The sequence below is a fragment of the Balaenoptera ricei genome, chromosome 8, assembly GCF_028023285.1.
Source record: "Balaenoptera ricei isolate mBalRic1 chromosome 8, mBalRic1.hap2, whole genome shotgun sequence".
NCBI lineage: Eukaryota > Metazoa > Chordata > Mammalia > Artiodactyla > Balaenopteridae > Balaenoptera > Balaenoptera ricei.
In genome coordinates this window covers 20,948,614-21,071,831 of record NC_082646.1, presented here as the reverse complement: position 1 = coordinate 21,071,831, position 123,218 = coordinate 20,948,614, and the positions used below count along the sequence as shown (strand labels likewise).

General features: G+C 37.8%; 1 protein-coding gene across 2 annotated transcripts; it reads right to left on the bottom strand.

The window, feature by feature from the left end:
• Positions 1 to 2,147: 2,147 nt before the first annotated feature.
• Positions 2,148 to 65,684, bottom strand: ZC3H12C (zinc finger CCCH-type containing 12C). Of its 2 annotated transcripts, none has more exons than XM_059929327.1 (6): positions 65,379 to 65,684; positions 32,065 to 32,813; positions 13,971 to 14,110; positions 7,151 to 7,385; positions 4,677 to 4,783; positions 2,148 to 4,036 (listed from the first exon to the last, which is right to left on the bottom strand). In XM_059929327.1, exons 1-6 carry the CDS (start codon positions 65,400 to 65,402, stop codon positions 2,640 to 2,642), a joined length of 2,652 nt encoding a protein of 883 aa, XP_059785310.1. In that variant the 5' UTR covers positions 65,403 to 65,684; the 3' UTR covers positions 2,148 to 2,639. The 2 variants fall into 2 exon arrangements, with proteins under 2 accessions (XP_059785310.1, XP_059785311.1); XM_059929328.1 differs by lacking the exon at positions 65,379 to 65,684 and adding an exon at positions 65,158 to 65,236.
• Positions 65,685 to 123,218: the final 57,534 nt, after the last annotated feature.

The window sequence follows — 123,218 nt, the reverse complement described above, 5'->3', positions numbered from 1 at the left end:
TTCTTAAGCTCTGAAAGCAACATCGGTGCTTCAAAAAAAAGCGCGGGTAGGGTGGGACAAATTGCCTGTTGACATAAGAAAACTATTTCTTAACTCACAGTCAATTACACTGCAGGATTTCAGCGTGGCTATTCAGAGCTATTCATGTCAGGCCATGTCAGGCCGCGTGGCGGCAAGCCCCACTGTTTTTCCATAGTCTAAAATCCGGGAAGCAATGAGAGATACTTAGCTACAAACATTAGGAGGTCAAATTAAAGGGTGTGTTACACATTTCACCGAAGATCTCATTTAAAGAAATTTCATAAAATCTGGCAGAATCTTCAAATAATTCAAATGCAAAAATTAAGAAAATGGAAGCAAAACCTACTTGTACAATTTAAAAATGATTTCATACTAAAAAAAAAAAGCAAGCTTAGAATCAGACTGAGATGAAAGGTACTCCACGTTTGTAACTCTACTTTTGGCACTGGGTTAGCATCTACATTAAACTTGTTACAGAGAGTGACCGACAAAATCAGGAGAACGATTTCACAAGTGAGCAGGTCGCTCAGAGGACGCCTCAGCGTGTTCATGCGGTCGTGCCCGTATCCTCTGCGGGCGCAGCGAGGGGCACCTCACCTAGCAGGCGGCAGCAGCGACTGTGAACCCCACTTTCCTGAATTAGGTTTGCTGAACATGGTTCAGATTATTGGATATGTCAATATGCACAATGCCTTTTAGAAGCATTTACTATAACCCAAATCCTACTTCACGCGACACACAGTGTCACACGAGTAGTGAAAATGTTGTCCTAGTCAAAGGTGCTTGGACGTTATTTTCAGGCAGCATTTTACCTTTATTTTAAGTTAAGTTCACGCTAGATAAGTTTTAGGAGAAAGAAAATGCCAATAAATTCATTTAATATATTTTAATATATAAAACTAAGACAGACACTTTTATTTACCTAAATTGTTTTTATTTTCTACCCTATTCTAGACCTCAATTTTACTTTAAAAATTTGTATTTAAATAAGGGATAAAATGTTGCCCAAAAGTCTAATCATAGTTACACATCTGTGTTTTAACTAGATCTACAAATCAAAATAGTTCTTATAGTTAAAAAGATACAATTTGTATCAACAGTAAAAGGTACTTTCTGGTTTTTCAGGGCTTTACTTCAAACTGTAGCAGGTAGAATAATAAGGATAACCAGGGCATCTAGGCACACTCCAGAAACAGATCGGAATGCGTCTGTTACACTAAGTAAAATTCAAAAACTGGAGGCAGCGGTCAAGTCGTGTCAGTCACACAATTGTCTGCCACTGATTGCATCATCTCTCTTCTAACCAGCGACAGAAACGAATCCACGCTCAGCAAAACCCATGACTTTGAAACCAGAAATATCCCTTACTAATACGAGAACAGACTTTAGTCTGTATCTAAAACTACACTATTTGTGGCAAGAATCTGGCCTTAATAATATAACAGGCCCCCCCAAAAAACTACCTTCAGGAAAATGGAAAATATACAGTATCTTACAAAAATTTTAAGTTACCATTTACAACTCCTGCATCACCATTTCTATAGTGCAGTATCAATAAATGTTACATATCCTCAACACAGAAAACCACCTCAGGCCAGCCTTGATAAATAGCAGGAAAGCTAAAGGGTATATTAAATATAAAAGTTGCATTGAGAATAATTAGATTCATTAAAAACAGGCAAGTACTGCAAAAGGGTTATTTTATCCAGTATTGTTGTGCCCCAAAACAAAAAGACAAACACATTAAAAAATACGGGTTAATGGAAGTCTAGGAATTCAATTCCATTTCTACTGTCCAGAAGCACATCACAGCTGGATAACGAAGCTCTAAACTGTAACAGTTGATGGCTTTTGCCTTTTTTATAAAAAAAAAAAATGGAAACAATTTTTTCCATTGATTGCATCTGCTTTCCTTTAAATCGACCATATTAAATTAACAAATTACTTAACACAAAAAATCCAAACGAAAGTAAAACAACGAAAAGTGCCATACTGTAAATCATTCTAATATATACTGTTACCCATTTCAACATAAACTGGTAACTTTCATTTTGTTTAAAATATAAAGTCAGTGCTGTAGTATATCTTTGTTTCTATAAATAATGATTATAGCACAAAGAAGCCCACGTTCCCCAAATAAAAATAACTTAAAAAGCTGTAAAAGATTCCAATTATGCTTGGCTTGAAAAAATAGTTTGCTAGGTCTAGTCAAATGTTCAACATTCTGAGGGTATTGTAATTGCTTGCAATTGATAGACAAACACCAAGTTAATAAAACATGAAACAAGGATAAAAAGTGCTGCATATAAACCCCTGATGCACCAAAGATTAATATCAAAGATCACAGATACATCTAATAAATCAAACTGGAAAAACTTCCAGCCAAGGATATAGCTTTAAAAAGGAAATATTAAAAAAAAGTTTGAATGTAAAGCAATCCCGTGATACTTCCACTATGTGGGGCTATACATACAGATTCCATGATACAGTATTTCACATAAATGGATACTATAGAACCTCCTTGCTGAGAAGGAGATCACATGTGCTATTGTAGCAAACCTCCCTCAGCATTTGAGCTGAACAAAAAACTACTAAACACCACAAAGATGCATCATCTTTCAATAACCCAGCTGTGATTTCTCCACTAAAATGGCTGCAGCCAGCTGCTGGGCGTCTGTCATGTGAGGGTTCCTTTTCATGACAATTCTCACAAGGTCAGGCGGGAAGATGTTGCACAAGTTGATATAAATCTTTTCTCGGCTGTCCTGGTACCTGGGGGGGTCTTGCGGCACCCCGCAGTACGGGACGCGCCAGGTGGGCTCCGGCTGCTCAGGGAGGCTCTGGAAGGTGAACTGCTCGTAACACGGCTGCGTGGAGGTATCAGGCAAAGAATAAGTCTGCCGGTAGCCGTACACGTCGACCCCGTAGCTCTGCCTATCCCAGCTTCCCAGCCCTTCCTGGCGGGCGTAAGGCTTTCTTTGTCTGGAAGGAGAACTGTCGTACAGCCGAGAGTCAGAAATGCTGTCTATTCTCGTGGCCACTAAGGACCGCCCTAGGTGTGGTGCCTTCGAGTGTGCTGAACTCGGAGGAGATGGGTAATCGCCGGGACAGCTGGACCGGGCCCCCACGGCGGGGTGCTGCAGGTGCACGGCCAGATGTGGGAGAGGAGGCTTGTGATGGTACTTTGGTTCTTCGTGACTGTAACTCTGCACTCTGGTTAAGGGGTCGTGGAAATTCTGCAGGAAGGGCTGAGAATTAAGGCGGCTGTGAGGGTGCATGTGTTGACACTTCAGATTCTCTTCCAGCTGTGGGTCAGGAGAACTGACGTAGGAGCGGTCATTGTACCCCACGTACGAGTCACTGCTTCCGCAGCTCATGCTCCCTTCACTGCTGCAGTCAGAGGCGACAGAGCTTATCCTATAATCTGTGTCTAAGGAGAAACGCCTTTCAGGACTTCGTGGGCCTGAGACACTCAGATTTGAGTATGCATTCAACATGGAATAATACCCAATGTCGACAGGCGAGTCACATTTTGGATACTGTTCATAAGGCATTGGCGTTCCATGATTTTTGGTTGCCATCATCATTGGAGGATATTGTCCCTGTGGTCTTTGATCCTGAGGTGGGAAATGAACTCCAGATGGAAGGCCATTGCTTAACGATGTAGTGCTTTGGGGTTTTGCGGTAGAAGTAGCCGGTATACTAACTAAGGAAGGTACAGACCTGGTTTCCAGTTTGTTTTTGGTGGGAAGCTTTTCCTCTAGGTCTTGGTAGACTTGAGTCCTTATGCTTGGATCCGATTGCCTCTTTGGAGCACCTCGCTTGACATCGGAAGTGCTGTCGGCTTTAGTGCTGCAGGGGACACTGTTGCTTTTCACCAGTCCTCCTTCATTTGCAGTTTTGGCTGCTGTGTTTCTAGACATGGCACGCAGTTCATCAGCCACTGACCGCTGAGGCTGACTGCCCCTTTCCGGATGATAATATTTGCACTTGTGTCCATAGGTACACTTCTTTCCTGTGAAGAGTAAAATCAGTTAGGCAAAGGACCATTCATTCCACCAGACCCTGGACACCCAGTGTGGCACTGCTCTTTTAATGTGAGGAAGAAACAAGGGCAGAAATGGGAGCTGTGCTCACTGCTACTCCGCTACTTGTTTCTGAGGAATGCCGCCTTTCAGTCTTCCCCCGTTGGCACTACCAAGAGCAATAAGAAAGTTGGCTGAATGAGTAACAATCACCTCCAGAGTTTTGGTTAATACCCCGTGTCCTTAATTCCTACCTGCCTCTTCTCTTCCACTATGACTCTGCAATCAGGTAGGACATTCTGTTTTGCAGAACACAATGTACTGCCGTGATGTGACAAAACCAAGCTAATCTGATGTGTAGCTAGATGAAAGAACTCCAAATTTTTATCTACCTGAAAACTTACTTCATGTAGAGTTAACCAAAACCATGTTTTAATTCAGGGAAATGCATATGCGTTGAACCCAGCTAGGTAAAAATAATAATTTTTTTCACATAGACTTTTTCTTAAATTTAATTACATTCAAAAGAACCACATACTATATGCCATCCAAAATTTATTTTTAATAGCAAAAGTTTAACAACATATTGTGTTCTAAAGGCATATATTAAATACTCATAAAGAAAGTTACCATATGGACAAGGCTGCTTTTTGTGTTCAGGAACAATAGGTTTCTTCCTCAGAAAATTATCCAGGCTTGGGCCATGTCTGCCAAGAGGGTCATCTGGGGGCATGAACCTGTCATGGATATAATACAAAATTATACCTAAGTAGGAGGCTGACAATTTAATTCTAAAGACAGAGTGTAAAGATTATTCACCCCAAGGTATTTTTTTGAAATTTTAATCCAGGTATTTTGATTCAACATTTATAGGATAGGGACTTCCCTGGTGGCGCAGTGGATAAGAATCTGCCTGCCAATGCAGGGGACACGGGTTCGAGCCCTGGTCTGGGAAGATCCCACATGCCGCGGAGCAACTAAGCCCATGTGCCACAACTACTGAGCCTGTGCTCTAGAGCCTGTGAGACAAAACTACTGAGCCCACGTGCCACAACTACTGAAGCCCGTGTGCCTAAAGCCCATGCTCCGCAACAAGAGAAGCCACTGCAGTGAGAAGCCCGCGCACCGCAACGAAGAGTAGCCCCCGCTCGCCGCAACTAGAGAAAGCCCGTGTGCAGCAACGAAGACCCAACGCAGCCAAAAATAAATGAATAAATTTAAAAAAAAATTTATAGGATAAAAAAAATCAGTACGGGAAGTTTTCTTTTCTTAATGAAAACAAAATTAAAATGTTTCAAGCTGAACCTGTATTTGTTTTAATTCAAGTGAGTTTTGAGCCTACCATGTTCTAATTAATTCTTCCTTTTCTTAGTCTTGGGATTTTGTAAGGACTTTAGAAAATGACTACAATGACATTTTAGGAGAAGTTTTATGAACGTTAATCTTGTGAAGCAATATGAGGCAGGTGGGCGCCAGGAGGAGCAGCTGAGGGACAGAAGGTAGAGGTGGGAGAGAGGAACGGCAAGACCTGAAACGACCCAAACACCTAGTACATGTCGGACACCCTGCACACGTCACTACATCTCATCCTCACAATGTTCCCTTGAAGTATTCGTTCCACGTTACAGATGAATACACTTTTCTAATCTAGGCTTAGATGAACTGAGTATTTTTATCTCCGTTCACATGGCCTAGTCAAGATTCAATTTGTCTAATTCCACATTCATTCTCTTCCCCTAGGTACTTCTCAGCTGAGATAGAAAAAAATCTTAAGGAAATAAACTTATTATTTTGGATTGATTGTCCAATGGAAGCAAGAATTCATGGCATGAATACTGTAACAAGGTTATGATTGCAGAGTTCGACTACTAGTTATGTCACTGTTTGAACATGAAATAAACCAAGTGTTTACCCACAAAATGTGAATAACGTTTGAACTCTTAAGGGAGTGTCAACATGCCTGAGTAATAACACTTAGCAACTATGATGTTTAATATTATTATAAAAACAATATGGCAACACGAAAAGTTTAAAAATAGAAGACAAAATCACTCAATCCTACAATCTTAACACAATTATTTTCCAGTTACGTGTTGCATTTTAGTCATTTTCCTGTATGTACATATCACTTTACAAACACAGATGTAATTTTATGCTTTGTCTTTTTAACATAAATATTTTTCCATGTTTCTTAACAGCTTTCATAATCATAATTCTGAATAGCTGAATAATATTCCACTAGGAGATGTATTGCAATTTAATTGTTTTCTCTATAGTACCTTTAGTTGCCTTTGAAGTCTAGCAATTATAAATATACAGAAATGAACATATTTGGGCTTCCTTTTTTCCTCATTATATACTCTAAGAAATGAGATTATTGGCTTGAGAGGGTATTTGTAAGACTTCTGCTAAACCATGCCAAACTTTATTCTTAACGGCATAAGGCGTATGCAAAAATGTTTTTTAATTTTGTGAATTAAATGGGTGAAAAAATATACTCTTTGTAGATTGAGTTTGCGTTTTTGATGATCAACAGGTGAGCTTTTCCCACATATTTGTAAATACAGTTGACCCTTGGACAACATGGGTTTGAACTGTGTGGGTGCACTGATCCTTGGGTACTTATTTCTCAGGAGACAATCTTGTTCATGTCACCTGTCCATTCATCAACTTAATCATGACTAGCCTTATATTGCTTTAAATTTTTAAAAATCATATATTTAAAAAATCGTATATTTAAGTAAGCTCTCAATGCTCTAAGTTGACTTCAAAAGGCAGGGTTCTAGCAGTCAGTATGTTCTACATCTGCATCCTCTGAAGATGGCCAGTCGCCCTGTGTCAGCTACTCCCGGTCACTCAGCCGCAGAAGACCTGCTCTGCTAGTCACTTATGGGGAAGGGCAGCCTGTGACTCACGCAGGGCCTCCCGAGGCAGGACTCTGCCATTTTCTTACTCTCACTGAGGATTAGTGGGGACATCAGTGGTCGGAAGAAACTGTCTTATGTCTGGTCAGTGGCAAAGAGAGAGGGCTTCTGTAGCAGGTGCCCAGGGATAGTTATATTTTCAGGGAAGCAGTGTTACTGTAAGTAAGTGGTTTTACTTACTTGTCATTGACAAATGAATACATTAACAGTCGCTCATCTATGAACTTTTTCCATTCTGGTTTCTCATTTGCCAAATCCCTGTAGTTATCATTGGATACAATTATACCATCCGACTCAAACGCCAGCTTCACGATGAACCTGTCATCATAGCACACCACTCGCCTCCCCTGCACTCTCCGGGACGGTGTGAACACCAGGATTTTCTCCTTCTCTAATTTACGTAGAACTTCTTGATCTGCAGGAATAATCAGGGTAGAATTTCAGTAATAAGTACATACAAAACACATCTCGCAACCTTCATACAAAGTGAGTGTGTATAGCATGAACTGGATACCTGTAACCACTTAATTAGGGATTATGATTTACAGTTTGTAGATGTAGCAAATTTGTAACTCCCAGTAATAGTTTTTCTTCAGGATTTTCAATTAAAAAGGTTTAAAAAATAGCCAAAAAAGTGAACTTGAAAAACATGAAAAGTTTAAAATTTTAAAAGCATAAAACCTGAACATGACTGAGCAAATTCTGATTTTCATTACATAAAGCTTTTGCTTGATAGCTGGAGCCCCCAGCTCTACACTGTGAACCAACTTCTCACACATCCCTAGCTCTACGCCATCCTAATGAAGCAGTTGTGTTGGGTTCAGGTGTGAGCAACAGATTCTTTCCCCCGAATTTGTTTATTTTGTAGTGCTGTTTTTCTAACTAGTGGATGTGATGGTGGGAGAGTTTGAAAAGTAGAAGAGGTGGAGGTAGCAAAGGGAAGAGTCTTAAGATGCAGAAGTTTCAAAAAGGAAGGAGGCAGTGAAGTCAGAACTGTTGTTCTGGACGTGGCCATTCTGCATTCTGTGTCCTTTCCTGTGAAGCAGGTGCTAACAAAGGCCAGCAGTCTTGTGGGGCTGGACTGAGTGAATAAGAAATTAGAAGTGATTATATGGGGAAAACAGCCACTGATTAAATATGGACATGTACGGGAATGTCCATTTTCTCTTTGGTGGGCACACTCTTTCAGTACTTTCTAATTCTACTGACTTGTTAGTGGTTTAAAAAAAAAAGGTGCCAGAACTCATATTTTGATTAATGATAAAATCTCTCCTCACCATGCCTTCCTCCTACTTTTGCTTTTCCACTCCCTGACTTCCCACCCCTGTAAATTCTGGCACAGAGTGCTGGGTATAAGCTGACAGACGTCATGATTTTTTTTAAAAAAAAGGCTCTCTTCTCCTCAATGCTTATTAACTGGAGTTACTAATTTAAAAAAAAAAAATCTCTTTTCAGCGGATAATCACTACATGCCTACTCTATGCTATGTGCTGTCTAAGTGTCAATGGCCCTCAAGATGAAGAACGCTTTCTCCTCAACGAGGCCTCAGTTATTGGGCTGGACGAGCCTGTAAACTGGGAGAGCAGGGGTTGTGATCGCCACAAGAGAAGTATGAGCAGGGTGTGGGGGAAGGAAGAGTGACCTGGGTCAGCTTGGCATACAGATTTCATGATGTTCCAGACAAATGAGTTCATTAAGACCAGAACTTTGTTTTAGAAAAGCAGCAGAGTAGAAGTGGAAGAAATATGAATGTCAGAGTCAGCAACTCGTGGATAAATCTCAGGTTCTGCCACTTTCTCTATCTGGCAATCGTGGTCTTATTGAACCTGCTCCGTCATGTCCTCAAATGCAGTTTGTAGGCCGTGAGGAGTCAATGAGTTATCACACGTAAAAGCACCTAGTAGAGTGCCGGGCAAGCTCTCAATGAACACTGTGTCCTTCAACTTGATTTTGCCTAATAGATGCATGTAATTATTGATCTCTTTTGAAAATCACAGACGACCAATACAAAATCAAAAGCCCAGTCTCAGCCACAGGATTTGCCATATTATAGTTATTCTGTGTGCCCCCTAACAAACATTTTGAGGGCAGGCGGCTCATTTATCTGTGTGCCCATCAGCACTCAGCACAAGGACATATTAGCACGTCAGTAGATCCGCAATAAATGTCTGTGAAAGGAATATGTCAGCTACTTAAAGATGTGTATTCTGAGGGCTTCCAGTTTATTCACTGTCCTTGTTCACGCATAATCCGTGGCCCTTTATTTGTGTTTACTTGTGCAGGATATGCCTGGGTCCTGGAAGTGACTGGAGGACTGAGGTGGTGGCCCAATAGTTATCACCATCTTGCTTAATTTGCATTTCTTTACCAGCTAAGGAGGTTAAAAGGACACTAATTAGGAAGAAAATTAGTGATAATTAATTATCAACAATTAATAGGATAAATAGTCCTAACCTAAATAAATAGTCCTAACCTAAGTAAATAAATAGTCCTAACCTAAATAAATATGAATTCAGTCTAGCTGGTAAGTTAACTGAATCTCTAGTTCCTAGCACAGTACCTGATACATAGCCTCGTGCTTGCTTGTTAAATATATGTTCAATCAATGGAAGCCTGGCTAACGTGCTAGTTTGAATCTATATCTGAGAACTTTAAAATATTTCTTATCAAGTTTCCTTTTTGGTATGGTGAAAAAAGACTGGACTATTCAATTTACCAGGCATTATCTGGTTGAGGGTTTTAGTCAAAAGAATTATTACCTGGGGGAGAAAACACCTAACAACCTCTGATTACAGTGGTACACATTTTACAAAGTAAACTGCATACTGATGAGTTCCAGAGACCTGGCGTGCTGGTATTTTAAAAACTAAACTCGGCCACATCTCACACTGAGTATTACCATTTTCCCTTCTTCTTGATCTCATATTCCTTTCACACTCAAGAAGCTTTCATTTACATGTTTAAATATTGTTTTTTCTTTTTCAGTTTATCTTTCCCCTGATTATTAACGTATTGTAGTTTCCTGTAAAAAATTGGGAAAGTAAGAAAAAGTAAGAAGTAGGGAGAAAATAAGAGTTCATAAGGACATGACCCAGAGGCAATTACTGTTAATATTTTGGCATATTTCCTTCTAATCATTTTCTGTGTATTTTTTTCCTTCTATACACATGTGTATATATGTATGTATGTATGTATATGTGCACACACACACACACACAATAACAAAGGCTGCCTTTTACATAAGAGAGCACCTCCTGAGATCATTAAAAATTCTGCCTTTGACATAAGAGAGCACCTCCTGAGATCATTAAAAATTTTGCCTAAATATTCTAATACTACATATTCTATCATATAGATATATACTTATTTATTGAGCCATTCTTCTAATGAATGTATGGTTTTTTTTCCTTTTTTTTTCCTAACTAATATTGTACTGGATGTATTTGTGGTCAAAAATCTTTGCCTGTACCTCTGTTTATTTTCTGGGGAATTATTCCTAGAAGGGGAACTAGTAGATCCAAGTATTTACATTTTAAGATCAAACTTTTCCCGAAAGGTTGTAATGATCTACGTTTCCACATCAGTATAGGAGTAACTCCCTCCGGGCACTGAGTATTATCAGTTTTTTAATCTCTGCTAATTTGACGGGTAAAAAAATAAGTTTTTAAAATTTTCATTTTTTTTTTTTAAATAAATTTATTTATTTATTTTTGGCTGCATTGGGTCTTTGTTGCTGCGCGTTGGCTTTTCTCTAGTTGCAGCGAGAGGGGGCTACTCTTAGTTGTGGTGAGCGGGCTTCTCATTGAGGTGGCTTCTCTTGTTGCGGAGCACGGGCTCTAGGCGTGCGGGCTCAGTAGTTGTGGCTCACGGGCTCTAGAGCGCAGGCTCAGTAGTTGTGGCACATGGGCTTAGTTGCTCCACGGTATGTGGGATCTTCCCGGACCAAGGCTCGAACCCGTGTCCCATGCATTGGCAGGCGGATTCTTAACCACTGCACCACCAGGGAAGCCCTAAAATTTTCATTTCTTTAATTACTAATGAGGTTGAACACTTTTCCCTCTTATTTGGCACTTGCATTCTTCCATGAACTGTCTATTCCTACTATGTTACCAATTATATACTGTTTTATCAGTGTGTAGGAGCTCTTTATATGTTCAGGACATGGATTCTTTGTTTATTTGTTGTACTTTTTCTTCAGCAAATAAAAAATTTTCTCATTGTTAAGAGAACGTCCCAAAATACAGAAGTTTGATCCAATTAAATCTATCTTTCCCTTCATAATTTCTTCTAAAAATTTTAATTTTAGAAAGGTCTTCCCCAGCCATTCAAAGACTATTTATAATCTCTAATGGAGATTTTTGACAATTAATTCTTCAACCATCTGCGTTATATGGTGTAAGATAAGGATCTAAATATGTATATTTTTTCCAAAGAGTTATCCAATGTCTTGGTACTGCCGACTGAATTATGCCCACCCCTCCCATGCTACAGTGTATATAGGCTAGGGTCTGATCCCATGGCTCTGGGCTCTACCATAACTTGTCTATGGATTCTTATTCTAATTTAATAAAATTTAATAATTATAGATAAAAATAAAATAATCTTCCCTTGGGGTACATGGTGGGTGGTCACTCCATTTGTTTTTATTTTTATTTTTATTGGAGTATAGTTGCTTTACAAGGTTGTGTTAGTTTCTACTGTACAACAAAGTGAATCAGCTATACATATACATATATCCCCTCTTTTTTGGATTTCCTTCCCATTTAGGTCACCACAGAGCACTGAGTAGAGTTCCCTGTGCTATACAGCAGGTTCTCATTAGTTATCTATTTTATACATAGTATCATAGTGTATATATGTCAATCTCAGTCTCCAAATTCATCCCACCCCCCCCTTCCCCCTTGGTATCCATACGTTTGTTCTCTATGTCTGTGTCTCTATTTCTGCTCTGTAAATAAGATCGTCTATACCATTGTCTCAGATTCCACATATATGCGTTAATATATGATATTTGCTTTTCTCTTTCTGACTTACTTCACTCTGTATAACAGTCTCTAGGTCCATCCCCGCCTCTACAAATGATCCAATTTCGTTCCTTTTTATGGCTGAGTAATATTCCATTGTATATATGTACTACATCTTTATCCATTCCTCTGTTGATGGACATTTAGGTTGTTTCTATGTCCTGGCTATTGTAAATAGTGCTGCAATGAACATTGTGGTACATGTCTGTCTTTGAATTATGGTTTTCTCTGGGTATATGCCCAGTAGTGGGATTGCTGGGTCATATGGTAGCTCTATTTTTAGTTTTTTAAAGGAACCTCCATACTGTTCTCCACAGTGGCTGCATCAATTTACACTTCCACTAACACTGCAAGAGGGTTCCCTTTTCTCCACACCCTCTCCAGCATTTATTGTTTGTAGATTTTGTGATGATGGCCATTCTGACCGGTGTGAGGTGATATCTCATTGTAGTTTTGATTTGCATTTCTCTAATAATTAGTGATGTTGAGCATCTTTTCATGTGTTTGCTGGCCATCTATATGTCTTCTTTGGAGAAATGTCTATTTAGGTCTTCTGCCCATTTTTTGATTGGGTTGTTTGCTTTTTTGATATTGAGCTGCATGAACTGTTTGTGTATTTTGGAGATTAATGCTTTGTCAGTTGCTTTGTTTGGAAATATTTTCTCCCATTCTAAGGGTTGTCTTTTCGTCTTGTTTATGGTTTCCTTTGCTGTGCAAAAGCATTTAAGTTTAATTAGGTCCCATTTGTTTATTTTTGTTTTTAGTCTCATTACTGTAGGAGGTGGGTCAAAAAAGATCTTGCTGCGATTTATGTCAAAGAGTGTTCTGCCTATGTTTTCCTCTAAGAGTTTTATAGTGTCTGGTCTTACATTTAGGTCTTTAATCCATTTTGAGTTTATTTTTGTGTATGGTGTTAGGGAGTGTTCTAATTTCATTCTTTTACATGTAGCTGTCCAGTTTTCTCAGGACCACTTATTGAAGAGGCTGTTTTTGCTCCATTGTATATTCTCTCCTCCTTTGTCATAGATGAGGTAACCATAGGTGCATGGGTTTATCTCTGGGCTTTCTATCCTATTCCACTGATCTATATTTCTGTTCTTGTGCCAGTACCATATTGTCTTGATTACTGTAGCTTTGTAGTATAGTCTGAAGTCAGGGAGCCTGATTCCTCCAGCTCTGTTTTTTTTTTTTTTTCTCAAGATTGCTTTTGTTATTCTGGGCCTTCTGTGTTTCCATACAAATTGTAAAATGTTTTCTTCTAGTTCTATGAAAAATGCCATTGGTAATTTGATAGGGATTGCATTGATTTGACAAGTGCTGTTGTTTTCTTCACATAGGTTCCTCAGTTTTGTTAATGTTGGGGCAGAGAGGGGAGGGAAGGGTTGGATGCCAGTTGAGAATCACTGACTTGAGCAAAATGTTGGGCAGCAATAATTAATAGTTACAGGGGACACCTCTGCCTGAAACTCATACATTTAAAAATTACAAGATAATGCAAAATACTGATACTTTATTGGGATCGAGTCATTTCCTCTACTTGACACCAAACAGCATGCTGCCAGGATCTCACAGGTCTTATCTGCAGTCACTAGAATTTGATTACCACCTAATTTCATACAGCAGATGAGAAAACTGGGGTCCAAAGAGGGTCAGTGTGCTGCTCAAAGTGCCATGGACAGTACCTAGCAGAGTTGGAATTTGAATCTAGGTCTCTTGACTCCTAGCATGTCTCTAGAAGTCAGAATTTTTACAAAATTTGAAGTAAAAAGTTTCCAAATTAAAAAAAAGAAGAACTGGCTTATGTAGCAAGAATTACTGTTTAGTTAACATAACCCAATAGTTTTTAAACTCGAAAATAACTTTAATGTCCCACCCAAGTGAATGTGGCAGTCACACAAACTTAGTAAACAGAAGCAGACACACAGATTATTCAGCGAGACACTGGCTCAGGTACACACGGAAGCTTGCGGGCTCACCTGTGATGAGCGCGTCAGGTCGGGACTGCTCTTTCCTCCAAGCAGGAACAAAGACGGTAACATCCTTGTGGCCTCTTTCCAAAAACCAATCCACTGCTAATTTTATTCCTCGGCAGGAAAAGACTTCTTTGTTTCCATGGCTAAAAGATTATTTTAGAACACTTAAAACACAACAAAACCTAAATTTGACTCCATTAATTCAAATTTGTAAACAGATGTGATAACATAATTAAAATATTAATAAGAAATTCAAATTTAAGATAGAGTATTATGGCTCAGAGAAACATTAAGATAACCGAGGAGTGGAAAATCTGTGAGGAACAAAAAGCAAACTGGGATGATTACTGAGTGAAGAATAAAGAAAAGTGAGTTTTCAAATGTGAGGTTGTAAAGGTTAACTAGTTAGAAAGATACAGGCTCGTTTTGATAGAAGAGGGAAAAATGGGCCTCAGCCACAGTGAGAGTAATTTCAGTCAAATGTAAAAAAGAAGTCACATAGGAAAAAAATTCTGTAAAAACAGAGGAATGGAATACTTAAGAGTTTCTAAAAACTCTTCCTTTTCAAGAGTTCGTATGTGTATATTTCAATCCAGTGATTCAGCAATGCACAAAATTTATCAGGTGACTAATGTAAAACAACATACACACATGCACTCAAGTGAAAAACTCAATGCTTAATCTCATACAAGAAACACTTTCCGTCCTTCAGTGAAAAGACACCTGGTTTCTGTTTAACAATATTGTGTTGCACAAGGATTAATGATGACAAAAGGGCATTCAAAATTGGATTAGCAGTTTTAGTGCCTAAAAGAAAATGCCCAACTAAAAGTGTAGTCATTCAATAAATATTTATCTAGCACCAGGCTCTGCTTGTGTACTTTAACCTAATAATTCAAAGTAACACTATTCTAATGTTTTAAAAGAAACAGTCTGCTGCTTTGAATGCAATAAGTACACTTTTTTACAGTTTGAGCACTGAAGGCTCCACTCTTATCTATAATGGAGACAGACATTCTTTATTCTTGGGCTAAGGTGCACTGAATGGAATAAGGTAAGTAAATGCTCTGTTAACTTCTAGCACAAATCAAACATTAGGTATATTAATATACTGTTCTAGTGGTCCCCTGGGAAGCACTAAAACTATCTAAATATGACTACTCATGTTTGAAGGACAAAACAGAAATAGACCAACTTGCTTTATAGGTATTGAAGGCTATAAATGCAAACCTCAGAAACTGTTTATGTTCCATAGACCTGTCCTAATGGTCTGGGGCAAGATTAGAGGTGAAATCAGATGCACTGAAAGTTTCAGAGAAAGGGATAAGGGAAGGGGGAGTTTGAGGCACATTTTCTTGGAAAGAAGGGATACCTGATGGCCTCAACAATGCCCCAGCAAATGACACAGAGTGATGCTAGGTTTCATGGAAAATACTGAAATTTAAGCAGTCTTCTGGAAAAATATAAAAAATGATGGCTGGGGTTTCCCTGGTGGTGCAGTGGTTAAGAATCTGCCTGCCAATGCAAGTGACACGGGTTCGAGCCCTGGTTAGGGAAGATCCCACATGCTGCGGAGCAACTAAGCCCATGCGCCACAACTACTGAGCCTATGCTCTAGAGCCCGCGAGCCACATCTACTGAGCCCGTGTGCTACAACCACTGAAGCCCGAGAGCCCTAGAGCTCGTGCTCCACAAGAGAAGCCACTGCAATAAGAAACCTGCACACCACAACGAAGAGTAGCCCCCTCTCGCCACGACTACAGAAAGCCTGTGCACAGCAACGAAGACCGAACGCAGCCAAAAATAAATAAATAAAATAAATAAATTTATAAAAAATAAAAGATAAAAAAATGATGGCATTCTCTTGTGAGAATATATATACTAATTATTCCTAAATACAAAACTCAACTTGCTAAGACCCAAGTATATTTTTATTTTGCATTAATGCTTTGAGATCTAAATGTATTATGCTTTGCTAGTCATTATGACATTTGGTTTACTGAGACTTAAGAATTTAACTGCTTCTGGCTCTAAAGAGAGGACTGCATAAGCATATTCTTCCAGGTGACTTCACTTGGTAAAGACAACCATCACATTTTACTGTAGCAAGAGAAGATTCCATCTTCTAACTAAAGAACTTTCATAAACTGTGTGTAAACAGCAAACCACTTACAAACATGGGACAAAGATTCTACAGATGCTAACCCAGGTATTATACCATGTGCGACACTGACAACAGGTTGTTCCCATTATCCGCTCTTCCCCTCTGCCCACAGCCCTGCACACCCTTCCCACAAAACCTCCTAGGGTGAACACAAGCAAGAGGATAAGAGGCACCACATTGTGAATGGCAAATAGAACCATATCAACCGTTGATGGATCCACATCAATCTCTGATTTTGTTATTTGAGAAAAAATACCTCCCCGACATTTGTTTAAAAACCTGCAGTGAAGTTTTCTGTTATTTGCAGCTAAACACATCCTTAACTGCTACCTTACTCATACCATAAACCAACAGAAAACTCTATTAATATCATAAAAAAATATATTTTAAGGCAGAAACATTACCAGGGGTAAAAAGTTATTACATAATAGTAAAAAGGGAACAATTCACAAGGAAGCTATAATAATTGTGAACTCAGTGTAAGGCAAAAGATCACGGGATGACAAGAAGAAGTGAAGAAATCCACAATCATACTAATTGACAGGCGAAGCAGAAGACATTTAGTAAGAATACAGACAAGTGAATAATCGATTACAGGTGATCTAATGGACATATACAAAACCCTGAACAAAATTAAAGGGAAAACCTTTTCAAGAACACATGGAACAAGAACACATTGGCTATGCACTAGGCCACAGAACAGATTTCAACAGACATCAAGAATCTATCATACAATGTTCTTTGACAATATGTTATTAAAGATTAGTGTTGCTATACCAGTAAACCAATTTAAAATTTTAATTTTAAAAACGACGCCATTTGTAATAGTAACAAAAACGAAACAGATCTAAAGAAGAAAAGATATCAAGAGCTTTATAGAGAAAATGAAAATTGAAAACCTGTTTTAAAGGGAGTAAGAGAAGACCTAAATGAAAGGAACAATATACCATTTTCATGGATGGTAAGACTCAATGTATGAAGATGGCAATTCTCAAATTAATCTGTAAGTGTACTGAAATCCCAATAAAAATCCTGAAAGGGTTTTTTTATGGAACTTGAGAAACTGATCCTAAAATTAGTATGGAAAAATAAAAGGCCAAGGACAGTTAAGCAATTCTGAAGAACAAAAGAGGAGGAACTTCCCCACTAGCTATCAATACTTGTGCATAAAACTACAGAAATCCAATCGGTGTTTTACTGGCAAAAATTAAAAAACAGAAAAAATATAACAGACAAGTGAGCCTAAGATCTCTCTCTCTCACACATACACACATACACGTGTGTATAAATGATAAAAGTGTCATTACAGATAGATGAAAAGATGGATCATTTAATAAATGGTACTAGGAAAATTGATTATTTATGTGGAAAAAATAAAATTGTATTTTTACCTCATACCATACATAAAAATAAATTGTATATAGATCAAAGATTTAAATATGAAAATACTGTAAAACTTTTTAGAAGAAATTAAAGGAGACATTCATGTCAAGATAGGGGAATTCTTCTTAAAGAAGACACAATCATATACTATCAAGGAAAAGAATGATACATTTGAGCACATAAAACTTCTTTATGAAAAAGACTCCATAAAAAAGTAAAAATGCCATAGCCTAGAAGAAGGTATTTGCAATACATAGGACTGATAAAGACTAGTACTCATAATACATAAAGTACTCCTATACATTGAGAAGGGTAACCAGTTTTTTTTTTTTAAGGCAATAGATATGAACAGTGAATTCTCAAGAGAGGAAACCCAAATGACCAACAAACATATGAAAAGATGCTCAACAGTGAAGAAATGCAAATTAAGCTAAAGTGAGACACCACTTCACACCCATCGTACTGGAAAAAATAAAAGTCTGCAAACACCAGATGTTGCCAAGGATGTGTGAAAGTAGGAACTCATACATTACAGGTGGGAGTATAAATGGTATGACTATTCAGGAGAGCAATTTGGCAATACTTTATAAAGGTGAAGGCATGTTTTCTCTCAAACATAGTAATTCCACATCCAGGTAGAGTAAAACCCCACAGTAACTTGAAATCAGATTTAAAGCAATCAGCAGTTGGCCCAGCCTCAGATCTCACGTGGGGGCAGGCTAATGTCTTCTCCTCTATGGGTGGGACAGAAAGAAGCAGGCAAGTGGGGATGTGTAGGGTTGGTCCCTGGGTGTCCAATACTTCCCCAGCCAATCCTCTCCTGATCAGGCCAAACAAATGAATACCAACTAGGAAATCCCTGGAATGGTTGCTGCTGTCTTGGAAGTCCCTGCTAGCTGCCAAGGCCCAGAATCATCCCTAGTAACAGTAAAAGTCTGAGCAGACAACTTACCAGGTGGCTCCAAAGTGCAGGTGGGACTTACAGACGGGGAGAGGCTGGGGGAGACTGAACTTGACCTAACCTTAGGAGGCATGTTGAAGGATGTGACTAATCATATGTGCTGGTTACTATATAAGGGGCAAGGGTAGGAGGCTCTGATAAAGAATTATAAAAAGAGTAAGCCTGATAACAAAAATTATGAAAAACAGGATGTCAGAGTGAGCACAATGTAGCTACTGGTGCAAATTAACTGTCTGTTGAGTGTTTACTAAAAGAGTACGATGATGTTTACGAACTGTAGCTCTAATTCCATAAATAGAGAAGAAAACTCATTATAGTTCTGTAGTCACCTTACAGGCTGTATCTGCATGCATTTAGGGTTTTTTTTCCTCAGAAGTAAAAACAGCTAGTTCTATATTTATGAATTGGCATGTGTCCTGTGGGCCTCCATTTCTTTGGTATTTCAACAATTTGGCAACAAGGATGGTATACCTCAAGTGAGTCCTTCTGCTGGTGAATGTGTCAGAGGCTTTGGAGCCACCATTGATTAGGTTGGAGACCCTGGATGTTTGCTAAAAGTGTTCCTTTGACTACTTTGGCTCAGTGGGATTGGGTTCCCAGGGAAAATGCCGAGCTCTCACCGCTAATTCTGAGTTCCTGCTGAGCAAAATGGGTAATAGAGGCTTGAAGTTTGCGTGTGATTCAACACTGGCTTTAATGTAGAAAAATATAAGGAGCCTGCCAGCAGGTCTCTTTCTTAAAGGGCTTATTTTACTCTGTCATGTTGTGAATAGGCACGTTTATAAAAATCCTGCTTTGCAATGGCCAGAGGAAGGCTCATTTGAAGTAGACAAATTGGTATACTGACACAGATTTTTAGAAAAACCCTACTTAAAATAAAAGGATTATTGGTATCTCTGGATCTCAGGAAATAAACGAAAGAATGAACTGGACAGCCAGTAAGAATGAATTAAAAAAACTGAAGGAAGAGATTGAGAAACTGAAAGCACCTTTCTGTTTCTCCAGGTTCTCAACACTTCTCGGCTATTGTTCCTTCTACGCCTCTTCACCCTTCTTTGCCTTATCTGGGACCTAGAAAGAGGAGATGATGGCTTCTTGGACAGATGGTTCCCAAGGACTTCAGGATCCGGGGATAACTTCCCTTTGGAAGAGGGAGAATTGCCGGCCTTATTTGAATGTTCTGATATGGAGTCCACCTCCAAGACTCCCCCTACAGCACTCAACATGCAAAACATAGCTAGGGAAGCAGAAATGATTAAGAGGAAGGAGCAAGGAGTCTGAAAATCTGGATAAGAAAACTGTCTTAGAATGAAGGCATCAGGTGGGCAAATGGTTTCCCTGGTAACTTGGAGGGAAGGGGAAACAAAAGGAGTCAGGCTTTTAAATTGCAACATGAACCTGAAGCTATAGTGCCATACAAACCAACTTAGTTTTCATCTCAGTGTAGAGAAAATCAGCCTTCTCCCTTTGGAGCTACAGGGATTCAAATACCCTTTAGAAGTTATCCAGTACTGCTGGGTGGATCAGATGTGGTAAGGGTACCACATCCCTTTCCCCTAGCTGATATCCATCTTAAGAGTTATTTTCCAGTGCCCTGGAAAGATCTGCAAAAATGTGCCGAGGTTTTCTACAGCATGTTTTCAGTTTACAGCCCTGTGTGTGAGGCTGGACACCGACTTGTAACATCCAAGGAATGTGGCCTTGGATGAGTCTGCTTGACTAATGGAACAGGTGTGATGGGGCAAGTGGAGTGTCATGGCTTCAGGCACCTTCTGCAACAACTCTGGCTGCTCCTCAAACCTAGGACACCCATTGCGAGGCACTGCTGATGGCAGACTTTGCAGTCTTTCTGCAAAAGGTGGCCTGAGAGAAGCTGCAGGGCTGCTGCTGCATGAGTCTCCCAGCGATTTCCATCAGTGGTTCACCAAGGCATTTTCTAAATGAATGGGCATGGATACGGGGGTGGATCAGAATAGACTCTTAATCCTCTCCACTTCTGTGGTAGCCTTGTTGCAAGCACAAGTAAGAGAAAAGGCATCTGTCTGTCAAAAAATAGACAGTTTCTCAGGTATTGGCAACAGTAATCCAGTTTGGGGGAAAAAAATGGAGAAAGGTGAAGACAAAAAGAAACTCAAGATTGCAGTGTTACCTGCCTACTTATTCACACAGGGAGCAAATACTTTTCTGGGGCTACCAACAAATAAGATAGGACTTGCCGATGAAAAGTCAGTACGTTACTATTGTAAGAAGATAGGATGTTGGGAAAAGGAACGCAGCCAGAGACTGAGGAAGATACAAGGGATGCTACCTATGAAACTCTACCATCTCCATCAGAAGACACCCCCTCTCTGCTTGAAATCAGACAGGAAACAATTAGCAAATGGTGCAAACTAATGAGCAAAACTGACTTAATAGAGGAGCTTCAGAGCTGGGAATGGAAAAGCCTTATATATATTTCCTTTTCCTGCCTTAATATTTTCCTGTCCTTTCTTGTAGATACTGGAACCATGCATGTATTCTGCAATTTCTACTGACCTCTCTTGTTTCACCTACATCCAGAAAAACATATAAGTTGTGGGTATCTCTGGACAACCTTCTACCTGTTCTTTCTCATCTGAGATTCCTGAGCAAATAGGTCCTCTGTTGTAGGAACATGCCTCTCTTGTCCCTTAATGCTGTTCATCTGTTGGGAAGAGATCTCCTGTATAAACTAAGGGCTACCATATTCTGGACTCCAGGTAGAGGATTTTTGAAGCTCCTGGGAGACAAGCCCCCTGAGTTAGTGAATATGTGCTTATCTATACTGAGAGTAAATATGTGCTAGGGGTCTGCCATGCTATGGGCCAAATTTTGAATGAGAGGTTTTCTAATATCGCACAACTAATATGCCACATGCAAAACTAATTGCTGATTTATTAGTCATTGCAACTTCCCAAACAGATTTCTGTAATTCATTGTAGAGCTTATTCCAGACAATAAGATGAAATTAATTTGCAAGCTGTGAAAAGGGCTACTAAGGTCTGGACTGGGGTAACTGAAGCCCCATTTCTTCTATCCAGGGACTCCCACTCGGAGTTTCAGACATATGCACCTTCTAGTGAACTAGTAATTGGAAACTAAGGGGAGCTAAAATGAACACAAATTATCTTGACAAACATATTCTTCATAAGATTTTCACTATCATAACTTTATTATTCTGTAAATTCACTTTGTCTTGTATCTAATGGGATTATCTTTAATCTCGTCATATATACTACTGCAACAAATTTGAAAACCCCTCAGTTCTACTTTTCTGTCTTCAACAGAAGGGCAATTCCATAAGCACTCAAACTAATATGATATTTGCTAAATCTTATAAAAACATCATATATACTTCCCACTAGAGAACTGAAGTACACTTGCTTATTATGTGCCATTAAATTAGTCACCTGTGATGGTTACCAGATTACAAAGGTGTATTTTGTAATGCAGAGAAAAATTCAGGGAACCACACACTTTAATGTAGCTTGCCTTAATACAGGACCTAGAAGAGAGGGACAATGGGTGAACCATTCCATTTGCTGTGTCTAGGAAACATAATTTCATGTATTACACTTTGTTAAGTTATATATACACACATCATTAACTAGGTTAACCACAGGATAGAAAGGGTTATTTTAGAATTATAACTGTTATATTCCCGTGGTAGACAGGAGCAAATTGAAAAACATGGAGAAATCTAACAAGGGAATGAAGGCATCTATTAAAGGGGACTACTTCTTTTTAATTCTTTTCATGGCATTGAAAAAAAAAAAAAGAGAAATAAGGAGTCTTTTTCCAATTATCTTTTATTTCCTCAAATTTGATTTTGCTCTAGTTTGAGTATTTGCTTTGAATTAACATATTACTTATAATGCTTGCAAAGAACCTTGGAAATCATAGTTGATTTTTATTTTCTTATATTTATGTAATAAGTATATCCCTTATATGATCAAAGGAAAGCCATTCTTAAAAAGTTTTTCCATAACTCATCGAAAATCTAATTGTAACAATCATACCTAAATGGCATATTTAGTACTACTAATAGTAAATTAGCACTACTAATTATTATGACGGTATTAGTACTATTAATACTACTACTAGCATTACTACTAAATAGAGATGGCTTTTCATGAGTAGGCCAACACAGTGAAAATATCAGTGTCTGGAATTAGACATGAGTTTAAGTATTTTCTTTAGTACATTTCTGTGTGACCTTGGCAAGTTACTTATTTTCAACCTCAATCTTCTCATATTTAAAATGGAGATAATCCCGCCTACATGACAGGGTTGTGAGAACTGAACAAGGTAACATCCACAGAGCACTGAGCAGAGTGCCTGGCACATAGAAGACTTCAACAAATATTAGTGCCTTCACTTTCTCATGTCCCTTTGGTCCTAAGTTTTAGAAAATGGAAAAGAGCTTGCTTTGGAATGAAAATGAAACCAGTAAGTCTTTAATAGCTTTAATCTCACTACTGATGGTAAACTGTGATTTTTTAGATCAATGTGGTTGATATGTGGAGATCACTAAACAGTTTTAGTTTTTTAAAAAAAAAAACAAAAAGGGATCAAGGTATCAGGGGATTCAAAAAAACTATCCATCGCTTTTTTATAACCTTCGATATATCATCTTTTATTTAAATCAAAAACTTGACCTACAAGTTTGCTACACCCTTCACTGGAAGATTCAAGTATGATTATAAAACTTCTGTGACTTTAATGGGTCATTATATCAAACTGTGTATAATGATAAGGATACAAATTTGTCAGTGAAGTGCCTACAATGAACAGTATGAGTAAAATGTACCCTTTTAAACTAGAAAACCGTATTTGAATCTTTAGTACCAAAGTCCTTTAAGTTTAGATATAGTTAGCTTATATAATTATATTATATTAATATAATAATAATAGATATTTATCGAACACTAAATTATTAATACACCTAGGTGCTCTTCAAATACTTGATGACTTATTTTTTCAATTTTTAGGCCTGATTGTACATAAACCATGTTGTATACATGAAAATAGATTTTAATTTTAAAGAACTCTTTCAAATACTAATGCATTAGCAATGTTTAATGATTGTTAAGAAGAAATTCTCCTACATCTATACCATTTCCCTTAAGCAAGGAGACAGGAGTACAGCTGGATATCATCTTCAATATGGAAATAAGAGAATATTTTCCTTCCTATTATTGTAGTCTAATTAAATTTCATATTGTATTTAAGAATCTATAATTCCATGTGCTGACTCATGGGCATCTAGAACTTTTTCTTTTATATTGAAGGCTCATAACGAGTGATTTATGCCTATTTTGTCACTCTTATAGCTACCGAACTTTTAATCTCTGATCTCTTTCCCACTACACCAAGATCACTTTGAACCTAAACCTAGTGGTCAGGATGCAATATACCCAGAAAACTAAATCCCTTGTTACAGATAATTTAATCAGGTCTATCAAGTTGTGTTCCAAATAGAAATCCCAGAGGCCCTTCTAGGGAGCAATGAAGGGAATTTTTAAGTGGGAAACACAGCCCCCACTTATACCCTCCAATTCAAACGATACTATATTTTTGTTTGTTTTAAATACTGGGCTTCCTTTTAAGATTTGCAGGATTGTACCGCTTCAAAGGAAAATAAAAGTCTGAAAATTACTGATTTAGGACAATGAAAATTTCAACACCAAAATTACAGTGGAAGTCTTAACATGAAAGTTCATTATTACCCTCCAGTTGGTACAGACACAAGAGCAGTGTGGCCAAGAGAATTTTGAGAATGGGAAAGGATAAGGAAAAAGGAAAGTAGAAAGATGTCCTCACCTTATAAGGTCCATAATTTGAAGCCAAAATCAATAATAGGAAGCACATCTAGCTAATCTAGATCCAAGTGGGTCATTAGTCTAAAGATGCTGAACAGAACATACCTGTTAAGTAGATGTAATAATGTCTTCAATATTAAGACAGGTAGAAAACGTAAAACTCGAATCACTTTTTTCCTATTATAATTGGGTGACTTTTCCCATTTCTTACAATCACTAGTTAGGTGATTTATAATTAACTTTATTCATTATGTAATAGGATTATTAATGTTGTTATTTCCTAGGTTAGGGTTTAAATAAGCATATTTGAGATAACAGGAAAGTTTACTGACCATTGGTCTATGAAAATTCATGAATGATGACAGGTTGAAGTATATACTTAGGGTTATAAAGAGAAGCAGTAGAACAGAACTAACATCTGTCTGTGTCAGACTCCACACTGATATAATCAAACAACAGAAAAAACTAGTTCTGATTCTCTGATTCCTTTCATATTACCTAAGGATTTTCTTTAAAACAATAAGAGAAATGGGACCCTGCCAACTAACCTGTAAGTAGTACCTATGACGCTGACACTCATCTAGAGGGAAATCAAGCTGTCTTTTAATTGATGTTAAGCCCCCACTAAGTTGGAACTTAAAAAACATTTCACTGAGAGGTTACCCAATAGAAGTATAATGTGAACCACAAATATAATTTAAAATGACCTAGAATAGCACATTTTAAAAAGTAAAAAGTAGGTGAAATTAATTTTAGTAATATATTTCATTTAACTCAATGTATCAAAAATGATCATTTTTACACATATTCAGCATAAAAGTTGTTATATTTCACATATTTTTGTACTAAGTTTTCAAAATCTGGTATGTATTTTACATTTACAGAATACCTTAATTTGGATTAGACACATTTGAAAATCTCAACAGCCACATGTGGCCAGTGGTCACCGTACTGGGCCATGCAGATCTACTGCACATAATTTTGATACATTTTTGTTGAGAGCCAAAACCAGACTTGAATGAACCCTGGCAAGCTGTAGTCTCACACCTGTAATCTAAACCAAAAACTTGGACTAGATGTCCTGGAGGATTTTATTAACTGTGAGACAGGGCTGTACTAAAATGGTAAACAGGCAACAGGACAGCAAACGCATCAAACAATTGAAGGCAAGTTTTGGAGCCCAGGCAAGATGGTCTTCAATATTCTAATTCACACTGAAAAGAGTTCTCAAGTCCATACAACTTCACAAACCAGATTAGATACATAAAAGCCTTTGTACCTTCAAAAAGATTAATCTAGATAAATAAATCTTGTTTATACAGACTGCTAGGGCTTCCCTGGTGGCGCAGTGGTTGAGAATCTGCCTGCTAATGCAGGGGACACGGGTTCGAGCCCTGGTCTGGGAAGATCCCACATGCCGCAGAGCGACTAGGCCCGTGAGCCACAACTACTGAGCCTGCGCGTCTGGAGCCTGTGCTCCGCAACAAGAGAGGCCGCGATAGTGAGAGGCCCGCGCACCGCGATGAAGAGTGGCCCCCGCTTGCCGCAACTAGAGAAAGCCCTCACACAGAAACAAAGACCCAACACAGCCAAAAATAAAATAAATAAATAAATTAAAAAAAAAAATTAAATCCTATTTATACAGACTGCTAAATTTTGCTCATATTTTATAAATATATAGGCTTAGCCCACAATTCTTGATATAAAGAAAAGTTGTTACAACTTGCGCATTTTCCTGTTCATGTTCTGACACTATAATCTGACTATATCTGATTTCTGTTCAAACTTTAAGAAAATGACTTCAGTGATTTACCTGGAGTGCTTTTCTACACCCCAGTTAAGATTCAGATTTATACAACACCAGCTGGTTTCTAACACGAGTCTTTTTGAGGGGTAGATGGTTGCTTTATTTATGTACTCTCTGCCATTAGACTGGTATACAAAAGCAATATTCTTCTTTTCCCAGGAGTTGTCCACAATTTAACTTTTACATATATTTTCAAATATAAGTAGGTCTCCTTGTCTGCAGTCTTAGTGCTCAAATCCTTCTCTAAATTTCTCTACAGAGTGAACTTCCTTAAAGGTAAATGCGATACGCCACTCTTCCCTTGCTTAAATTCTTTTCATGGTTCCCCATCATTAACACAGAGGCAATACAAGCATGGATCCTATTGGTCAAAAGTGGTCCACCTGAGATTTTTAGCAAACAAAATATCTATCCTAATACTCTGCCCAAACATGCAGCAATAAGGCCTACCCACCAGTTAGCAGATTTTATCTAAAACCAAAAGCCTGGATTCACCGACCAAGAGAGAGGACTTGCAATGACAGGGGAGTCAGGGTGGGGAGGATCTCAATAGTTTGTTCATATCAAAAAGAGAAGGCTGGTGTGCCTAGCTTCCATCCCACGGAACTGGAGAATTTGTGCTACACATGGTGTAGAGGTAGTGATGAGGCTCTGGGTTTTCTCTTGTTCACCACTCTTATTTCACATATTTGGTAGAAGCTGAAGTAGAAATATGGAGATGTAATTTTAATGAAGTCAGGTGACTATGTCATGGAAGCATACTGAAGAAATCAAGGACTTCTAGGAATCCAAGAGTACCAACATCCAACTTACACTCCCATCCCTGACGGCTCACAAGATGGTACTTTGTTAATGGCAGAACAAGTCATCTGAACCTAAAACCATGGGTAAATTAAAACACTGGACTCTCTTAAGGAAAAATGAATTTAAACTATCGGATACATGTGGATAGAGAATCATTCTATACTCCATTGCTAAACTACCTCAGGTTTAAGAGAATCAGATTTTGAAGAATTGTAAAGCTACTTGGAGGAAATAAAAATCACAATATCATGAGAATTTCATTTCAGAAATATGATAAATATTACTTATGCTTTGTTTCTGTTTCTATATCTGGAGTATACATTTCACGGTATACTTATATTATGAAGTATCTGCCCTACTATGGAAAGAAGCCTATTTGCTGAATGACCAATTTGCTAAATTACTGAGAGGCTTTTTTTGTTTTTGCTTTTTTAAGCATTAAAATTAACTGTAGCTTTTTGTCAGTACTTGTTAGTTCAGTTCCACTAAATATAAATTTATTCTGTTTCATATTTCAAAAACCAAGTACTTTTGTGCAAAAGTTTAGGGCTTTATCTAAACTTATTAGTTTGCTGTTTTCTATTTTTGAATACTTATGCCCTCTTTGCTCCTATACCTCACATTGAAATAGCTATCACAAATTATGCTAGACTACGGTCTAGGTATTTGTCAATTTTGAATGAATTGCGTATTCACCAACTTACCCAGAACTTCTATCAATGTGGCACATTTTTAAGAGATATTAATAAGCTGAAAGTAGAAGCATGCTTCCTGCAAAGCAACACAGGATTCCTGCAATTTGGGCACCTATGCTGTATATTATGGTTATATGGCTTGTCCCTGGGCAATTTTGGCGTCACCCAGATCTAAGAGCCCAAGTCTTCTTTATGAAACCGTAGAAATCATTGAAAACAACTGATGATATAAACATAAAGAATTAAAATATACCTATAGATCATAGGATGGACTGCTAAACTGCTGTTTGTTAAGTGTTGAATAAAAAAACTGAAAAACTGGGACTTCCTTGGTGGCGCAGTGGTTAAGAATCTGCCTGCCAATGCAGGGGACACAGGTTCGATCCCTGGTCTGGAAAGATCCCACGTGCCGTGGAGCAACTAAGCCCATGCACCACAGCTACTGAGCCTGTGCTCTAGAGCCTGCGAGCCACAACTACGGAAGCCCGCATGCCTAGAGCCCATGCCCTGCAACAAGGAAAGCCACCACAGTGAGAAGCCCGTGTACTGCAACGAAGAGCAGCCCCCACTCACCGCAACTAGCAGCAACGAAGACCCAACACAGCCAAAAATAAAAATAAATTTATTAAAAAAAAATCTGAAAAACTAAGTTTTCATTACATTAGTTATTATGTTCTGGATTAAAATATAGAATCTAGCTCTTTAATGTAATAATAACTGTAATTTACTGAGCACCTACTACATGCCAGGCACTTGGTATTAATTATCTTTAATTCTAATAACAAGCCTGCAAGATGAGTTCCTCTTTTTACAGTCCTGAAAACTGAGATTGGAGAGTTTAAACAAGTTACTCAGAATCACAAAGGTAGTGTGTAGAAAATTAATTGTTTTTTAAAGTCCATTTTGGTAATTTTAATAAAATGCCTTTCTTTCCTACTTTTAATTTACATCTAAAGAATCATTTATATCAGTTCCACTGCTAGCATTTAAATGAAACTAAAATATATTCATCTTATATGTGGAATATATCTGCCTGAGAAATCAGAAAGGAAATAAAACAGTACTCTATTCTTAACTCATCCTCACATTTACCTATTATAATTTATTATGATGTATATAAATTTATTATATAATAGGTTTGCTAAAGTAACATGAGTAGGACATTAACTTAAAAAGTAAAAGCATGTTTGTTATATTTTATGCAACAGGAAATGGGTAAAATCTCTCTGCATTTTTGTTAAATTAAGATTTTGAATCTGAAGTAGATATGCATTTCTAAATGACTTTTATTACTTTATGTAGATCTCATAAGTGGCAGAATGTAAAAGTTTACTATACATTTCCATGAGTTCTGGCACTTTCAAAGTTATGGACGTGGTATGACATTTCATTGTAACTGACAGTATAATGCTGCTATAATAAAATTTCCTGTCAACTTGTTCTCTCCTGCAATGCCTGAAGCATCTCAGGTTACATGTCAGATTAAAACATATGAAGTGCATTGTACTGTCTTTATAGCAAAAGAAACAGAATGGGGCCAAAATAGCGTGGGGGTGGAAGTGTTTTCTAATTACATATAGTAGATTGTTTGAAATGCCTTAATTATGCCATTTATTTTTGTATCTCATCATGTGGGATAAGTAAAGTTTAGAGTTTTATGCAAATTTTCAGTTATCCAAGTACTTTTCAGTTGCCACTGGGAACTAGGTTTCAGTCATGTTTGTTGCTCCAACTGTGACATCATTTATCTAAATGATATCCATTAAAAAAATTCACTTCTATGGGCTCTAAGTTTTATAAGTCTGATGCTGTTTTTCCCCTCCAAGGTGTTCTTCTGACTACCCCAAAGTGTATTTACCTCCAATGCCAAATTCTCTATTTGTATTTTGATTGTCTCCTCCTTCAGAGAACTTTGCTTCAAAAATTAAACTCTCATATTATTGCTGTTGTGGAGACTTTTTCCCCATCCCCTCAGCTTATATAGTTCTGTTCTATATAAAACTAAAAATCCTTTCTCAACTCTTACTCCTCTTTCTTCCCTTCCTCTGTCAACTTTCGAGAATAACAGTCTAGCTCTATTCCTTCACTTCTTGACATCTTGTAACTGGGTTTCTATCTTTAACACCATATGGCATTCTTGAAGACAATGATTTCCTGGCTGTCATGTCCCTGGATCTTTTTTCAATTCTACCCACAGGATACTCTCTCCTTAAAGCCTCCGCTTCCTTGAGTTGATGGCATTTGTATGTCTCTTGGTTTTACTAGCACTAAACTTTTTTCTAAGACTGGTATTTTTCACACTACGCTTTCCTTGGGTCATCAGTTTCTTCTACCTCCTGACCTATTGATATCCACACTTTCCATGTTGAATGGTTCTTAACACTGGCTATGCATCAGAAATACCTTGGCGCTTTAAAAATACTATACAGTTATTTGGGCTCTACTATACCCCATTGAATCAGACTCTCCAAGAGTTGAGCCCTTTAAGAACCTCTCTGGTGCTTTTGGTATATGGCTATGGTTGTAGGTGTTTCTCCAGGACCTATTACCTTCCTTCATTACTCTCTTGCTTGGTAATTCCATGGTGTTTTGGCTTTACTCATTATCACTCTGCTAAGGTAACTCTTCACTAGTTCTGGATTATTACAAGAAAAAAAAAATCATTTCATAGCTAAATTTGGGAAAGATTAGACAACAGAGAGGTTATTTTACTGAAGGACTTCTCAAGGTTGTATGTACACTTCATACCTCTGTGACACTTAAGGCCCTTTTTACTCCCTTAGAAAGGGTTGTTTGCATTCAAATTTATCTCCTATCTCCTGTAGTCCAGTTTAAATATCATGGCCAGATTATCAATTTAAGGCACAGCTCTACTCTTGACATTACCCTCCTCAAAAATCTTCAGTTACCTTTGGATTGGAGCCAAGTTTAAATTCTCTAGCTTGGCACTGAAGGCCTTGGAAGATCTGGCTTGAACATTTTCAGTTTGTTTTTACCTTTCATTATGATGAAAAGTGTATAGACTTTGAAGTCAGACATATTTGGGTTTGAATTATGTTTTACCTTGGACAAGTAATTTAAATACTGCAAATCTCATTTGCTTATAAATGAAAGAAAGATAACCTTTCCATCAGGTGGAAGCAGTATTATTTCGAGGATTACAAGTTGGTCCTTCTCATACTCTATGCAGAAATGCTGCTATCACCTAAAAAACAGTGGTTCTCAAATTTTAGTAGGCATCATTATTAGTGGGGGTATTTGTTACAAAAGGAGATGGCTGGGCTACACCTTGATCTAGACTTGGTAGGTCTGTGTGTGGACTTGGTAGGTTTCTAGAACTATACTGTCTAATATGTAGCCACAAGCTACATGTGGCTATTAAGCACTTGTAGTATGGCTAGTCTGAATTGCGATGTGCTATAAGTGTAAGATATCTGATTTTAAGACTTAATATGAAAGAAATAATGCAAAAATATCTCATTAACAATTTTCTTATTGAACACACATCGAAATAATATTTTGGCTATATTAACCTAAATAAAATATATTATTCATATTATCACTTGTTTCTTTTAATTTTTTAATGTAGGTACCAGAAAATTTTAAATGACGTATGTGCCTCACATTACATTTCCATTGAACAGCACTGCTCTAGAATGTACACTAGTTAGAACAAGTTCCCCAGATGATTCTTTGATAGCTATCCTCAGGTCACCTTGAGAAACGATATATGAAATGTTAAGCTTTCTGAAAGAAGAACTGATGCCTTTCCATATCCTTATATTCCCACAGTATTCTGAACATTGTGGGCAGTTAACTATATACTAATTGAATTTAGATGCACTTTACGTTTTTAGCCATCAAAATCCATAAAAAAAATTTCTCTGAAAGCTTTGCTTTTGTTTTTTTCCCCCAGTTCCTAAAAAATTATTTTTGAATTACATTTCTTAAATGGAACAAAAAACCCTCTGAAATTATGGCTTTGATTTGTTCCTGAAATCAATAAAAATAATTTTCTCAAAGAACTGGGATTTTATCTTATGGTTATTTGACTTTGTATAGAAATAGGCCATTTATCTCTCTAGGTTCCAAAGTTATTCGATATGATCATACTCAAGCTCTTCAATTAAAACTAATGTTTAACACTATACTGGGAATATATGCTAATTTTTATACCATAGTAATTTACCAGATGAGGGGGGAAAAAAAAAGACATAACTAGGGAAAAGGAGGTCTTTTATTTAGGGACAAATGAGGTAAGAGTGGTTGACGGCTCTGGAAGTAGAGAGAGAACTAAGAGAGACACAATTAGAAATATGGGAGCTAATGTTGGGATGCAGAACAACCTTGACGTTAATGACTGTTAGAAAAGAAACAGTCACAAAATTAGAAATATGTTTTAAAGATTGTTTGGTAATAATGAGTGAAGATTTCCCCACTTACCTCATCGCCACATTGCTGCCATCGATAACTATTGGTCTCAGATTTTCCCCATCGTCTGTTACAATCTCTTGCATCGGAGATTCAGACCGCTGAGATTCCAGGGAAGACGTTTCCCTCATTATACTGTTAATTGTACTAACTGTTTGTTCGGCCTCACTTTTATTTCCAAGTTTGACAAGTTCTCCCAAAATATCATTGATTAAAGCATCGGTACCAAGTTTGTTTAGCACAAGCTGAACCTGTTCTTCAGAATAACCTAACTTCAGTGCAAACTCCAGTTTTGTTTGGTACTCTCGCATCACATCCGGGGGTTTCCTCACGTCCCTGGTTGGCTGAGACTCTTCAGGTTTAAAGTCTTGCAAAATTTCACTGCGTTTGAGTACATGAGGCTCTAAACATGGAGACCTACATAGTTGTCTGTGAGTCTTGGTTAATAAGCATGGCTCTACTGAAATGCTACTCAATTGTTCTGACTCATTATCAGAATTTGTGCTTTCTTCAGAGTCACCAGAGCTCGCATTCTCTTCAGACACCTCCTTTTCTTCCTTCCCGGAATTAACTTTATCCATTGTTGGTTTTTCTACCATTGACCAAGGTACAGATGTACTTAAATGTGGGTCAGTGCTCTCCACATAAAGGTGGCCTAGGTCATGCCCCAGATGATCCTTCAAGCCCATGAAGCTGTTATGTGTACTTGACTCCACTTTGCTGTTTTTTCTGTATTCTCGAATGCAAAGCACCCTGTATTCCTAGAGAAAAATGTAAAATATTTAGAATTTCATATCTACTGAATGATATTTCAGTATCATTTCTATTTCAATAAAGAAGTTGGGAGAGAATTACCAAACTATTGAATATCAACTTTGTTTTGTCTACATCCTCTCATCCCTTATAACACCCTTCCAAGATACTATCATGTCCTGTTTTTCAGATGACGAAGTTTGGAATTAGAAAAATTAAGTATTCCCTCCAAGGCAACAAAGTAAATAAGTAGTGGAACTGGATTTTTTACCCAGTTTTGTCTGACTCCGAAACCCATGCTTTCCCCACTATATCATGATGCTTCTCAATCCTGATGGAAGAGATTTTCCCACAGTTAGAAAGGCCTATGTTTCGATAGTGACACACAGAATATTATAAAAAAGCCTGTTTTAGATGTGCTATGACAGGTTATGTACATTTTTTCTAAAATAATTCACAAAAATTTGCAAAAATTCTTTTAAAGAGAAAGCCATATGAAAAGGAAAACATTACCTTATTATAATTTAAAAGTTATTGTTAATTTGGATCAAGCGTAACAACAATCTAAAGACTTTCAAAAACGATTTAGAGTACTACTGTGATGAAAGAGCACGCATTCTACAACAGCCAACAAGGAATGAAATAATTACAAAGTGACTTATATTCCACTTAAGAGATGAATAGTTTTGCCCTAATAATCTTTATTTTGTAAATCCTGAACACAGTAACAGAATACAACACTGTGCTACCCTTATTAAGTACCAGGGACTACAGTCTATTTCATTCCAGGGGAAAAAGCTCTTATTCTATGCACATTTATAGAAAGCATAGGAATGAAATATTCCTATAATTATATTTGCTGCTAAATAAAATTAGCAGCAAATAATTAAGTACACTGAATAAATGTTATCTTAATTTCTTGAATTTTATGGCAGAAAATACTTCTGTATTATATTAGATAATTAGCTAATTATTATCTGCATTTGGTTAAAAAGTCATCTTTTATTCTACTTTCCCCCTACAGGAATGCTTTTACTGTTTAAAATGCTTTGGCTGTTTTACTGTTTTCCTAAAAGTCTACTGGGAATAATTGTTATTTCTCTACCAGGACCAGGTTAGCAAAATAAAATTATTTTCTCTTGTGCTTCATTGTAAGGACTATATGCACATCAGTAGTTTACTTATTAAGGCAATTCCAGTGTTCTACCCATGGATAACATCAGTAAGCCAGTGGTAGCTGAATATGACACTGTCATAGAACACCTATTTAAATAACCTAAAAAAGTAAATTGGAAAAACATTTTATTCGACAGCTCCTCAACATCTTATTTACACTAGAAAGGAGCTATTATATAAATGTTAAGAGAAAATGCTAAGTGATTTTCTGAGAAGTTTCACATTTGAATGCATTAGAGTGAACTTATTAGAGAGTGCAGTATTTCTATACAATGAAATAAATTGTATTAACTATGGTAAATAAGAGAGAAGAGCCCATGGAATCTTTAGCTTGAAAACAGTACACTTAAAATTCCTTCAGTGTAGAACTCCTACACACTTCTACAGGAGTTTCTTCAGTTTTATCCCTTGAGAAGACAGATAAATTTAACATCATTGTTCTACTAATATAGCATTCATTAGTTTTAAAGAAACATCACACTCTCTTGGCTCCTGACTGCACAACTGATAAAAAGAAATTTTCCTTGGGAGACCTCTATATCCATCTGCTCCATTATGAAGCTGTAACCATTTCAGTTTTTTTCTGTTAATATGGATATGCATGAGCCCAATTATTAGAATTAAAGGAAGCAATTTTGAAAGCAAATCTTAATACTCAGTGATTTATTAACTACTGTAATATACTGACACCATAATGCAAGCAACAAATCACAACAGCATCCTAATAAAGGGATACAGTTAAAAAGAAAAATCTGCACTGTGGCCTTGGTAGAGCTCCCACCAAAAGTATCTTAAACAAGGAAAACCTATTGGAAGCTGGGCTGCTTGGCAACCAGAGCTGGTTGCTAAGCGGTACTCTTTTAACGTGCCATCATGAATGCTAGCACAGTAAAAGAATAATTTGGTATGAACAAAAGCCTATAAAAGAGACTGGGACTTAAGTGCGCCTGGTTTACCCTCTGAGAACAATGCAGCTGCCAAACCAATCTGGAAGCTCCGACATCATTGTTCTGTAAACCCCACAATCTGCTCTGACTGCAGGAAGTGTATTTAACGGGCAACATTTTTGATCTCCCCTGAAAAGTTTGGATTTTGCATAAGTGCTGTTGTGAGATAATTTTTCAAGATAATGACTCACTGACCAAATCCCTGAATTGAACTAAGAAATATTATTTTAATATTGAGCTGTAGTGTTTTTCTTCTGGACTGTTTTAAACAAGATTAATACTTTATGAAAAACAGAGCCGGTGGGGAACATTAGAATGAAATGTTATGTTTAAAGAATAGTGAATTCTTAACTTTCACATTTTTCAAAGAAGCAAAACCAGATATTATAAAGTTTTTAAACTGAAAATTATCCACCCTAAAAACGTATTGGTTGGTCAAAAAGTTCGTTCAGTTAGTGAATACGCTGTTCAATAAAGTTCTTCATGAACATGAGAAATGTCTGCTATTTTTACCTAAAACTGAACAAACTTTTTGGCCAACCCAACATTTAAATCTTTCGGTATCACTTTCAGTCTAATATTAAAAAAGTGTTGGTGACACTATGTAAATCTGCTTTGCTATGTAATTTTATTATATGGCTATAATGATTAAATAGGGAGAAAAATGGGATTATCCATTGTTTGCTTTTTATAATATTAAACTAGATAAAAGTCATTTGTATTCAAATGTATTTAGTGAATACCACACACCTTGAACTTGTGATAATTCATATAATTTATATATACTATTTAAATATAATGTTTCCAAGTGAGCTAACATGATTTTTAATATTAGGTGTAAGTGTAAGCTTGATTTACACTACTTTAAAAAATGTACACCTAATTTTGTTAGGCAAAATAACTTTTAAAATATTTTGGTTGAACTTTTTTTTCACACTGACAGGCCTCTCTTCATCTTCCAGATTTCACTGGATAACTTTCTTTGAGGTAGCCAATGTCATCTTGTACTAAACAAGCAGTTAAATAATTTTTAGTTCCTATAAACCAACAGATTATAAGGACAAATAAGTTCAATTACCAGGCCTATAAGCTGCATATATTTTCCCCATTACATAATATAAATTTGAAATAACTTATTTTTATTGACTCAAATGGTAAAGATTTGGTTTTTAAAACTTTAATCTCTAAAATGCTTCCTTATTCACTGGTAATTAGTAAAAGATCACCCTTCACATATATACAATGGAATATTACTCAGCCATAAAAAGAAACAAAACTGAGTTATTTGTAGTGAGGTGGATGGACCTAGAGTCTGTCATACAGAGTGAAGTAAGTCAGAAGGAGAAAAACAAATACTGTATGCTAACACATATATATGGTATCTAAAAAAAAAAAAAAAAAAAATTGATCATGAAGAACCTAGGGGCAGGATGGGAATAAAGATGCAGACCTACTAGAGAACGGACTTGAGGACACCAGGAGGGGTAAGGGTAAGCTGGGACAAAGTGAGAGAGTGGCATGGACATATTTACACTACCAAATGTAAAACCGATAGCTAATGGGAAGCAGCCGCATAGCAGAGGGAGATCAGCTCCATGCTTTGTGACCACCTAGAGGGGTGGGATAGGGAGGGTGGGAGGGAGGGAGACGCAAGAGGGAAGAGATATGGGGATATATGTATATGTATAGCTGATTCACTTTGTTATAAAGCAGAAACTAACACACCATTGTAAAGCAATTATACTCCAATAAAGATGTTAAAAAAAAAAGATTTCCCTGAATTAATATGGCACTAAAAAAAAAAAATTGTCAATATTTTGAAATCATTCAACAAAAAATTAAATTTAAAAGCTGACAAAAGTCTTAAGATATAAAAGCTGACAAAAATATCTTCATAGGCTGCAGTACTCCGTAATGTAATGTGTAAAACTTAACAAGGAATTATTATATCTTAGAACAAAGAATGGTATGTGATCTTTATTTTTGTTCAGTGCCTTAAAAATGATCAACATAAAAAAAATGATCAATATTACTTTGAAAATGATTAGCAAAGACTACAATAACAACACAAAATTTACTATTACATGCAAGGGAGAAAACACTTTTCTCCTTAAATTTTTAAATTAGACTTTTAAGTTTTGCTTAAATTTTTAAATTAGACTTTTAAGTTTTGCCATTTACTGAAATGCAAACGTATATAAATAATCTTTAAATTAATCAACTATTAACAAGAGTAATTTTCCTCATTTCATGAAGCAGCCTAGACAAAGTTTCACACACAAAGTAGGTCAATGTTTATATTCCCATAGTTATCAAAAAACTCCAAGAATACGGCTTAACTTTTAGGTTATCAGAGACCTATTATAATTGGCCTTTGCACTATATTCATGAACACAAAAGGTACTGAGCAAACATATATTGGTCTGAAAACAGATTTCTGCACTTAAAGAGCTTTAGATTTCCTCCAAATATTGTACTAGAAACTAAAACAATTTTTCTTGTTGAAGGCCTAATAAGTTAAAAATCACATAATACTATATGTTGAAAAAGAACTAAAATGTCATGCTATAGATGACATTTATAGATGATAAAGTGTAACCCATTATTTTAATTGCCAAAAGGAAGCTTTATACTAGCTGAAAGCAGATTTTATGATATAAAAGCTATTTACTAGAAATTTGTTGCATACACAAACATTTCCCCATTTAGTGAGCTTTTCTGAAAGTTCTCATTAGATAACTTAGATAATCCTTCATCTCAAATCCAGTAAAAAATTTTTTTATATTCTAAAAAGCATCATATTAATCAAGAATATTAGACCATAAACTTGTTAAATCAATTTGTTTGTTTGTAACATCAAGTTAACAATGCCATAAAGTGGGTTCTGATTGTTATCCAAATGGTAATAGTATGAGAACAATGAAAATAAAATAATGAATATGTAATAAATACCTACTGCCGTAGTTTCTGTGTATTTAATTACCACTGTATTTTAGTGAGTGCTGTTGTCTGCATCCCTCTAGCTAACAAAAGAAGGATGTCCCTTTGAACAGATTGGTTAATGCTCTGGGGCAACAGATGTCTACTGGAACTGCAGGAGACCAGCAACTGGTGGCCTGCCCATCTTCTGAAAACTTTCAATAGACTTATGCATATGTTCACACAATAGGGCATGTGGTAGAAATGAAAACCTCTTTTTAACCCTTTATGCTCTTTCTTTTCCTCCCAACTGATAGATGAAAGTCTTTGTCTCCTCCCTTCCCCATTACAGATCTCTTGAAAGCAACAGTTCTTCAAGTGACATCTTCAATCTAATATCTGAAACTAATGCAAGCAAAAAAAAAAAAAAAAAGGTGGGAGAGAAGAAATTGGAAACTATACATGAGTACTGAAACTGCTGACAATGCAATTGAATACTTAATCATCATAATTAAAACAAGCTGAAACATCTAATAGCAATCCATCTCCCCAAGCTAGATTTTTAAGACAATGGAAAAATCTATTAAATCTTACTATCATTTTACAGCACCTAGGTCTGACAGTGACACCTTAAGAAACCTAAGAATGTGACAAGAAGATAAAATCTAAATTCATTGTTTATCAAAATATCAGAACACGCTATAACTTATCTTTAAGTACAAACGATTACATGACATGCCTAATGCCTTGTGAATGTTTATGAAACTGTAATTATTTATATAACTCCAGAATATAAAAATGTAAAACATCTGCTTCACAGACATATTTTACAGAAAGAATTTAATTTTCTGGTATTTCGGCACTATGTAATAATTTGTAGGCTTTCATTTGAGGTGCATTCTATCCTTAACAGAGTTCAAATTAATATCCTGAATACTTAGCAAAGTTTAACTTCCAAAGCATTAAGTAGCACATATACTCACGTTCGCGGGAAAATACAAAGACATTGGTTTCTGTAGCAGCTTCAGCAGTAACTCCTTAACACAATTTTAGCTGCAGACTTCCAGGCAAGCAAGAAGAACAATGAATGGGTGAACAGATGGAATGGCAATGTCTTTGCTTAACCTATTACCGAGTGGAATAACAACCAATCATAGGCCAGAAAGCTCACAATTAGTCGGCCAGGCAGATGCAAGCCAACCTCAGCACCCTGCGTCAGGTTCGCAGGTTTCTAAGATAAGCAAGTTGATGTCATTCTCGGGTCTGCCCCGGGCAGCATGTGTATTAACGAGGGGTGTGCGGCAACAATAGGCCATACAAAGCTGTAGCAGGCAGCTGCTCTTTGAGAGCAGAGCCATTAGGCAGCAGGCTGCCAACAAGGAACACCTGGTTTGGGCAGACCAGCTTTTCCTCCTCGGTTTTAAACAAAACAAAGAAACCAATTATATTTTAAAGTAGTAAAAGTTGCATGTTTCCAAAAAGTCAAGGCTATCCTCTAGTCTATTAGCTTTTTGTTTCTGAGAAATAAAGAAAACGAGGTGTGTCAAAGTAGCAATTAACTACTGCAGCAATCCCTTTTCTTTAACAAATGATCTACTGGCGAAATGAGAGAGATTATAGCAAAGCTACTTCCCTGGAAATACTGGGAAATATAAAATATTTGTAAGTATTGGTTCATTTGTGGCAAGAGAATAAAACAAACAAAAAAAGAGATGATGAAAATAAGATTGCAAAAGAAAAAGGTTTAAGAGCGTACAAACAGAACTGATTTTTTAAAGTTCATAAGATAAAACAAGTTTGGCCAACTTTGTGCCAAATGAGTCATCTAAACTTAATATTTAGACAAAACGACTTAACTTCAACCTAAAATCACCAGAACGACCCACTTTATTTATGTCAAATAACTGTAAAATTATTTTATTATGGATACTAGTTAATCATGTAATTAAATAAAAGCAAAATCGTTCATTATGTTTTAACATACAGCATGATGTTATTTGTTATATTTGTATTTCATAAAATTTGTAAGATGTAATACTCAAATTTCAGTTCAGGAACAGGTTAACTTTACAAAGAAGAAACATTGTAATATTTTTAAAGGATATGAGTATACAAAAATCAGCTCTGTCAGTGAGGAAGCTTGTCACCCCTGACTTATTTCAAAGTTCCAGACTACAGTATTTATAATATTATGGACTACTTGCTTTTGAGAGCTGCATAAATTGTATCTTGAGTGACCTCTGATTATGGAAATTCAATCAAAATTTAAACACCATCAGGTGTTGTGAGACTATTTCCTTACTAAAGAAAAAGGCAATCTGAAGTGGTTCTACTACCTACTTATGTGATGTAGAACACACACACACACACACACACACACACACACACAGGTCTCCCCTTTTCATTCCAGTGCAAATTAAAAGAGTGAAGGAAAAAGCTCCTCTTAAAATACAATTTTCTGAGATAGGCTGATTTATGCAGAGCCTGGGCTTTCCCATTATATAATCAAGTACCCTAAAGGTATAAAATTTGGTTAAAGCACCCCAAACAATCTCAAACAATCTCAATCAGTCTCTTTTCTCACACACAAAAACAGAGGCTACTTGCATGTAGGACCATGTGACAATACTTGGAAAAAAAGTTAATATTGGTTGGGACTCTTGGGCATGTCCTTATTGTGCCCAGTCAAATGTAAATGAGAGGTACTCTATTTACAAAATAAGAGAGAAATCTACTCTAAATGGTTAAAATTTTTCAGTTACCTCACCGAAAACATTCCTTATGCCTACTAAAAGCCTAAAAATTATTGCTGTTTCCAGAAAGAAAACTAAAATACAAAGTATGGTATTTGTAGATCACCATTTGTCTATAGATATTTTTCCTCAAAAAGAGCTTAATAGTCCATGAAAGTATGTTATTCCAAAAACGTTAGAAAATTTAAAAATCTGTGAAAGTATTTTTAAACTAAATGTAATTATTAGATTCTGAATGCCAAACTAATTCCTAAAGGAAGAACTATTCTTTTTCTGTCAAGGGTTACAGTAATGTTTTTGCAATAGTTACACCCATAGCCTAATTCCATAAGCCCACAAAAGATCAAGATAAAGCATTTCTAATATTATAGTTTATTGCAAAGTATAATGTGAATTACATAGAGTTCAAATTTTATGTCTTGAGTAAGCATATGAACATCACAGAAATCAAGACATATATTCATGCAAAGTAGTTACAACTAAAACCTAATAAAACTTAAGCTATGTACTGACTAGAGATAGCGAGGTCAATATTTATGAATTTACATTAAAATCTTTTCCTTTTTGTATATAAAAAAGACACTCTTTAGTATGAATAGACAGTCCCTCTTTCCCTTGGGCTTTCTTTCTTCTTTTTACCCCTTTGCTACTATAGTTACTACTTTATAGCTTTAATTCAGGAGGAGGAGGAATCTTCTCACTAATTCCTGCCACTGTGAACACAAAGAATGAGAGAAAACTACCCAAGAGCTCAGCAGGAAGCCTGATCCCTAGCACTGGATTAAGCTTTTTTGCAAACAGCAAATAAAGGCAGTGATCTGAAAAAGCTAATCAGATCCTGCTGTGGTATTTAGACTATCTTGGTTGCTAGTATTGGATAACGTTAAGCACATTAAAACATCTGTAGGTGAAAAGAGGCCCTTGCCTGCCTTTCTTAGTCACATGGCCCTGGTCCACTTCCCACTGCAGAGAAAATGCAAACAGCTGTACTGGGCTGTCTGGGTCACTGCAATAAATGACTGAGCACGGGGCGCAGTTATGACAGTGTGGTTTTAGTGATAACACTAAAATCTGTCAATGTCAAGGGCTTTTCTAACGTTTGAAAATTCAACTGTTTGCTGAGGTATGAATGTGAAACACGTGGGTTTTGATGTTAGTGTTGGAATCAATTCTCTTTGTCAGCAGTGATCCAAGCCGCCTTCCTGGTACCTTTCTCCTAATATGGATTCGTTCTCCTTCAATCTACAATTCTTTTCATCCTAAAACACCTCCATAGAAGTAAGATTATTAAATCAAATTTTCCCAATTGTCACCAGAAGATTGAAAGGTTAAAGTTTTAACCAAAAGCTCTCATTATTTTTGATTAAAAAAAAAAAAACCCAACCAACCAAAAACCTAATTTATACACATGGTATAAAAGAAAGGAGCAAAATCAATCAGGCACTAACCCTAACCTCTGAAAGTTATTATATGTAGTAAATCAGATGGGCATGAGAGCTTTAATATATTTCATTTCCTTAGGCTTAGATTACTTTCATTTCTTAAGTTATCTCCTTCCTTGAATACCCCCTAAGTACATCCCTGCCAAAGTAATTTTCAATGACACCACGCTTAGGTTTAAAAAAAATCTCAGCAGATCACATCTCTGGTCCTCTGCTCTGTTTTCAAGATTCTTACAACCGGGGCTCCTGTAGCCCTGTATTCTTATTTCCCACTTCAATTAAGGTGAAGGAATAGCAAAAGTGAAGTCACAGATGCTGAAACAACCATCCCTTCACCCAAGTGTTCTCTTGCACAGCCTCACCTACCCAGATCACATCTGTTGTTCTAAGCCCAGCTCAAGGTTTATTTTTCCATAAAAATCTTCTTGGACCAGTCTGGTTTTTATTGAATTTCTATAACATTAATAGTCTGTACTGCACAATATAACACTTATTTATGAACCAGGCTGTAAGCTTCTTGAGGGCAGATCCATTTAATCTTTGATAATACACACAGCAAAAAAAAACTTATATGGTACCCAGCAGTGTGTTGCTATCTAGAAGACATCTGAGTGAAAAACAGGACCAGTAAAAAACAGGCTCCAGCAAATTTGAATGCAGGCATTCATATGAACAAAATGCTCCCTGCTAGTTTTTATTTCTCTTTGTGACAGGGTGAGCTTATCAAAGAGCCCGCAGTGATTTGCAATGTTCCTGTAGCCCTGGCTCTGCCACTGGGGCTGCTTTCAACATTCAAGGCAGCTGTGAAATTGAGTGAGCTCAAGCCTGGCAGGGATGAGAGGTCTTTTCCTGCAGTCTCCTTCTCTGGCTTCAATTTCCTAACTAGAGTGGCATCCCTTGGAGTAACGCTCTGGCCTCTTCCGCCTCACTTGAGGATGACTTATCTGAGGGGTAGGTCAGGGAAGAGGAGTTGTGTAAGCAAAGTGCAGCCCCTTCCTCTGCACATTTCTCTTGGGATTTGCCCAGGTGCAGACAGCACACAGTTGCTTTGCTCTCCAGCACTGCCTGAGATTGGATGACTACATCTTTCTAATTTGGGGGTTCAATGTTGCTAAGTCCTTTATGCTGTGCTCTTAAGTCATGTTCTGCAATAGATCCATCAAAAAAAGAGCTGCTATTTTGATGTCCATCTACTTGGCTCCTTTGTTTATTTCTCAATTGGTTCAGAACTAAGGCAGGAAAAAGACCCCCTCAAACAATATTCAATAATAATAAGTTTTGTTATAAAGAACTATTAAGGAAAAAAAAGGTGATGAAAAGACTTACATAAATTAACTCAACAGACCATTTTAAAAATACGTATGAAGGGGTAAAGTTAAAAAAAAAAAAGAAACAATTCTGTGACAAAGAAAGAAGATAATGCTTCTTCAAGTCAAAATTCTTAGGGTTTGATTATAAAAATATTTCAGTGCCATATCACTAAGAGCAGATATCTTTCAATTCTCTCCAGGGTTCAGAGACAAATAGGAAATCCACAAAAACAGTATTTCTTCTCAGTGGTCTAAAAACAAAGAAACATTTCTGTAGTCACTTTAAGTGACAATATAACCCATATCATTATTTGGGTTATATTTTCAAACATTTCCCAATGATTAGCTTCCCATTTAGTATTTTTTTTTTTTTTTGGCAGCTTGTGGGATTTAAGTTCCCTGACCAGGGATCAATGGGGTCATACAGCAGTGAAAGCGCCAAGTCCTAACCAGTGGACTCCCAGGAAATTTCCCCCATTTAGTATTTTTAAAAATTCAAATAAACAAGCAAGTCTTTTAAAACGATGATCTTCAATTCCTATAAAACTTGTAAATACTCAGGGAATGAGAAATTTTAGAAAAGCTCGGAGAATACAAATGACATCCAAAATGCTGATGTACTAGGTTGCTAAAGCCGCTAATGTGTGGCGGAGCAGGATAGAGAAAATCCGTGAGGAAAAAAGGACATAGATGATCTTAAAAGAAGTATAAAGCACATGATATCATCCACGTTAACAAAACACAGTTATATTAAGTACAACTGAAACTGAGGAAAAGCTGACCAAAACTGTGTAATTTTATATAAAATATATGTAAGACACATTCTCTGCATTATAACACAGCTGGATGGTAGTTAAATGGCACTTTGTCTCTGACAATAATAAGATTTACAACATCATTCTCCAAGCCTAGTCAGAACTCAACCCATCTCTCCTTTTGATGCCACAGCACTGTACCTCTCACTCCTGACAGCACCCCTCACTTCCCACCTGCACGTGCTCGTGTGTGCACATCATCTCATCTCAGGCTGAGTGTACCAGCTGAGGACGGTGCATGTCTTATTCTTCTTCGGGTATTAAATAACCCTATTTAGCAAACTAACTCAAAACTTCTTGACCAAAAGTTTAAGTGAAATTGACAGATTCAGGCTATAAAGAATAATTGTATCAGACAGAATTAAAAGAGGACTCTATTATTAGAGGTCTCTGTTCTTGCCAATGGTCTAGAAGACAGTGTAATGGTACATTAAATGTAAAGGAACTCAGGAAAAAATATATAAAATATGGTATACAGCAAAGTATGACCCAATAAAAGTTCTTTGTTAATTATAAGTTTGATCTAAGTATAAATTCTTGCTAATAATCAAGACAGATAATAGTTCCTTACATACCAACTGCTATAAGATGAGAAAATGAAATGCTTGAGTTAGTCCTTCCAATGGTCCTCATTCTACTGATTTTAGACAATTGTCCCAGTGTGCAAAAACTGAAAAACTTTGAGAGGCTAACAAAATGAATGGTTGTGTTAGAAAATGCTCAGTCAAATCAGCACAGAAGTTCACAACACAATTTGTCTTTACAGAGTTCTATTCATATCAGAGGATGATATAGTAATTTAGACATTAAATTTAGAATTCTGAGCATTTAGGACAAGATTCCTTCTAAATGCAAATCATCATATACTATAAGTTAAATCTAGACTATGAATCATCCTAAACAGCTGCCAAAACAATTCAACTATAAACTCTAACAGGCCAGAGATTCTTGTGTTTTGTTTTCTGCTGTATCTCCAGCAACTAGCAGAGTGCTTGGCAAACAGCAGGTGCTTAATAAATATGTGCTAAATGATAGCATTCCAATAACTGGGCCAAAATCTCTTTTCCAGATTTATTTGTTCTTTATGTCCCTTCACATAACCTACACTCCAGCCAAACACGAGGATTTAAAGCAGTGGTTCTCTTAATTTGGTTGCACACTGGAATCCTCTGGGGAGGTTTAAAATATACTGGTGTAAGAGTTTCATCCCTGGAGATGTTTATTTATTTATTTATTTTTTGGTCTGGGTGATTCTAATGTATAGCCAAGTTTAAGATTCTTTCTTCTAAAATACCTTTCTCCATAGTTTCACAGGTTAAAATCTTATCTATTAGTATTGAAGATTCAACTAAAACCCCAACTCTGCCATGAAACCTTTCCCGGAACACTGTTAAACTTATCTTTGGATTATTTGAGTTTTGCACAGGGCCTGGCATAAGGTTAGGACTTGATAAATGTCTGAGTGGTAAATAACTCTGGGAGCATGGCACATAGCAGGAACGCAGTAAATATCTATTGAAAAACTGATGTATAGTTGGTCCTCGTTATCTGTGGAGTCTGTACTTGAAAATTTGCCTACTCACTAAAATTTATTTGTAACCCCAATAAATCCTCGCGGTGCTTTACAGTCGCCCCACGGCCACGTGCATGTGCAGAGAGGCGGAACATTTGAGTTGCCAGACAGGCATTCCAGCGGAGGCCGAACAAAGCCCTCATGCTGAAACAAGTGTCCTAAAAAGGGCTTGTTAGTGCTATGATTTTTGCATTTTTGTGCTTTCTGTTGGTGAATTTGCTGTTTAAATGGTCCCCAAGTCTAATGTTGAAGTGCTATCTAAGTGCAAGAAGTCTGTGATGTGCCTTGTGGAGAAATATGCGTGTTAGGTAAGCTTTGTTCAGGCACAAGTTACAGTGCTGTTGGCTGTGAGTTCAGTGTTAATGGATCAACAGTACATATTTAATAAAGTGTCTCTAAACAGTACTGCATGTACAACAAGGTTAGGTATTGATTGGTCCATGAAAATGTTCTGACCGGAGGCTTGCAGGAACCTAATCCCGTATTTCCTCTAGAAGCAATGGTTCAGTATTTGCAGTGACTTCATAGAACATAACTACAGTTGCCCCTTGAACAACAGTGGGTTTGAACTGCAGAGGTCCAGTTATATGTGGATTTTTTTCAACAGATACATAAGGACTATGTGATTCTTGGTTGGTGATCTGGGGATGTAGAACCCTGGATAAGAAGGGCCGACTGTGAAGTTACACTCGGATTTCTGACTGCACAGAGGGTCGGTGCCCCTAATGCCTGTGATGTTCAAGGGTAAACTGTTCAAGAAAAACAAGACTGACTGTAATTTCATCCTCTCTTCAGAACTCTTAGTGATCTTACCTGTAATTTTTAATGCCAGTTTCATTCAGCAAACGGGCACCTCCTAGGTGCCAGGTGCTGGGGATACAGCAAGAACAAAGCCAGTCTCTTATCTCACCAAACTCACAGAGGGAGAGAATGTAAACAGTAAATACACGTCAGGTGATGGTAAATGCTATAGAGAAACTTTTAATCAGGGGAGGCCTTTATGATAGGGTGGTATTTGTGCAGATACCTAAATGAAGTGAAAGGAATGTGTAACAGGTGGAGGGAGGGTTGAGTACAAAGCCCTGAGATGAGAGCTTTCACAGGACAGCAAGGCGGCCAGTATGGCCGGCGGCAAGTGAGCAAGGGGAGGAGTCAGCAAATGAGGTCAGAAAGGTCAAGGTCAAGACAAGCCATGTCATGCAGAGCTTTGAAGGGCAACGCACCTCAAAACTTTACACAGCGTGGGAATCATAGAGAATCTTTTTCATGTATATGCTTCCAGCTGCTTAAGAATTAGTTTGACAAGTTTTAACGGAAAAGCTGCTGTTGGGAGTTCGATGGAGATTGTGTTGTAGTAATACTTGCTTACAAAGCACTACTGATTTACTATATTGTTTAATCAAGAATAATTGATTGAAATTTCCTCTTTCAATACAGTTCCTAGATTTCTTTCTAGGGAGCTTATAAATTTCTTTTTAAACTTGTCTTAAAATATTTTGCTTTTGTTCTTGCTGTGAATGGAGGTTTTTCTCTTCCCTTATATTTTCTAACTAGTTATTGTTGGTGTCTAAAAAATAATTATTTTTATTCTTGTACATAAAACTTTAGTGAACTAGGTAGCTCAGTGAACTCAATGTTTCTATTAGTGTTTCACTGAGGCTCTTGGGTTTTCCAGGCATATATAATAATGTAAAATCATCAGATTGCCTCTTCCTTACCAATTTTTACATCTCTTGCTTCATACTTTTGTCTAATTACATTGTAATGTTAACAGTAGTTATTTTGTGTCATTCCTGATATTAATGGGAATGTGTCTAGTGTTTTATTATTAAGCGTTATATTGATGGCTGGTTAGGTTGTACACACATACATATAAAACATACACAGCTATCACATTGGGCAAATTTACCTCCTCACGCCTCATCTGTTAAAAAAAAAAATATATATATATATATACACACACATACACACACACACACACACACACACATATAAATAGTTGTTTTGAAATTTAATGAGCTAATACATGTAAAACACTTGACATCTGGAACAGTGCCAGGCACACAGTACGCACTCAGTAAGTGTTAGCTGTATGTAATTATATGTTTATATACAACTATACATTTACACACCACACCATATGTAGCCTTTAAAAAGTCACTTATAGAAATATGTTTTTCTCCTACATGAAAGATTTAAGAAAAAAATTAAAAATGTATATTGCATTAAAATGATATATTAAGATGATCATAAAATTTCTTCTTTGAGTTACTAATATTGTGAACTATATTAACAGATTTACTAATATAAATACATGATTACATTTTGGAGGATTATACTGTATATGCTGGTATTTCCCTAGGAATTTTTACATCAATAATCATAAGACTGGCTTGTCATTTTCTTTATTTGCTTTGCCACATTTGGGTACCACTATTTTGCTGATGTTAGAAAAGGGATATGGTATTCCATCCAAACTTTTTCTCAATGACAAACCAATTGCCCCACGTACCAAAGGGAATTAGACTAGACTGGGCCATGTGTTCCTATACAGGCAGCACTATTTCTAATATCTGATTTACCGGTATTCTGAAACGTGTATCTGACCCCTTACTGTAAGTTCTAGGGTAGAGTTTACTCCAGCATGGGTTCCAAAGAAAAGAGGATGAGCAAGAGAGAGATCTTATAATTTATGGATATAATACACCCTCTCCCAAAAAGTATCCAAATATCCTGGACAAATTACACAACTGCTGTGTCTCAGTTTCTTCAACCATAAAATGGGGATAATAACAACACCAACAGCACACGGTTGTAATATATATAATAACTTAGAACAGTGTTTGGCACATAGTAAATATTAAGTATTATCTTAAAAGTTTATACTAAAGTGAAATTTCAGTACAAAAAAATAGAAAACCTGATTTTCATTATTTTATGTTCTCATTAATATAATTCTAAAGTTCTGTCTTTGTTCGTGATCTCAGAACATGAATTTTGTTAAATTAATAAAATAATTTAGAACAATGTTTCTCAGAGGGAAAGGGGAATGACATTTAGTTTGGAAAAGCCAAACATACCTATCCTTTTTTGTAAGAAAAACTACTCAAGATTTAAGTGTCATGGAATACTTTGGCTAATAAGGATAATTAGAAGACAATAGTATCAATAACTATGAGTATCTTTGTATGCTGACACATCATAACTAGATTTATCCTGGTGATTGTTTTGAGAAGTGTAGAAATATCAAATCACAATGTTGTGTAACAGGAACTAACATTGTGTTGTAGGTCAATTATACTTCAAAAACAAACAAACAAACAAACAAAAAATAGAAAGATCAGATTTGTGGTTACTAGAAGCAGGGGGTGGGGGGAGGGGGAATTGGATGAAGGTGGTCAAAGGCACAGACTCCCAGTTATAAGAGAAATAAGTACTAGGGATGTAATATGTACAACATGATACAGATAATGAACACTGCTGTACATTATGTGTGAAAGTTGTTAAGAGAGTAAATCCTAAGAGTTCTCATCACAAGGAAAGATTTTTTTTTCTATTTTTAAAATTTTGTATCTATATGAGATAATGGATGTTCACTAAACTTACTGTGATAAGCATTTCTTGATGTATGTAAGTCAAATCTCTATGCTGTGCACCTTAAATATATACAATGCTGTATGTCAATTATATCTTGATAAAACTGGAGGAAAAATATATTCAAAAAAGAAGATAATGGTAGAACGCTTAGTAAGGAACATGAGTATAAAAATGGCTGGGAATCAGTAATTTAGCAGAAATACATTGATCTGATGGTGGGCAGAAGTGAAGGGATGTGGGAGAAAATGGAAGTAAAATTAGAAGAAATTATAACAAGCACCTGAAAGGAAACAAAGGTTTTTCTTATGGAAAATGAGAAAATACTTCTTTCAGTTTAGCAATATAGATGGTGGACTGTGCAAATTATTTTAAAATAAATGGCTGTAGACAAAGATCAGCCATCGGCTCCCACCTCTCTCATAATCTCATTAACTTTTAATAAAGTAATAAATTAGTATACTTTTCAGAATTAGCTTTCTCTTAAGATCTGTAAGTTACTATCAAAAAATTAAAGCCATAATAATTTTCAAATCTTTTATGAAAAAAAATCCTATGACTTAGGAATCTATTTTCTTGATAGTAATATCATTAAATACGGAGTAATTTAGTTCTTATGGCATTTTTACAGATGTTACCTAGGTGATCAAATTCTATTTTAAAATGTGTACAACTAATACATTTTAAAAGTAATACTCTGATGAAACGCAGGACAACAGCAGCCTGGTCCATGGTCACCCAATCAAGCTAAATCAGAGGTTAAGCCAGTATTCAATGAATTCATGTATTCACTCAAGAAACATTTATTTGAATGCCTACGAGAAAGTGACATTGAGTGAAGAAGATGAGAGAGGGTACAAACATGAATACAGTTGCTACCCTAAGGAATATAAATTTACTAAAGAAACCAAATAGATGAATACCTATACAATATAGCGCATGTCAAAATTAATGCTATTAATAGTGATATATCATAGAATACAAGAGACAAAGACATTGGCTCAGATTGGAGAAGGTTCTGAGAGGCAACATATAAGCTGAGAACAGAATGATGACGATGACAGATTCCTATATATACTATGGTGTATGTGTCTGTGGTAGGGCAAGATGGGGAGTGGGGTAAGGTAGGGAAAGAAAGGATTTTTGCCCAGAGGAAACAGGATCAAAGGCCCACAGACATGAAAGATGATAAAATATACAGAATACTGTGAGATTAATACTGCTGCAGAAGAGGCTAGAAAGTTAGGATGTGGTTAGTTCATGGAAAGTCTTGAATGCCATACTAGTGTTTCAACTTTGTTACTGGGAAACTACTGAAGGTTTTTGAAAAAGGGAATGGTGTATTTCTACCCACATTTTAGAAAGGTAATTAAATCAACTATAATATAAAATAAAAATTAAAATTATCGATAAAAAAAAGAAAGGTAATGGGGAACCACTGAAAGTTTCTGAGAATGTGAATGATGTGTTTCTAACTACATTTTAGTATGGTAATTCCAGCTCTACTAGGTTTGAGGGGGCAAGAAACTCAAAGAAGACAAGTTAGGAAGGTATTATAATACATAATGGTCTAAGCAAAAGGTGACTGGTATCTAAAGTTATGCAGAAAAAAAGAAACAAATATGAGATTTTTTCTAGGATGAGCCAATGGGTCCAGTAAGGATTTGATGCTAAAGACAAAAGAGGAAGGAGTAACAAAAAATAACTGATGGTATCAAATGATACAGATACACTGCAGAATGACTGAGGACATTGGGTAAAGGTGATTAGTGACCACTGAGGGAGCTTTTTCGGAGACATGAAGACAGGTGGGGTGTGAACAGGCAGCTGCTCCTAAACAAGTTTTTATGCCATAGATCCTTTCTCAGTCTAATGAAGGCTATACACCTCTTTTCAAAGTAATGCTTTTAAATGCATAAAGCAAAAACAGAGACTGCATTACAAAGAAGCCAATTATATTAAAATGGTCATCAAAATATGTAAAAATGTGATAGAGTAAAATATATGCCTTTTATTAATACATTAAAATAAGATGCAGCAGCAGACCTAATAACTACCATGATTTTGAAGTAGTTAAAAGTAAAAATGATATTTCAGAGTATTTACTTCAACCGTAACATGATAGGGAAACATTTATGATTTCTATGGATGACACAGTAATATATGCTGTTATTAAAATTGGACTTGTTGCTTACATTTATAATTGAGGGAAATGGTAAATTTCAATCAGAGGATATGAATATAAATACATAAATTTTTTCCCACCCAGCATCACAGAATGCCCAAATTCTATCCATGGACCCTTTGGGGAACCACAGAACACAGGCTAAAAATTCCCAGTTAAGGAGTAAGTGTGTGCTGAAGAAGAGATGACAGCATATGTTTTCTTTTAATAAGTTTGGCAGGAAAGGAATAAGATATAGAAAGATATTTTGGTGGGTAGGGAGGGTAAGGTTTTTTTTTTTTCTTTCTTTTAAGAACTTTAAACCAGGAGAATGGATTTAATGGGGCAGGAGAGAAAAAAGGTATGCCCACCTATGTATGAATGAAAGACTGGGAATAAATAAAAGGACAATAACTTAGAGGAAAAAAAAGAAGGAATAGCAGTGAATTGGGAAAACAGAGTTGGTTCAATGAGGCAAACGTTGGCTCTACTTTAGCCTCTAATTCTCGGTCAAAATTAACCAGCCTACCACTCTCAACCCTGCAGTCCTTTCCCAGCCTCCACAAGACCCAGAGGGCCAGGACTGACTGGGGGTGAAGAGTGAAAGGCGAGGACAAGCACCGCCGGCACGGAACTGCCAATGTTCAGGAGCAGGAAGTGCGTTCCTGTTGCTCTTCTGCCTCCTTTTCTAATGCATCGTCAGTCTTTCCCAGCTCTCAAGATACCTAGAGGCTTGATGCTGCCATTTGGCCGTCTAGATACCCCCATCCTAGTTGCTCCGTCCAGTCTCCCTTCCCGCAAAAATCAAAACTCCAAAAGAAAGATCAAGTGAGGGTACTGTGATGTTTATATGATTAAAGTAATTATTAAATATTTAAGTGTGAAAGATTCTTGAGGAAGGGGCGTAAGTACAATGGATACTCTAAGGATGGCTTGTTGAACCAAGTGACTATTTATTTAGATAAAACGATTGATGAAAGATTTTTAAATATAAGAATCTTAGCGTAATCCTGGTCTCTGGACCTCCTTCCTTGTCGGCACCTTTCCTCCTCTGCACTTGTGTGTGCATGTGTGTGCATGCGAACACATGTGCATGGAGAGAAGGGGGTGCAGGGAGGACAGAACCAACTTACCGCATTTCTCACTCTTGGAAGAGATTCTTAAGCCTTTGGGTTTAGTAAGCAAAAAGCTACTTTATTGGGAAGCAAAGATTTAGCAATAAAACAAATTAATCAGTCTTTACACCCAGTATTTTTTTTTTGGCCATGCCATGCTGGCATGTGGGATCTTAGTTCCCCAACCAGGGATTAAGCCATGCCCCCTGTAGTGGAAGCACAAAGTCTTAACCACTGGACCACCAGGGAAGTCCCTAGACCCAGTATTTCTAAAATAAATGATTGTTTTATTTTATCTTCTAATTCTGATTATTTTTTTAAGAGATAATACAAAAAGTTGCAGAAGAGGTTAGCACACATTGAGAAGAAAATTATTTCAGGATTTTGATCAAATATAAATCCATGTTGAACTGGATTAGCTTATATTAGGTGTTTATCATAAAACAGTATTCAATCTATTAAAATGCACATGAAACTTAAGTACTCATTTGCTATCAAAGTGGGAAATAAACATTTATGATCTACCTGTTATTTTGAGGAATGCTCAGGCCCAAGACTCAGCACCTGGTAGCACTCTTGCCAAACTGGCATTCTGGCTTCTGGCTATCACTCAGGAATTCCAAAGTGTTTCCTCTACCTGCCACATCTTCACTCAGGTGCTCTCCCAGCATGGGATGGTCTAGAAACTAAGTTGCAGCTGTCAACCTGGCACGTGCTTCCCAGCCACCTAGGCTAGCAGTAAAATTTTCTACATCAACCAAACTCACAGAATTAATTTTGTGAAATTTTTTCTTATAAGCCAACTCCTGATGTTTTTTTTTTTCAAAATCACACTTATAGGGCTTCCCTGGTGGCGCAGTGGTTGAGAATCTGCCTGCCAATGCAGGGGACACGGGTTCGAGCCCTGGTCTGGGAGGATCCCACACGCCGCAGAGCGACTGGGCCCGTGAGCCACAAACTACTGAGCCTGCGCGTCTGGAGCCTGTGCTCCGCAACAAGAGAGGCCGCGACAGTGAGAGGCCCGCGCACCGCGATGAAGAGTGGCCCCCGCTCGCCGCAACTAGAGAAAGCCCTTGCACAGAAACGAAGACCCAACGCAGCCAAAAATAAATAAATAAATAAATAAATTAATCAACACCTAGAATCAAGCAACTGGTGACATCCTGAATGAAGTAAGGGACTTAAATTACTATGCTGAATAAAGGTGTTAAAAAAAAAAAATCACTTATACTACCTATACTCTAAACCTAGTCTCTCTCCTAGTACAGAAAGTTTTTCTAATTTGTGGATCAGTATTTGACTTCAGACATTAGCTGCCTCTGATTCCCTACTGAGGTTCTTATTTTAAAGGGAGGGATTAAAGACCTTAGGACCAAGCAGAGCCTCTATTTAATGTAATCAAAAGACCTGAAAGAACACTGAAAAATAGAGAACTTAATGGGAAATAAAAGAGCAGCAATTTAAAGCATTTTGTTTTTCTTACTTATAGGGATCACTAGAATTGTCCACCATCCATTTTAAAGAATGTGGAGTATTTTTTATAATTCTGCCATTTCTCTTGGCCAATTTATTCATCCCATCCATAAACAAGTCAGGAAAGAAGAACTAATTTTTATTTCCAAAGCTTTACAATTTTGGGGGTGAGAGTATTTGAAAGATGCACCCTGAAATACTATAAACTGGTAAAGAGCATAGTAGGGCCCATGGAAAAACAGAGCTGCTGGCTCAACTTCCAACCCCAGGAAATCCTAGAACACACACAGAAGGGAGCACACAAGGGCCAAGAGGTGTAGAGATCTGCAGGCAGAGACGCCCCATTTAAGGAACTCAAATACTTTTCAAACAAACTTAGAAATCAGCTTATTTTGAAAGTTACACCATCCTATCCTTACACAAAGATGACAAAAAGCCCTAACAATCTAAAGCTTTAGATTTACTTCTTTTATCCACAGGCCTTAAATGATGATGATGGCATTAAACTCCAGGGTATATGGGTATTTAATCAACAACAGCAACAACAATTAAAATGGCCCTTATCTGAAGTACTCACAGAGTAATTCGCTAGGGACTTCTTGACTTCAAAGATAAGATACAGAGGACATTTACACTCGACTGACCAACTTTTTCAAGGCATTTAGGAAAAACTCAAACATAGAGAATGGAAGTATACTCTGACTATGAGACACAAAAATGAGAAGTCAGCATCTGATAACAAAAAAAATTATTTTTAAACCCTAAAACCCCCAATATCTGTACATTAAAACTCTCTTCCAAATAACCCTGCAGTTAAAGAAAAATAAAAAATAAAATTATGGACATTAAAAATGGATGACAATAGAATTATAACCTATGGGATGTGGCCAAATTGATACTCAATGAAAAAATTAATGGTGTAAATGTACTTAATAGAAAAAAGAAATAAATGAATTAAACATTTAAATTAGAAAGGTTAAAATAAGCAAACAAGCCAAAATAAAGGTAGACAAAGTAATAAAATTAAAAGCATAAATAAGTAAATTAGGAAGCAAAAAAATGTAGAAATGGTTAATATAATGGAGAGCTGGTTCTAAATATGAATGAATGAATAAATTAATAAGTTAATAAGTGAATAACTTCCTAAAAATGTGACCAAGAGGTTGAGGAACTCTACAAATATATAACAATACAAATATAATGTTCAATGAAATGGAAGGGATTCTTTGCATAAATCTTTATGCCAATAAATAAGAATCCATAATTGAAGCTGACTTAAGAAAAGGTTGTAAGTGAATAACCATGGAAGAAATAAAAACTTTGTTAAAGATTTATACCCTCTATTCCATTCCAGACAAAGAATGCTATACCTATTTTTTCTATGGGTGTGTTCTGGTAAAATCCTTTGTTACTGAGATTATTCTAGGGCACCTAAGAACATGTAAAGCATCCCAACTGGTTTATGAGGCTGGCCTAATTATGACAAAACCTAACAAAGATGGCACCAAAACTAATCAAATATATGTATAGTCTTACTTACACTTTATACAAAAGTTCTAAATATAAGAAAGGTAAGTTAAATAGTATATTCAAATTATAACAATACACATTTAACCAGTAGATTTCATTCTATGATAATAGGTTTTTCTAATATTGAACACTGTTAATTCAGTTCATTTAATCATAAGTATTGATTAAAGACTCTTGCATTGGATGGGTGTGGAAGATGAAAGAGATATAAAGAATCAAGAACTTCTAGATCTTTGGTGTGAGCAGCTGAGAAGATGGTAGTAACATTTATTAAAGTGGGGAAGACTTGGAAAGGGACAGATTTGGAAGGACAAAAATTCTGTTTTAGATAATTTTGTTTCAGATACTAATAGCTATCCAAGTAGAGCTGTCCCAAGACAGCCGGGTAAAAGAGAGAAGTCAGTATTGGAGATAAAAATTTGGTAGTCATTAGCATGTAGATGGTATTTAAAAATATAGTTTTGCATGGATGGAAAACTGTACAAAAAAGAAGAGAGTCCAGGATCCAAATTTTAGTAACCCAACAATAGAAAGACACTACCTAGATCTGTGAATACCATATCTTCATATAGTATATGTTGCTATACTTAATTATTTTTTAAAACATGTTAAATCAGGACTTCGATACAAAAATTATTTAGTAAAAACCTTATGATATCACAATGTGGGTTTTCTGCTAGCCTCTGAAAACTTCAGTTTCAGTAGCACTGTCATATTTGTGATTTGTACATTATTTGAATCTTTTTTTGGGGGTAGTCATTTTTAAACAGTTTTCTGAAAGATGCCTCAGAAGCTGAGTAAGGAGGGCTCTGGGACTATGACCCTAAGACTTTATTTGAATAAGGGTTTTATTCCAAGGGGCAAATTTGTTTCATTTACTTTAACTAGTATTTTATAAATATAATGTAATAGCAGACAATGGTGAAAAGTAAAGTGGGTCTCAAAGTCTGTATCACTGAGACAAGGATGGAATCATTAAGTGGGTTGAAAGCAGCAAAATTTCAGCCTTACTGACATTTAAGCCTTATTTAAACTGACTGACTGTATGTTCAATTTAAAAGAGAACATGAGTCAAATGCTGAAAATATATTTTTGAAGATATTTTTGAAGATGTGCCTAAAAGATACTTAGGAATTTAACAATTTAAGGGAATTCTCCCATAATAATATAAATCTATTTTTGAGTTTCTCACATTTAGCTTTTATAGATATTTGCAGGAATATGTGTATATAAGCAGGGGGCACCTATGTCAGGAAACAATAGCCATTGGCATTTAAAAAATGAAATAACAGGGAGAAAGACCCAGTAAAATCAGAAATAAGCTCAAATGCCTACTATTAATAAACACTGTTCTATGGTTTCAAACAATGCAATAAGACAAGAAAAAAAAGTTGAAATATTTTAAAAAATTTATATTATTTGGGGGTCACTTATAATATATCCTGAAAATCAAGAGAGTCAACTGAAAAAGTACTGGAACTAAGTCCTACAATGTAACTAACGGTACCTAAAATAACGGTTATTTAAAATTGACTAACTTTCCTTTATACCACCCACTACGAGGTATAAAATAGAGGCATACCAAGTATAGAATATAATGAGGTGAAATCTCATTCATAATTAATAATGATAGCTAACATCTCTCAAGGGCTTATACTTCAATGTACATTATTGGTTAATAGCCACAACCATGATATTATATGATATTACCATGATAATAGGTACTGTCATCACAAAGAAACTGAGGCTTAGAAAAATAGAGGAAATTTGCCCACGATCACACAAGCGTCAGAACAGGAACTCAAACTCAATCTCTCTGACTCTACCAAAGGAGCTTCTTAGCACTATTATGTCATTCTTGTTTATCAAATTAACAAAGACAGGCTGTGTAGGGAAACTGTGATGGGTGCAGAGAGCGACACACATGCATTTCTAAGAATATAAATATAAATTGGTGCAACTTTTCTAGAGGGCAATTTGCATGATCACATCTAGGAATTTGTTTAAAATATATTCATCAATGTGTACAAAGATCTATATACATGGATTTTATCACATTGTTCACTATAACAATAAAAATATTAGTCATACTCTAAATACTCAACAATATGAGCTTGATTAAATTGCAGTATTTGAATGTGTTGAATGCCATTCAGCCAATAAAAATAATCTTTTAAAATGATATTTAATGATACAGGAAAACATGGTATATTGAATGAACAGCAAGAAACAAAACTACATATGCATACAAATTTTTTAAAGGATGTGTTTATATTGACTAGGAGATTTAAAAAAAATGAAAACATTACTAAAACTTTAAGTTATCTCTAGGGGAGAATTATAGATGATTTTTCACTATCACTTTTACTTTTTCTCTATATTAAAAATGTGATAAAATAAATATGTTAAAATATTTAACTCAAAATTTAATTTTAAAAGATAAAATGAAGTGGTCAAAATAATAGAAATGCACTTTGGAAAACATCTCTCCTATTTAAAACTATTTTTTCCTATGCATGATAGTGCTAATTTTAACATACTTTATGACCACAATTTTTATGTTACTTAAGGCATTTTTCTATCTTAGCAAAAATAGAAATAATGCCTACTTTATCAAAATAGATCATTTATTGCACACTTCCAGCATTTTAGATCTGTATTAATCATTTACAATTACAGCAAAATTCCAAGAAGTATCTAATACATAAAATCGCCAACTCAGTGGGGCAATTCAAAGAAACGATGACTTAAAAAACGTCTAAGTCAACAATGAGGAGGCAGCCTCAATTATATGGGAAAACTGCTCCCTATAAGTATACAAAATAATAAAAATAAATTATAAAGTAAAAGCCAAGATTTGAAACAGACTAAGTCACAGAATAAGGATAAAATTAAGCCCACGTAATTTTGAATAGGAAATGAGTAGATGACTAAGAACAAAGAACAGAAACTAATTTTAGCTTCACCCTAAATGACATGAAGTAATAAATTTGAAAGCCCTTTGAAAAACCTAAAATATAAACTGACATATTAAAAGCAATAACAGTAAACTTGATTTTTTAGGTATTTTTCAACTGGTAATCCTAATTACCCAGAACACAATTAAGAGCCAGTGGATAAGTAGACAGAAAAATAAAACAAACAAACAAAATCTCTGTCTAATCAATTCAGTGAATACTGCTAAGTCATTTTATAATAACATTCACTGCCTTCTATGTGCCAGGCACTTTTATACTCATTAGCTTAAATCAGTAAAAACAACTTGCAAAGTACAAGAAATCAAAGAGAAATTGAGTTTTGTCTAAGGTCACAGCCAGTAAAGAACAGAGCTGGGATTCAAAGCCAGGTCTAGCTGATTGTTAGAGGCCCCAACTACTCTCTCTGAAAGTGCAATTTCTCAGTTCTCCAACCTAGACAATTTGCGAGTCCTAAAGGCCTTTAATTTCTGCCTAAATACTTTTATGTTAGCCATAATATTAGCTGTTGTCATTCAGTTTCACAGTCCATAGCAGTTATCTTCTTCAAATTAGAGGGAAGAAGTGACGTCAGCAAGGAACAGCTAAAAGCAAGGAGAGAAGACCAAAAATCATTAATATAAACCAACAGAAATCATTGAGTTCTGCTGTCCTCACCATCTTTTTTTAAAAAAAAAGCAAAACAAGCCTTGCTATTTAGATAGGATAAATCAGAAATCTGGATAACCCCTGTTCTATCACCTGGAAGATAGGCTATACAACTGTTGTAAAACTAAATTAGATAATGTAAGTAAAGTGCTTAATATTGTACCTGGCATAAAGTTAGTGCCCCATAAATGTTAGCTATTATTATGTTTCATAATAAGTGAAGTTATAGGCTACATGTTACTTGAAGGTAGAAAAATATAATCCATGTACATAAAATTTTCCATTTAAAAGTTAAAATGTTTTGTTCTTGAAAGACTTTAAGACTAACTTCTAGAAATTCGCCTTTATAATATCCTTCCCCAGCTAAGTGGGGTAGATAAGGGTAAATGCATATGACCACTCAAGAAATCACATCATACATACTAAGTTAATTTTAAAATGTTTGGGTATACCAATTGTGTTATTTGCTCTACTGATTACTGCGATCATCTCGTAACCATCTACTGACTTTTGTTCATCCTACCACATCAGCAGATCCATTTAAAGAACATACTTTATGGCCTTTAACAATAAAAACACATTCATGAAGTATCTACTAGGTATTAAACACTGTAGAAGACTTGGGATAAAACAGTGTAGACCAGAGTCCTTGCCTAAAGACTACAAACAAGATAAAGAAGATCCTAGGCACAGTATAAGGTACTGTTATAAACATTTTGTATTATCAGTTAATCCTTATGACAAATCTATGCCCTAGCTAGTATTTTTTTTTCTGTTTTATAGATGAAGAGCAGAGACACAGAAAGCAAAAAAGAAATAAAGAAGAAACAGTTAACTATCACCAAATATACAAGTGTTATAGAGGGATTTACAGTATTTTGAAAACACAGGGGAGTAAACAAATAATTTTGCCTAAAGATGGGTGATTAGAAAATGCTTGTATGTTAAATTTAAAACTCAAGTAAAAATTCTGTAACGTACAACTACAGGAATAAAAAATAGGAGAGTGTATCAAAATATTTACAGAAGTTATTTATGGGTAAGAAGATTCCAGGTGGTTTTACTTTTCTCTTTGCTTCTTCTTAATCAACCTGCCTACTTTAATATCTTAAAATATAAGTAGAAAAAAGTCAGCATTAAAATTAGATATTAATGTTCATCTAACAAATTGTCAAAAAATTTTACAGTTAATAGTTCATTCAAACATGGAATGAAATCAGCTCTCTCATGCTTTTCTGACAAGTGTACATACCAATACAGCTTTTCTGGAAAACTTTTTGGCCATCAAAGACCTTAAAGCTTATTCTCTTTGATCATTACTTCTAGGAATCCATCCTAAGAACACAGATGCAGAAAAAAAAAATTTACTGGGATGTTCAACTAAAGCACTATGATTTTGAAATACTGGGGGAAAACAAATGTCTAACTGAAATAGGAGAATGATTAAGTAAAATAATATGCTCTTAGGAAGAAAATGTTTGAAATATTTTTAATGTCATGAGAAAATCCTTAGTGAATGTTAAATGGGGATGGAAAGGTGGGGCACCAAGCTCTATAAACTCCCAAGAGAGATGATTCTATTATATAGTTTAAATCTCACAATAATATATTTATTAACATGTATTAGGTTAAAGAGACCTTAATATTTGGTACTTAGCCTAAGTTGGGACACCTGCTCTGCTGTTATTAACTGTGAAACCTCTAGCAAGTTATTTAATCACACTGTAGTTTGGTTTCCTCACCAGAAAAAAAAAAAAGTATTGAAATACTTCTTTATAGGAGTGCAGTACGTATTAGATGCATTAATATATGTAGAGCACTTAGAACAGTGCTTGGCACAGTAAGTGTCACCTACTATTATCAATCTTAACCTACAATGGAGTAAACCCAGTGAGATCTAAGCTGAGGCCTGAATAATGAGATGTGAGCCAGGCAAAATATGAGGGGGTATAGGGGAATAATGTCCAGGCAAGCAGGAAGAATTTGGGATTTTTATTCCCTATCTACCTTTAGAGATCTGATAATTTATCTTAAAGGCAGAGTGCTTTGAGTGTTCAGACATCTGCTTATGGGCTTTACTTTATGCTAGTTCACTGGGCATAAGAATCATCATGCATCTCTTAATTTTGAAACGATGTGTATCAACATACGAACACACACACAATGACACACTTTTTACAGAACTAAAAATAGTATCACAGGAAGGCAGAACGGCCCAGTGGTTAAGGGCATGAGTTTTAAAGTCAGACTCAGGGGTTCAAACTCCCTCTGCAATTTACTAGATGTATGACTTTGGACAAGTTATTTAAACTTTCTGTGTCTCAGTTTCCTCATCTATAGAATAAAGATAATAAAAGCAAGCATAAGCATGACATTAGCACATCAGTGCACAATACACAATAGCTAATATTATGTCAGCTATAAAAACCAAAGATGGAGAATCAATATCTCCACATCACAGATCTGAAAGTTATCTTTATGCCACTGGATCCAAAATACAGTGTGCCACAGCAAAGGAGACCATGAAGTAAATGAAAAGACAATCTACAGAATGGGAGAAAATATTTGCAAATGATGTAACCGACAAGGGATTAATCTCCAAAATATATAAACAGCTCATACAGCTCAATATCAAAAAAACAAACAACCCAATCAAATAATGGGCAGAAGATCCAAAGAAGACAAACAGATGGCCAAAAGGCACATGAAAAGATGCTGAACATCACTAATTATTAGAGAAATGCAAATCAAAGCTACAATGAGGTATCACCTCACACCCTTCAGAACGGCCATCATCAAAAAGTCTACAAATAATAAATGCTGGAGAGGGTGTGGAGAAAAAGGAACCCTCCTACACTGATGGTGGGAATGTAAATCGGTACAGTCACTATGGAGAACAGTATGGAGGATCCTTAAAAACCTAAAAACAGAGCTACTGTATGATCCTACAATCCCACTCCTGGGCATATATCTGGAGAAAACCATAATTCGAAGCAATACATGCACCCCCAACGTTCCTTACAGCATTATTTACAATAGCCAAGACATGGAAGCAATCTAAATGTCCATCAACAGATGAATGGATAAAGAAGATCTGGTATGTTTATACAATGGAATATTACTCAGCCATAAAACCAGAATGAAATAATGCCATTTGCAGCAACATGGATGGACCTAGAGATGATCATACAGGAGGCATATCAGCACTTAAAATACAAATTTTTTTAAGAACATTTGGTATTTTTGAACCCCAGAATCACGATATTTTAGGTTTAAATTTGAATTCCTGATTTAATATGCTTCTGTTATTCACTGACCTTCTTACTTAATATTTCTCTTTCCAATAAAAACTATACCCTTGAAACCATCTTTGCCGCCTTAATCATCCACTACTCCTGTCATCCGGGGAATGCTCCTGACACACTGGATCACCTACTCCTTGCTTTCCTTGACTCAGGGTATTCATTCGGAAATGACTCCCACCTTTAAGGCCTGGCATGTCACCTTTCCCAGTGCCTGAATTTCCTACTTCTTTGCCTATGGCACCTAGAATATTCCATCTAGCTTTATGTGCTCTCTGTTAATAATCTCTCTTCTTTTAGAGGTCAGGGTCCTTATACAGCACCTAGATTGACACTAAATAATTATTTGCTGAGGTAATAGAAGTTTACCAGTCTCACATGAGCAATAACTGCCAATTAGTTTACAATCCTACATTCTAATTCTAATACTAAAATGATAAAAAAAAAAACCCTCCTACTTAAAATCTTACGTTTGCTTCTTTAAAACTGCTGTCAAATAAGAATGAGAGTAGAATTCTTTAGAATATATGTAGAAAAGCAATGGAAAGCACTAAAAGGGTATAAAATGATATAAAAATGGTATTAAAAACTATAAAATGATAGCAACACTTTTACATCTGTTACAGTAATTAAAATTAATGTAGAAAACATAGTGGTGTGCTAGAATGAAGACAAGGTAACCCAGTTGTAGAATGAGAAAAATACTTTAAAAAACACTATATCCATTGAACACTTAGGGTTCAATTTGGCAGATGTAATCCATGAAAACATAGCTCCAGAGAAACCAGTAATATAAAATAGGATAATTTTATTAGTATAGTAATTAAAACAAAAATGTAGTAAAAGGAAATGACTAATAAAAACTTCCATCAGCATACAAACATTCCAAGTTTCTGTTTCCCATCCTTTAATATTTTCCATTATAATAAACTAGTTTCATTAGACTTTCATTATTAAAAGCAGGTTAAAAAAATAGTGGCCTCTTTTTTGTTGTTGTTTTGTTTAAAAGTTCATTTTACTTTACATATAGAGTTTAAGTACTTGTGTGATGACCAGATGCTAGAGGTAGAAATGTAACCTACTTTGAAAGCAAAATCCATTGTAAACTAAGTAAAAATACTCAAACATTTCAAATCATAGATACACAGTTACTAGACCATTCTGATGTTTAAGGTATCTTCAAGTAGACAGATTAAGGTAACTTAAAATCCAAATGCCAAATTAGAAGAAAGCAGGTGAATAGAGAGGCAAGTCTGAAATAAGCATCTTCCTGGCGTTATCAACAGTAAGACAATTTTACAAATATTTGGTGAAGCTATCCTTATATTCGAACAACAGATAACACCAAAATTGAGAAATTGCGACTAAAATTAATTGCATATGTGATTAAATAAATGGAAGTCATACCCTCATACCCTAAATATATTAAGACTTTTAAAAAAATATAACACATTACATTCCTACTTCTTGTGGTTCTCCAAGGTCCAAAAACTTGTATGAGGCATATCCACTGTTTTCTGTTTATAATATACATTAGAAAAACTAAATGAGGACATAAGTGAAGAACTGATGAATTTTCCCAAATTTCTAAATATACTGAGCCCCAAAGTATCTCTGCAACTATTCTAAGATGGTTAAAAAAAAAAAAAAAAAAATCTGAATCAATAAGCGCCTCACGGGCCTGGGGATATTCCAACACATTCTTGCAACCAACAGGAAAACTTTCCCTAAATCTGGATTAGTATTTCTTCTCTTTATCACAAAACACAGAGCACAAACCAGGATTGTTAACGGTTACCCAAACGGCAAGAAGTCCGGTTAGGGTGACCAGTACTTGGAAGCTTAGGCTGTTTTTAAGGTCTTGAAGGGGTGAAGGACGAGACAGTCGAGGGAGGAAATGCGGGATTCATTTCTCCAAGTTATATTTGTAACACCTCTTTGTAGGGAGTTAAACACGGGGACCGGTCCGGCTAAATGAACGCAGGGTGAAAATGAGAATTTGGCTGGAGACTGAGGGGTGAGGGGTGCAGGAGGGACGGGGTGGGGGCAGAGGGGGTTTCGCCACGGCCCGCCTGGGGGAGGCGGTTTGGCTGGAGGGATGGATAATAAAAGCTAATGGCTGGGGCTGGATCCGAGCTGTCGGATGCTGCCTCACCCCCCCCCCCGCCCCCGCCCCCCGCCCAGCGCGCGAGGTCTGAGCCTCAGGAGCGGGACTGTGGGTCCGTTTCCATCCGGGGCGCCCGGGTCCGCCTCCATGTTCTGCGGCCGTGCCCTGGGGCGGCCGGGAGTGGACCGAAGCCCTAGGCCGCGGGGCCGGAGAGACCGGCCTCCCCTCGCCCGAGATCCCCGGTGGGGCCGGCTCTGCCGCCCGGGAGGATGCGCTGGGCTTTCGCTCGACCCCGCCCGAGCCCCGGGAGCAGCCGGGGCTCAGGGACTCGACTTACAGCGGCCCGACCCGCCTGGGCCTGGAGATCCGCCGGCGCGGCCGCCCCAGCCCCGGCCCCTCCGCCCGGCGCTCGGGCGCGGCCTCCCGGCCCGCGGCCCTCCCCTCGCCCGGCTCCCTCACGGCCACTGACGCCGCTGTCCGCCCCTCCACCCCCTTCCCGAGGGACAAACCTGGGGGCCGCTACCCGGCATGGCCGGCCCCGCGAGGAAGCGGCGAGCCGGCGGCGGGGCCCGCAGCGACAGCAGCCACTTCGGCCCTCCCCGCTCGGCGCCGCGCCCGCCTGCCCAGCCCGCGCGCCCTCCCCGCCGGCCGCAGCCCCGGCGCCCCCTCCCCCGGCTGGCACCACTCGCACCCCCAACGCGCGCGCACCCGGATCTGTTGCTCAACCTACTTGCAGTCTCTTCTCATCAGCCATCACCACATGCCCTGGAAGCGGGGCCGCCCCGGGACCCTCCGGCGGGCGGCCGCCTCTCCTTCAGCCTCTGGCCGCCGCTAGGGCGCGGGGCGAGTGGGAGGCTCCCCCATGCCGCCTGCGCGCACACCGGCCACACGCCGGGGCCCCGGCTCGGCCCGCCGCCTGCGCCGCTGCTCCGCGGGGAGAGCGAGCCTGGATCTCCCGCTATCGCCTCGCCCCTCGCCCGCCCGCAGCGGCAGCTGCAGCCGCTGCGCCGGTTCCTCCTCCCCTTTCCTCTTTTCCTTCTCCTCCTTCGCCTCGTCTGGAGCCGAGGTTGGCAAACCAGCACCTGCTGCTGGAGATCACCGAGAACTGAAACAGGAAACCCCGAACCCAGGGGAAAACCCGGGAGGCGTGGGGAGGGGTGAGGGGAGCTGCTGGAACCTGTCGGGCTTGGCCCGGCCACCGCGGCCGCGGGACGTTCCCGCGCCGCCTCTCCTCGCGCCCAGCCCAGGGGTCCCGACCTCCCCGCTCCGCTCTCCCTGCCCGGGCCGGCGGTGCCTCTCGGCTCAGCTACGCCTCCTCCACCCGGCAGTACCACGCATCATTCCCTGGGCAGCAAGGGAATCGGGCGGCTGCCTTCCTTTCCCGTGCTGGTTTGCTTGTTATCAATATTCCGTAATGAGGAAAAACCACACCCGGCATTAGCAAGACCAATAAGGGAATTTAAACAAATGAAGCTGTTGGGATTTTACCCAGCGGAAGGACTTCTTTCAGTAAGGAAACTGGCCTTGTTGGAAGTGGCAACATGTCAAAACTGAGGTGAAAGTCAGGTTGAATCCAGATCTCCTTCGGGAGGTTGGGAGGAGAGCCCTGTGCATGGAGGCGGGCTCCCGAGTTGCAAGTGTGAAAGCACTGAGAGCAGCGGGCCTTTGTACTTCTGTGAATTGTCCAACACCCAGCACAATCTAGGCCAACATTTCAGAAATGTTCAAATCATCTCACTCACCTGCCTGTGGAATTGTCACCAGGCGCCTCACTCCTAGCCTTGGGCAGGATGCATCTGCTTTTGGAGTGAGAGGGAAACGAACATCTCCGTCCCTGGATTGTGCCTCTACCACGTGCCACAGACCTGGCAGCTGCTTTAAGGGCAGCTTATTATCTCGTTTAAGTGTCACCACGGCCACCTGAGCTAGGTGTTATAATCCCCTTTACCCCACAGAATATTGAGATTAGAAAAATTTCCCAAAAGTACACAGCTTGCATAGCAAGGATCCGGGTCTGTCTGCATCCAAAGCACATATTTGTTTCAGTGGACCTGAGTTCACGCCTTTGATCACACTTTTCACCCTTAACAAAATTATTTCTTGCCTCTCTGAGCTGTTTTTAATGAGGGCATACTTGCTTTAAGCCTGGATCAGTTGAATCTGATTGGGCTGCTTAATGGTAGTGATATCCGTGATGCTTACTGGGGTTCAAACTTTATAGTTTCTCTATTTTAAAAAACCCTGCTTTTATGGCTCAGTTGAACAGCATAGATGACCCCGCCTCACTGGCCAGCATCTGTTGCTCTTTAGCTATGGATGATACGGGGTCCCAGCTGAGAGCATCCTGCTGGCTGGTGTCCACGGCATGCTGACACTGCGAGATGAAAGGAGAGCATCTCACTGAGCCTGCTTTCCACTACAGCAGGCCAGTCTTGGAGCCTAGTGAATGAAATAGTAGACTGGTAGGCTTTTTTGGGGGCATATGAGAATTCTCTGCTCCACATTTTTAGTACCACCTTAGGAAGTTTGGCAACCTGCTGTCTGAAGCCAGATCAGTTTGAATTGGCAGGAAGGGAGGGATGCTCGGAAAGAATTCCCTGTTCACTGAGCCAAACCCTCAGAAGCCTCTTGAGCAGCAGTATTAAGGAGTGGCAGGGACTTAGAAAGAGGCTGGCTTGCTGACAACAATACGTGACGGCATCTATGGCATGATTTTAGTGAGGCCAGGAAGTTCCCTTATTCCACAATATACCACCCACACAGTCTACTTATTTCCCTCAGTTGACTCAGCTGAATTCCACTCAACATTGATTAAGCATGGTTATGGGCCAAGGCACTATACTAGGTACTTTGGAAGTGAGAAGTATGAATAACTATTATAATTGCTAACATTTAGTGAATGCTTATCATGTTCCAGGTACTATTCTGAGCGCTTTGCATATATTCTCTCACATAACACCCACAAAACCCCTACAAGGAAATAACTATCACTGTTTCCATTTCACAAATGAGAAAACTGAGACCAAGGTTAAGGTCAGTACATAACAGTGCAAGGATTAAAACACAGACATTCTAACTCTACAATTCAGGACTCATTACGTGAATGATACAGTAACTGCCTTTAATTACCTTACTATGTAGCTGGGAGATAAAAACATATGAAAGTTAAAAGAAAACTAAGAAGACAAGAGAATTCTTAACTGTTAAATATGTGTCATGGGTAATAAATGCAATGAAGTTTCAGAGGACAGAGGAATCACTTTAGGTTAGAATGGTTGGAAAGACTTACATAGAAGATGATTCTGGGTTTCAAAAAGGGGAAATTTAAGCTAGATAATGAAGATGGATAGTATTTTGATAAGCAGAGAGGATAAGGAAGGGCATATGAGTGGTACAGCATAAACAAAAATAGAATGCCAGGGAAATCTGGAAAACAGGGATAAAAGAAGCTGGAAAGGAAAATTAGGAACAAATTACACAGATTTGCAAATAAGAGAGGGAGAGAGAAACAGGGAGAGAGACAGACAGACAGAGACAGGCAGACAGACAGAGACAGAGTTTGAGCTCAATGTATCCTATATACACTGGGAAGTCTGAGAAGGTTTTGAACAGAAGGTAACATGGAGAACATCCCAATTTAGTAAACCCAATATTGTATTGGTTATTGGATAGTTTGGAAAGGGCAAGGACTGAAGCAGGGAAACAAGTTTGAAGGCCAACATGGGAGCACTGCCAGGGAATAATGAAGAAATTGTGAGGGAAGTGAGGAAGGGACCAGTTAGTGAGACATTGTGACTTAAAAAAAATCACTGAGGCTTTGTAAATGATTGGATACACTCGATGGAGATGAAGCTAAGAAAAGGGAGAAGTCCAAAATGACTTGGGGGTGTGAATATGAAACCTGTAATAACACCGACTGGAAAAAAAGGGAAGTTAAGGATAGAGGAACTACTGTTTTGAGCAAATGTTTAGAGGAGTTTGGTTTTAGGCATGTATTTGTGGTAATAGTGGGGATATGGTTGTGGAAATGTTTCATAGTATTATCTAGAAAAGGCAAGGAGTTGGGTAAATGAGGCTTTTATCTGCTACTGAGAGAGTAAGTATGAACACTTTAAATGGTCGCTCTTATAACAATAACCAACTATGGTTTTCATCTTAAGTAAACCAGAGTTGAAAGCAAATTTCAATCCTTCTATGACTCAGATAAATGAGCATTAGGGAATTCCTCTTCTCTTTACTCCAAGTTCTATTTACTTAAAAGGAAAAGACAATATATAGGAAAGAAATTTCATGCTTCAGAGAATGTCAGAGTGACGAAAGAAAACTTAGAGATCATTGAATCTGACCCCACTTTTCAGTTTGCAAATGGTGAAAATGAGGATCAAATTTTTGAATATCTGATGCTAAAACTTCGAAATAGGCATTAGGCAAGTATGGCACATTTGCTATTACCAATTCTGGATAGCCCATTTGTATTTTAGTTGTAAACTCAAGTCTGGACCTAGAATTGTGACTTCGAATTGCACATAATTAAAGAATTTGAGTGGCTATGGATCCATAATAGGCAAAGCCCTGGAATAACCTCACTAGTTAAAAGCAAATGCTTTGGAAAGGACAGGTTGCGAGCAGAAGATGGGAGGGAGAATGGTTGCAATGGCAGCACTTCTTTCTAAAATGTAGCTCCCAAGTAGACTACCTCACACTGAGATTCACATTTGAACCTTAAAAGACAGAGTTTCAGGTGCCCATCACACCCTACTTGGCTGCCTCAGCCTGGATTTTCCAACTGCCCAGCCACCTTATCTAAGACTTCTTGGAGCTTCAAAAGTGATGGCCCATAAGTCACCCTCAGGTTCAAAACTGGCACACAACCCTGGAAACTACTTCTAGTTCTATCCAGAGCTAGTGGTATCCTTAGGAATTTTCTGATTGAAAAATGTGTGGACCCACTGGTTACACTTGGGGATGCAAGAGAATTATTTCCCTTGTTCTCACATCTCCTACTTTATCATTTATGCCAAAACACTTACCTTAGTTAAAGTGATGTCAGTAGTCCCTTGGACGCACCTTCCTCTCCAGCTCTTTGTCCAGCACTTGATTTCCTCTGATTGAAGAGCGTCACACACATAGCCAGCTGACTACTGTGACTTTCCATTCAGTTTCTTTTATGTCTTTCAAAGAAGTTCTGGTTAGTTCCAACAGCCCATGAAATGTAATGTTTCCTTAATATTATTACCCTAAATGACCACTTCCCAAGCACATGATCTATATAAGATGGACATGGAAGGATACAACACACTCTTGCCCATGTGCTTCAGTGGTTGGTTAGAGTTGCTTTTTAACACTGAGATCTTGGGGAAAGGAACTAGATGGCACGAGATACAGGCTGTTGGCCAATCCCAGGGCTTCTTTCTTTTGATGAGTTACCACAGGATTCCATACTAGCAGCATGACTCTGGTTTTCAGCATGTGGGAAGCCAGGCAGCAAGGTTTTCAATACGCTTGTGTCATACAGTTGTGTGCTTGTTCTTCTACCTGAGCCAGACAGTGTGGCTGCCCTAATTTCACCATATTTGACCAACATAGAAATTTTGAAGACAATAAACACTTAAAATAAGAAATGCTCCTAAGGTGGCATTTTGCCATCTTGACAAGGATCACACCTGTCATTGTAGTTCACCCTGCCCAGAAGTTTAAAAATTTTTGTTGCAACATAGAATTTTAAGTGTACATCCTCGTCACCTCTGAAAGCATCTGTTGTTTTATAAGGAAATTGGTATATAGAATTACAAATGTACAAAACTGAGATGGTAGTTGGAAACATAATTATGGAAATTTCAGGTTAGAGTACATCTTATGTTAAAAGGCTATATCCAAGACTATTAATTGCAGTATTACTTACAAAGTCAAAAAATTAGAATCAATTTAAAAGTCCATTAATAGGAAACTATTTAAATAAGTTGCAGTGTTGCCATATATTAGGATGCCATTCACCTATTAAAGAGAGTAAAGTGGCTCTATGTGTATGGAATAAACTTCAAGACCCACTGTTTATTGGAAAAGTAAGGTACAGTATATATAGTATGCTACCATTTGTGAGAAAGGCAAAGAATGTCTCTGTGTTTGCTTATACATGCATACAACATCTCTGGGAGGGCACACAAGAAACTGCTAAGTGTTGTCTTGGGCAGGGAAACTGGATGATTTGGAAGAAAGGGCGGAACAGAGATTCACTTTTTAGTCTATACCCAATAATGGCTTTTGAATTTTAAATTGGATACTTGAATTAGCTATTTGAAAAAAAAGTTTTTTAAGTCTACACTCATTGGTGATGGGTACTATCGTCCACACCTTTCTATTTGATTCTATAAATAAGCAGATATTATTTTTCAAAATAGTTGAAAAGGAAGAGAAAGAGAAGAGGAAGTTGAGGGAGCCCTGTGAGTTGCACGTGTGGAGTCCGGGGCTTCCCAGGAGAGAGGAAGAGTACTGTGATCATGTGGAAGGGGAGATCCCATAATTGCTAAAGGATTCCCAGCCAGCGTTAGTGGGACTGTTCACTTTTTTTTTTTAATAACAGCGTAATTGTCAAAAGCTCCGAACTCAGATTCTGTGAAGATTTCTGATGGGAACTGCTTTAACTAAGGGAAACATTCAGGGACATTCTCATCAGCAGATGCAGGAGAAGTTCCTATAAACTGCAGGCATCACAAGTCAGCAGTAGGCCTGGGCAGATGAAGCAGGTTTTGTTTTTTTCATGATACTCATCACCTAGGATTGTATTTGCTTATTTATTTTATTGTGTATCCTCACATCAGAACATAAGTTCCACAAAGGCAGGAACTCTGTCTGTCTTGTTCCCTGCAGTGTCCTCAGTTCTCCTGCGCCTGACGTGTAGAAGGCACTTGGGTTGGTTCTAGACTACTGAAACTGGGGACCATAACACCCAGTGACTTTCCAGCCTGTGGCTACTTATTTAGGCCTTAATCTGTTAGAACATAGTAAAGACATGGCCAGGGGAACCAAGTTTTATGGCTTAGTATCTGAAAGAGCAAGCAAAGCAGAATTCAAACCTCAAAGCAACTGAGGAATTAGAAAAATACTTGAGAATGGAGAAACAAGGCAAGGAACCAACTACTGAAGTAGCAGAACAAGGTAGGGGCTTGGCTTAAAAACAAAAGTAAGGAAAAAAGAAAAATAACCAACCAGAAAACAAATTAAAATGAAGGAATCTTCAGTTTCAAACAACAAATCTTCAAACAACAATAAAATAGAAGAGATAGCTGCATAATTAGGGCTGCAGTTTACAGGAAGAGCAGGAATTTAAACAGAGCAAGTTTGCTGCTGAGTCACCGTAGGCTGGAGAGTTGGGTGGCTGAGGTGGGAGAGTCACCTTGATTTAGAGTCTACGGTGGCTTCAGAGTCTAGGATAGGGGTGAGTGAGCCTAGACGCTAAGGTCTGAGGAATACAGAGGAAATGGGTAACCTAGGTGGTTCCAGGTACTCCCTTCCATCCTTAGAGTAGAAATCAATAGGACATTTACACTGTCAGCTATTTTTGTTTGAACGTGGACATTCCAGGGGATATTCAGCCAAAGAGCATCCAGGAGTCAGAAATGAGGAGTCCAGCCAGGCAGCGATGGGTCCCACAAGCGACTGCCACAGGCCCAGGGAGGAGATGATCTAGGCTGAAGAGATAAATAGACTGGCGCAATCTGATGGCTTTTAACAGTTTTGGATATAGTACAGCCATTTATCTATTTCTTTCTTCCTTTTTTTTCTTTTTTTTTCTTTTTGGCTGTGCCATGCAGCATGCAGAATCTTAGTTCCCTCACCAGGGATCGAACCTATGCCCCCTGCATTGGGAGCTTGGAGTCTTAACCACTGGACCACCAGGGAAGTCCCCATTTATCTATTACTATGTCTCACGGCCCTTCATTTTGGTCCAAACATTTACCTAATTTGAAACGTCAGTATTACCCTGAAATGTTTCTCTAACTGTTCAGTTATTATGTGACTTCCTCTGCTATTTTTAGTTTCATACACAGACCCCTGTTTTACTGAGAAGGGCTAGGCCTTCTGGGTGGTTTTTACAAGCATCTATTTTAAAAAGTGAGCATTATTTGTCTTTGGCAGTTTCTGCTTTTTAATGGCGATCTTGCTAGAGAAATTCAGGAACTTGTCACTTTATTTTGGATAACTACAGGAGGCACTAAATGTTCCGTAAACTTTGGCAAGGACAACTTGTTTACTAGAAGACACTATCCTGATGAATGTATTATTGCTACCTTCTGTGTGTCCTTTGCTAAAATATGTGTTTGCAACAACATTTTAGAGTGTTGGTAGGATTGGGTCTAAACAATTACTTGTATTGTCTTGGTGGTCAATTCTTTAGGTACAAAAGCAGGAGCTGACATTTTCCAAGGCTTTTTATTTTTTATTTATTTATTTTTAACATCTTTATTGGAGTATAATTGCTTTACAATGGTGTGTTAGTTTCTGCTTTATAACAAAGTGAATCAGCTATACATATACATATATCCCCATATCTCCTCCCTCTTGCGTCTCCCTCTCATCCTCCATATCCCACCCCGCTAGGTGGTCACAAATCACGGAGCTGATCTCCCCGTGCTATGCGGCTGCTTCCCACTAGCTATCTGTTTTACATTTGGTAGTGTATATATGTCCATGCCACTCTCTCACTTCGTCCCAGCTTACCCTTCCCCCTCCCTGTGTCTTCATATCCATTCTCTACGTCTGCGTCTTTATTCCTGTCCTGCACCTAGGTTCTTCATGACCATTTTTTTTTTTAGATTCCATATATATGTGTTAGCATATGGTATTTGTTTTTCTCTTTCTGACTTACTTCACTCTGTATGACAGACTCTAGGCCCATCCACCTCAATACAAATAACTCAATTTCATTTCTTTTTATGGCTGAGTAATATTCCATTGTATATATGTAAGACATCTTCTTTATCCATTCATCTGTCGATGGACACTTAGGCTGCTTCCATGTCCTGGCTATTGTAAATAGAGCTGCAATGAACATTGTGGTACATGACCCTTTTTGAATTATGGTTTTCTCAGGGTATATGCCCAGTGGTGGGATTGCTGGGTCATATGGTAGCTCTATTTTTAGTTTTTTAAGGAACCTCCATACTGTTCTCCATAGTGGCTGTATCAATTTACATTCCCAGCAACAGTGCAAGAGGGTTCCCTTTTCTCCACACCCTCTCCAGCATTTATTGTCTGTAGATTTTTTGATGATGGCCATTCTGACCGGTGTGAGGTGATACCTCATTGTAGTTTTGATTTGCATTTCTCTAATGATTAGTGATGTTGAGCATCCTTTCATGTGTTTGCTGGCAATCTGTATATCTTCTTGGAGATATGTCTATTTAGGTCTTCTGCCCATTTTTGGATTGGGTTGTTTGTTTTTTTTGATATTGAGCTGCATAAGCTGCTTGTAAATTTTGGAGATTAATCCTTTGTCAGTTGCTTCTTTTGCAAATATTTTCTCCCATTCTGAGGGTTGTCTTTTCATCTTGTTTATGGTTTCCTTTGCTATGCAAAAGCTTTTAAGTTTCATTAGGTCCCATTTGTTTATTTATTTATTTTTTTTCATTTCTCTAGGAGGTGGGTCATAAAGGATCTTGCTGCGATTTATGTCACAGAGTGTTCTGCCTATGTTTTCCTCTAAGAGTGTTATAGTGTCTGGCCTTACATTTAGGTTTTTAATCCATTTTGAGTTTATTTTTGTGTATGGTGTTAGGGAGTGTACTGATTTCATTCTTTTACATGTAGCTGTCCAGTTTTCCTAGCACCACTTATTGAAGAGGTTGTCTTTTCTCCATTGTATATTCTGGCCTCCTTTATCAAAGATAAGGTGACCATATGTGCATGGGTTTATCTCTGGGCTTTCTCTCCTGTTCTATTGATCTATACTTCTGTTTTTGTGCCAACACCATACTGTCTTGATTACTGTAGCTTTGTAGTATAGTTTGAGCCTGATTCTTCCAGCTCCATTTTTCTTTCTCAAGATTGCTTTGGCTAGTCGGGGTCTTTTGTGTTTCCATACAAATTGTGAAATGTTTTCTTCTAGTTCTGTGAAAAATGCCATTGGTAGTTTGTTAGGGATTGCACTGAATTTGTGGATTGCTTTGGGTAGTATAGTCATTTTCACAATGTTGATTCTTCCAATCCAAGAACATGGTATATCTCTCCATCTGTTTGTATCATTTTTAATTTCTTTCAACAGTGTCTTATAGTTTTCTGCATACAGGTCTTTTGTCTCCTTAGGTAGGTTTATTCCTAGGTATTTTATTCTTTTTGTTGCAATGGTAAATAGGAGTGTTTCCTTAATTTCTCTTTCAGATTTTTCATCATTCATGTATAGGAATGCGAGAGATTTCTGTGCATTAATTTTGTATCCTTCTACTTTACCAAATTCATTGATTAGCTCTAGTAGTTTTCTGGGAGCATCTTTAGGATTCTCTATGTATAATATCATGTCATCTGCAAACAGTGACAGCTTTACTTCTTCCTTTCCAATTTGGATTCCTTTTATTTCTTTTTCTTCTCTGATTGCTATGGCTAAAACTTCCAAATCTATGTTGAATCATAGTGGTGAGAGTGGACAACCTTGTCATCTTCCTGATCGTAGAGAAAATGGTTTCAGTTTTTCACCATTGAGAACGATGTTGGCTGTGGGTTTGTCATATATGGCCTTTATTATATGATGCAAGTTCCCTCTATGTCCACATTCTGGAGGGTTTTTATCATAAATCATTGTTGAATTTTGTTGAAAGCTTTTTCTGCATCTATTGAGATGATCATATGGTTTTTCTCCTTCAATTTGTTAATATGGTATATCACATTGATTGATTTGTGCATATTGAAGAATCCTTGCATTCCTGGGATAAAACCCACTTGATCATAGTGTATGATCCTTTGAATGTGCTGTTGGATTCTGTTTGCTAGTATTTTGTTGAGGATTTTTGCATCTATGTTCATCAGTGATATTGGCCAGTAATTTTCTTTCTTTGTGACATCGTTGTTTGATTTTGGTATCAGGGTGATGGTGACTTCATAGAATGAGTTCGGGAGTGATCCTCCCTCTGCTATATTTTGGAAGAGTTTGAGAAGTATAGGTTTTAGCTCTTCTCTAAATGTTTGATAGAATTTGCCTGTGAAGCCATCTGGTCCTGGGCTTTTGTTTGTTGGAAGATTTTTAATCACAGTCTCAATTTCAGTGCTTGCAATTGATCTTTTTATATTTTCTATTTCTTCCTGGTTCAGTCTAGGAAGGTTATGCTTTTCTAAGAATGTGTCCATTTCTTCCAGGTTGTTCATTTTATTGGCGTATAGTTGCTTGTAGTAATCTCTCATGATCCTTTGTATTTCTGCAGCGTCGGTTGTTACTTCTCCTTTTTCATTTCTAATTCTATTGATTGGAGTCTTCTCCCTTTTTTTCTTGATGAGTCTGGCTAATGGTTTATCAATTTTGTTTATCTTCTCAAAGAACCAGCTTTTAGTATTTTTGATCTTCGCTATTGTTTCCTTCATTTCTTTTTCATTTATTTCTGATCTGATCTTTATGATTTCTTTCCTTCTGCTAACTTTGAGGTTTTTTTTTTCTTCTTTCTCTAATTGCTTTAGGTGTAAGGTTAGGTTGTTTATTTGAGACGTTTCTTGTTTCTTGAGGTAGGATTTTATTGCTATAAACTTCCCTCTTAGAACTGCTTTTGCTGCATCCCACAGGTTTTGAGCCATCGTGTTTTCATTGTCATTTGTTTCTAGGTATTTTCTGATTTCCTCTTTGATTTCTTCAGTGATCTCTTGGTTATTTATTAGTGTATTGTTTAGCCTCCATGTGTTCGTTTTTTACAGATTTTTCCCTGTAATTGATATCTAGTCTCATAGCATTGTGGTTGGAAAAGATACTTGATATGATTTCAATTTTCTTAAATTTACCAAGGCTTGTTTTGTGACCCAAGATATGATCTGTCCTGGAGAATGTTCCATGAGCACTTGAGAAGAAAGTGTATTCTGTTGTTTTAGGATGGAATGGCCTATAAACATCAATTAAGTTCATCTTGTTTAATATATCATTTAAAGCTTGTGTTTCCTTATTTATTTTCATTTTGGATGATCTGCCCATTGGTGAAAGTGGAGTGTTAAAGTTCCCTACTATTTTTGTGTTACTGTTGATTTCCCCGTTTATGGCTGTTAGCATTTGCCTTAGGTATTGAGGTGCTCCTATGTTGGGTGAATAAATATTTACAATTGTTATATCCTCTTCTTGGATTGATCCCTTGATCATTATGTAGTGTCCTTCTTGGTCTCTTGTAATAGTCTTTATTTTAAAGTCTATTTTGTCTGATGTGAGAATTGCTACTCAAGCTTTCTTTTTATTTCCATTTGCATGGAATATCTTTTTCCATCCCCTCACTTTCAATCTGTATGTGTCCCTAGGTCTGAAGTGGGTCTCTTGTAGACAGCACATATACGGGTCTTGTTTTTGTACCCATTCAGCCAGTCCCTGTCTTTTGGTTGGAACATTTAATCCATTTACATTTAAGGTAGTTATCAATTTTTTTGTTCCTATTACCATTTTCTCAGTTGTTTTGGGTTTGTTATTGCAGGTCTTTTCCTTCTCTTGTGTTTCCTCCCTAGAGAATTTCCTTTAGCATTTGTTGTAAAGCTGGTTTGGTGGTGTTGAATTGCTTTTGCCTGTCTGTAAGTTTTAATTTCTCCATTGAATCTGAATGAGATCCTTGCTGGGTACAGTAATCTTGGTAGGTATTTTCCTTTCATCATTTTAAACATGTCCTGCCACGCCCTTCTGGCCTGCAGAGTTTCTGCTGAAAGATCAGCTGTTAACCTAATGGGGATTCCCTTGTATGTTATTTGTTGCTTTTGCCTTGTTGCTTTTAATATTTTTCTTTATATTTAATTTTTGATAGTTTGATTAATATGTGTCTTGGCATGTTTCTCCTTGGATTTACCCTGTATGGGACTCTCTGCACTTCTTGGACTTGATTGACTATTTCCTTTCCTATATTAGGGAAGTTTTCAACTATAAACTCTTCCAATGTTTTCTCAGTTCCTTTCATTTTCTCTTCTTCTTCTGGGACCCTATAATTTGAATGTTGGTGCGTTTAATGTTGTCCCAGAGGTCTCTGAGACTGTCCTCAATTCTTTTCATTCTTTTTTCTTTATTCTGCTCTGCAGTAGTTATTTCCACTATTTTATCTTCCAGGTCACTTATCCGTTCTTCTGCCTCAGTTATTCTACTATTGATTCCTTCTAGAGAATTTTTGATTTCATTTATTTTGTTGTTTATCTTTTTTTGTTTGTTCTTTAGTTCTTCTAGGTCCTTGTTAAATATTTCTTGTATTTTCTACATTCTATTTCAAAGATTTTGGATCATCTTTACTATTATTACTCTTAATTCTTCTTCAGCTAGACTGCCCATTTCCTCTTCATTTGTTTGGTCTGGTGGGTTTTTGCCTTGCTCCTTTATCTGCTGTGTGTTTCTCTGTCTTCTCATTTTGCTTAACTTACTGTTTGGGGTCTCCTTTTCACAGGCTGCAGGTTCGTAGTTCCCATTGTTTTTGCTGTCTGCCCCTAGTGGCTAAGGTTGTTTCAATGGGTTGTGTAAGCTTCCTGGTGTAGGGGACTGGTTCCTGTCTTCTGGTGGATGAGGCTGGATCTTGTCTTTCTGGTGGGCAGTACTGCGTCCAGTCGTGTGTTTTGGGGTGTCTGTGGCCTTATTATGATTTTAGGCAGCCTCTCTGCTAATGGGTGGGGTTGTATTCCTGTCTTGATAGTTGTTTGGCATAGGGTGTCTGGCACTGTAGCCTGCTGGTCATTGGGTGGGGCTGGGTCTTAGTGTTGAGATGGAGATCTCTGGGAGAACTTTCGCCATTTGATATTACGTGGAGCCAGGAGGTCTCAGGTGGACAAATATCCTGAACTCAGCACTCTAACCTCAGAGGCTCCAGCCTGATGCCCGGCTAGAGCACAAAGACCCTCTCAGCCACACGGATCTGAAGAAAAGGGAGAGAAAAAGAAAGAAAGAACGAAAGAAAAATAAAATAACAAAGTTATTAAAATAGAGAACAAAAAATTATTAAAAATAAATTAAAAAATTAAAGAGTAATAAAAAAAGAAAAAAAAAGAAAGAAAGAAGAGAGCAACCAAAACAAAGAACAAATCCAGCAATGATCAATGATAACAGGTGCTGAAAAGTATACTAAAAAAAAAAAAGGACAGACAGAACCTTAGGACAAATGGTAAAAGCAAAGATATACAGACAAAATCACCCAAAGAAGCATACACATACTCAGAGAAAGAGAAAAAGGAAATAAAAATCCATATATATAAAAAAAAAAGGAAGAGAGCAACCAAATCAATAAACAGTTGTACCAATGATAATAAACTCTAAATACTAAACTAAGATAAACCTAAAACCAGAAACATATTAGAAGCAGAAAGCAAACCCCAAGTCTACAGTTGCTCTCAATGTCCACCTCCTTTTGGATGATTCATTGTCTCTTCAGGTATTCCACAGATGCAGGGTACATTAAGTTGGTTGTGGAGATTTAATCTGCTGCTCCTGAGACTGCTGGGAGTGATTTCTCTTTCTCTTCTTTGTTCGCACAGCTCCTGGTGTTGAGCTTTGGATCTGGCCCCACCTCTGCGTGTAGGTCGCCTGAGTGCATCTGTTCTTCGCTCAGACAGGATGGGGTTAAAGGAGCAGCTGATTCGGGGGCTCTGGCTCACTCAGGCCACGAAGAGGGCGGGTAACGGAATGCAGGGCGAGTCTGTGGCGGCAGAGGCCAGCGTGATATTGCAACAGCTTGAAGCACACCATGTGTTCTCCCAGGGAAGTTGTCCCGGATCACAGGACCCTGGCAGTGGCGGGCTGTACAGGCTCCCGGGAGTGGAGGTGTGGATAGTGACCTGTGCTTGCACACAGGCTTCTTGGTGGCTGCAGCAGCAGCCTTAGCGTTTCATGCCTGTCTCTGGGGTCCACGCTGAGAGCCGCGGCTCACGCGCATCTTTGGAGCTCGTTTAGGCAGTGCTCTGAATCCCTTCTCCTCGTGCACCCTGAAACAATGGCCTCTTGCCTCTTCGACAGCTCCAGACCTTTCCCCAGACTCCCTCCCGGCTAGCTGTGGTGCACTAGCCCTCTTCAGACTGTGTTCACGCCGCCAACCCCAGTCCTCTCCCTGTGATCTGACCTCCGAAGCCAGAGCCTCAGCTCCCAGCTCCCATCTGCCCCGGCGGGTGAGCAGACAAGCCTCTCGGGCTGGTGAGTGCTGGTCCGCACGGATCCTCTGTGCGGGAATCTCTCCGCTTTGCCCTCCGCACCCCTGTTGCTGTGCTCTCCTCCGTGGCTCCGAAGCGTCCCCCGTCTGCCACCCTCAGTCTCTGCCCGCGAAGGGGCTTCCTAGTGTGTGGAAACCTTTCCTTCTTCACAGCTCCCTCCTAGAGGTGCAGATCCTGTCCCTATTCTTTTATCTCTGTTTTTTCTTTTTTCTTTTGCCCTACCCAGGTACGTGGTGGGTTTCTTGCCTTTTGGGAAGTCTGAGGTCTTCTGCCAGCGTTCAATAGGTGTTCTATAGGAGTTGTTCCACATGTAGATGTATTTCTGATGTATTTGTGGGGAGGAAGGTGATCTCCACGTCTTACTCCTCCTCCATCTTGAAGGTCTCTCTCTCCAAGGCTTTTTAAATATATGTAGCTGACTAATAGTGAAATTGAGACTCAAATACTTCAGCTGTATGGATCTTGAACAAGGGTTAGTGGAGGTGGATTTCACTGGCTTTAATAGCTAGTACCTTGTAGTATTCTAATGTATCATTTTAAATTATAACAAGAATACATGTATATGGTAGAAGATTTTAAGACACATAAAAACATAAGGTTTCAAAGTTACAAATCATCTCTCATCCCATCACCCAGGTATAACCAACCACCCTTTATAATGTTTTTCTTTTTCTTCCATTATATATCTATATTCCACTGCCTTTCCTGATTTATTTTTTGAGTTCCAGCACTGAAGTTGGAATCATAAAAGACATGGTCCATAACTTAAAAAAAAAACAAATATTTTCTCAGAAAGGTAAGACATACATTTGAAAAATATCTAAAGAAAACATTAATTTAAGTATAATTAAGTGCCAAACTTGCCTGAGTTAGGGGCTCATTCAGTCAGCTGTGTTCTCCACGATGCAGATCTCAAATAATTCTCTGCCACCTGAGGGATTCATTCATTCACCAAATGTTTATTGGGTACTTACTGTGTGCTGGGTACTGGTTGCACCCTACTTCCTAAGGCAGACTTGGAGAATCCCTAAGCTGAAGGCAGTTGCTGCTTCCTTCAGTCTATCCTGTTCACTGCCAACTCCTTGTCTTCTTCTACCCACCCCCACCCCCACTCACTCTCCACCAGCCACACTGGACTTCTTGCTGTTTTTGTTGTTCCCTCTCTCTAGAACACTCTTCCCCAAATATATACTAAGCTCATTCACTAATGTCCTTAAGATTTCTGCTGAAATGCCATCTTATTAGAGAAGCCACTCCATAACGCCTCATCTAGAATATCACATATATCCTCCATTCATATACATTCTGGTCACTATCCATCCCCTAACCTTGCCTATATTTTTAGTACTTATAATATATATATATTACATATATATATATGTATTTATGTATCTCCAGATAGGATGAATATATAAATGGAAATTTATTTATTTGAAGATGAGAATGCAGGGAAGTTTTTTTGAATAGGTAAAAGGAGAACAGACATGGCATCACTATTGAGATATATTACAGGAAACCTAGACAGACAGTAGATATGTAGGTGAGGCTTCGGAAGTCCCCAGATGGGCACAATAATGAGACAACATAATGAGAGGAGTCTTAGCTATCTAGGTATCTACTGTACATCATAATCAGCCAGCAGCAAATCATCTAATACAGTTGTGATTTCCACTGTGAACTCTGTTTTCCTTTAGCTCCTGTGATACCATTTCTCTCCTGCTTCCCCCTTATATCCCCTGATCAGTATCTTCAGGATATTTCTTCTTCTGTCTACTCCTACAAAGAATTCCTGTCTGACCCATGTCCTGGGTTTTCTCACCCATTCCTCTGGCATTAACTACTACCTACATTCTGATGTTTGTTCCGTCTCTGCAGCCTATAGTACCTGGCATTGAGTAGGTGCACAATAAAAGCACTTTTTATTTATTCAAAATGAATGAATGGACTTTTTTTTGGCTCTTACTGTTGTGTTAGCTATTGTTTTAGGAGCTGGAAAGGTTTCCTGCTCCAGGAGAACTTATATTACTTACCCAGTATATATAATTAAACAAATACACAAAATCCACAAATAAGCAAAGGAGTATAATAATTTCACATAGTAACAAGTGCTCTGAAAAAATAAATTAGAGTGAATCACTAGAAGGTCTGGGACTGACTTGTGGGTGGTCATCAGGGAAGACCTCTTTTAAATCACATTTGAACTGAAATGATGCAAAAAGAGCAAGCCATGCAAAGAACGGACGTTCAGGTAGAGGAAGCAGAAAGTGAAGGAGCCTGGAGGCAGTATTAGCTCGGTGGTTCCCACGGCAGAGAGTGAAGGGCAGCGTAGTGGAGCTTGGTGAGCGGGAAGGAGTTTGGCAGGAGCAGAGGCTGGGCCCCTATAGGTGAGTCCTGTGCTCTCCTGTTTGCCCAGATCTCACACCTTACTGTTATCTTACCCCTGGCCAGTCTCTTTACTTACCTTACTTGCCTGGTTCTTGTAAGTATTTGAGTTTGTGACCCTTCCTTGCTCTTGGGAAACTGCACTGACAGTTTAAAACAGTAAGGTTCCATGCTTTTGTTTACTTCTGGGCCTCCACATAGGCTGCTCTCTCTGCCTGCAACACTCTCACCCTTGTGAACAAAGATTCAGCTCAGCGATTCATTTCATGCTAGAAAGTTGTCTTTGATCTCATCTATCTGAGTTACATGTCCCTCCTCTGTTCTCCCAGAGTCCAATGTGACAACCAATGCACAGAAAAGTTGAGTAGCTTCCCCCAAATCATGTGACAGGGTCAGGATTTGAACCCAGGCAGTCGAGCCCCCGTTCTTAACCACTGTGCTCTATTCCCTGCCTCATAAGGCCGTTGGGAGAACTACATGGGATGGTGCATGCCAAATGCTTAACACAGCTCTGACCTTTGGAAAATACTCAGTAAAGTTTAGTTCTAATTACAGACATAATCTCTGCCCTTGAGAAGCTTATGGTCAAATGAGGGAGCTAAAAGTCTAGTAAATATATTAGTAAGTTGGAGAAAACAGTTTGAACACTAGAAGGATCTTCACTATAGTAGGATCTAAAACTGAAGTTTTAACTGCTTCTCTCATTGGCATCTCTTTCTATAAAGTACTTGCCATTTAATAACAGTGATGGTGACACTCTTTGAAAAAGAAAATATTAAAAAGAAGAGCAGGTCTTATGGAAAGCATTATTAATAAAATTCAGTTTTAGACATGTTGACCTCGTCTTCTGGAAGGGCTTCTGGAACATCCAATTAGAGATGACAAAGAGGCTGAACAAATGGCTGCATAATTCACCCTGTTGCTTCAGTATCATCCTTGATTCTCCCCTTCCCTCACTCCCACATCTAAGCCAGTGGCCAGGCCTTGTTGGTTCCACTTTCAAAATACATCTGTTAATCTGCCCTCTTTTCTCCTCTGCTGCCACCCTGACCCAAACCACCACCTCTGTGTCTCGCTTTCTTCATCTGTAAAATGTAAATGCTGATAGTGCTTACCTTATGGGGTTGTTATGAACCTTAAATAAGAAAATTTGTGTAAAGCACTAGGAATGCTGCCTAGCACATAGAAGAAGGACAGACCAAAGAGTAGAGAGAGGACCAAGACTATGTGGGGTCAAGGAATCCACAGAACAAAAGTTCCTAGAAGAAAAGCAATTATCAGAGGATAAAAGATTGGGAACTTCCAACATGTGATGTCCTGTTCCATTAGGACATGTTTACATGAGAGTGGTGAAAAAGAAAATTGAACAAGATTGTTCCACACAATGCATTAATTAGAATAATGTATACAACAATTATCTACAGTAAGGTTGAGTCAATTAGGTCTTTTGGTTAGAAAGAGTAAGACTCATCTAGGATCTGGTTGACTCAGGTCACCTCTGTTGAGTCAAAACTTTTTGTGTCAGGCAACCTCATAGACTGCCGATCAGTCTGTTGAACTGGCTTCCTTTGGGTCACCTGCCCACCCCTGTTCAATTAGTGGAGGCCAGAGAGGGGTGTGATCAAACCATCATGGCTGGGGGCTGCCCTGTCAGTAGGGACTCAAGATGGGCAATTTCCCCTAGAAGTGGTTCTGGGTTCTGGGTGTGGCAGGCACCACAAATGACACTAATAGTTGAGAGGTACAGTTATGTAGAGGAAAAGTAGGGGGTTTGAAGCTTGGGTTTTGAGTCCCAGCAATTCAGTTCCACTTTGAACCAGTTCTGTGCTTTGAGCAAGTCAGTAACTTTCTTTAACACCTAACTTCTCCTTCCTCAAGTGTATATGCTCATAACTTCACAGATGCTAGCTTTGGAAAGCTCTATGTGAACTGTCACCACCTTCAATCAGCCAGGTCCCAAATAACCTTTTTTGCTTAGAAGGAGAGATGGTTTCAATTGAATAGTTAAGTTATTTACTGAAAATTTTGTTAAGATACTACTTAAAGTGACACCACTCTCTGGGAATAGAACAAAGGTAAAATTCCCACAAAAGATTCTCTCATCTTTCAGAGGTATGGAGAGAAGACATTCCTTAGTGCTAATGAGAGATAATAGGGTAACGCCAACAAGGACAGTCTCCACATGCACAGCTGACTGCTATGAATTTACCTCCTAAGAAGTAGGATGAAATGGGGTAGAAGAGCTAGTTAAAGCTCTTCTTCAAAGAAGCAGAATATTGTACTAAGGAACTCTGGCAAGAAAGGGGAAAGAGAATGAACTAAATGAGGGAAAGTCCAGCGGAACAAAAGGTTGACCTAGGATTTCAATGCTGTTCTCAGTGAATGGGAATGGGAATTACTCCCAGTCGAGCACCCTGAGTGGGCCATTTGGGGGTAGAGAAAGAGCAGTCTGGGAGCCATAGTGTGGTGTGAGGGCTCTAGAACAGGTAAGAGAGAACAGGTAAATGCTGATTCACATCCCATGTCCATGCACAGTCATTGCCACCTGGAAGGTACATTCTGGAATTCAAAGTGAGAATGCCCCCGACTAACAGCAAATGTTTTTGCAATGGCTACCAACTGCCCACCTCCTTCTCAAGCTACCACATATAGCTGGAGTAATGAGTTCAAAATTTTAAAATATTTAAAAATTAATATAACAAAATAGTCAGGATTCTGGTCTTACACAAAAAAATTTATTTTTAAATGTTTGGTATTTGATATAACCTCCAGAAGGGCTTGAAAGCCGGGCTTGTAAGTGATAGAACCAGGTACCATGTCCAACATTACATCTCCGAAGCATCCCAGTAAGATATCACTGTCTCTATGATAGGCTCAGACGCCACAGCTTGCCCTACCTTCAACCTGATGCTGGCATTGGAGGTGGCCTGGAATCACTGAGCTTTGGAAAATGAATGCAGCTTCTGTCCCTGCTATTATTAACCTATTCAGAATGGAATCTGAGCTTCCTCCTTCTTTGGTCCTGATTCAAAATCTGAGGTGGGTGCATCCAATCAGAGGACTCTAGACCATGTGCCAGCAGCAGTCTAGCTGGCCAAGCCAATACCTGGAGTGCTGAGCTTCTGTAGTAGAAGGTGGGTTCTGTCTCATAAGGTTTCTCATGCATAGCAAAGAGGTTTAGATGCTGGGGAGCCAAAAACATTAAAAGTGTACACCAGGTTTGTCTTCTAAGAATGCTTGGTTTTGGTCAAAAAACTCTTGATTTAGTTAATTCAAGATATTTTAACATACCACACGCAGTCTTCTAGACATTTCCTTTTAGTTCCCAGTACTTGTTGGCAATTCCTGAGAAATCCCAAAGAGAGTGAAGGCAATACTGATTGATTAGACCCTTTTACCAAAGTAATTCTTCCCCTGTGGGATATCATGTAAACATTTGCTTAGTTCAAAATTTTGAACATTTACTAGTATTGAAAATTATGACGTGTTTTTTGTTGCACAAAGATAATTGTTAACATATTGAATAATCACCCATAAAAATAATGAATAGGTTAAAAGAAAAGCTTATGTATTAATAAGATACTTTCCTACTTAAAATATGCCATGATTAGGTAACATTATGTGGTGATAATCATCATCATCATCATCATTAAGGAAAGAGTATCACACTAAATATTTTATGTATTCTTAGATTTTTTTTAGATTTCTGCCCAGACCTCTGAGAGTGTATACATACAGAAATTTAGCTTCAATCTCTTTTTGTCACCAGTGGAATATTTTGTGGTCCAACATCCAGACTGTAAATAACAAGTTCTCTTATCAAAGCTATCTAATAGTCATTTCATAATTGATTAGCAATGCCAGTCATGATGCAGATGCATGCCACATGTAAATATTTCTAATATCCATGGTCCCTGTACATCTTCCCCCAACTCCTAGTGGAGCTAATTTAGAAGTTATGAAATTTATAAGCCAGGTAGGAATTAGACTATCCTCAGAAGCCTGGGAGATCTTGTCCATATATTTTTGGTTGTTCCATAGTGAGACCATATTTTCCCAGAGTGATGTTGAAGGGATGAGTGGCCTGTCGTTGGTGCTTACTCAGTCTTTGTCTTTCCTGTGAGTCATTATTGTTTTCTAGCTAGATGCTGTGGCCAGCCTCTCTTTCAATGTGCCAGTTTTTCATTCATTTGGAAACTAAAGAGCTGTGCTTTGCATCATCTCCCTAATGTCAGCAAAGTCAGCTCTGCTGGATTACAATGCAGAGATGCATTAGCAGCTAGTGCAAAGGGTTGCAGGCTGCCTATCTGAGCCAAGCAGACACACTGAGCTCATTGAAGGCCCTGTTCAGAAGGGGTCAGGGCTGGATGCCTAGGGTTAGTAGTATGTCAAGCCTGGCCACGGCAAGAAAAATTGCCTTTATTTTGTGACTGGCAGGTACAGAATATGGCATGTAGGAGAGATGTGGGCTGGTAGAACTCACAGTAAAGTGGTCACATGATATTTATCCCTAAGCCCCCTATGGGATGGACATCTGGTAAAGGGTAAATTAGTTAATACATATAAAGCACTTAGAACAATGTGTAGTTAAACTTTTTATAAATGTTATTTCACTTAATCTTTACAATAGTTCTATTCAGATAAGGAAACGAGATTCAGAGATGTTAAATAACTTATCCAAAGTCACACCACTAGTTAATGATTTGGAGGCAGAATTCAAATCCAGTTCTGCCTGACATCTAGAACTCAACCTTTCAGTTAACTCAAATTCAACATCTAGAATTATATTCTGTTGGAAATGGAGCGGGGGAGAGTGGTATACTTCACATGGAAAGGAAAAAGCGTTCATTAAAGAGAACTGCCCCAGTGGGCTGCTCAGACAAAGGAAGGGACCATTGCTAAACAGATTGGAAGTTCCAGAACGGAGTCCCTTAAGCTACAGCCAAAAGCCATTTTAATCTTTGATGAGGGATTCTGTTGACTTTTATGTTCTTCCGTGTATTTACACTTCCCCCAAATTACTTCACTATATAAATAAACCCACAGGTGTGGGAAAACTGAGTGTGTGATAATTGAGTCAGGAAACAAAGAATTAAAAACTCAAGCTATGCTAACCCTTGGGGTAATGATAATAATCATAGTACCCCAATAAATGTTTTATTTAATGAAAGAACTTAGAGATTGTCACAGAATGTTTTGTATGTAGAGCACAGATTACAGGCAAAAAGAATTAAGATCTTTCTGACCATAGTAAAATAATTTATGCATGTATAATTTTAACAGGTGTTTTGAAAAAACCTGGATCTTTCCAAGAAGAGACATGTGGTTGTTTAAAACAGGAAGACTTACTGCAGTGAATTCTATGAGGCCTGGGAGGCTCCAGATGATACTGGCCCAGGCATCTCGTGTTTTTCACAACGTATTTGCATTTAACTATGTCACCATCTAAAGGCTGAATATCCTTTAGGCAGTAATGTTGCAAGGAAGTTAGGGTTGCCCAAGACCCTAAGGTACTGCTCTCCAGAGTACCCTAGAACCTGTCATTAATATTAAGAGAAGGGTGCCTCTGGACCAGGGGTGCCCCTGGGCAGCTGGTTGGTCAACTATTAACTTAGTGGGTAAAGAGTATACCTCCCAAAGACCCTGCACTCTGAATTTCAGCCAGGTTTCATTTCTCTGACTCCAAAATTTGCATAGTTGCTTCTTCTTAAGTTTTCCCATGGCATTTTGTATGTTATCTCACTGTGACTCCCATGGGACTTTATTGTGTAAGCTGGTTTACTTGTCTGTCTTTTCTCTAGAGGCTTGGAACTGCTTCATGTTCACTAAGAAAGTTCCACTGCCTAGCACATTGCTTGGCACATGGTTGGCACTAGATAGATAACTGTTGAGTGACTGATGTTAAGCCATAAAGGAGCTGGAAATTTTAAAGAGGGCGTGGGAGAAGGATGCTCTCTAATTGCAGTTAGTACAGTAGGAGTTATTTAAAAGTCCTTCATTTGAATTGCATTAAATTGCAAAGAATTATGCATATTTTATGCCACTTCTAGGTTCAGTTAAAAACCCACTTATTGTGCATTTACTGTATGTCAGGTCCTGTGATGAATAAGACATGATTCTTGCTCTTAAGAAGCTTCCAGTCTAGTTGGGTAGAGTGAAACTGAAATAAATAACTACAACCCAATGTGATATGATCAATGGTAAAAGTGCTTACTATGTGTCAGAACCTAAGTACTTTTAATTTCTTATATTATTTAATTCTAACAACCTTATGAGATAGATACTATTATTGTCCCCTTTTGCAGATCAGGAAACTGAGACCTAATAAGGTTAAATAAATTGTCCAAGATCATGTAGTTGCTAAGTGGTGGAGCCAGGAGATGAACTCAGGTTAATTTGAATTCAGAGACTAAACTAGAAACCATTGCACTGTAACTCTCCAGCACAGAAGAGGGAGGAATTACTTTGGGAAAGGAGAAGAGAAAGGGAGGAGGGAGGACAGCAGGCATCATGGAGGAGGCATTCCTTAAGCAGTGATCTGAATGACAGATGGCACTATGTCAGATAGACAAGTTGGCAAAGGAAGGGTGAGAGGGAACATTTGCAAAGATGTGGAGAATTGAAAGACATGGTGTGTTCAGGGAACTGGGGTAGTTTGGTGTTGATTAAGCTTAGTGTGCAAGGAATGGAAGTCGGGAAGGGTTAGACAAGGATCATATCATGGGAATGAGAAAATCCTCAAAAGTCAGTAGCCTCTGGCAGAATCTGCACCTATGTTAAATTGCTTCTTCCTCGAAGGCCATTATGAACTTGGGGTCAGGGGCTGCACACGGGTAGAATGGAAATTTGCATTACTCTGCTACGCAGGTCCTTGATGGCCATGTGTCTGGTAGTGTCTACAGAGCCCTCTGGTTCAGAGAGACCAACATGGGGGATGAGAGAGTTGCAAAGAGCCTGGAATTTTTGACAGAGAGATCCTAAGTTTGTAAAAGAGCCAAAAATAACTTAGCGTGAGTTGATTCCTAGCTTAGATTGTAAACTCCATGACTGCTTCTGTCTTAATCACGAGCTCCAAGACTTGGCACATAGTGGGCTCTCAATACACGGCAATACATTTTGCTGAATGAGTGAATAAAAGAGTAAGACTAAGAAATTACCACTAAAAAAGGCTTAAGCCGAAAGCAAATAGAGGAAAAGCAAGAATAAATGGAGAAGGTGGCTTGTAAACTCAAGAGATAACAAGTTAGGGCTGGAGTGGCCATATTACCTGATAATGACTAGCAGAGCTTTTACTGCAAACTGGGCTCAGAGGACCTGGAGAAGTAAGCTACTGGGCTGAAATTTTGACTTCACTTAGTAGAAAGGAGGACTCATACACAATATCTCTCAGAGTAACTGAGATTTTCCTAGTCCTATTATTTTTTCTTTTTATCTTAAGAAATGTTACACATGAAAGTTTCTGTTAAGGATGGTCATTAATGATTCCAGTGATTTTTTTTTTTTATGGGAAATCAAATAGGGGATTTAATATCACTATTTCTTGCAGGTTTTGTTGATAAACATCTCATCTGACAGTCTGATTTGATTCGATGCAGTAACATAGTAACATATCTTCTACCATAGAAGAACAGAGGGACTGCATATCATGAAAGATAATTTCTAAATCATACCACTCTCAGAGAGGCTCTTGATAGGAGCTGAGTAGGAGGTAGACAATGCTGAGGTTGCCTTCTCTGTCCAGTGTCTGATATGCCAGTGGTCTCTGTGGCTGGTTGAAATCGATATGTGCTTTGAAAATAAAAACAATAGAGGTCATATTGTTATCCTATTATTAATATATAAGCTCTTCCAGTATGCTCTTGGGTAATCATTTCTATCTCTACATGGAAATAGATCAGAGAATCAAAAGCATCTGAGACATGTAGGGTAGGGGAGGAAACTTCTTCCTCCCATCCAACTTTTCAGAATTAAAAAAAAAAAAAATCAATAGACCCATCAAAAGCATATATAACCAGTTATGTACATTGTAAAACAGATCTCAGGGTTCTATTTATTTTCTGATACCACACAAAAATATCTTCTTTTTCCTTCATTACTATAGAAAACAACAACAATAACAGCAGCAAAATTATGAACCCCTTGTAAAACTCAACTAATAATAACAATACTATAGTGTCATCTTTTCCTGGCTGACGTCCTGCCTGCCAGCATGGTGTTTCCTCATAGCATCAGCTACAGACTTACATCACTGGATGCAAATTCCCTTCCCTCCTAACTTGTACAATATTGGTTGGTTAATATGTTTTTCTCAGTAACTCATATATTTGAAAATGTTATCAAAGAAAAAGTTTTAATGTTTTTACCTGGCAAAACCATCAGCTGCTATCATTTTGAGTTTCTTTCAATTTCCTTCTCTTCTTTTCCATTACAACCTCTTCTGTTTCAGAATTCCTGGAGAATGTGCAGGAATCACCAGGGTCCAAAGAGAAACTCTTACAAAATATTGTTCAAACTAGAGAATGTCTGCTTCTTTTTCTTCTCTTTCACCATAAAAAAAATCAATGATATTACCCAACTCTGGTAGAGTTATACATCTAAAAGTAACGTTACATTTTTTCTAAGAATGTGTTTTGGATCTACACTAACATTCATTAATTCATTTATTAGCTCCTTCATTCAATGATAATTATGGGTCAGGTACTATCCAAGGAACTAGGGATTCAAAGATAATTAGTGGGAAGACAAATATTAAAAACAAATGATTAGGGCTTCCCTGGTGGTGCAGTGGTTAAGGATCCGTCTGCCAACGCAGGGAACACGGGTTCGAGCCCTGGTCCGGGAAGATCCCACCTGCCACGGAGCAACTAAGCCTGTGCACCACAACTACGTGGTTGGGGCAACACCAAGAAGGACTTTGTCCACCATGTTTGCCACGGGGAATTTCTGCTTTCTCTTGAAGTCAGGCCACAGGGAGCCGCTGAAGAATTTTAAGCAGGGAGGAAACATCATGTTTAATTTTAGAGAGATGAATCTGGCTTCAGTTTAGAGGATAGATAATGAAGAAATTAAGACTAGAAACTTTCTAATTTCCCTTGGCATAGGTGCTAAAAGACTGGTGTGGGGAGGGTTAGAGGTATCTCTTACCCAAGTGCTAGGTGGAGAATGATATGAGGTGAATATCAGGGTTCTGTCTGAGAGAGATACTGGAGTTGAGCTGGAGTAGAATTGTCCAAAGGAAACCATTATGGCTGGGGTCAGAAATCCAGAAGAGACAAGAGCAAAGGGTACCAGATTGGAATACATGGAGCAGGAGGCAGCCTGAGTAAATTCCGAGGATGGAAGCAGGTACCTACACTGGGACTGTTAAGTGGTGGGACTTTTATATTTTCACACATCTGTATGGGCAGAATGAGTTCATTGAAAGTAGCCAGGATGAGGCAGACCAGAAGCAAGGACACTTGTTAGAACTCATTTATGGTTGTCCAGTCAAGAAACATTGAAGAATGAGTGGCAGAGCTGATAAAGAGGAAGAGATGGATTTTAGAGCTTTTCAGTTGCTTTCTTGTGATATTTTCTAAGATAAATTAACAACAAAATGTATCTCTAGGTAACGAATCAAATTAATTTATGGTAAGTGTTTATTTTACGTTAAACTTTGGAGTTAATTTTGGAGACTATCAAAGACAATGTGTTTTAGCTTTCACATAATTAATACCAAGCCTGTCTTTCTGGCAATAGACTCAAGGACCAATTGATTATGAATCCATTCCCTGTTCTAATAAAACCTTGTTAATAGCATGTAGGAAGATACCCGTCTTCTTATCATATATGGAAGGGGACATCCTCTAGGCCATCTAAAGTATAATTTCAAGCTATGAATGTATAAATTAAAAAAAAGTGGGGCCAGAACACACACCACTGGAGGTTATCACCTGACTTCTCAGGAGACCACTTGTGCCTACCCTCATTTTGTGTGAACATAAATAACCAGAGCTTATATTGAGCTCATGCAGCTTGGTCCAGAGGCAAGCTGCCCGAAGGAAAGGGCAATGACAGGGCACTGAGAGTTGTAAGCAGTAGTAATGGAGGTGCCTGCTCTTCTCTATGACACGACTCTTTCATCCTGTCCTTCTCCTTGTCCCCAGTGACCTCACCTCTTTGCTCTCTAACCTTCTTTTCCAGGCAGTGGGGCTCTCTCTGCTCTCCTTTCTAAAGGTGGCCACCCTAACTACCCATGTATCCCTTGGAAAGGTAGTTGCCCTAAATCCTAACATCCTCCTTTCCAGGCTGCCTAACTTTATTTTTTTTATTTTTATTTTATTTATTTATTTATTTATTATTTATTTTTTAACATCTTTATTGGAGTATAAAGATGCTTTACAATACTGTGTTAGTTTCTGCTTTATAACAAAGTGAATCAGTTATACATATACATATATGCCCATATCTCTTCCCTCTTGCGTCTCCCTCCCTCCCACCCTCCCTATCCCACCCCTCTAGGTGGTCACAAAGCACCAAGCTGATCTCCCTGTGCTATGCGGCTGCTTCCCACTAGCTATCTGTTTTACATTTGGTAGTGTATATATGTCCATACCACTCTCTCACTTCGTCCCAGCTTACCCTTCCCCATCCCGTGTCCTCAAGTCCATTCTCTAGTAGGTCTGTGTCTTTATTTCCATCCTGCCCCCTAGGTTCTTCATGACCATTGTTGTTTTTTTTTTTTTTTAGATTCCATATATATGTGTTAGCATACGGTATTTGTTTTTCTCTTTCTGACTTACTTCACTCTGTATGACAGACTCTAGGTCCATCCACCTCACTACAAATAACTCAATGTCGTTTCTTTTTATGGCTGAGTAATATTCCATTGTATATATGTGTAGGCTGCCTAACTTTAATCCCTACAGTCCTGCCCTGACTTAAGTGTGGCTGCACTAAATCTCTACCCACCCCTTCTTAAGAGGTGTCTTCAGGGAGAACAGAAGGAAAACAGTGCAAACTTATTCTCAAGCAGACATTCACTCCACAGTCTTAAATTTTTCTTTTCTGATTTCTCTCTGAGATGCGAATGTTACATAGTCAGTAGTGGAGTAAGTACTAAATGGCTCTGTGACAAGGCAGGGTCACCCTAAACTTCAATTTAAGAGGTATATTCAGGTGAATTGCAAAACCAGTGACCAGGTTTAGTTTGAGAACAGCTTAGAGTCTATGAAACTTGAGGAACCTGAGACATACAAGGTCTTTAGAATTATAAAGCTGGAAGAAATAGGCCTTTCAGACATTAGTTTTTAGTTGTGCTTCCAGTATCTTTTTCTTGAAAGAGGTACGGTGGAAAACTGTCAATAAACACATCTTTGTCACTGGTTAATCAAACTAAACATAGGGCCTCCTATCTTGATATTTTACATTTTTTAATGAAATACTTTCAAAAATTTTAAGTATCATCTATTTCTTGAGTGGTTACGTGTTAGCTTCGCTCTTTTCAGTTGCAAAGAAAAGACATGTCCCAGCGACCCTAGGATTATTTAAGGAGCTATCCGCAGCTCTGCTGTAGTGTTTGGCTTACTTGTATTGTTAACTCCCTTGCCCCAACTACCCTCATCTGGGGTGTTTTTCACCTTTAACTTCCTCAATGAGAGGACCTGGAGCAAGTGACTAGGATGGTTGATCACGGTGCTTCCAGGCCAGTTCAGCACATTGCTTGCCCTTTTACCTAGCTAACCAAGCCAGGTTCATTCCTGCTGCCTAATAGTCCTCAGCAAACACCTGTAACAGGGTGATGGGGTTATCAGTCTATCAGCAGGATGTGCATAGTGAAATTGGAAACGGAATTTAGAAGTCCTTCTAGTTAAACGAGATTCCTATAGAAGTAGGAATGTCCTTCCCACTTCAGTTTAATAAACTCCTATTTTTGATAGTGTGATGATGTGTATAAATAGGTTTTGGAACCACTACTACATTAAGGTAAGGGCTAAGAAGAGGAGGCATTTTTTCCTTTATACTGTTCATTTGTCTACTTTATTTAAAGATCATTTTGTTACCTTTTTCACAGTTAAATAGCTTTATTTTTATATAAAATTTAAATTGGTCATTTTATATAAAATTTAAATTTATTATATAAAATATGTTTGTCAATAAGTATAAATATATTTATCTATACATATAGTAAAGTATGAGAGACTGAATATACAAACAGCCAATGGCCAGACCCTAAATACAAATAGAACTCTGACTCACAACCTGCAGCAACCTGCCCATGAAACCAACCCCGTTATCTACAATAATGAGCCCAGGAAGCCAGCCCACTGAAAATCAGTCTTGCAGGAAGCCAGCTTGCTATCTCTAGTGGTATCCCAGGAAGCTAAACAATAACTTCCCTAACAATCACTCCAAAATGATCAGAACTCGATTAATAACTAATGGCTTCCCTGATTTCTGTCCCTGCTTCCAGCTGAGGACCAACCTGAGAAAGCCAAATGTGCACCCCTAACCAATCTCAAAGGATGCCCCAGTCTTAGTTAGCCCAGCCACAGCTTCCCTGTGCCCACAGCCTCCAGTCAGCGCACACCTGAAGCCTTCTCTTTTCGCCGCTATAACATTTCCCACTCCTCTGCCTGCCTTTGAGTCTCTCTGAGCCTAACACAAGTGGTAGTTCACGCCTTTGCTATAGCAAGCTCTGAATAAATAGGCTTTGCTTTACTCGTTTGGTTGGTCTTTATTTCCACAGATATAATATATAAATAAATTTATATAAAATAAGAGTAGCACATGCTCTTCTTAAAGAATTCAAGCAACATATAAAGACAAAAAAAGAAAGTCAGGTTCATCTAAAATTCCACTACCCTGAGATAACCATCATTAACTTTTGGTGATCATTGTTTTTGTGTATTATAGAAGTATATATAAAAACATAAATTTTCATATATATAAAAATTCATACATGAACAGCATCATATCACATATTGTTTTTATCATGGACACTTATCATCCCACCCTGTCTAGATTAATTGTACTACTTATAGCAAGTTGAGGGAGTTTATATTTTGAAGGTTCTGTTGGTCCATAATGTGACTTCTTAGCAGAGTTGTTTTAAGTTTTGAGACTCCCCCTTGTTAAAATAAGCTTGAGGACAGCATGTTGTGGTACCTCTCTGGAAGAAAGCTGGCACCTTCCTCTCCCTTCTGCTGTGTAGTGATCCTCCACAGGTCTGGCTCCCATCCATTGATTTGTACAGCGGAGACCATGGATGCTAGAAGGACATCACAGAAGGACATCACAGAGCGCAGTGTGAGAAGCAAACATCATTCCAAATGTGCTAGTATGTGCAGCTAGAATAGGAAATTTATTGTCTGAGGAAGGAATCGTGGCTGCTGGGGTCTTCTGAATTGTCTGTGTTAAAGGTTTCAGCTGGGAGTTTGGGCGTGTGTAGGGTGGGTGGAAAGTGGCTGTTCAAACTGGAAGAAATAGGGGAACCCCCAGGCAATGCTAAGAAATCAGAAGCAATCCTGCAACTAGTTAAAAAAAAAGAGACAAACAGAAATATAGCTATTATAAAAAGTAGTAAGAGAATTAAAAGTGACTAGGAAACTAGATAAAATATAGGCTTTTGAATATTGTTAAAAATATTAAAAGGTAAAAATTGAATAGTAAGGAAGGTAAAATAGACTAAATATAATTAAAGCAAAAGAAAACCATCATATGCCAAGAAGATATTTCAAGAATAAATATAATAATGTAAAATGTTAAAATAATGCAATTAAGCCAAGAGATTGAGAAATTTAAAAAATTAAAACCCAATGAGTTAAAAATGAAAGTGAAAATGCAAAACAGATAACAATTCTAGGGCTAAGATCTCCACGTGGGGACAAACCTTCAAAGCTTCCAGGATGAGGCCACTTACTTCCAAGGTAAGTCCCCAGATTGCTGATGACCCAGAGCAAGGACCTGTGGCCTCTGCCCTCCCCTTTCACTGCTGGTTCTCACCATGCCCACGTGTCTTCTTGGTTAAATGCTCTCTGTGCTGTGGGACAGCTGGGTCCCTACCCTAGGCAACAGCAGTATGACGGGCCAGTTTGGTGCACCAACAAGCAGTCTTGGACGCTGGACAATGTTGTCAAAGGTTCAGCTGGAAGACAGTCTCCCAAGATACCAAGAGAGTGTCTCATGCTTTAAAATGTTCCGGGTTTAAAAATGTTTAATAGACAGATGTGTTTGGCTTTGTACTTCACCTTAATTTTTTGCATGGTACACCACAAGTTTGTCTTACCCAGTTGGTAAAATGCAGCAGTGGCATTGAGTGTACTCTAAGCATGTTTTCCTGTAGTGGGACTGGAGGGGTGAAACAACCCTGGGAATTGCAGGTTCCTCACCTCTGGGGGAGGTACAACACAGAAATCAGTTCAAAAGGCAGTTGGTGGCTGAAATGCAGTGTGGGGTGTGAGACAGACCCTACAATCCTGCTCCTCAACCAGTGCTTCTCACTTGCTCAACTCTGGACACGTGTTTTACACTCCAGTATTTCACTCCTATGCAATGACTTAAATTTAAAAGACTTCAGTAATAAAGAGATGTTTACCTGATTCAAATCTCAATAGAATTAGGGAATTGACTTACCGTTTTCATTGTTTCATGGAAATGTGCCAAATCATGTCACTTGGTTTGTAGATGTTGTTGCACTCAGATGGCTTTACATATGGTGTGTGTGTAAAAACATTTTCTGATCTTTTTTTTCTGGAACCACATCTATAGCCAAAATTTTAGTATTACGTGTTATTATCTTATGAGTTTTTAAAGGGATTATTTTAAAATGCATTTGTGTAGCGATGATTCTTTTCTCTTCAAATTTGTAACACCGCCTACTCCATCTTCATTCTCAGTTGATGGTCTTGCTTCCTACTTCACTGAAAAATTGAGGAAAATGTGAGACAAATAACACAAGCTCCCACCATCACATTTACCCACTTACATTCATCTATGCCCATAAACTCTGCCTTCCCTCCACGACTATTGGTGAAACCTCTGTGTTGGGAGCTCCTCCACTTGGATACCAGAGCCATCCCCCTCTTGCCCACTCAAGGACATTTCCCAGCAATTATCCCTTCTTCTCCTTGGAGCATCATTTCTTACATTTTCACTATCAGCTTACAAAACCCCACAGATATCACAGCGTTTCCCTGCCACACTAGAGCCTGTTCTTAGCTGAACAGCCAGAGTGATCCTGCTAAAACCTGAGTCACATGATGTTATTCCTCTGTTAGAAATCATCTGATGGCTTCCTATCTCAGAGGAAAGGGAAAAATCTTTAAAATGGCCAACAAGACCCAACATAATTCCCTTTGCCCCCACCTCATCTTATTTCTCCTCCTTATTTACTCTGCTTCAGTCATATTAGGCTCCTTGCTGTTTCTTGAACAAGCCAAGAGTGTTCCCAACTTGGCGCCTTTACATTTGCTTTCATCTGCCTGGAATGCTGTTCCCTTGACATCCTGCTCCCTTACCTCCTACAGGACTTTGCTCCAGTATCACTTTCTCAGTGAGTTCAACCTTGAGCACCTTATTTAAAACTGCATGCTCTATCCACACTCCCATCCCCTTTCCTGTTTCAGTACCTGCCCCCAAAGCCCCAGGATTTATTACTTTCCAATATATCAGTGTTTGTTAATTTCTGGGCATACATATATATATGTATGTAAAGCTCTTGGAGGCAGGAGTGTATATCCACTGCCCTGTAGAGGGCTTGGCACAAGCATTATTTGTCACTTGAATGAATGAAATGGTAACTTCATGAAAGAAGAACCTTTTTGGCTTGTCCATTGCTCTGCCCCCAGTGACTATAAAACTGTCCGGCTCACAATAATTTTTCAATAACTATTTGTTGAATGACTGGGTAAATAAAACTAAAAACTGAGAAAAACTGTGCAGTATTGTCTCATGGCACTTAGCTCCCCATCACCCACACCTCTGAGCTGGCTACGCAAGTTCTTTGCTTTTACCTGCATCTAGCTTAGAAATGATCCTAAATGAAATATGATCAATTGGTCTTCAGCCTCTGCTGATTCCTCAAATATTTCCAAGTAATGGGGTGAGCTTGGGGATGGGGAAGGGCAGTGGGGAAAGGTTGGGATTACAATTGCAAGGCCAGCAATTCTGCCTTGACTTTTATCTATTGGGTTGAGTTTACTTACTCATTCAAGAAATACTCCTAAAACTTCATCTATGTGCTGGATACTAGAGATACAATTCATTCATTCATCCTTTCATTTAACAATGTTGAATGTTGCCCCCTGTTCCTGTGGCTCCAAGTTGTCTTTGCATAGCGATAAGCGTCCAGATTCAGGGAATGGAGACTTACCCTCAGGGAATGGTGAGGAAACTAACTACAACCCCCTCCTGGAGGGAGAAGGCAACTGGGAGGGGCTCATTCAACTCAAGATTGGGGTCTACTGGATACTTTGAGCCCAAAGGAACAAGCAAAGCCCCAAACTATCCTGGATTTTAAGCTTTCTTTTTTTTTTAAATTGATTTTTATTGGAGTATAGTTGCTTTACAATGTTGTGTTAGTTTCTACTGCATAGCAAAATGAATCAGCTATACATATACATATATACCCTCTTTTTAGGATTTCCCTTCCCATTTAGGTCACCACAGAGCATTAAGTAGAGTTCCTTGTGCTATACAGTAAGTTCTCATTAGCTATCTATTTTATACATAGTATCAATAGTGTATATGTGTCAATCCCAATCTCCCAATTCATCCCCCCACTCCTTTCCCCCTTGGTGTCCATACATTTGTTCTCTACGTCTGTGTCTTTATTTCTGCTTTGTAAATAAGATCATCTATACCATTTTTCTAGATTCCACATATATGCGTTAATATACGATATTTGTTTTTCTCTTTCTGACTTACTTCACTCTGTATGACACTCTCTAGGTCCATCCACGTCTCTATAAACGACCCAATTTCGTTCCTTTTTATGGCTGAGTAATATTCCATTGTATATATGTACCACATTTTCTTTATCCATTCTTCTGTTGATGGACATTTAGGTTGATTCCATGTCCTGGCTATTGTAAATAGTGCTGCTATGAACATTGGGGTACATGTGTCTTTTTGAATTATGGTTTTCTCTGGGTATGGTTAGGACTAAGTGAGAACATTACTTGACTATCCTTTGGTGATGAAAGAATCAGAGCTCAGATTCACCTGGCAGCAGTTTTTGTTCCTTGTCCTTGGTTGCCAGTAGCTTATTTGACCTAGAAAAATTGAGATTATTTAGTAGTATCCCATCTTTAAGAATCTTTGTATTTAGCATTTATTTTGTTTCTGGTGGTGAGATTTATATTTATAGCCAGAAATAGATTATGAACAAGACTCTTCTCTTAAACATCCAGTAGCTAATCCCTCACAGAGCGCTTTGTACATAGATACCCAGGAGATATTTGTTCGATTCATTGTGTGTTTTGCATACCTAGGAGAAAGTCTGTCTTTTCCTTCCTGAAGGCACCATCACTATCTTTTTCTTAATTAAAATTTTTCCTGTTTATTAGAAGCCTATACCAAAAAAACTGGTAAAAATCAATCACAGCGTAGGATATAGATTCTTTCTTTCCACTGTTGTGAATGAAGTAAGGGTTGGAGATAAGGGTTATTCTTTTCAAAAGCCTGATTGTGAAAGGAAGACAAGAGGGTGGAAGCCAGAGAAGCACACTGAGTTAGGGATGGACTTTTTAAATAGGATGGGAGTAACTTCACTGTGCGTGTATGGCTTGAGGGGGGTCAGCTGAGAGGAAGAGATTCAGAATACACAGAAGAGAAATGAAATAATTGCATAATGAACAAAGAAATGAATTAATGTGTTGAGGGGGTGGAGGGTGTTAGGGGAGTGAGGGAGGAAGGAGGCTTGAAGAGAGTGGTGCAGGCTTAGAACAGCCTCTAAAGTCATAGATCGGGGGCTGACCACAGGCCCAGGACGGCATTGCTGAACTCCTGACCAAGGCCCTCACAAGCTCAGGAGTGTGAGGATAATAGTGTCACTTCCCAGGGACTGGAATTGTAAAGCCCTGCCCCAACGCCTGGCACACAGAGGCACTGAGGGGCAGTAGAAATTGTTATCATTATTGAATCCATGGATCACTTTGGGAGAAAATATAGATTAAAAAAATCTTTATTCTAAAATCATTTCAGACTTTAAAAAGTTGCAAAATAGTACAAAAATTCCTGTTTACCTTTTATCCATATTTACCTAGATGTTCACATCATACCACACGTGTTTTATTATTTATTTTATAGTTCTCTCTATAAATGAGTGTATAATTTTTTTTCTGATATGTTTTAGAATAAGTTGAGATATATTGACTCCTTTACCTCTAAATACTTCAGTGTGTATTTCTTAAAAACAAGAACATGCTCTTATATAACCACAGAGCAATTTTTAAAATCAGGAAATTAACATCAATCTAATACTATTATCTAACCTACAGACCTTTTTCAAATTTACTTTGGTAAAAATTTAAAAGGTGATTATACCTGTCATCTTTCAATAGACTAGGAGAGATTCTTTTCTTAATTAAGATGATATATTCTCTGTAAATCAGTGCAAAGATCATAAAAAAGCATGGTTTAAAAAAATAAATGAAGCTTTTAACAACTCTATATTCAATTAAGAAAAAAGGTGGATTGATTTAAAATTGTTTGTAGTGGTTACAGGAAAAGGCTCAGTCTATTCAAATAAGATTGCTAATGGGGTTTTCGGTAATGGCTTAAAAAAAAAAAGATGCCTGGGTCACTGTTTTTACAGTAATACGCCACTGAATTCAGGATTATTTTAGAAAATTACAAATGGAGGTGTAGAAATAGTGACTATCACATTTCTCAATGCTTCTTGTAAAATATGGTATTTTTATTTCCCGCACACAAAAATGTCAAGATGTGTTCAAAGAGGAACACATTGTTCTGGAACCACTGTCACACTCAATAGGCAGCGTCCCAGGGTCTGGGAGGAGGCAAGAGGGCATGTCTCTCCAAAGCTGAAAAGGTTATAAAACTCCTGGACAAACAGCCGGAAGGACAACATGATGAATGGGCAGCCATTTTAAATGAGAAGTGACCGAGGGTGGCCCTTCTCTCGGGCAGCTTCTCATAAATCCTTAGAGTCCTGGCTAATGCTGCTCATTTAACTCAGTCCTGAGGGAGTGTATACCTATTCTAATTTTCTCTTTTCTTTTCTTATCCATTTATTTTAGTTACAAAGGCAATACACAAAAAATTCTTACTCTATTAAACTGAATCTTTTGAAGTTTATATTTCTGTAGGTCAAAATGGTCAAAAAGCAATTTCAAATAGTCTAATCTAATAAAAGAGGTATAAAAATAAAAGAGTCAAACAATAGAAAATACACAGAACCAAATGTTAGAAGCTGTCTATCCTTACTTATCACACTTCCTTTCCCAGAAGTAACCTCTATAACTTTTGGAAGTATATCCTTCCAGTCTTTTTCTGAATATTTACACGATATAGATATATATATATATTTGAAATGTGTAAGTGGGCTCATTCTATATGCATTGCTTTACAAATTGCACTATGCATGTGAGATTTTTGCATGTCAGAAAATCGGGTCTGCCTCATTAGAGTAATAGTAATACATTCCACATGACTATTTCATGGTTTATTTAACTACAGTATTTGCTTATTAATTTCCTTTTTAATATGTAGCTATATTTTTAAATGTTTTGGACAGTACTAAATGAAGATCCTAATGTGTATTTATTGTACACATGTACAAAATTTTTGTAAATTAAATTCCTAGAAATGTAATAGCTGGACCAGAGGTATATGCATTTAAAATTTCATTAAGTACTGCCAAATCCCTTCCAAAAAGAGTTTACCAATTTATCTACTAGCAGTAACTATTTTCTCACATCCTCCTTGCTTATACTAGGTATTGTAAATCTTTAAAATTCTTATTAGTCTGATGAGAGGAATATAATATTATCTTTTAAAAAAATATTATCTTAAAATGTTATTTCCTTGATTACTAGAGAGGTCAGACAACTTTTTTTTTTTTAAGTATATGCTAATTTTTTAAAATAAATTTATTTATTTATTTATTTATTTTTGGCTGTGTTGGGTCTTCGCTTCTGTGCAAGGGCTTTCTCTAGTTGTGGCGAGCGGGGGCCACTCTTCATCGCGGTGCGCGGGCCTCTCACTATCGCGGCCTCTCTTGTTGCGGAGCACAGGCTCCAGACGCGCAGGCTCAGTAGTTGCGGCTCACGGGCCCAGTTGCTCCCCAGCATGTGGGATCTTCCCAGACCAGGGCTTGAACCCGTGTCCCCTGCATTGGCAGGCAGACTCTCAACCACTGTGCCACCAGGGAAGCCACAGACAACTTTTGATGCGTTTTTATGGGCCATTTAGATTTCTTCTGCCAATTACCTTTTTACAACCTTTGATTTGTATGTGGATTGAATATTAATTCTCTATTTGTTTTATGTTCTATTATTTTCTACTGGTATTGTGTTTTAACTTTATGGCAAATCTCATCATTAAGAAGTTTTTAGTTTTATTTAATTAAATCCATCAGTCTTTCCCATTTCAAATTATGGAGTTTTATAATTTGAGAAAGCCTTTTCAATTTTAAGATTTCAAAATTGATTTTTTTGTTTTTTAAATTCTAATTTTTAAATTTGTTTTTCACCTTTAGCTCTCTATTACATTTGCCATTTTGTATTTATGTAAGTTAAAGTGAAGGTCTGGTTTTGTTTTATTTTTTCCAAATAGATGTTTATTTTAATACTATTTGTTCAATGAGTACATCGTTTCCTAACTGATTATGATGGCACTTTTATGGAATATACTGAAGTCCTATTTACATATGAGTCTGTTTCTAGACTTCGTATTCTGTTTTATTTATCTATATATTTCTACATCCATATCACATTAATCTAATTACTGTAGCTTCAAAATATTTTAAAGACTATCTGGAAGAGTGCTTTCTTCTTATAATTTTTGTTTTTTAATCTTGGCTATTAACTCATATTTTCTTTATCATATGAAACTTAGCATCAGCTAAGGATTCATAATATTCTTGTCGAAGCTTTATCTAGTATTAAATTGAATTTATGGATTAATTGGGAAAGATGGAAATTTTTACAATTTTGAGTTTTTCCATCCAGAAACCTTACAAATTTTGTATTTAGTTTGGTCTTTAAAAAAAAATCCTTACTTCTTATTATTGCTTTCTTTGTTGTTTTCTTTTACTCTTCTTGACAGGTTTACTCATAGCTGTTTTGTAGTTTTGATTCTGTTGTGAATGGAATAGTTTTTCATTGCGCTTTGAAAAGATTAAGTAAACAGAAATGAAATTGATTTTTGTATATTGATCTTATGTCTGATCATCTCTAAAATTCCTATTAGTTCTAATACGTTTTCAGTTGACTCTTTTAAATTTTTTAGATAATCATTGGCAAATGGGAAATTTGTCTTTTCTTTTCCATTTTATTTACCTCTTATTTCTTTTTTTGTAGTATTATTTGACAAGCATTTCCAGGATAATGTTGAATAGCAGGGGTGTTAAGAATCCTTGTTTCACCTCTGACTTTAATGGGACTGTTTCTAATGTTTCCCTATTATTTATGATGTTTGTTTCAGGAAGATACTCTATCAAGTAAAAGAAGTTTCCTTCCAGTTTTTTTTTTTGTTTTCTAATACATTTTTTTTTTTTAGAAAGTCACATTAAAAAAATTGCTGTATGATGTACCCACACTAATCTTGAGATGCACAAATCTTAAGTGTTCATTTCATTTGACAATTGCATTTACCCATTTAACCACCACCCAAAATAAGATATAAGACCGTGACCTCAGAAGATTCCCTCATACCCCTTTCTAGTCAATTCCTCTCCTGCTCAGGGGCAACTGCTTTCTGACTTTGTCACTGTTGATTAGCTTTGCCTGTTCTTGGACTTCATTTAAATGGAAACACTCTGCATGTATTCTGTTGTGTCTAGGTTATTTCACTCAATATAATATCTGTGAGATTCATACATGTTGCTGCTTGTGAAGGTGGTTGTTCCTTTTTATTTCTGAGTAATGGTCCATTGTATAAATATACCACAATTTATTTATCCAGTCATCTGTAGATGGACATTTGAGATGGTTTCCACTATTTGGCCACTATAAACAGGGTTTCTGTAAGTATTCTTATAAAAGGTTGTTTTCGGTTTTTTTTCTTTCTTGGGGAAAATATGTTTTACTTCTCTTTGGTAAATACCTAGGAGTGGAAATACTGGTTCATAGGTAAATATCTGTTTACCTTTATAAACAACTGCCAAAGTATTCTCCAAAGTGGTTGTACCATTTTATACACCCACCAGCAATGTATGAAGGTTCTGGTTTCTCCTGATCCTCTCCAATATTTGGTGTGGTCAGTCTTTAATAAAGCAATTCTAGTGGGGATGAAATGCTGTCTCACTGGGGTTTAATTAGCATATCCCTGATGACACTGGGCACTTTTTCATGGGCTTACACCTCATTCATGTATCTTCTTTCAGTAAGTTACTGCTTAAATTTTTAACCCATTTTAAATTTTTTAAATTGCTTTTTTAGGAAATATTTTTATATTTTGGATACAAATATATTCTGTCATATATTGATACTGTAAATATATTTCCCCTCAACTGTGGCTTACCTATTTTTTGTATTGATGACTTCATTGTTATTTTTATTTTTTTTAAATCTTTATTGGAGTATAATTGCTTTATAATGGTATGTTAGTTTCTGCTTTATAACAAAGTGAATCAGCAATACATACACATATATCCCCATATCTCTTCACTCTTCTGTCTCCCTTCCTCCCACCCTCCCTATCCCACCCCTCTAGGTGGTCACAAAGCACCGAGCTGATCTCCCTGTGCTATGCGGCTGCTTCCCACTAGCTATCGGTTTTACATTTGGTAGTGTATATATGTACATGCCACTCTCTCACTTTGTCCCAGCTTACCCTTCCCCCTCCCTGTGTCCTCAAGTCCATTCTCTAGTAGGTCTGAGTCTTTATCCCCGTCCTGCCCCTAGTTTCTTCATGACCCTTTTTTTTTTTTTTCTTTTTAAGATACCATATACATGTGTTAGCATATGGCATTTGTTTTTCTCTTTCTGACTTACTTCACTCTGTATGACAGACTCTAGGTCCATCACCTCGCTACAAATAACTCAATTTCGTTTCTTTTTATGGCTGAGTAATATTCCATTCTATATATGTGCCATATTTTCTTTATCCATTAATGTGTTGATGGACACTTAGGTTGCTTCCATGTCCTGGCTATTGTAAATAGAGCTGCAATGAACATTGTGGTATATGACCATTTCTGAATTATGGTTTTCTCAGGGTATGTGCCCAGTAGTGGGGTTGCTGGGTCATATGGTAGTTCTATTTTCAGTTTTTTAAGGAACCTCCATACTGTTCTCCATAGTGACTGTATCAATTTACATTCCCAGAAATAGTGCAAGAGGGTTCCCTTTTCTCCACACCCTCTCTAGCATTTATTGTTTGTAGATTTTTGATGATGGCCATTCTGACTGGTGCGAGCTGATATCTCATTGTAGTTTTGATTTGCATTTCTCTAATGATTAATGATGTTGAGCATTCTTTATGTGTTTGCTGGCAATCTGTATATCTTCATTGGAGAAATGTCTATTTTGGTCTTCTGTCCATTTGTGGATTGGGTTGTTTGTTTTTTTGTTACTGAGCTGCATGAGCTGCTTGTAAATTTTGGAGATTAATCCTTTGTCAGTTGCTTCATTTGCAAATATTTTCTCCATTTTGAGGGTTGTCTTTTCGTCTTGTTTATGGTTTCCTTTCCTGTGCAAAAGCTTTTAAGTTTCATTAGGTCCCATTTGTTTATTTTTGTTTTTATTTCCATTTCCCTAGGAGGTGGGTCAAAAAGGATCTTGCTGTGATTTATGTCATAGAGTGTTCTGCCTATGTTTTCCTCTAAGAGTGTTATAGTGTCTGGCCTTACATTTAGGTCTTTAATCCATTTTGAGTTTACTTTTGTGTATGGTGTTAGGGCGTGTTCTAATTTCATTCTTTGACATGTAGTTGTCCAGTTTTCCCAGCAGCACTCATTGAAGAGGCTATCTTTTCTCCATTGTATATTCTTGCCTCCTTTATCAAAGATAAGGTGACCATATGTGCATGGGCTTATCTCTGGGCTTTCTCTCCTCTTCTATTGATCCATATTTCTGTTTTTGTGCCAGTACCATACTGTCTTGATTACTGTCACTTTATAGTATAGTCTGAAGTCTGGGAATCTGATTCCTCCAGCTCCGTATTTCTTTCTCAAGATTGCTTTGGCTATTCGGGGTCTTTTGTGTTTCCATAGAAATTGTGAAGTTTTTGGTCCAGTTCTGTGAAAAATGCCACTGATAGTTTGATAGGGATTGCATTGAATGTGTAGATTGCTTTGGGTAGTATAGTCATTTTCACAATGCTGATTCTTTCAATCCAAAAACATGGTATTTCTCTCCATCTGTTTGTATCATCTTTAATTTCTTTCAAGAGTGTCTTATAGTTTTCTGCATACAGGTCTTTTGTCTCCTTAGGTAGGTTTATTCCTAAGTATTTTATTCTTTTTGTTGCAATGGTAAATGGGAGTGTTTCCTTAATTTCTATTTCAGATTTTTCATCATTTGTATATAGGAACGCCAGAGATTTCTGTGCATTAATTTTGTATCCTGCTACTTTACCAAATTCATTGATTAGCTCTAGTAGTTTTCTGGTAGCATCTTTAGGATTCTCGATGTATAGTATCATGTCATCTGCAAACAGTGACAGCTTTACTTCTTTTCCGATTTGGATTCCTTTTTTTTCTTTTTCTTCTCTGATTGCTGTGGCTAAAACTTCCAAACCAATGTTGAATAATAGTGGTGAGAGTGGGCAACCTTGTCTTGTTCCTTATCTTAGTGGAAATGGTTTCAGTTTTTCACCATTGAGGATGATGTTGGCTGTGGGTTTGTCATATATGGCCTTTATTATGTTGAGGAAAGTTCCCTCTATGCCTACGTTCTGGAGGGTTTTTATCATAAATCGGTGTTGAATTTTGTCAAAAGCTTATTCTGGATCTATTGAGATGATCATATGGTTTTTATTCTTCAATTTGTTAATATGGTGTATCACAGTGATTGATTTGCATATATTGAAGAATCCTTGCTTCCTGGGATAAACTCCACTTGATCATGGTGTATGATCCTTTTAATGTGCTGTTGGATTCTGTTTGCTAATACTTTGTTGAGGATTTTTGCATCTATGTTCATCAGTGATATTGGCCTGTGGTTTTCTTTCTGTGTGACATCTTTTTCTGGTTTTGGTATCAGGGTGATGGTGGCCTCGTAGAATGAATTTGGGAGTGTTCCTCCTTCTGCTATATTTTGGAAGAGTTTGAGAAGGATAGGTGTTAACTCTTCTCTAAACGTTTGACAGAATTCGCCTGTGAAGCCTTCTGCTCCTGGGATTTTGTTTGTTGGAAGGTATTTAATCACAGTTTCAGTTTCAGTGCTTGTGATTGGTCTGTTTATATTTTCTATTTCTTCCTGGTTCAGTCTAGGAAGGATGTGCTTTTCCAAGAATGTGTCCATTTCTTCCAGGTTGTCCACTTTATTGGCATATAGTTGCTTGTAGTAATCTCTCATGATCCTTTGTATTTCTTCAGTGTCCATTGTTAATTCTCCTTTTTCATTTCTAATTCTATTGATTGGAGTCTTCTCCTTTTTTTTCTTGATGAATCTGGCTAATGGTTTATCAATTTTGTTTATCTTCTCAAAGAACCATCTTTTAGTTTTATTGCTCTTTGCTATCGTTCCCTTCATTTCTTTTTCATTTATTTCTGATCAGATCTTCATGATTTCTTTCCTTCTGCTAATTTTGAGGTTTTTTGTTCTTCTTTCTCTAATTGCTTTAGGTGTAAGTTTAGGTTGTTTATTTGAGACGTTTCTTGTTTCTTAAGGTAGGATTGTATTGGTATTAACTTCCCTCTTAGAACTGCTTTTTCTGCATCCCATAGGTTTTGAGTCGTGTTTTCATTGTCATTTGTTTCTAGGTATTTTTTGATTTCTTCAGTGATCTCTTGGTTATTAAGCAGTGTATTGTTTAGCCTCCACGTGTTTGTATTTTTTATAGATCTTTTCCTGTAATTGATATCTAGTCTCATAGTGTTGTTGTCAGAGAAAATACTTGATACAATTTCAATTTTCTTAAATTTACCAAGGCTTGAATTGTGACCTAAGATATCGTCTATCCTGGAGAATGTTCCATGAGCACTTGAGAAGAAAATGTATTGTGTTGTTTTTGGATGGAATGTCCTATAAATATCAATTAAGTCAATCTTGTTTAATGTATCATTTAAAGCATGTGTTTCCTTATTTATTTTCATTTTGGATGATCTGTCCATTGGTGAAAGTGGGGTGTTAAAGTCCTCTACTATGATTGTGTTACTGTTGATTTCCTCTTTTATGGATGTTAGTGTTTGCCTTAGGTATTGAGGTGCTCCTATGTTGGGTGCGTAAATATTTACAATTGTTATATCTTCTTCTTGGATTGATCCCTTCATCATTATGTAGTGTCCTTCTTGGTCTCTTGTAATAGTCTTTGTTTAAAGTCTATTTTGTCTGATGTGAGAATTGCTACTCCAGCTTTCTTTTGATTTCCATTTGCATGGAATATCTTTTTCCATCCTCTCACTTTCAGTCTGTATGTGTCCCTAGGTCTGAAGTGGGTCTCTTGTAGACAGCATATATACAGGTCTTATTTTTGTATCCATTCAGCCAGTCTGTGTCTTTTGGTTGGAGCATTAAATCCATTTATATTTAAGTTAGTTATTGATATGTATGTTCCTATTATCATTTTCTTAATTTTTTGGGGTTTGTTATTGCAGGTCTTTTCCTTCTCTTGTGTTTCCTGCCTAGAGAAGTTCCTTTAGCATTTGTTGTAAAGCTGGTTTGGTGGTGCTGAATTCTCTTAGCTTTTGCTTGTCTGTAAAGGTTTTAATTTCTCCATTGAATCTGAATGAGATCCTTGCTGGGTAGAGTAATCTTCGTTGTAGGTTTTTCCTTTTCATCACTTAAATATGTCCTGTCATTCCCTCTGGATTGCAGAGTTTCTGCTGAAAGATCAGCTGTTAACCTTATGGGGATTCCCTTGTATGTTATTTGTTGTCTTTCCCTTGTTGCTTTTAAAATGTATTCTTTGTATTTAATTTTTGATAGTTTGATTAGTAGGTGTCTTGGCGTGTTTCTCCTTGGATTTATCCTCTATGGGACTGTCTGTGCTTCCTGGACTTGATTAACTATTTCTTTTCCCATATTAAGGGAGTTTTCAACTGTAATCTCTTCAAATATTTTCTCATTCCCTTTCTTTTTCTCTTCTTCTTCTGGGACCCCTATAATTCTAATGTTGGTGTGTTTAATGTGGTCCCAGAGGTCTCTGAGGCTGTCCTCAATTCGTTTCATTCTTGTTTCTTTATTCTGCTCTGCAGTAGTTATTTCCATTATTTTACTTTCCAGGTCACTTATCCGTTGTTCTGCCTCAGTTTTTCTGCTATTAATTCCTTCTAGAGAATTTTTAATTTCATTTACTTTGTTGTTCATCTTTGTTTGTTTGCTCTTTAGTTCTTCTAGTTCCTTGTTAAATGTTTCTTGTATTTTCTCCATTCTATTTCCAAGATTTTGGATCATCTTTACTATTATTCTGAATTCTTTTTCAGGTAGACTGCCTATTTCCTCTTCATTTGTTTTGTCTGGTGGGTTTTTACCTTGCTCCTTCATCTGCTGTGTGTTTCTCTGTCTTCTCTTTTTGCTTAACTTACTGTGTTTGGGGTCTCCTTTTCACAGGTTGCAGGTTCGTAGTTCCCATTGTTTTTGGTGTCTTCCCCCAGTGGCGAAGGTTGGTTCAGTGGGTTATGTAGGTTTTCTGGTGGAGAGGACTAGTGTCTGTGTTCTCGTGGATGAGGTTGGATCTTGTCTTTCTGATGGGCAGGTCTGCGTCTGGTGGTGTGTTTTGGGGTGTCTGTGACCTTAGTATGATTTTTGGCAGACTCTCTGCTAGGTGGGGTTGTGTTTCTGTCTTGCCAGTTGTTTGGCATAGCGTGTCCAGCACTGTAGCTTGCTGGTCACTGAGTGGAGCTTGGTCTTAGTGTTGAGATGGAGATCTCTGGGAGAGCTTTCGCTATTTGATATTACGCAGAGCCGTGTGGTCTCTGGTGGACCAATGTGCTGAGCTTGGCTCTCCCACCTCAGAGGCACAGACCTGACACCTGGCTAGAGCACCAATACCCTGTCATCCACATGGCTCAGAATAAAAGGGAGAAAAAAAGAAAGAAAGAAAGAAAAAATAAAATAAAGTTTATTAAAATAAAAAATAATTATTAAAAATAAAAAAATTAAAAAGTAATAAAAAAGAAGAAAGAAGGAAAGAAACAAGAGAGCAATGAGAGCAATAATCAAATCCACCAATGATAACAAGCACTAAAAACTATACTAAAAAAAAAAAAAAAAAACAAAAAGACTGATAGTCAGAACCTTAGGACAAATGGTAAAAGCAAAGCTATACAGACAAAATCACACACAGAAGCATACACATACACACTCTCAAAAAGAGAAAAAGGAAAAAAATATACATATCATTACTCCCGAAGTCCACCACCTGTATTTTGGATGATTTGCTTTCTATTCAGGTATTCCAGAGATGCAGGGTACATCAGCTTGATTGTGGAGATTTAATCAGCTGCTCCTGAGGCTGCTGGGAGAGATTTCCCTTTCTCTTCTTTCTTTGCACAGCTCCTGGGGTTCAGCTTTGGATTTGGCCGCACCTTTGTGTGTAGGTTGCCTGAGGGCGTCTGTTCTTCGCTCAGACAGGATGGGGTTAAAGTTGCAGCTGATTTGGGGGCTCTGGTTCACTGAGGCCAGGGGGGAGGGGGGGCACGGAGCGCGGGGTGAGCCTGCGGCGGCAGAGGCCAGCGTGACGTTGCAGCAGCCTGAGGTGCGCCGTGTGTTCTCCTGGTGAAGTTGTCCCTGGATCATAGGACCCTGGCAGTGGCGGGCTGCTCAGGGTCCCGGGAGGGGATAGTGACCTGTGCTTGCACACAGGCTCCTTGGTGGCTGCAGCAGCAGCCTTGGCATCTCATGCCCGTCTCTGGGGTCCGCACTGATAGCCGCAACTCGTGCCCATTTCTGGAGCTCCTTTAAGCGGCGATCTTAATCCCCTCTCCTCGCACATCAGGAAACAAAGAAGCAAGAAGAAGTCTCTTGCCTCTTCGGCAGTCCCAGACCTTTTCCCGGACACACTCCCAGCTAGCTGTGGCCCACTAGCCCCTTCAGGCTGTGTTCACACAGCCAACCCCAGTCCTCTCCCTGGGATCAGACCTCTGAAGCCCAAGCCTCAGCTCCCAGCCCCCACCCGCCCCGGCGGGTGAGCAGACAAGCCTCTCGGGCTGGTGAGTGCTGGTCAGCACTGATCCTCCGTGTGGGAATCTCTTCTCTTTGCCCTCCACACCCCTGTTGCTGCGCTCTCCTCTGTGCCTCCAAAGCTTCCCCCCTCTGCCACCCACAGTCTCCGCCCACAACGGGGCTTCCTAGTGTGTGGAAACCTTTCCTCCTTCACAGCTCCCTCCCACTGGTGCAGGTCCCGTCCCTAGTCTTTTGTCTCTGTGTTTTCTTTTTTCTTTTGCCTACCCAGGTACGTGGGGAGTTTCTTGCCTCTTGGGAGGTCTGAGTTCTTCTGCCAGTGTTTAGTAGGTGTCCTGTAGGAGTTGTTCCACAGGTAGAAATATTTCTGATGTATTTGTGGTGAGGAAGGTGATCTCCACTTCTTACTCTTCAGCCATCTTGAATTTCCCCCCCTGTATTGATGGCTTTGGAAGAGTAGAAGTTTAAAATTTTGATGAAACCTAATTTATTTATATTTTATTAATGCTTTTTCTCTCCTTTTCAAGAAATGGTGGTTTACTCCTAAGGTCACAGAAATATTTTCCTATGTTTTCTTGAAGAAACTTTGTATTAATTTTTGCATACAGTGTGAGATGAGATCAAGATTCATTTTTTCCCATAAAAATATCCTCTTGTTCCAGAAGCATTTGTTAAAAAGTCTTTTTTAACCCATTGAATTGGCTTTGTGCCTTGGTCAAATATCAATTGAGCACATATATAAGGATCTATTTCTGAACTTTGTATTGTTTTCTACTGATTTGTTTGTCTATTCTTATACTCATACCACACTGTCTTGATTATTGTAGCTTTACAGTAAATTTTAAGATCAGGAAGTATTTTTCAGTTCAGCTATTGAAGTTCCTATGCATTTCCATATAAATTTCAAAATGACCTTGTCAGTTTCTATTAGATTCTGGTGGACATTTTAATAGAGATGGTATTGGATCTATGAAGTAATTTTAAAACAGTGAACATCTTAATAATATTGTCTTTGAATCCATAAACCTTTATTTAGAACTCCATTAATTTTCTTTAGCAATGTTTTGTAGTTTTCAGTTAGAAATCTTATTCACTGTTAGATGTATTTCTAGGGTCTTTACATTTTTTGATGCTGTTTAAATGTTATGTTTAAAAAAGTTTTATTTTCCAATTGTTTGATGTGGCAGCTATGGCAACAGTTTGACTTTTTATGTGGTCTAATCCTGATAATTTCACTTATTAATTCTAGTGGGTTTTGTTTTTGTAGATTCAATGGGGTTTTCTATGTACACAATCACACTCTTTGTAAATAACAGCTTCTGTCTTTCCAATACTGTTGACTTTTATCCTTTTACTTGCTTTATTACATTGTCCAACACTTTCTCTCCTTGTATTTTTAATAACTTTGTTTTATATATTTTAATTTATGTTGTGAGATTAATAAAAATGCATGACCAGTGTGTTTTTCATTGTGTCTTCAAGTTGGAGTATACCTTTTAAAAGTTGTGATTAAATACACACAACAAAATTTACCATGTTACACATTTTGAAATGTATAGTTCTATGGCATTAAGTATGTTCACATTGTTGTGCAACCATCACCACCATCCATCTCCAGAACTCTTCCATCATCCCAAACATAATCTCTGCACCCATTAAACACGAATTCTTCATTCTACCCCTTACCCAGCCCTTGGCAACCACCATGCTACTTTTCATCTCTATGAATTTGACTACTCTAGGTACTTTAGGTACCTCATATAAGTATTTGTCTTTTTTGTGATCAGCTTATTGTGCTTAGCATAATATCTTTAAGGTTCATCCATGTTTTAGCATGTGTCAGAATTTCATCCTTTTCAAGGCTAAGTAAAATTCCATTGAATGTATATGCCATATTTTGTTTATTCATTCATTTGTCTCTGGACACTTGGGGTGTTTCCACATTTTAGCTATTGTAAATAATGCTGCTATGCACATAGTGTACAAATATTTCTTAAAATTCCTGTTTTCAATTTTTTTGGTTATATACTCAGAAGTGGGATTACTGGATCATATGATAATTCTGAGGATTTTCTGACGAGCTACCATACTGTTTTTCCACAGCAGCTATGCCATTTTACATTCCTATCAGAAATGCACAGTGTTCCAATTTCTCCACATCCTTGCCAATACTTGTTATTTTCTGTTTTTTGTTTTTAATAATAGCCACCCTAGTGTGTATGAAGTGGTATTTCATTGTGGCTTTGATTTACAGTTCCCTGAAGACTAGAACTGCCAACAACTTTTCATGTGGTTATTGTCATTTATATAACTTTTGGAGAAATATCTATTCAAGTCCTTTGCCCATTTAAAAATCAGGTTTGCTTCTGTTGTTGTTGAGTTGTAAAAGTTCTTTATATATTTTGGATATTAATCCTTTATCAGATATGATTTGCAAATATTTTTCTCCCATTCCAGAGTGAGAATTTCCTTCTCACTCTGTTGATAGTGTCCTTTGGTGCACAAAAATTTTTAATTTTGATAAAGTAATTTTTTTCTTTTGTTGCCAATGCTTTTGGTGTCATATTCATAAAATAATCGCCAAATCGAATGTCATGAAGCTTTTTGCCTATGTTTTATTATAAGAGTTTTAAAGTTTGGATGATTCCTTGTATCAGTATGAAATGTCTCATTATGCTGGGTCAGTGCATTTTACCTTGGATTCTACTTTGTCTGCTTCCATACAAATGCCAAAAGAATGAGTGGGCAAATTATGGTATGGAAATTGTGGCAGTGACACAGGAGCAGGAGGCAGGCAGGGAGGTTCTGGGCCAGCTGGCCAGAGTGGAGAGACTGAGGAAGTAGAGGGACAGAGGACAGGTTGAAGTCAGGAAAAATTATCAAGCTTTCTTTTCTTCTTTTTAAAAAAAATTTTATTTTACATTGGAGTACAGTTGATTAACAATGTTGTGCTAGTTTCAGGTGGACAGCAAAGTGATTCAGTTATACATATGCATGTATCTATTCTTTTTCAAATTCTTTTCCCATTTACGTTGTTACACAATATTGAGCAGAGTTCCCTGTGCTACACAGTAGGTCCTTGTTGGTTATCTATTTTAAATATAGTAGTGTGTAAATGTTAAACCCAAACTCCCAATTTATCCCTCTCCCTCACCTTTCTGCTTTGGTAACCGTAAGTTTGTTTCCTAAGTCTGTGAGCCTGTCTCTGTTTTGTAAATAAGTTCATTTGCATCATTTTCTTAGATTCCTCATATAAGCAATATTATATAATATTTGTCTTTTTCTGTCTGACTTGGTATGATAATCTCCAGGTCCATCCATGTTGCTGCAAATGGCATTATTTCATTCTTTTTTTTTTTTTTTTTAAAAACTGAACTTGTTGATGACAACATCGTGGTATTTATTTATTTATTTATTTTTGGCTGTGTTGGGTCTTCGTTTCTGTGTGAGGGCTTTCTCTAGTTGTGGCAAGCGGGGGCCACTCTTCATCGCGGTGCGCGGGCCTCTCACTGTCGTGGCCTCTCTTGTTGCGGAGCACAGGCTCCAGATGCGCAGGCTCAGTAATTGCAGCTCACGGGCCTAGTTGCTCCGTGGCACGTGGGATCCTCCCAGACCAGGGCTCGAACCCGTGTGCCCTGCATTGGCAGGCAGATTATCAACCACTGCGCCACCAGGGAAGCCCTATTTCATTCTTTTTAATGGCTGAGTATATTCCATGGTATATATGTACCACATCTTTTTTTATCCATTCATCTGTTGATGGACATTTAGGTTGCTTCCATGTCTTGGCCATTGTAAACAGCATTACAGTGAACATTTGGGTGCATGTATCCTTTTGAACTGTGGTTTTCTCTGGATATATGCCCAAGAGTGGGATTGCTGGATCATATGGTAGCTCTATTTTTAGTTTTTTAAGGAATCTCCATGTTGTTCTCCATACTGGCTGTACCAATTTACCTCCCTTTTCTTCACATCCTTTCCAGCATTTATTGTTTGTAGACGTTTTGATGATGGCCATTCTGACTGGTGTGAGATGATATATCTTTGTGGTTTTGAATTGCTTTTCTCTAACAACTAGCAATGTTGAACATCTTTTCATGTGCTTCATGGTCATCTGTATGTCTTCTTTGGAGAAATGTCTGTTTAGGTCTTCTGCCCATTTTTTTGATTGGGTTGTTTGTTTTTTTGATATTGAGTGCATGAGCTGTTTGTAAATTTTGGAGATTAATCCCTTGTCAATTGCATCATTTGCAAATATTTCTCCCACTCTGTGGGTTGTCTTTTTGTTTTGTTTATGGTTTCCTTTGCTGTGCAAAAGCTTTTGAGTTTAATTAAGTCCCATTTGTTTATTTTTGTTTTTAATTCTATTACTCTAGGAGATGGATTGAAAGAGATGTTGCTGCGATTTATGTCAGAGTGTTCTGCCTATGTTTTCGTTTAAGTGTTTTATAGTATTTGGTTTTATGTTTAGGTCTTTAATCCATTTTGAGTTTATTTTTGTGTATGGTGTTAAAGATGTTCTAATTTCATTCTTTTACATGTAGCTGTCCAGTTTTCACAGAACCATTTATTGAAGACACTATCTTTTCTCCATTGTATAGTTATGCCTCCTTTGTCATAGATTAATTGACCATAGGTGCATGGGTTTATTTCTGGGCTTTCTATCTTGTTCCATTGATCTATATTTCTGTTTTTGTTCCAGTACCATACTGTTTTGATGACTGTAGCTTTGTAGTATAGTCTGAAGTCAGGAAGCCTGATTCCTCCAGCTCCGTTTTTCTTTCTCAAGATTGCTTTAGGCTATTTGGGGTCTTTTGTGTCTCCATACAAATTAAAAATTTTTTGTTCTAGTTCTGTGAAAAATGCCATTGGTAATTTGATAGGGATTGCATTGAATCTGTAGATTGTCTTAGGTAGTATAGTCATTTTGATAATATTGTTTCTTCCAATCCGAGAATATGGTATATCTTTCCATCTGTTTGTGTCATTTTCGGTTTCTTTCATCAGTGTCTTACAGTTTTCGGAGTACAGGTCTTTTGCCTTCTTAGGTAGGTTTAGTCCTAGATATTTTATTCTTTTTGATGTGATGGTAAATAGGATTGTTTCCTTAATTTCTCTTCCTGAACTTTTGTTGATAGTGTATAGAAATGCAACAGATTTCTGTGTATTAACTTTGTTCCTGCAACTTTACTGAATTCACTTATGAGCTCTAGTAGTTTTCTGGTAGCATTTTTAGAATTTTCTATGTATAGTATCAATATCATGTTGTCTGCAAACAGTGACAGTTTTACTTCTTCTTTTCCAGTTTGGATTCCTTGTATTTCTTTTTCTTCTCTGATTGCTGTGGCTAGGACTTCCAAAACTATGTTGAATGAAAGTGGGGAGAATGGACATCCTTGTTGTGTTCCTGATCTTAGAGAAAATGCTTTTAGCTATTCACAGTTGAGTATGATGTTGGCTGTAGGTTTGTCATATATGGCCTTTATTATGTTGAGGTATGTTACCTCTATGCCCACTTTCTGGAGAATTTTTATCATAAATGGGTGTTGAATTTTGTCAGAAGCTTTTTCTGCATCTATTGAGGTGATCATATGTTTTTTTCCCCTTCAGTTTATTAATATGGTGTACCACACTGATTGATTTGTAGATATTGAAAAATCCTTGCATCCCTGGAATGAATCCTACTTGATCATGGTTATGATCCTTTTACTGTATTGTTGGATTCAGTTTGCTAGTATTTTGTTGAGGACTTTTGCGTCTATGTTCATCAGTGATATTGGCCTGTAATTTTCTTTTTTGTGGTATCTTTTTCTGGTTTTGGTATCAGGGTGATGGTGGCTTCATAGAATAAGTTTGGGAGTATTCCTTCCTCTGCAATTTTTTGGAATTGTTTCAGAAGGATAGATATTAACTTTTCTCTAAATGTTTGATAGAATTCATCTATGAAGACATCTGGTCTTGGACTTTTGTTTGTTGGGAGTTTTTTAATCACAGTTTCAATTTCAGTACTTGTGATTGGTCTATTCATATTTTTTATTTCTTCCTGGTTCAGTCTTGGGAGATTGTGTCTTTCTAAGAATTTGTCCATTTCTTTTAGGTTATCCATTTTACTGGCATATAGTTGCTTGTCATAGTCTCTTATGATCCTTTGTATTTCTGTGGTGTCTGATGTAACTTCCCCTTTTTCATTTTTAATTTTATTGATTTGAGCCCTCTCCCTGTTTTTCTTCATGAGTCTGGCTAAAGGTTCATCAATTTTGTTTATCTTTTCAAAGAAACAGCTTTTAGTTTCATTGATCTTTTCTGTCATTTTCTTCATCTCTATTTCATTTATTTCTGCTCTGATCTTTAGTATTTCTTTCCTTCTACTAACTTTGGGTTTTGTTTGTTTTTCTTTCTCTAGTTGCTTTAGGCCTAAGGTTAGGTTGTTTATTTGAGACTTTTCTTGTTTCCTGAGGTGGGATTTTTATTGCTATAAACTTCCCTCTTAGAACTTCTTTTGCTGTGTTCCACAGGTTTTGAATCATTGTGCTTTCGCTTTCATTTGTCTCTAGGTTATTTTTGATTTCCTCTTTGATTTCTTCAGTGATCCTTTGGTTGTTTAGTAGCATATTGGTTAGCCTCCATGTGTATGTTTTTTTAGTTTTTTTCTTGTAGTTGATTTCTAATCTCATAACGTTGTGGTTGGAAAAGATGCTTGATATGATTTCAATTTTGTTAAGTTTACCAAGGCCCTCTTTGTGGCCCAGCATGTGATCAATCTTGGAGAATGTTCCATGTGCGCTTGAGAAGAATGTGCATTCTGCTGCTTTTGGATGGAATGCTCTATAAATATCAATTAAGTCCATCTGGTCTAATATGTCAGTTAAGGCCTGTGTTTCCTTATTGATTTTCTGTCTGGATGACCTGTCCATTGGTGTAAGTGGGGTGTTAAATTCCCCCACTGTTATTGTGTTACTGTTGATTTCCTCATTTATGGATGTTAGCATTTGCCTAATATATTGAGGTGCTCCTATGTTGGATGCATATATATTTACAATTGTTATATCTTCTTCTTTAAGGTAATTTTTGATATGTATGTTTTTATTGCCATTTTGTTAATTGTTATGGATTTGTTTTTGTAGGTCTTTTTTCTTCCATTCCTGTTTTGTTCTCTTTTCTTGTGATTTGCTGACTAACTTTAGTGTTGTGTTTGGATTCCTTTTTCTCTTTTTTGTGTGTATCTATTCTAGATTTTCTGTTTGTGGTTACCATGAGGTTTTGATATAGCAGTCTATATATAAACAAGATTTTGAGTTGCTGCTCCTTTAATTTGAAATGCATTTCCAATATCCTGCATTTGTACTCTCCTCTTCTCACAATTGCTGGTTTTGATAGCATATTTGCGTGTGTCTGATTTTCTACCTTTACTTTATGTTTGCCCTTACTGGTGAGCTTTCACATTCATAATTTCCTTGATTCTAGCTGTGGCCTTTTCTTTTCCCCCTAGAGAAGTTCCTTTAGGATTTGTTGTAAAGCTGGTTTGGTGGTATTGAGTTCTCTTAGCTTTTGCTTGTCTGTAAAACTTTTGATTTCTCCTTTGAATCTGAATGAGAGCCTTGCTGGGTAGAGTATTCTTGGTTGAGGTTTCTTCTTTGCCTTTGGATGTAGGATATCTTTTTTGGCAGCTTCCAGCATTTTTTTTTTTGTTGATGGTTGTTCAGCAGTTAGTTGTGATTTTGGTGCTGTCATAAGAGAAGGTGAGCTCACGTCCTTCTACTCTGCCATCTTGTCTCTGCCCCAAGATTTCTTTTTGAAAGTGAACATCCCCTCCCTCAAAGACCTTAGAATTCTGCATTTTAACCAATGTCTTGGGACTTAATTAGGTCACAGATTGAACTCTTTTGGAACAAGGGCTTTGTTGGCTAAGGCCATGATTTTGTCCTCCATGGCTCAAGTCTCTTGAGTTCAACTCAGAATTAAACTCTTTGCTACACTGTCAGGAAATGTGGGGCTCCACATATACCATGACATAAGAACAAAATGATGACATTATTTACAATAATGGGGACATGGGAAAGATAGGTTTAAAAATGTTTAAGATATTTAAATGTTGGATAAATATCTAAGGCAAAATGTCCTCTTAGACAGGAAATTAAATAAGCCTAGTGAGGTACAACCTCCAAGGCCAAAATGTAATAAGAATAGAAGCACTGAATATAAGGTGAACATTTAAATCACTTTACAAATTCATACACAATTATTCTTTCAATCGCTGAACTAATACCAGTTATAGGTCAACTATGCTCTCTTAACAAATATTAATGACATGTCCACTATTTTCTACTGTGCCTACTATTGTCTACTCTGTGAAAATCTATAAAAATATTCCCTTCGTTTTTCTCTATTTTTGACTTGAGATTCCCAATCATAAGATAAGATTGACATTTATGTCCTAGAATTAGGTAGCTTTTGACAGGGTTCATAAAACATGATCTGGGTTAGAATCCAAGACAGAGAGCCACCTGGGACAAAACGGTAAAATCCAGGACAGTTTAGGTCAATACAAGACACAGGTTATCTTATAAACAAGTGACATTTCTTTTAAATGAATATCGTATATTTTTATTTTTATTTATTTATTTATTTATTTATTTTATTTATTTTTGGCTGTGTTGTGTCTTCATTGCTGTGCACACGCTTTCTCTAGTTGCAGCGAGTGGGGGTTACTCTTTGTTGCAGTGCGCGGGCTTCTCACCACGGTGGCTTCTCTTGTTGTGGAGCACGGGCTCTAGGCATGAGGGCTTCAGTAGTTGTGGTACGTGGGCTCAGTAGTTGTGGTGCACAGACTTAGTTGCTCTGTGACATGTGGGATCTTCCCAGACCAGGGCTCGAACCTATGTTCCCTGCATTGGCAGGCGGATTCTTATCCACTGCGCCACCAAGGAAGCCCCAACAAGTGATATATTTTTTTTAAATTAATTAATTAATTAATTAATTAATTTTTGGCTGTGTTGGGTCTTCGTTTCTGTGCGTGGGCTTTCTCAAGTTGCGGCAAGTGGGGGCCACTCCTCATCGTGGTGCGCGGGCCCCTCACCGCCGCGGCCCCTCCCGTTGCGGAGCACAAGCTCCAGACGCGCGGGCTCAGTAGTTGTGGCTCACGGGCCCAGTCGCTCCGCGGCATGTGGGATCCCCCCAGACCAGGGCTCGAACCCGTGTCCCCTGCACTGGCAGGCAGACTCCCAACCACTGCGCCACCAGGGAAGCCCAACAAGTGATATTTTTAAAAGGTGGGAAATTTAATTTTAAAGCAAATGCTATATTCAGCATAACTAATCTCCCTGTCTTTTTATCTGGGTATCTTTAGGAGACAAGTATTCTCTGCAGAATAATGTCCACTTTATCAGAACTAAAATTTTGTTGTGGTAACTAAATGAGACAGAATATTTCTCTTATAATAGTCACTCTCTTTTTAAGACCTTTTTTTTGTTTGTTTTTTTAGAGCAGTTTCAGGTTCACAACAAAATTGAGCAGAAAGTACAGAGAGTTCTCATATACCCTGGAACCTACACACGCACATTATTAACCCTGCATTATCAACATCTCCCACCAATGTGGTACATTTGTTACAATTGATGAACCTGCATTGACACATCTTAATCACCCAAAGTCCATAGTTTACATTAGGGTTCACTCTTGGTGTTGTGCATTCTATGGGTTTGGACAAATATATAATGATGCATCCACCATTAGAGTATCTTACAGGGTAGTCTCACTTTCCTAAATATCCTCTATGCTCCACAAAGTTACAGACAAATTACAAGTTCAGTATAAAGAACTTAGTTTTCCTGAACCACATGAGCTTAAATTGCTGACCTGATACCTCATTACTCTCGTCCCCTGAATACCTTGGCATGTATTTCCTATAACAAGTAACAACACAACCAGGAAATTAACAATGATACATCTCTATTACTTAGTCCACATTCAAGTTTCACCATTTTGGTCCCAATATTTAGTAACTTTTATAGCAAAGGGATCCAGCTCTATATCCTGCGTTGCACTTTGTTATCATGTCTCTTTAGTTTAAAACAGTTTCTCAATCTTTCCTTGACTTTCTTTTTAATTTCTTGACTTTCATGATGTTGATATTTTTGAAGAGAACAGACAAGATATTTTGTAAAATGTTTCCCATTGTGCATCTGTCTCATGTTTCCTCATAAATAGAATTAAATTATGCTGCTTTGGCAGGAATATGACAGAAGTGAGTTGTGTTTTTCTAGGTGTAACCTATCAGGTGGTGCACAATTTCAATTTTTTCTGTTACTGATGAGGTTCAATTTAATCACTTAGTGTCTGCTGGTCTTCTCCACTTTCTTACCATTTCTTCCTTTGTAATTAATAAGTAATTTGCATGAAGGTACTTGTACATATCCCATTTCACATTACACTTACAATTTATCTATGGATTTTTAAAATCTTTATGGACTCACTGTTTCCTATTTTGTCTAATTTTTAACTTAATTTTATATAACTTTAATCATTTTAATATTTTATTCCTATTTTACATATTACTATCATTACTTACTTTGATGCTCATATTGTCCCTAATTAGGTTAGTAGGAGCTCTTTCAAGATGGCTTCTGTATCCTTTTGCCACGTTCCTATCATTCTTTGAACATTTTCTTATTTTTTGGCATAAGAAATTCCAGACTTATATCTTCCTTGTCTGAGCCTTGGAATCAGGCATTTTTCCAAGGATGCTGGCTCTTTTTTGAGGAAATCCCTCCCCCTACAGTCTCCCTTCTCTCCTACTCATGGTTCTGATGCTCCTCACTGGGCTGTCCTGCCTAGGATACTCTTCTTTCCCTGCTTGGGCTCTGTCATCCTGTGCTAGGCTGTGCTCCGCCACCCCTCCCCTGCAAACACCCTTCTAGCCTGTTTAGGCAGAGTCCTTTGAAAACCAAGGTCGGATCATGGAGCTTATTTGGCTCAAAACCCTAAAAGGGCTCAAAACCCTAAAAGGGCTCCAGTTCACTCAGAGTAAAAGCCAAAGTTTGCCATAAGCTCTGAGCTGCAACATGGTCAGGGTCAGGCCCCGGCCTCTCCCGTCTCCTCTCCTGCTCTCTTTTTGCTCGCCCTGCTCTGTGCACACACCAGGCCCTCGCCTGCTGGAGGGCTCTTGCTCTTCCTCCCAGCAATGTTCTTCCTCCACAGAATCTCTTGGCCAGCTGCCCCATACCCTTTGAGTCTTTGCTGAGATCTCACATCTTCAGTGAGGCCTCCCCGATCCATCTCTTTAATACTACAAACTTCCCTTTGCTTAGCTTGACCACGTTTCTTTCCTTTAGGAAATGTGTACATAGATGAACCTATTTGGCGATGCAGGCTGACGCCCACAGGACATGGGCCTGAGA

Bases quoted from the DNA above. Each gene is read 5' to 3' on its own strand.
- ZC3H12C (XM_059929327.1), bottom strand. From the start codon at position 65,402: ATGGCTGATGAGAAGAGACTGCAA. The intron at 32,814-65,378 runs GTAGGTTGAGCA...ATTTTTCTCTAG, and splicing joins CTGATGAGAAGAGACTGCAA to GAATACAGGGTGCTTTGCAT. The intron at 14,111-32,064 runs GTAAGTGGGGAA...ATAATCTTTTAG, and splicing joins GGCAGCAATGTGGCGATGAG to CCATGGAAACAAAGAAGTCT.